Source organism: Oryctolagus cuniculus, chromosome 11, assembly GCF_964237555.1.
Source record: "Oryctolagus cuniculus chromosome 11, mOryCun1.1, whole genome shotgun sequence".
Classification (NCBI taxonomy): domain Eukaryota; kingdom Metazoa; phylum Chordata; class Mammalia; order Lagomorpha; family Leporidae; genus Oryctolagus; species Oryctolagus cuniculus.
In genome coordinates, this window is record NC_091442.1 from 23,167,601 (window position 1) to 23,300,010 (window position 132,410).

Genomic DNA, 132,410 nt, shown 5'->3' on the forward strand with positions numbered 1-132,410 from the left:
TAAGTGTGCATATACATTTTGCCCTGGGGCCCTGAGGGAGAGGGAGGCAGCAGAGAGCAGTGATAACACCTTAGCTAAGTTAGACTGCCTGGATTTGAATCCTGGCTCAGTCGATGACCAGCTGGGAAATCTCGGAAAATTACTTAACCCCTTCCCAGGGGGGATCCATAAACAGTACCTTCCTCACTGGGCTGAGGTGTAGAATCTATGAGTTCGAGCCCCTGAAGTGCTCAGAATAAAGCCTGGCACTAGTGGAGAGTCAGTAAACCAGTTATTTCCCGACAGGTCATTACATAACATAAAGTGAGGAGAACAACGCCTGGGCCATGCCATCACCTGCGTGACATGGGAGCCAGCCAGGATCTGCACTGAGGTGTTCAGCTGTGGACAGAGCATGGTGGAAAGGCCCTCGAGGCTGGGGCCGGTGCAGACACACAGAATTTTTCCTTTTGCTTACCCTTCTCTATCTTTTGAATCACATGTACGTAGAACCCACTTGTGACATGTCTGCTAAATGAATTTAAGCTTTCAGCACAATCCTTGACAACACAAGTCCCTACTCTGTGCCAGAGGTCAGGGTCCTGGGTGAGGGCTGGGCCCTAGGGTGTGGAATTACTACCTCCGGCCCAAGGTTGACAGTCTGGGTCTGGGTCCCACGGACCTGCTCTTGCCTACAGCCCTGTGGCAGACACCATTCCAGAGCCAACGGCAAGCGAGAAGGTAGGCCTTCTTGCTTCCAGGCCAAACAGGGGTGCAGGGAATAGGGGCCGTGGACACAGACTCCAGTCCTCTTCCCTGTCCCCACCTCCAACTCTTCAGCCTATGCTATTCTTAGAGCCCAGAAAATGCCAACAGCTGCTGCTGCTCATATCAGCTTCCAGAACTACTGTCAAGAGGCCCAGTCCTGCCTCCACCTCCTATGCACTGGCCTTCCTGCTAGGAATCGGAGTATTGCTGGCTCAGTCCTCTACACAGCATGGGCTACACATGCTCAGGTAGGCCACCACAGGTAGGGACGGGACTGGGTGGTGGGTCTCTCCTATACTGCCCAGGCAGCTAGAAGAGTCAAGAAGGACTAACGGACACCCTAGGGTTAGGAGGCATATCCCTACAGTTACTATTCAGAGTTTGGCCCAATGCCATGCTCCAAAATATGTCAAGAATATGAAAGGGGTGGGAGCAACAGATGTTTGGCACAAATGTTAAAATACTGCTTGGAATATCTGCATTCCATAGTGCAGTGTCTGGTTCAAGTCCTGGCTCCTCGTCTTCTGATCAAGCTTCCTGTTAAAGCACACCCAGAGAGGAAGGAGGTGATGGCTCAAGTACTTAGGTCCTTGCCACTTACGTGGAAGACCCAGATTGAGTTTTGTGCTCCTGGCCGGTGCCGCGGCTCACTAGGCTAATCCTCTGCCTTGCGGCGCCGGCACACCGGGTTCTAGTCCCGGTCAGGGCGCCGGATTCTGTCCCGGTTGCCCCTCTTCCAGGCCGGCTCTCTGCTGTGGCCAGGGAGTACAGTGGAGGATGGCCCAAGTGCTTGGGCCCTGCACCCCATGGGAGACCAGGAGAAGTACCTGGCTCCTGCCATTGGATCAGCACGGCAGCCATTGGAGGGTGAACCAACGGCAAAGGAAGATCTTTCTGTCTCTCTCTCTCACTGTCCACTCTCCCTATCAAAAAAAAAAAAAAAAAAAAAAAAAAAAGAAAAAGAAAATACAGAGTTTTGTGGTCCTGACTTCAGCCTGGCCCAGATCTGGCTGTTGTGAGCATCTGAGCAGCGGACCAGCAGATAGACGATCTTTGTGTTTATATGTCACTCAAATAAAATGCAAATAGATAAAACCTTTTTAAAAGGGGGGTAGAGCCCCATCCTGGGGTAAGGGAAGAGCAAGAATGGTAGCGGGGGAGTGGGTCTGGGAGGCCAGAGTATGGAGGAGGCAGGAGGCAAACAGGATGTCTGGGGAAAAGATAGACTAAGAGGGTCAGACTGTTCAACCTGCTATATGACCTCAAAGGCATCTCTCTCTCCCTCTGAGCTTCAGTTCCCACCAGAAAATGGGCATAAACAAGCTCCCATTGGATTTAATGAAATAATATAGGCAACCAGCTGAGCCTGTGTCTGACCTGTGACAAGCCCTGTGCAAATGTTCGGCGATGGTATTATCTTCTTCTAAAGAGCGGGCAGTGCATCTTTTAAGGCCAGGCAATTGTAGGGACTAGGCAGGGCCTGGCTCACGTTAGGAAGGCTCCTCAAATCCCTGCTCTGTCACTCACATGCTCAGTGACCCTGAGCTTTGGGTTCCTTCTCTGTAAAATGAACAGTTGAGAGAAACAAGTAAGACAACGCACTTGGGTCGGAGGCCAACAGTGTGAACACATGAGCCAGTGGCTATGGGGGCTGGGAGAGTTGGGTTTGCCACTCTGTGGACAGAATCTGAGACAGTGCCCAGGGCAGCCAGCATCCCCAGAAGAGAAGTTCTAGTGGGTCCAACACGCAGGAGGGAAGTCCAGGATCTTGTACGAGCACAACTATCCTACCTCTCAAATCCTGTGCCAAAGCCCAGGCGAGGTCTCAGGACCACGATGGACTTGCCCCAGCCTGGGTCAGCCCTTTGTTCAGTTCAGTTCAATGCTCTCTAAGGCCTCCCAGACTGGCACTGCTACTGGGCCTGCTCCCGGGGTTCAGGAGTCTCAGGGAAGCACGGTTAGTAAGGACTGATACAGTGGGGTTCCTGGGGAGGGGCACTTAGCCCAACCTGCTGGAGTAGAGAACGCAGGAAGAACACCTGTTCTGAGACCAACTCGAGGCAAGGCAGAGTAGGTGGTCAGGGTAGACTGTGGCTCTTTGTCCTTGTGGTCACAGTAGCTAGCTGGGGAGGTGAATGGCAGAGAGACTCAAAAGGTTAAGCCGGGAAACCAACCCAACGAGTATAGCAATTCCCCAGCTCTGTCCTGAAAAACTTAACCCACTGGACCACAACACTGGCCCCTAGCTTGCTTTTCTTTTTTTCTTTCTTTCTTTCTTTCTTTTTTTTTTTTTTTTTTTTTTTTTTGACAGGCTGAGGCAGAGTGGACAGTGAGAGAGACAGAGAGAAAGGTCTTCCTTTTCCATTGGTTCACCCCTCAATGGCCACTGTGGCCAGTGTGCTATGCTGATCCAAAGCCAGGAGCCAGGTGCTTCTCCTGGTCTCCCATGCGGGTACAGGGCCCAAGCAGTTGGGCCATCCTTCACTGCCTTCCCGGGCCACAGCAGAGAGCTGGACAGGAAGAAGAGCAACTGGGACAGAATCCGGCGCCCCGACTGGGACTAGAACAAGGTTGCTGGCGCCGCAGGTGGAAGATTAGCCTAGTGAGCCACGGCGCCAGTCTTGCTTTTCTTAAATAGAGAAATATGTAGTGCATTATTTATAGTCTGTGTGAAAGTGAACCCCAGAACTACTCACTCCTCTTTTGCTATAACCTAGCGCCCATTAATCAGCCTTTCCCCCTCCCTCCCCAGCCTCTGGTAATCACCACTTTACTTGGAACTTCTGTGAAGTCACCTTTCCTTAGACTCCACACGAGTGAGATCATGCCGCACTGTCTTTTGGTGCTTGGCTTATTTAACGTCATGACCTCTAGTTCCATCCATATTGCTGCGAATGAAAAGATTTCATCTTCCATTTTATGAGCAATGTTTTATTTCCCAAGCTGGATGGTAAGTATGTGGTGTTCGTTATCCTAATTTTAATGATAATTTTTAATGTTTTCCTAAATAAAATTTTAAAGTATTTAGTGAGCAAGCTGGATTAGGTACTGTGCTACCTGGGTGGTGTATTGGTAAAATCAGACCCCATTTACCCGTAAGCGGCTAAGTGCCAGGCAGAGGAGGGATTGGCAGTAACTCATCTCTCCTTTCTGGGCTTCTGTTGCTTCATGAATGAGGGCTGGACTAGAAACTTGCCCCACAGGAGTTCTCAGAGGATCCTGGGAGCCGAGAAGTGTGTCTGCCCTGTGACAGCCCAGGCCCTGGTCCATCAATCACGGCTAGTGGGCCCAAGGCAAAGCCCACCTTCTCTGAGCCCATTTCTTCAGCAACTTCTGCCTCCCAGGATTAGGGTGGGGTATAAACGAGGTAACACAAAGGGTCAGGGACAGGCCTGGCACACAGTAAATCCTCCACATAGGGAGAGTCCTCGCTTTGATCCCACAGGCACTTCCTGAGCAGCAGTGCTGGGCCAGGCCTGTGCAAGGGGCTAGGAGACTGAGGAAATCCCACTGTGAATGGCCAGAGCAGTGGCTGCCCGCCAGGGGGGAGACCACCTCGTAAACGATGCCAGGTGGGATGATGTCACTGCTAAAAAGGGGCAGCAGCCATGTGCAGAGACTGGCACTGACAAAGGTGTCCCAATCAAAAGGCACAGTCCAGACTTGGAGACGGCCCCCACAGGGAAAGGCAAGAGACAGAGCTAAGGGACGGGCTCCACTCACACTGCAGAGCATCTCTGTTTGCCCTTTCTCACCTAATTATATCTCCAATGTTCCCACAATAGCAGAGACTGTGAAAGATACAAAAGTCGGCTTTGGGAAGCCTGAGCCCACGGCACACCCCAAAGTGCCTGCCTGCAGGGGAGCACGATGGCTAACGAGGCAGAGCTGTGTGATCTTTGCCGGGTCAGGGCCACTCGTCCAGCCTCCAGCTCCCCCGCTGTAAAATGGAAACCATACGGCACTGACCTCATAGCACTGAAGTAAACAGGGAATGAGGGGCAGGTGTTTGGCAAAGCAGTTAAGATGCTGGTTAAGCCACCTGTATCCCTCATCAGAGTGCCTGTGTTCAAGTCCCGGCTCTACTTCAATTCCATTGCATCCTGGGAGACAGCAGGTGATGGCTCGAGTACTTGAGTCCTTGCTACCAAGTTTCTGGCTCCTGGCTTTGACGTGGCCCAGCTTAGGCTGTTGCAGGCCTTTGGGGGAGTGAACTAGCAGATGGAAGATCTGTCTCTGACTTTCAAAAATACATTTCTTAAAATTAAAAAGACAATAACCATAAAGTCATCAGCCAAGAACCTGGCACTTAGTGACCAGACCAATAAAAGGTAGTTAAAAAAAAAAAAAGATTCCATTTTGGAAGTGAGGAAAGTGGGATTCGGGGTAAGATGACTTGCCCGTAGTCACACTGCTAGGTTGTGAAGTTAGGATTTAAACTCAGATCTGAGACACCAAATGCTTGGGGCTTCACTACCTCCCTTGGCTCCAGAATCTTCTCTAGGTTCCCCGTAGTCCACTCCAGCTAGGGAGTGAAGAACAAGCGAAGACTGGGCAAGTCCCCTAACCCTGGGTTTCTCGGCCTGAGGAGGTGACTCCCTCTATGTGGTGGATGCAAGTTTGTGTCTAATGAGGATTCTCAAAGGAGTCTACAGCTCAAAAGGAACAAACCACTGATACGACCCCATGTAGCAGGCTTTCTTAATCGTCCAGTGCAGATAAAGCACTGACCTTGAAAGACTTCTAAGGGAAGGTAGTTTGTGAGAAATAGCAAGAGTATCCTAAGCTTTCACTAACTGTGGACGTCCTTCTCCTTCCCCAGCTGATTTCTATCACTCAATACACATTATTGAAAACGTACTATGTGGCAGGCACCATGCAGGGTGCTGGAGGTAAAGTGGTGGGCAAGACCACTGGGCTACTGTCCTTACTGTCCACAGCACTCACAGTCTAGCAGGGGGCCCACAACACACACAAGCAATCATTTCAGATAGACAACTGCAAAGTGGAGGACAGACAGGATAATGTGACACAAGCTGGCCCACAGGGTGGTATCTGAATTGGAAACACCTGAATGATGCCAGGACTCGGGGATCAGGAAAGGTAAACACCTCACTGGAGACCCCGGCCAAGAGCCCTTCACTCCCAGGGCCACCACAAACCGGATCACCTGGAACAAGTCCCAGAACTCCTGAGCCTTGGCTGCCACACCCATAAGACGGGAATAAGGACACCTTACCTGATGTCAGGTGAGAGGACTCAACCAAAGGGCAGTTACAGTCGGAAATCCTCCACAAATCCCACCAGACACCTGACATGTGTCATTCAGCACCTGTCTTGGAAGAGGGGAACCTGCACAGAGAACCCTGGGTCATGGTTTTGATTTTGAACTTCATCTGTGATAGAAATAGCTTCCTTTGTTTCTCATTAACACAGCGACCCTTTCCTGCCTTGTAGGGCCCATTATAACTGCTGCTTCATATCCCCCATGGATACAGAGCAGACGGGGGAAAGGTTTCAGACAACACTATTCTGCTACCCCCACCTCCCCCTTCCACCACACAAAGATCAGGGCTCAGCCTGCTCTAGTCAGAGAATGTACACACTTTACATAAGAAATTGGAAGATCTCGGTCTTGGATTGAGTTACTGACTTGCGATGTCCTGGCTCTCCCTCCTAAATCTCCCTTCAATCTGTGCCCTTCTCACCACCTCCACAGTCACTGCCCTGTCTCATGCCTCATCGTCTCACATCTTAACTCGTGAGACCTCTCCCTGGCCCGTGAACACACAACTGCCATGTCCCTCCCACTGCCCATTGGATAGCTGAACTCCTTGACCTGACACCCAAGGACACCTGTCCAAGACTGAGCTCCAAGCCCCCGGCCATCCTCGTTACTATGACAATCTGCCTCACCCTGAGCACGGTGCCTATGCCTTCGCTTTTTCCCCCTTCTACTTGGAACAGCCAACCCCCACCCCAGACTCTCCCCTGCACTCCGCCTCCCTCACTGCCTGTGCGTTCCCACCCTTCTTTAGACCCTCAAAGCCTTCCCCAATTCCTCCAGTAAAGCACTGTTTAACCCCCTTAATGAAACTGAAAGCACGGGCTGGGTCTTAATCAAGGCTAACTCCCCAGGCCTGCACTGATAGAATTTAACTCAAGTTCACATCAGGTGCTTTGGTTGGCAAACAATTCCATGGAACGCAGGAAAACTGTTAAAGCACTGGGACTGTCAAGGAATGGTGGTGGTGTGGGGGGGTAGAGGTCATGAATCTGCGTCTTTAAAACAAACCCCAGCTCCTGATGCAGGTGGGATTGAAAATGTTGAGAAACACTGGCTCAAACGGCCCTTATTTCAAAATGCATGGGAAAATGAAGCTGCTCTCTAAGGCCTTCCCTGCTGCTGTCCTAGTAAGAAAAAACAAAACAAAAACAAAACCAGAGTTCCCCCTTTCCCCGGGACCTGGCTGGGTTCCAATGTTGCCTCAGTCCCCAACACGCAATGGGGCCCTGGGCCAGTCTCTGCCCCTTTCTGGGGCCTCTATTACCAAGAACACCTCTACCAACTGTGTGTCCCCAAGTTGGTGACTACTCCACCTCAGCGGGCCAGTCTCACATTGGACGTTGGCATCTGACGCCCTGCGAGCTCTGCACACCCGCGCTTCCCGCCAGCCAAGCCTGTCCCCCTCCCCTCCTTCCCACGGCCTCCGTGAGCCTGAGTGCGGCAGACGCACCCCTAAAGCCAAGGCCACCCTCACTCGGACTGCCCCTTTACGGCCGCCGTCCAGCTTCACAGACACTGGCCTCCCGCCCCGCCCCGCTCTTTAAGCCCAGCCAGGGCGGTCCGCGCACGCGCACTGGCGGCGCCGAGGCCCCGCCCTCCCCCGAGCGCGAGTAACGGCGCAAGGAAGTCTGAGTGCGGTGCGCTGCGGGACGACGAACGAGTAGGTTGGGGCTCGGCAACGGCGGCCGGCAAGGGTCAGGTTTCCTCGGGAGGAAAGCTGCGAGGGAGGGGTCTGGCGAGCGATTGGAACTCTGGAGGCTGGGAGATCTTGGAGCTCAGGCCGGTGGCCCGCACGGGGAAGTCGGCGTCCAGTGAGGGGGTTGGGCTGGCGCATGTTGATGCCAGATTTTCCAGATCGGGCCGGTGTCGACAGCGCAGGGAGAGACTAGAGCCAGAGTTGATTTTTTTTTTTTTTTAAACAAAAAAGCACCACACACACACACACAACTGGGAGCGATTAGGACCAGACTTTGTCCAGGGTGAGAGCGCGCGCGCCGGGGCAGGAGGGCAGGTCTGGGCAGGCGACCGTGCCTTTGCGCAGCCGGGGCAGGCACTGACCTCGCCTCGCCCTCGCCCGCGCCCTCGCCCGCGCCCTCGCCTGGATTTCCTTGTGGGGATCATGCATTCATTAAAGTTCTCTGAATACGGTACGAGGCGCTAGTGCTAGGCAGAGAAGGGATCACGACCAACAGTACCCACTGACACAGGAGAAGGCAGGGGGCTGTAGGAGCCCGGGGCGGCGGGCAGGGACGGCTGCTCCGGGCGGGGTGCTGGGGAGAGTTCTGAAGAGAAACCCGCACGCGCCCCGGTTGACCGGGCAGAGGCTGGTGAGTCTGCTGAAAGAGCAGGAAGAGGTGACGGTGGGCCCGGCGGGCTGCCAGCTGGGGTCAAGGAACTCGGCGTGCTCTTGGTAGAAGAATCCACGGGATCTGGGGGGAATGAGGGGTGGGAAAGAAGCACCTACAGGACGAAGGTGCCTGCAGGATGCAATTGACTGTGCTACTCTGAGACACAGAGAGGAGTGCCATCAGCAAAACAAAGCCACAAGAAGGGTTGAGACCGTAAAGTGAAAAAAGTCAGGAGTCCAGTTAGCGCGTTCCCTAGTGAGCAGTTTTGCTTTTTTTTTTTTTTTTTTTGATGATTTATTTATTTACTTGGAAGTCAGAGTTACAGAGAGGCAGAGGCAGAAAGAGAGAAAGAGAGAGCGAGAGAGAGTCTTCCATCTGCTGGTTCACTCCCCAAATGACTGCAACCGCTGGAGGTGGGCTGATCTGAAGCCAGGAGCCAGGAGCTTCTTCCTGGTCTCCCACGCGGGTGCAGGGACCCAAGGACTTGGGCCATCTTCCACTGCTTTCCCAGGCCATAACAGAGAGCTGGATCGGAAATGGAGCAGCCGGGACTTGAAGCAGCAGGCGGCGACTTTACCCTGTATGCCACCATGCTGGCCCCTAGTGATCAGTTTTATGTCCTTTCTTTCTTTGTGTCCCTGGTCCCTAGCTAGGGGCCTGGCATTTGATGCCACTCAATTTTTGCTCACTGACCCAAAGCCCAGCAGCAGCCAGCAGTTGGAATCAGAGTTGTAAAGTGATGGGGCTTCATGGAGCATAGCGCGTGGCTCTGATGTCAGAATCCTGGTTCTTGTCCTGGCGCAGCCATCAGGCTGAGCCCTGATGAGTCATCCACTGGGTACAGCCAAAGCCAGTACAAGCTCCCACGTATAGCGCTCCAGACACTGCTGAGAGACTGCACGCAGACTGTTCTCGTTTGATTCACGCAGTAGCCTTATTTACAGGGAAGTCAAGTTATTGTGGACTCAGTCCCAGACCTGATGATGACAGAGCTGTTTTCTTTCTCCTCTTTCTTTTTTAACTGTGCCCTCTTCTATCTCTTACCCAACAGGGATGCTGTCAGGACCCTCTTAAGATCACGTGGTCGTTCTTTCAAAACATTGTGCTGAGCCTGGCAGCCTTTCATAATTGGTCTAGCACCAGCCTGGTCGTGGGGAAAAGGGAACAGAGCTTCGTGTGACGGAGGTTACCTACTGTTCTCGGACTCTGTTCCTGGGAACCACTGAACCAGGCAGCCATGTTCTTTTTTTTTGCTGCTAGATCAGGATTTCTTTTGTCAGTTTAAAATGGCTAATCGGCATAAAAAATAAAGGGACTCTGTGAAGAGACTGGGGTCTCCCCTATTTAGAGATTAGAACCCAGGTACTCCCCCACACCCAGCACCATACTAAGGTGGACTGAGGGGTAACCCCCAGGGGACATCTGGAGGGCCTAGGCCTGTCACTCCTTTCCTCTATCCCATTTTTGGCATGTGATGAAAAATATGCATTTTGGATTTTCTCTTCTGTCCTTGCACTTTAAAATCCCCTTAACTGTAGGCTAGGGAAGCTCTGAGGGGCTCACTTAAGAAAGCCACCCTAATCCCTCTCTCCCAAGAAAGGGGGGATTTTCTAATAGTGTTTCAAGTTAGGCCAGATGCTTTTCCTGATCCCCCTCCTACCACCACCACCAATGTCATGGAGCTCTGACCCCTTTCCTGGGGAAACTAAATGCCAATAAGCCTAGAAAACTAACTTTCCACAAGTCCTTTCCTCTTCTAACCAAGAGCTCAGACTCCTCTCTCCCCAGGTTTCTTTCCTGATCACTTAGCACCAACAGGGGGTTCTACTGCTTCCTTAGTCGGTAGCAGACAAGAGAGGGACCATGGGGGGAAAGGAATACTGGTGTCTCCCCTCTTTTCCTACTGATCTGAGGACCAGGAGCCACGTTCTGTTCTTACGATTAATTGACCACTGGGGAGAACCAAATGAATGACTGGCTTTCCCAGATTTTCATCCGGGTCTTAAACCTGCTGCAAAATGAGTGAATATCAAGACGTGAGTTGGTACACGTCTGTGTGTCTGAGCGACCAGTGAGACTCTTCCTCCTGTTACACTGGGCACTTGGGCCTCAGTTAACGCTGTCCTGCTGATGTGAGTTCTCAAAAATATTTTCTGTCGGCCAGAGCTGTGGCTCACTTGGCTAATCCTCCACCTGCGGCGCCAGCACACCGGGTTCTAGTCCCGGTCGGGGTGCCAGATTCTGTCCTGGTTGCTCCTCTTCCAGTCCAGCTCTCTGCTGTGGCCGGAGAAGGCAGTGGAGGATGGCCCAAGTGCTTGGGCCCTGCACCCACATGGGAGACCTGGAGGAAGCACCTGGCTCCTGGCTTCAGATTGGCACAGTGTGCCGGGTGGCAGCCATTTTGGGGGTGAACCAACGGCAAAGGCAGACCTTTCTCTCTGTCTCTCTCTCTCTCACTGTCTAACTCTGCCTGTCAAATATATATATATATATATATATATATATATATATATTTTCTGTCTTTGGTGCCATGATGGTAGAAGTCCATACATAGAATGTAATCATTTCCTGCTAGTGACTTCATGCCTGGTTAGTATGAAGGAGGAGTTCATCTTATCTGCATTTTTGGTATTCCACAAAGGGCTCCTTCCCTGCCTCCCATGTAATTTATTTGAGATCTGCTGACCTGAGTTGTTGGGGCTAGCAGGAAAATTAATAGTCTACTGCAGTGGTTCCCAACCCAGCAAAGCTTAGTAAAGATGGAGCCTCAATTTCTCCCTGCCCTCAGATTTCTTAAATAAGACTCTCTAGGGAAGTCCCAAAAGTCTGTGTTCTTTCTCAAGCTCCCAGAATGTTCAGCCAGGCTTGGAGACCACTGATTACCCCATCCTCTCTGTTTCACAAGTAGAGAATCTGAGCTCTGAAGGAGCTCACCCAGTCACGTATGACACTAGTGACTCTGACCAAGAGCACTGGGCTGGGAGTCCAGAGACTTGGCTTCGTGGCCACGCTGTTCCAGTTATTACCCAGGGCAAGTCATTCCGCTTCTGAGCCTCTGTTTTCTTACTGTAAGACTAATGCCGTTGTATGAAGGGTCAAGAGAAAGGGGCCGGGGCTGGGGCCGGCGCTGTGGCGCAGCAGGTTAACGCCCTGGCCTGAAGTGCCGACATCCTATGGGGCGCCGGTTCTAGTCCCGGCTGCTCCTCTTCTGATCCAGCTCTCTGCTATGGCCTGGGAAAGCAGTAGAAGATGGCCCAAATCCTTGGGCCTCTGCACCTGCGTGGGAGATCTGGAGGAAGCTCCTGACTTCAGATTGGCGCAGCTCCAGGTGTTGCGGCCATCTGGGGAGTGAACCAGCAGTTGGAAGACTTCTCTCTCTCTGCCTCTCCTCTCTCTGTGTAACTCTGACTTTCAAATAAATAAATAAATCTTAAAGAGAGAGGGGGGGGGGGGGCTTGGGAATGCTTTGTCAAGCTCCTGTTGTGAGCACACGAACGTTAGAGTTGGGACTAGCCAGTGTTCACTGCCCTGTGCCACACTGTCCCTTCCCACAGAGGCCAGGGTCCCACCACTTTGAGGGCAGCTACCAGCAGTTTCAATGGTTGCTGCATCTCAGGCATCTGTCACCACAATTTCCTCTATCCTTCCATCCAGGTTGGGATGGCCACCTGCTGGGGGAGCGTCTTGCAGGATGAGCGGCAGCTGGAGGAGCTGGCTCAGCAGGCTGTGGACCGCGCCCTGGCTGAGGGGGTGCTGCTGAGGACCTCACAGGAGCCCACCTCCTCGGACGTAAGCCCCCGGCCCCGCCCCAGCCCACTGAGCACACTGCCCTAATCCATCGCCGACCTTGCCTACCGCCTCGCCCCTGCCGGGCTGGGGCCAGCTCCTTCGGGTCAGAGAACACATCTCTTTTGCTTTTTTTTCCCCCCAGTAATTAAAATTGATCTCAACAAGTATGTAAAGTGAAAAACAGTGTCTTAGAGTAATCAAATTTAAATCTGGGATTTCAAGTCTGATTAGGCAAGTTACTTAACCTCTTTCTATTTGCCATTTCTTCAAAGGAATCATGACAGGACCTACCTTATCAGATTGGTAAGAGAATTAGAAGATAATTCACATAAAGCCATTTGCCCAGGGAGCTATTATTTATTAAGTCCCCTAATCACACTCCTTCACTGTAACTGGTTGTTGATGTAGCCTTTCAGGTTTTTCTCTCTTCTTTTATGGATATAGATGACATAAGTATAGAAATGAATAGTTTTTTTTAAAGGTTTATGTATTTATTTGAAAGAGTTACACAGAGAGAGAAGGAGAGGCAGAGAGAGACAGACAGAGAGAGAGAGAGAGAGAGAGAGAGAGAGGTCTTCCATCCAATAGTTCACTCCCCATATGGCTGCAACTGCCAGAACTGTGCCAATCCGAAGCAAGAGCCAGGAGCTTCCTCCAGGTCTTCCCACGCAGGTGCAGGGGCCCAAGGACTTGGGTCATCTTCTACTGTTTTCCCATGCCATAGCAGAGAGCTGGACCGGAAGTAGAACAGCCAAGACTTGAACTAGTGCCCATATGGGATTATGGGATGCTGGCACTGTTGGTGGCGGCTTTACCTACTATGCCACAGCGCCAGCCCCAAAAATGAATAGTTTTTTAAAAAACAAATTCGACCCTATTTATTATCCTATGACATGTTTTGTTTTTCACTTAACTGCCTTAGAATACTTTTTTTTTTTTTTTTTTTGACAGGCAAAGTGGATAGTGAGAGAGAGAGACAGAGAGAAAGGTCTTCCTTTGCCGTTAGTTCACCCTCCAATGGCCACCACGGCCAGCGCACTGCGGCCGGCGCACCATGCTGATCCGATGGCAGGAGCCAGGTACTTCTCCTGGTCTCCCATGGGGTGCAGGGTCCAAGTACTTGGGCCATCCTCCACTGCACTCCCTGGCCACAGCAGAGAGCTGGCCTGGAAGAGGGGCAACCGGGACAGAATCCGGCGCCCTGACCAGGACTAGAACCTGGTGTGCCGGCGCTGCAAGGTGGAGGATTAGCCTAGTGAGCCTCGACGCCAGCTAGAATACTTTCTAACACCTTCTGTTAAGGTCAGCTTCACTCTGATGCAGAATATTCCAAGTGTGGATGTATCACCATTTCACTTTCCCCTTCAGATACCTATTTAGGTGATCTCTAATGTGTTTATGACAGTATCACTGCAGGGAACGCTCCCTTCTGTGCATGCCTGTTTAGGTACCTGCTGTCAGTGTTTCTCCAGGGTTGATATAGAAAAGTAGAACTGCTGAGTTCCTGAGGGACCGGCACTGTGGTGTAGTAAGCTAGGCCTCCGCCTGCAGTTCCGGTTCAATTCCTGGCTGCTCCTCTTCCAGTCCAGCTCTCTGCTTTTGGCCTGGGAAAGCAGTGGAAGATGGTCCAAGTGCTTGAGACCCAGAGGAAACTCCTGGCTCCTGGCTTCAGATCAATTCAGCTCCAGCCGTTGCAGCCATACAGGGAGTAAACCAGTAGACAGAAGGCCTCTCTCTCTCTCTCTCTCTCTCTCTCTCTCAGATCAATTCAGCTCCAGCTGTTGTGGCCATTTGGGGAGTGAACCAATGGAAGGAAGACCTTTCTTCACTGTCTCTCCCTCTCACTGTCTATAACTCTACCTGTCAAATAAATAAATAAAAATCTTTTAAAATTAAAAAAAAATCAACCTTTTAAATTGGTGATTAGGCAATACATTTGCATGGTTCAAAATGCAAAGGTTAAAAGGCTTTACCACTTAATCCCCCCTTCCACATCCCTTGGTTACTCTGTTCTGTTCTGAAGACAACTTGAGCTTTAACATCCTTGTGTGCTCTCAGGGAGTTTATTCATAACAAGAAAACATTATGTATTCCTTTCTACTTTCCCTACTTTTTACACAGAGAAGCATGCTCTATAAGCTCTTCTGGGCTTTGCTTTTTTATTTTTCAAACAGTGTTACCTTAAGAATTCATATTAATAACTAAAGAGCTGCAAGCCTTTCTTTTTACCCACCCATATTGGTTTTTATCCTTGTGTGTGTGGACCTAGTCTGGTCCTGTTGGAAGGTCCCAACTCAGTGAGTGTTTGCTGAGACCAGGCTAGTGCTGGGGCGGGGCTGCCTCTAGCTTTGTGGATCGAATTGCCTGGAGTGTGAACCCAGACTTCGTGAACTGCCGTTCGGAATGCAGGAAGGAGCATTTTATTTATTCTGCTAATCACTAGTACTGTGTGAGAGTCCAACTCTGGGAGTGAATGGGGTGTAGAAAAGGCACAGTCTTCAGAATCCTCATGAAGAGAAAGAGACAGGAAGTGAACGTGCCTGTGCATATGGGCTTTCATTTCAGATCTCTGGCAGGTGCTGGCTGTAGACTGGGCCATTTTAGGCCCTGAGGACAGAGAGGTGAAGTGGCCAAGGGCCCTGGCTTCATGGCTTAGCTGGAGAACTTTCCACAAGACAAAAATTCACCAGTGGCAGCTCTGTGAGGAAGCAGAGGCCGGCTTTGTGCTATAGTAGCTTCCGTTTGTTACTTACTATGTGCTAGGCACTGTTCTTTGAATGCTTTGGAATCACTGACTTTTTTTTTTTTTTTTTTTTTGAAGATTTGTTTTTTATTCGTTTGAAAGGCAGAATTACAGAGAGATAAGAGAGACAGAGAGAGATCATCTAATTACTGGTTCACTCCCCAAATGGCCACTGAGCCTGGGTCAGGCCAAAGCCAGGAGCCAGGAGCGTCTTCCTGCTCTCCTAAGTGGGTGCAGGGGCCCAAGCACTCAGGCCATCTTCTACTGCTTTCCCAGGGCATCAGCAGGGAGCTGGATCAGAAATGGAGCAGGTGGGACTCGAACCGGTGCCCATATGGGACAGCGGTGCTGCAGGCCTTGCCACAACACTAGCCCCTCACTGGCTCATTTAAGCCTCATCACAACAGAGATGAGGGAACCAAAGCTCAGAGAGGCTAAGTAACTTGCCTGTCTTTTAAATGGTGGATAGTTGGCAGAGCCAGAGTTTAAGCCCAAGGAGTTCGGCTCCTGGCTGCATGCTCCGAGCATCATGCTTTGCTGCCTCTTCCAGGAAGCTGTGTAGGGAGGAGCGAGTCATTGTGACCGGAAGGCTGAAGTGACCGCAGTGTTTGAACTGGACCTTAAAGGACAAGTGGGGGAAGGAACAGCATAGCAGAGGCCCGAAAGGAAGAGACGGCAAACACTATTCAAGAGAATGCAGCTAAAAATCAGGGCATGTCCCTGAAAATCAGGCAGGCCCAAGTCAGATGGCCGAGAGGAGGAATGTGAACTTTACCCTGTGGATCCAGGCTGCCAGCCAGCCAGTTGCAGGCAAACATTTGGCTCCTGCAGTGGTTCAGGAGTTAATTTATTTTTTGGAATAGGTGACATATGAACAGAGCATGAATTCAAAAGGGTATTCAGTGTACAGTGAGTTTTCCTTCCTCCTCCCACTGTTTCCCTCCCCACTGGCAAGCATTGTTGAGTTTTTTTCATCATGGCTAACAATTTTTTTTAAAATATTTATTTATTTATTTGAAATAGATACAGAGAAAGAGGTGGAGACAGAGAAAAATTGTCCATGTGCTGGTTCATTCTTCATATGGCTGCAACAGCCGGGGCTAGGCCAGGCTGAAGCCAGGAGCCAGGAGCTTCCTCAGGGTCTCCCACATGGGTGCAGGGGCCCAAGCATTTGGGCCATCTTCCAATGCTTTCCCAGGCACATTAACGAGGAGCTGGATCAGAAGTGGAACAACCTGGTCTCGAACCAGTGCCCATAACGGATGCCAACATTGTAGGCAGCGGCTTTACCCACTCTGCCACAATGCTGGCCCTGCTAACAGTTTTGTTTTTTTTTTTTTTAATCACAAAATTAAAAAAAAGAAAAAAGCTAATTTTCTTTGCAAATTAGATCATCTGGCAACTCTGGTCCACTTTCCTGCATGGCCACAGATGGCTAGAGCAGAGTCCTGGCTGCCCCTTTAGCTAAGATTCAGTTCTTCACTTTGACACAATTCCCATCATTCCTCTTAGCTGCCGGGACTTTGAGGCAGAATTTTGTTGTCACACATATGCTATTTTTTTTCTAGTCATAGAATAATGTTATTCTGTGCTCATGTCTCTATCCAGAGTAAGAGACTGTCAGTCTTTAGTCCGTGACTCTCGGAGAACAGCTGTGTGCCGTGGGCCCTGAGTCCAGCTGGGCCGACAGTGGAGGCGAGAAGGGCAGAGGGAAGCCCGAGCAGAAGACTCCTCGGGAGCTTCAGGCCGGTTGGGACTTGCTGGGGGTGACAGGGTTCTGAGTGTGAGCGCCAGGGAACGGCCCTGCAATCTTCACACACGCACTCGGGGTATTAGGTCACTCCTTACATAATCAGCAATAATTCTAAGTCAGAAAGGCTGCAGGCTGAATAGAATGTACTCTTACAAATACCCTTCCTCCTGTGTCAGAGGCGGAGGGGGGTAACTTAGGAATTATCTACCAGAATTTAGAATGACTTTGTTTTAATTACCTAACGTCTCTACTTTTAGAAATTCTGAGTTTATGACCTTCTCATATACAAAATACCCAGAATGTGCATTCTAGGATACTCATTGAAGCATTTATTGTAATAGTAAAAAAAAAAAAATCAATAGATGGCTGTGTTCAACAGATCTCGTGTATCCAAGGAGTAGGGTACTATGCAGTCATTTAAAAGAATGAGAATGCTTTAAATGTATGGAAAGCTAGGGGTGGAACAGTGTGTGCATAGACTCTTGTGTGTGTGAAATGAAGAGAAGTGCATTTGCAGACACAGATAGCAGCATAAAGATACCTGGAAGGATGTGTGAGACACAAGGACGCCCTTTGCCTCTGGGGAGGAGAACCAGGACGGGATGGGAGGGAGGGAGGCACACTTCTCACTCTGTATCCTGATGTGTCTTTTGAATTTTCTATATGCTTATATTATCTATTCAAAATAACTATGTTGCTTAAATATATAAATGCCAAGTTCTAACACCAGAAGCTCATACTACCATAAAGGCAAACTGATATTAACTTACAGGTTAAACTCGGGAATGCTTCCTAAATCAAATCACAGAGGCTTCTTAGGATCTCTTGTTGTTGGGAATCTCAGAATGCATTTTCTCCTTTTAGGAGCAGTGGCCTAGATGGTATTCGGGTTTCCTGGCTATGTCAAAGTCCAAGGAACCCAGGATGCAGCAAACTCCAGGCCTGTTAACCCGAGTTACTATCTCTAGCTTTGGAATGGGGGCAGGGATTCACCCCTGACTTCCATTAAGGGGGCCAGAGTTCACTCTAGATTCAGCCCTACCAGTAACACACTGGAGGGCAAGGGGAGTAAGGTGTGAGCTCCTGACATGGGGAGGGATCTGGGCTTGCTCTTACACAGCTAGGAGTCATGTGTGTGTGTGTGTGTGTGTGTGTGTAACCATCCTGGTTCAAACCCCAGTACCACCTACCAGCTGAATATTATTTTGGACCTATTACTTAACTTCTCTGTCTCAGGTCCTTTGTCTAGTAAGTGTGAATGATATTATTATCTTCTCTACAGGGTTAAATGATGAACCCATGTACGGTATTTAAAGCAGTGCCTGGGGCCAGCATTGTGGTATAACAGGTTTAGTTGCTGCCTACAACTCTGGTATCCGTATGGGTGCTGGTTTGTGTCCTGGCTGCTCCACCTCCAATCCAGCTCCCTGCTAATGTGCCTGAGAGAACAGCAGAATAGGCCAATACTTGGGTCCCTATATCCATATGAGAGACCTGGATGAAGCTTAGGTTCCTGACTTTGGCCTGGGCCAGCGCTGGCCATCGCAGCTAATGGGGAGTGAGCCAGTAGATGAAAGATCTCTCTCTGTCTCTCCCTTTGTTTCTCTGTAACTCTGCCTTTCAAATTAATAAATAAACAAAATGAAACAGTATCTTCTACTCAGTAAGTGCCCTGTCATTTTTGTGGGGCTTTTGTTTTATTTTTATTTTTGCTTTGCTGTTTTTAGAATTTTTAATGTTTGTTATTATCTTGAATTCCTTTAATTGATTTTTGAATGTTAACCCAATTTTGCACTTCCAGAATAAATCCTGCTTGATCATAGTACATACGTCTTATTGCATTGCTGGATTCAATTTGTTAGTATTTTTTTTTTAAAGATTTATTTATTTATTTATTTATTTGAAAGGCAGAGTTACAGAGAGGCAGAGTCAGAGAAAAAGATGTCTTCTATCCACTGATTCACTCCCCAGATGGCCACAACTGTCAGAGCTGAGCCAATCTGAAACCAGGAGCCTCCTCCAGGTCCCCCATGTGGGTGCAAGGCCCCAAGGACCTGGGCCATCTTCCACTGCCTTTCCAGGCCACAGCAGAGAGCTGGATCAGAGGTGGGACAGCTGGGACTTGAACCAGCACCCACATGGGATGCTGACACCACAGGTGGAGGCTTTACCCACTACGCCACAGCGCTGGCCCCTCAATTTGTTAGTATTTTATTGAATATTTTTGTGTCTATATTCAATGATATTGGAAATTAGCTTTATTTTAAAAGAGAGAGGGTGATACAGAGACATAGATCTCCTATACTCTAGTTCATTCCCCAAATGCCTACAACAGCCGGTACTAGGCCAAGCCAAAGCCAGGAGCTGATAACTCAGTCCAGGTCTCGCACATGGGTGGAGGGACCTAGCTACCTGAACCTTCACTTGCTGCCTCCCAGGGTGCACATTAGCAGGAAGCAGGGCTCGGACTTGAGCTCAGGCACTCCAGTACAGAATGTGAGCGTCTCAAGCAGGGCCTTAACCGCTGTGCCAAACACCCGCCCCAATTCTGTCTTTTAGTCTATAGAGATAAAATGTCATAGAATCTGGAAGCTCCCTCTTTTTTCACCCTTTTCTCCAGAGATAACCACTATTCTACAGTTGATATGTCCTCAGTAAACGTAGGCCAGACTTCCCATGGGGTTACGTTCGCAGGAAAACAGCCCGTTCAACAGGCGCTCTGCCCCGCCCTCCTCTCTCCTTGATCAGGTGGTGAGCTATGCCCCATTCACGCTCTTCCCCTCACTGGTCCCCAGCGCCCTGCTGGAGCAGGCCTATGCTGTGCAGATGGACTTCAACCTGCTAGTAGATGCCGTCAGCCAGAACGCTGCCTTCCTGGAGCAAACTCTGTCCAGGTACTGCGTGGTGAGGCCTGGAGGAGGGGGCACGGGGGCAGGGGGGGTGGAGAGCAGAAAGGTTGGGGAACCATGAGGTATAACTGTGTCAGCTGACTTGGGAGGGCAGGGGTGAGGACAGGGACCCCAGGAGAAACAAAAAGTGTTAGAAGTCAGGAAAGCTGGCTTCTAATCCTGGCTCCACTGCTTCCGTACACAGCCTCGAGCAAGTGTCTTCCCTCTGTAGGCCTCAGTTTCTTCATCTGAAAAATAAGGAGTTTGGCCCAAATCCATAGTCCCCTCCCCTGCTGGCATTCTGTGATTCCCTGACCCACGACCTCCTGCCTTGAAGACTGAAACTCCCACTTGGAATTGTGGAAAGGCAGCCTCGTTTTGGAAGAAAACAGGAAGTGGGGAAGATTGTTTGGTTTAAGGTCGATTTTCTACTTCTTCTAAGCAGTGAGTCTTTCTTACCACCTCGGGCTTAGGATGCAGACTGGGCACAAATTAGGGAACCACCTCTGAAACGGCTCACCCCAGCCACCCCTCTCTGTCTCTTTAGAGCTTTTTCTTTCTTAAAAGATTTTTTTATTTATTTGAAAGGCAGAGTTACAGAGAGAGAGGGAGACAGAGAGATCTTCCATCTGCTGGATCACTCTCCAAGTGGCTGCAACGGCCAGGGCTGAGCCAAGCTGAAGCCAGAAGCCAGGAGCCGGGAGATTCATCCAGGTCTCCAACATGGGTGGCAGGAGCCCAAGCACTTGGGCCATCTTCTGCTGCTTTTCCCAGGCCTTTATCAGGGAGCTGGATCGAAAGTAGAGCAGCACAGGGGATTCAAACCACTGTCACAGGCAACAGCTTCACCTGCAAAATCATGATGCTGGCCCCTAGAACTTTCTTTTTTTTTTATTAAGATCCTGGGGCAAGTGAAATTTCTTGCCTTATTTTAGAATTAAATATGAACAAATTCTTTATTTTAGAGTTAAATACATAAACATTATATATATACAATATGTATGGTAGATGCACAAATAATTGTTTGCCTTTAATTCTTTTTTTTTATTTTTTTTCTTTATTTTATTATTTTTTTCTTTATTATTATTATTTTTTTTTTTTTGCCGAAGATAGAATCTTGAGAAAGGATTTTAATGATAAGAAGTTTGGAAGCCATGGCCTTGGAGCTGGAAGCCCATGAGTCATGGACAGATGAGCCCTACCACCACCTTCCCCCAAGGTCTTTCTTCAGATGGGCCCAGCTTTGTGCCTGCGATTCTGGATTGTGGGAAACAGAAGCAGCCTGGCTTAAGCCCTCTCACCCAGTGCTGTGATTATCTCTGCAGCCCCAGCCTTCTCTGTCCCTCTCTCTTTTTTCTTTTTCCTTTTTCTTTTTTTGACAGGCAGAGTGGACAGTGAGAGACAGAGAGAAAGGTCTTCCTTTTGCCGTTGGTTCATCCTCCAATGGCCGCTGCGGCCAGCACGCTGTGGCTGGCGCACCACGCTGATCCGAAGGCAGGAGCCAGGTGCTTCTCCTGATCTCCCGTGGGGTGCAGGGCCCAAGCACTTGGGCCATCCTCCACTGCACTCCCTGGCCACAGCAGAGAGCTGGCCTGGAAGAGGGGCAACCGGGACAGAATCTGGCGCCCTGACCGGACTAGAACCTGGTGTGCCGGCACCGCAAGGCAGAGGATTAGCCTATTGAGCCACTGTGCCGGCTGTTCCTCTCTCTTCTAACACACACACACACACACACACACACGAGCCCTAGCTCCTATGGGAGACGAGCCCCCGAGCACAGTGTTAGAGCAGCAGCCAAGAGTCTGTGACTGGAGAGTAGTCTTCAGAAAAGGCAAACTGGGTCCCAGCATCCCTACTGGGGGCTCTTCTTCACCAAAGGCTGGGAAAGGCACCCCCAAGGGAACTGCCCTTGGGGAACAAGCTGGCAGCAGAGCCGAGGACTTCCGGGCAGGCCTGAGCCACTTGGCCGCCCTGTGCTGATGTGCTGCAGGGTCCTGGTATTGAGGTGACCTCGATACCGGGAGCCAGGCTCGAGCAGGCGTGCAGGTGCAACAAGTGTGGTGTCGATTTCCTGTGGATTCCTTCTTACCTTGCCTCATGAGGCTCCAGAGAACCCTGTCCCAGAAGTACCCTGGGCGATGACAAGCCAGCACAGGCAGGGCCCCCACTCTCCTGCAGCTTAAAGTCAAATGGGAGAGATGACACTCATTTATCACACAAACAAAATGGACATGGCAACTGCGCGCAGTGTTCGCAAGGCGAGGTCTGCCGTGCTGTGAGAGCACAGAGCAGGCGGGTCGTACCCAGACTGGGGAGCTCCCTGGGGAACTACACCCAGTGAGGACTGGCTGAGGGAGAACAACCAGGGCATGAGGGTGGGCCCCAGACATCTTGCTGAGGCACAGGACCCGACTGCTGTCTCAGACCTGCGGACATTCAGGGAGGAGGAGGAGGAGACATGTGCTGGGAGGCCCCCGAGGGTGGGAGAATCTGCAGAGTTCATAGTAAGCTTCCCAGCAAGCTCCCCGCCACAGAGCCGGTCAAGTGTAAACAGTGAACGCCACCCACCATTTGGAGTTCGCGTGATCAAACACTCTGGAACCCTGTGTATGGACTGTGTCATTCACTCTCACTGCAGCTGTGCAGTGGACTAATGCAGTTATTTCCCTCTTCATTTCACAGCTGAGCAAACAGAGAGGTAGAGTGGTTCTCCAAGGTTGCCTCGTAGTGGCTGGCAGAGCTGGGATTTGAACCCTGGCCGTCTGGCCGGAGAGCCGAGTGCTTCATTTCTGTTACCTACCAGACCTGAGAGGGCGCTCAGGCTGTGGCCAGGGGACCCACAGAGGATTCACCCTGCATGGTGGTAGGGCTCTGGGACCTTTCATTCCTCACGGAGCCTAGAAAATGTTCTTCGTTTCTTCTTGTAGCACCATCAAAAGGGACGACTTCACCGCTCGTCTCTTTGACATCCACAAGCAAGTCCTGACGGAGGGCATTGCCCAGGTAACCATTCCAGCCACACCCAGCCGGTCACCTGCCCCCACCCCGCCCCTTTTTCCTTACTTGGTTTTTTAACTAGAATTTGTCCTGGCCCCTGAGTACAGGGAAAATCTGCCTCTCCCTGCTCCCCTCTGGGGACCGTTGTGCATGGCAGCAGCGGATCCTGGTTTGACCAAGGATGATCCCACTGGGTTGGGAGTGTTGGTTTGTGCCTCTAATCGTAGTTCACAACACCCATGTGCTCCGTGGCTGGCTCCTTCGAGTCAGCCCCTGGGCACATGGCCTCACCCTTCAGTTTTCCCACAGACCGTGTTCCTGGGCCTGAACCGCTCAGACTACATGTTCCAGCGCAGTGCCGATGGCTCCCCAGCTCTGAAACAGATCGAAATCAACACCATTTCTGCCAGCTTTGGGGGCCTGGCCTCCCGGACGCCAGCTGTGCACCGGTGGGTCCCTGGGACAGCTGCAGGTACAGCTGTCGGGTGACCGGATGGGCTTACAGTCAGCGGCCAGGCCAGGGACCTCCAACTGTGACTGTGCCTGCTCCCCCTCTCCCACCACACACACACACACACAGCGCAGTTTCCACCTTGAGTTAGATCTTCTGTTTGTCGGCGGGAGAAGGGCCCTCATGGCCAATCTCATCCTGCTCCCTGTGCAAGTTAATGAGCCAGGCTGAGGGGACAGCCTCTTTGAGGGCCTGAAGTGAGAAAGAGCGTGACAGTTTGAGGGCCTGAAAGGAGGCCCAAATCCCAGGCAGAGAGCAATGCAGGTGCTCCTATCTGAGAACCAGGCCCTGGTAGCATCTACTGTAGCCAGCAGCCATGCCCCAGGTTCTGTGGGCCCGGGAGAGGGCTTCCAGCTCCCTGGGAGGGCAGGGTGGAGGGGGTGTGGGTATAGAGTCTCAGCACTCTCCTGGGCGTGGACTTCAGGGGCCAAGGCTGGGGCAGCCGGAAGTGGATCCTACAGGAGTGTGGTGACGAGATGTCTTTGAGTGCTCAGTTGATTCTCAGAGTGATGGTTTTTATATTTATATATCCATGAGGTTAAGGGCAGAGGGATCTTCCAAGCCCATCCAGTTATTGAACAGCCATCTCTCTTCCAACAGACATGTCCTCAAGGTCCTGGGTAAGACTGCAGAAGCTGCCAAGGTCCTCTCCAATAATCCCAGCGAGGGACTGGCCCTGGGGATCGCCAAAGCCTGGGAGCTCTATGGCTCCGCCAAGTAAGGAAGTGAGAAAGCAGCAACAGAATCCTGCCATAGATTCAGCGTCCAGGGGTGCAGCCATTCTTCTTTGCTTGACGTCATCAGGGGGTTTTTCTAGAAATACATTTAATTATTTTAAATGTATTTCTATTATTTAAATTAAATATTTAAGTGCCAAAATTATTACAGTGGATTTTTGGGCTTCCTTCTTAAATAGGAGATGCTGACTGTAATTCAAACTCTTCTTGGTGGCTGGAGATAATCATGACTCATAGCAATTGCATTTTGCTGTAATACAGCGGTGCCACCTAGGGTCAGGAAGGCGTGTGTAGCTGTTGGCCCTTGCCAGTGACTCTGCTAGGCTTTACGTTCTCATTCATTTTCTTCACTTTTCCTGTTCGCTTTCTGATTTTCCACTGTTGCCACTTGCTGCTGTCCGTGTGCTTGAATTTGGAATCCTCCGGTCTCCTCGCCACGCCTCCTTTCTGATTTGCTGTGGTTTGGGAAACTCAGGATCCAGGTTATTATAATTGTGTCTAAGGAGAGTGAGGGCTTCTTTGAAGGGTAAATGCATAAGCTTTGACTTGGGAATTTTATGGTGTCCATTTTAATGGCTTAGAGGCATTGTTTGCTTGCTTCCCATCTCTCAACCATGTTGCAGATGTTTGAAGACGCTAGGTAAGCAACTTCTAGATGATCCAGGGACCACTGTCTGACAGTTATTGCAGTGTTGATGTAGCGTTAATACCTAGTCCAGAACAAAGCACTTCCAAGTGCCACGCCTTCTGCAAAGTGATTTACATACAAGCTCTCGTTGAATCCTCATAATGTGCTCCGAGGTAGTTGCTATTCATGTCCCCATTTTATAGATGAGGAAGCTGAGTTTCAGAGAAGTGAAATAAATTGTCCAAGGGCAGCTGGCGAGTTGGTGGCAGAGTCTAGAGTCCACTGCCCTTCACAATCAGCATCTTTGTGGTAGGCGTTCGGAGTAGTGATTGAAATACCACTGCAGGATGCGGGTATCCTACCAAGGGCCAAGACAATGATTGCCTGCATCCCATATCCAAGTGCCTGGGTTCGAGTCACAGCTTCCCTCCCAGTTCCAGCCTCCAGCTGGTGCTCACACGGTGAGGCCCTAGTTGATGGCCCGAACAGTTGGGTTCCTGCCACCCACATGGAAGACCTCGATTGAGTTCCCAGCTCTGGCTTCACCCTGGCCCAGCCCCAACTGTTTGTGGGCACTTGGGGTGTGAAACAACAGAGGGGAGATCTCTGTCTGTCTCCATCTCTCTGCCTTTCAAATTGAGAAAAAATTAATTTAAAAAAACTGCATTCTTAATCCTAATATTGCCACCAAGTGGGGCGGCTCTGGGCTTGCTAAGCGCAGAGACCCAAAAATCCTCCAACTGTGAGCATGTAGAAGGCACCAGACAATTATTCTGTCGAGTGGAACTCTCGGCGAGGTTGTGTTTAAGAGTGAAGCCAGGGAATGGGTCAGCTGGGGGACTGCTGACAGGCAAGTGCTGCCCGGGAGCCCCGTTCCAGCTCTGAAATACACGGAGAGAGAGAGGTGCTGGTGGTGGGAGGAGCTGTGGCGGCTCAGCCAGACCTGGCTCCCCGCTGCGTGGGAGCTGGAGAGGCCCCTCAGCACGTGACCGCGGCGTGCGCTTTCTTTTCTCTGAAATCCAGTTTCCTCTTTTGTAACACAGGGTAGTAAGATGAGGATACTTCAAAAAGTTCATCGCAAATGGATTTAAAGAAAATAAGTGGATTTTGGTGTTAAAATATTTAGAAGTCCAGGCGTAGTTTTTTTCATCATATGCATTTTCCATGAGTGTTCTGAAGACCACTGATAATACTCAAAAGTGTGGTAGATGGAGTTAAATTAAATCATGTATCTGAAAAATGACTTAAAAACCATGTGTATCATTATGTGGTACTTTTTCTTTTATTTGAAACACAGAGTTACAGAGAGAGGTAGAGACAGAGAGAGGTCTTCCATCCATTGGTTCACTCCCCAAATGGCCACAACGGCCAGAGCTGAGCTAATCCGAAGCCAGGAGCCAGGAGCCTCCTCCAGGTCTCCCACACGAGTGCACGGGCCCAAGAACTTGAGCCATCTTCCACTGCTTTCCCAGGCTACAGCAGAGAGCTGAATCGGAAGAGGAGCAGCTGGGATTAGAACCAGTGCTCATATGGGATGCCGGCACTTCAGGCCAGGGCTTTTAACCCACTGCACCACAGCATGGTACTTTCAATGATAATAATAGTAATAATAATAATAGCTACCATTTAAAGAATAATAGTTTTATTTTACCCAAGAGCAAACTGACACTCAAAGAAGGTGAATAACTTGCCCAAAGTTACACAACTGGTAAATTTAAAATTCATCTGGCTCTAAAGCCCGTGTTCTCCCCACTACATGGTTCTGCCTCCCAGGTGCATGGTCTTGTAACATGGATTGGAAAACTAAGCTCAGCTATTTGTAGAATAGATTATCTCATGCTTTTACTTTTTTTTAAAGGCTTGGAAAATGAATTGAGATTTCCACTCAGACAAACTCAAATCATAGGGCTATGGTTAGAATGAGTAGATTAAGACAAAGGAGTTCTTGGAGGAAACGGTTGGGAACTGAAAGGAATTTGAGGTCCTTATTTTATGGATTGGAAAATCAGGGCCCCATGAAAGAAACGGGCTGGCCCCAGGGCACACCATGAGTCACTGGCAGAGCCGTGGCTGGGGCTCAGGGGTGCTCTCTCCCAGCCGGCAGCTGCTGCCTGTTCCTGGCCTTAGCTGATGACTTTCTAACCCTACTCGCAGACTGCTCCAAGTCAGGGCAGGAGGGAGAATGTGAAAAGGCGTTCATAAGCGTCCACGTTAGCTTTTATTCCCAGTTTCCTGAACTTTCTGAAGGCCCCTTGTGTGTTTTCTGGGTCTGGCTCCCAGTGTTTGGCAGGTGGCAGGCGGATGGTCGGAGCCAGAGCACGCAATTCCACTTTCACTCACAGCCTCCAGCCTTCCTCCCCCGCCTCTTCTTGGAAGTGGGCCAGCCTGGGCCGGGCGCCACCCTCCCACACAAACCCCCACCCAGGAGCGGAGCAGCTCAGGCTACAGTGAGTGAAGAGCACAGCCATGGCCCTCCCGAACCTCTCAGGGCAAGATGGCTGCTGAGAACACCGCTGCTGGTTTACCCCTGGTCACGCTGCCCGAAGCCAAGATTCAGCCCCATGTCAGGGCTGACCTGGGGAGTTCAGGCAGGGAGGGGTGGGGGGCATCCCATGACTGGTGATTTGGCTAAGTGGAAAGGAGTCAGGCAAAGTTTCATCCAAGAGGTTCAGCTAAGGGAGAGAGATGTGGACAGAAACGGCCGAGAGGCCAAGTACAGGAAGCGAGGGATATCCACTTGGAATCCAACGCCAAGTCCAGGCTTGCAGGGGTCTCAGCAAGAGGTCACAGGCACAAAGCAGTACAAACGCGGCAAAGATGGAGTTTGGTACTGCTAAGCATCAGCCCTACGAGGCTGACGGGGGCTGACACTTCGCTTTGACAACTGAAAGTACCTTAGCTGGTAGCTAAGCACGCAATTCTCTGGAGCAGGCTTCTCCCGGGTCCTCGGGCTCCTGCTCCTTTCAGAAGCGCGTGGATAAGCTGGTGATCCCATTAACACTCTGGGACCAAGTGTGGCCCCGAGGACAGCACAGAAATGGTGAGAGGCCCCGGGAGATGTCTTATTTGTAGTTGGCTCTGGGTTTCTGGAGGGTTCCATTTAGCTATTCTAATGTTTCTTCTTTTTTAAAAGATTTATTTTATTTACCTGAAAGGCAGAGTTACAGAGAGAGGGGAGAGACAGAGAGAGAAATCTTCTGTCCACTGGTTCACTCCCCAAATGGCTGGGTCAGGCTGAAGCCAGGAGCCAGGAGCTTCATTGGGTCTCCCATGTGGGTGCAGGGGTCCAAGCATTTGGACTATCTTCCACTGCTTTTCCCAGGTGGATTAGCAGGGTGCTGGATCAGAAGTGGAGCTGCTGGGCTTGAATCAGCGCCCATATAGGTTGCATCTTTACCTGCTACACCATAGCACTGGCTCCCAAGTCCTGTATTCTAATGTTTCTTGCAAGAATCCCTCTCGTATTATATGCTTTGCAACCTATAAAATAGTCTTTAAAAATATAGCATTATTCTTTTACAAAATATAGGCAAAGAATCCCTAATGCTTGACATCAGAAATATTTCAGATTTTGGAATATTTGCATATATGTATTATATTGGGGGTGAAACTTCAATCTAAGCATGAAATTCATTTGTGTTTTGTACATACTTTATACACAAAACTTGAAAGTAATGTTATCTCATTTTTAAAGTATGCCTGAGTTTTCCCTAAGACCTGTCACATGAGGTGAGGTGTGGAATTTTCCACTGTGGCATCATATCAGTGCTCAAAAGATTTTGGATTTTTGGATTAAGGTTGCTCCACCTGAATTCCTCAGTACCCCCGACCTGTTTGTTCTTCCAGAAAGATTATAGACTCATTATGTTAAAGTTTTTGAGATGCCTTTAAGTCTAAACTTTAATTTGCACAGGAAGTTGACATTACACTAGAGCCTGAGACATCTTCCTTTCTCAAGCTTTGTGTTTCCGGGAAGTCACGTGTACTGCCTGGCCTCAGGTGTCTGTGCCCGAGGCCATCCTGAACCGAACAGACATGGGCTCTTCTGGGAAGCCACAGGGGGTGGGACGGAGGAAGGACAGGCCGCAGCCGCCTCTGGCCACCTGTGCTCTTTTCCAGTGCCGTGGTGCTGCTGATTGCTCAAGAGAAAGAAAGGAACATATTTGACCAGCGAGCCATAGAAAACGAGCTACTGGCCAAGTAAGTGAAGGAAGGAGCCCAGAAGCTCCAGGTGTGGCCCTAGGCCTGGGCGGGCCGCTCAGAACACAGCATGCACTCCTCCCACTCTGTCTGTCTTTCCCAGGAATATCCACGTAATCCGGAGGAGATTCGAGGATGTCTTTGAAAATGGGTCCCTGGATGAAGACCGAAGGCTGTTTATGTACGCACCCCCAGGGACTCCGTGCTGACAGCTGCCTTACCAGACTCATCCGGCCCCCCGTGCCCTGCCTTCTCTCCAGTGGTCCTTTCTCTGGATGACATCTTACCTCATTCTCACAGGAGGTTTTGGAGAAGGCCAGCCAAGCTCTGCTTTTTTTTTTTTTTTTTTTTTTTTGAAAGATTTATTTATTTGAAAGGCAGCGTTACAGAGAGAGAGGGAGAGAGACAGATCTTCCATCTTCCTCCAAATGGCTGCAACAGCCAGAGCTGGGCCAGGCCGAAGCCACAAGCGAGGAGCCCCATCTGGGTCTCCTGTATAGGTACAGGGGTCAGAGGACTTGGGACATCCTCCGCTACTTTCCCAGGAACATCAGTAGAGAGCTGGACTGGAAGTGGAGCAGCCAGGTCTCTACCCAGCATTATATGGGATCCTAGCACTGCAGATGGCAGCTCAACCTGCTACGCCACAGCACCAGCCCGCAAGCCCTGCTTCTAAAGCCTTCTATGAGAGCTATCACATTCTGGATAAGAGCAGCCTCAAAGATAACCATGGCTTTCCTGTGCCTCTGAGCTTCCTGCTCCTCCTGGTCGCCAGATTGGGCCCCAGCAGTAGGTCTGGGCAGACAGGGAAGAAGGCGGGCAGCTGACCTGCACGGCACTCTGTGCTCAGTCTGGATTTGTGTTCCAAGCTAGACCCAACCAGGGTCCACCACCAGGTGGCTTTAGTGCCACATATTTGGGTAGCATTGCAGCAAATATATTTAGAACCAGAAACTTTTGATTAAGAACCTCTGTGGAACTTCACAATACCACTCACTATTTTTCAAAGTGTAATTTTATCACAACAAAATAGTTACTTTGCCTTCTAGATAAGCCAGACACTAGGAAAAGAGGAAGGTGTTTAAAAAGCCAGTCTGTGCGTTTTTTTTTTTTTTTAAGATTTATTTTATTTATTTGAAAGAGTTACAGAAAGAGGTAGAGATAGAGAAAGATCTCCCATCTTCTGGTTTACTCCCCAAATAGTTACAGTGGCCAGAGCTGAGCTGATCTGAAGCCAGGAGCTTCTTCCTAGTCTTCTGCATGGGTGCAGGGGCCCAAGCACTTAGGCCATCTTCTGCTGCTTTCCCAGGTTATAGCAGAGAGCTGGATTGGAAGTGGAGCAGCCAGGACTAGAATTGGTGCCCATATGGGATGCTGGTGCCACAGGCTGGGGCTTTAACCCACTGTGCCATAGTGCCAGTCCCTAGTATGTGTCTTTTTTTTTTTTTTTTTTTTTTAAAGTCAGAGGTACACAGAGAGAGGAGAGGCAGGGAGAGAGAGAGAGAGAGAGGTCTTCCAATCAATGGTTCACTCCCCAATTGGCCACAGCAGTGGAGCTGCGCCGATCCGAAGCCAGGAGCCAGGAGCTTCCTCCAGGTCTCCCACACGGGTGCAGAGGCCCAAGGACTTGGGCCATCTTCCACTGCTATCCTAGGCCATAGCAGAGAGCTGGATCGGGAAGTGGAGCAGCTGGGTCTTGAACCGGCGCCCATATGGGATGCCGGTGCTCCAGGCCAGGGCATTAACCCATTGTGCCACAGCGCCGGCCCCCCTAGTATGTGTCTTACCTGGACTTGTAATTTTGCATCTCCCCAGTATTTTTTAAAAATCTTGCCCTGTTTCAGCTGCTGAGGTTGTCGTGCCAAGCATGGCAATCTGACTGCTGCCCAGTAATTGTGAGCCCACATTATTTGGGTGTACCTGACTTGATTCTGGCTACCTCCTCATCTTCCTCTGGCCTACACTGAGTGACTCTAGGTCCAGAATACTCCAAAGCATCCCATACTGCACGCCTTTGTGTTTAGTGAACCCCATCCAGGCTCCCCATGGGGACAGACTTTCAAAGCAGCCAAAGCTACACCTTAAAGTAGATTGAACCACTGAATATATTGGCTATAATTTAACACCATTGCCTTCTGTATCCTATGTTCTAGGGACGGCCAGGAAGTTGCTGTGGTTTATTTCCGAGATGGCTACATGCCGAGTCAGTACAGTCCACAGGTTGGTATTTTTCTGTTAGACCAGTCTTTGCCTCCTGGGACCCAGCAGAGCAGCAGACACGCAGCTCAGGCATCACAACCACCTGGGTTTTCCCCCGAGTCCTAGCCTCAGTTCTTCCTTGGGGAATTTGCTACTGGAACCTCCAGTCCTCCTGCAGGCTTTTGCTACTTCTCATTGTACAAACTCACTGTTCTCTAGAATCTGAATCCTCAGAAATGCACAGTGCTTTTGCCACTTGCATTGTTCCCAAAGGTATGCTGGGAAGTATTTGCCCGAGGGAAACAGCCCCCGGCTATAGCAGGTGTTGATTTCTGTCACTGTGGCCAAGCTCCAGCTAGGCACCTTCATGTGTCTGAACGCAGAGCTGGGAAGACACAGGCTCTCGCATGATGCAATCCAGATCCTGCGCACCACTCACCACCCCCCTTTACCTCTACTTCACCTGAGTCAGAAACTTCATCACCTGCCCTCATGTTAATGGCAGTGACGGTATCATCTCATCTCACCGCCTTCCCTTACAGTTGCGAAATTACGGGCCACATCCATTATTTCATTTAACTCTTACAACCACCCCATGGGCTGTATAATTATCCCCATTATACAGATGGAGAAACTAGAAACTAAGGTCTGAAAGATGCACAGACCTGTCTTAATGTCCATAGGAAATTCCCAGGCTTTCTGACTCTCAAGCTCGCGGTAGGCATCCCAGGGTACCAGTCTTCTCCCTTGCTCCCAGCGTCCACAACATGGAGACGCTAAGAAGCCCTGCTCTCCTGGGGAGAAGGTCAAGGAGGAAATAAGTGAGGGAGTACTGTGGGCAGTGAGCCGGGGGTCCTCAGTCTGACTCTGCTGTGTGTCTATGGGCAGGTTACTGACCCTTTCTGGGTCTCGATTTCTGTAAGCACCACTGGGAGTGACACCAGTAAATTAAGGGCGCTCCTTCCAGGCCTACCACTCAACTAGGATTTTCCACAGGGCGGAGTTCTGTCGGGGGCAGCTCTGCAGAGGGGGCAGCCCCAGAAATGAAGCTTTCCTCTAGAGAAGTGATTAACAGTGGCGGAAACTCGCTGAGCAGAGGAGAAGCTGTCGGGAAAATAGATCCAAGTTTCAGGACAGGGGGTTGGGAAAAGGGCCAAGGAAATCTTAGAGAGCGATGAGGGTGGGCTGACGAGGGAGGAAAGTGGTGTATGTAAGGAGGTGGACTTGTTAGGGGACTTAGAAGCTCGAACTAGGTTTAGAATGTGGAGCTAGATCCCGCAGGCCCAGTGACTTGTTGAAGGACGTGGGGCGTGTCTCTGCTTGCCTTTGCTTTCCCCTTCTGATACCGTGGACTTTTTCTCTAGTTTATCTCTGACATCCAGGCCACCCGTGGCTGTGCCTGGAACCCTGTCCTAGCAGGTAGCTGGAGTTATTGGTGAATATCAAGTGAAGATGCTGCAGGAGGACCAATTCTATCCAAGGAAGGACAGCGTTGGGTGGGGGCAGGGGCTGCTCCTCAGGCCTCAACCCTGATCCTGCTGTGGGCAGGTGGCTGTGATGTAGAGCCAAGGACACGGGGACCAGAGCTGGGAGGCGCAGCCCTCTGCTGTTGCCCTGCCCATTCTATCCCGAGCTGGCACAGCAGATCTTTCCTCCTGTGGTGACCCACGTGCAGCCCCTCGCCCTTCACTGTTGCTGTTCTCTTAGCCTGAGGTGCCCCTTCTCCACGGAGTCTCGCCTGGCACACTCAACCTGTCCTTTAGGCCCCCACTCCGATATCTCTTCATTCAGCACCAGTAACATATTCACCGAGCCCCTACACAGTGCCAGGAACCATGGTAGACACTGGGAATGCAACAGAAAGTGGGCAAGCACCGAGCGGCTGGTGCCCACGGAGCTCAGGGTCTGGGCAGGGAGATCGACATCAGAGAGTGAGCCGGAAGAGAAAAATTGTTCTCTTTCCAGATAGAGGTTAACTGCTTTGAGTGAAACAAGAGTGCAAAAGAGAATTGTGGGGAAACCACATTAAACAGAGCAGTCAGAGAAGGTTTCCCAAGAAGGTGACTGAGCCGTGACTTAAGGATGAAGAGGATCAAGTTGTGCTTGGGAACAGCCTAAAGGAAGAGAATTCCAGACAACAGGAAAGGCAGCAAATGCAAAGGCCCCAGGTGGGTGGGGAATGAGGTTTGTGTATTTGAGGAATGATAGGCCTCTGACTAGACTGTGGGAGGCAGGAGGCGGGGGAAATGGCCTGGAATGAGGTTTAAGGGCAGGAGCCAGGTCCTGCAAGGCCTTCCAGGCTTGGATTTTATTGGGAGTGCAATGGGAAACTGAGCTTCTAAGCAAGTCCCCTACTCCCTTCAAAGCTCACCGAATTTTCTACACCCTTCCTCCACCTTTTGTCATTTTCCCTTTTCGTAGCAGAGTACTAGATTGAGTTCCCTAAAGGCAAGGATCTGGCAGATTGGGAGGAGCTGCACCTGCCTCACACGGATGTTGCAATAATCCTGGAGATAATGACTGTTGACAAAAAGCACAATCCCTGGCACCTGAGGAATCCTCAGTAAAGGTCAGCTGAAGTGAAGTCAAGTAGAATTCCTTCTGTCGACTTCCCTCTGCAGAACTGGGAGGCGCGCCTGTTGCTGGAGAGATCCCGTGCTGCCAAGTGCCCGGACATCGCCACGCAGCTGGCTGGAACCAAGAAGGTGCAGCAGGAGCTGAGCAGGGCGGGCGTGCTGGAGGGGCTGCTCCCTGGCCAGCCCCAGGCTGTGGCCCGCCTTCGTGCCACCTTTGCTGGCCTCTACTCACTGGACATGGTGCGTGAGCAGCCCCCTTCCTGACCACAGACCTCCTGGTGGCGGAGGAGCCTCCTGTGGTGGGGAGACCGCAGCTGGCACTGTGGCTGGCCTGGTGACTTGCGTGTCATGTTCTGGAGAATCCCTCAAGCGTTGGGGGTGGGGGCTAGCCTCATGATGGGAGGAGGACGTGGGAGGCATCCATTATAAGCTCCCTCAGCAGAGGTGGAGATGAGGATGGCCTCTGGGGGAAGGAGAATATCTGTACCCACTTTGCACGCTTCGTGCTGCACAGCCCTGGGTTGCCAGAGGAAGACTTGTTCTCATTGCGTTTGCTGCCGCAAGGGGTTTGTTGGGAGTCCCATCCAGATAGAAGTGTCCAGCCTGAAGGGGCTTACGGCTGTTCTCTCCCTGCTGTTCCTCTGATACTGCTGGGCATGCCTAGCAGGGCCCCAGCTCTTGCCTCTTTGGATCTGAGATGGCTTTCTGCCTCCTGCCAGGGTAAAGAAGGGGACCAGGCCATCGCTGAGGCCCTTGCTGCCCCCAGCCGGTTTGTGCTAAAGCCCCAGAGAGAGGGCGGAGGTAAGTGGATCCACCCCCGACCCCTGCAGTAATGCTCAATGAAAGAGGCCAACAGACTGTCCCCAGTGCTCACTCGTACATCCTATGAGCACAGTTCCAGGCTTGGGGGATCCAAGGCGAAGTGACAAAGGCCCACGCCAGATAATGTCCGCCAAGATCCTGTGACTAAGTGCCGTAGAGCACCGGGGAATCTGATGAACCAGGATCGGGGAATTTGGACATGTTTAGTCTGAGGTGCCTGTGGTAGATTGTGGGGAAGTGTGCGGGGCACTTCAGGCATATGTCGTGCTGCCTAGTGTTAACTCCTTGAGGGCAGGAATCATGTCTGCCTCACAGATCCAGAGGAGATGGTTTCGAGGGGTGAGTAGGGTTTTCCCAGTAGAAAATAAAGAGGAAGAGTATTCCATAGAGAAGGAACAGCCTCAGGCAGAGTGCCCGGCGTGAAAGCGTGGTGCGCTTGGAGGTTAATGAGGAACTGCTGAGCTGCAGTAGGAGACGGGAGGAGGCAAGGATTCGGGCTGGAAATGTTGTTTGGGACCTGATTATAAAGGACATCGAATATATGCTAGGAAATTGTATTTTATCCTAAGGATAGTGGGAAGCCATCAGAGCATTTTAAGGAGGGAAGGGACACATGATTGACCCAGGGTCCAAGTGCTCAGCAGTGGTGAGAACTTGCAAAACTTACAGTGGTTCAGGCATACAGCCCTGGAATGAAGGGAGACATTGGTGGTAGTGAGACCAGGGAGCAGGCTGAAATGGTTGTCCAAAAGACCAGTGTGGAGGCTGGGCTAGGGCCATGGCTGTGGAGCGCAGACTGGTGACACATGGCTGAGTTAGTGACAGGTAATGGAGAGGGAGGAGTTAAGTATGAGCCAGGGATGCCTTTTGCCTGATGGGACTAGGAATGTCCAGGAGAGGCAGGTTCAAGCAGAAGTAACACGTTTTGTTGGGACATACGGAGTTTGCTTTGGGAGCCTGAGTGCCATTCTTATGATCTCTAGAGCAGGAACTTGAATTAAAGGGGAGTTAACAGGGTATAGGCGGAGCCTTGGGAATGGAAGAGAGCAACCTGGGAAACCGACCTGGAGGAGGAAGCAAGGGAAGAGGACCGATTCCCAGGGAACAGAGGAGGCGGTAGTGGAGGCTGAGAAGGAACAGCTGTAGACAGTGTAGGATGGTGTGATGGAAGTTGTTCCTCCTCAAGGACCGAATGTGCTCTGGGGGCGGCGGGAACCGAAGCTCTGACTTCCTCACATGGCCCCAGGAGCGACGGCAGGGGGTTGAGGAAGCGGGCAGAGTCCAGGGTGACTGGCCAGTTTAATTGCAGGTAACAACCTGTATGGAGAAGAAATGGTGCAGGCCTTGGAGAGGCTGAAGGCCATCGAGGAGAGGGCCTCCTACATCCTCATGGAGAAGATCGAACCTGAGCCTTTTGGGAATTGCCTGCTTCGGCCTGGCAGCCCCGCCCGGGTGGTTCAGTGCATCTCAGAGCTGGGCATCTTTGGAGTCTATGTCAGGTGAGATAGTCAAGAGGAACTTCTGCCACTCTGTCCCTGCAAGAGTGACTGCCAAGGGAGCCTAGCGGGGACACTGGGAAGAATCAGGACTCCCAGGCTCCTGTTCAGTTCTGCCAATCCCTATCATTGTCACCTGCTGTGTATCTATTACGTGAGGCCAAGAACCCAAGACCTGCCCCATCTCACAGGGCTATCAAATGCAGCCCAGATGAAATGGCTTTGCAAGTATAAAGGAAATCCCAAGTAGTAACCAAGAGGACTGAGAAAAGTCTGATAATCCAGGACTAGAAGGAGACTCCAGGGAAGAAGAGAGCTTGGATCTAGCTCCAAGACCACCAGGGATTCTGGAAAAAGGTGAGCTGGGCCAGCTCAAGGAGACTTAGTGGTTAAGAGGACTGAGTGGCCCTGGGTTTGGAGTTGAGCACTAGAAACCAGAAGAGAGGAAGACATGGGATTTTGTAAGGAACATTTCCTGGTCCCTCATACCACTTCCTGTAAAATACTCACTTGAAGATCAGGGCAAGGTGGGGATACCAGATTCCTCCATGCTCCCCACATAAGTCTGCCCTCTACAACCTCACCATCTAACCATTCGCAGTATCTCTGCTGTCTGTTTCCCTCCAACTATCACCACCACCACCACCACCACCACCACCACCACCACCATCACCACCATCATAGCCATCTTGAGAGAGAGGCAGAGAAGGAATTCATAGCTAGGGACATGAAGTGTAAGTCTGGCATCAAGCTAAGTACTTTTCCTGCTTTATTTAGTCCCAGTGACCATCTTGCAAAGTAAGGGGTTTTATCTCTGTTCTAAGATAAGAAGATTGGTATTTAGAAAAACTAAGGAGTTTGCTCCAAGTTGAAGAGCTAGTAATTTCCAGGCTAGGATACAAATGCAAATATGACTGCAGATCCTAATGTTTTCTTGGGTGTAGTCAGTTACACTTGTAGTGCCTAGCTGGGACCAGGGAAGGTCCTGGGTTTGAGGGCTGAATCGAGGTGACGTTGTGTCTCTGTCCTGTTTCTACAGGCAGGGAAAGACACTTGTGATGAACAAGCATGTGGGGCATCTACTTCGAACCAAAGCCATTGAGCATGCAGATGGTGGTGTGGCAGCAGGAGTGGCAGTCCTGGACAACCCATACCCTGTGTGAGGGTACAGCCTGGCCAGCCTGGACTTTGCTCAAGAGACCCTCTATCCCCTCACTTGTCATTCCTCTCCTAGCCTCCCTCCCACCTTGGGAGGGCTGATGTCTTCTAAAGACCTCTCAGGTCTTCAGGGAAGGGAAGTGCTGGGTACCTTCTCCCAGCTCTCCTCCTAAGGACCAGAAAAGATTTGTTTCCCTTAGATGAGCTCTAGAAGCTCTCAAATACTTGGAGTATGGGAAGGGAAGTTGCTCTGAGATAAAGGCGAACACTGGCACCTTCCTGTTTGCCCATTGTCAGCCTTTCCAGCAAGTTTCAGTGCCTGACCTGGGATGGGACCAGGCAGCAGGAGGAGGTGGGTGGAGGGCAGCACCTTTTCCTGACTCTGCCTTAAATAAAACGACATTGCTGACTCAGTGACTTCTTGCTTTGTACGTGGTAGGGAGCAGCTGAAACCTAGATCAGCTCACTTAAGATGGATTGGAACAAGGCAGGTGACTGGGATATAATTAGGGTCTACCTCAGCCTAGACCCTATGGGCAGGTTCCTGAAATTCCGATTCCTAGTCACATACTAATGTTCCCACAGGATCATGGGGAGGAGACAGGGTCCTTGGCGGGAGGCCAGAAAGGAAGGCAACTGTGAGGAGACATCACAGTTGTCAGCTGGCTTCACTCACTTTCCAGCTTAGCTCAGTGGCCTGTCAAAGGGTTTGTGAGTAAAGCCCTGCCTGGCTCTGCCCAAATCAACAGTTTAAGAAGAAAATATGAAAGTAGTTGTAGGGAATACCTCTCCCGGTCACAATGTGCCACACGGATCAGAGCAACTGATAGCACACAGCTTGAAAAATGCCTAAGAAAACACGTCACAGCCTTTTTGAGGTCACAGACTTTATTCCTACAACCACAGGGCTTGAGGACACACATCAACACATCTACTCCTTCAAAGAAGTAGATGATCTGAAAACCCTCTCGAGAACCTGCCTGCACAGCGCCTGAGGCAAATGGGCAGATAGCATTGCCATCTGGCACAAAAGAAAGTTCAGACCCAGAACACAATCAGCCATGTATTCAAGAAATAATGGCCACTTATTCCTGGACTCAAATTTAAGGGCAAGTGTGTGCCCAAGGTAAGTACTGGTGCTTCCTGAGAGAGTTGATGTGGATGACATAGCTGTCTCCCTTCTTCAGTCTACACTCTCACTTGCCCTCCAAACACTTGGGTTGGAGACATGGCCTTCAGGTCCCTGCCCTGGGCTCTGGGAGCTCTTTGCAGTTTGGAGACACAGGAGTCTGAGGCAGTGTCCCTTCTGCCTGGTAGTCACAGGAAATTGTCTCTACCCAGGGACAAAGTTGGTTCCTGGTCCCAGACAGCTGGTTGAGGGAGGTGGTTGGGTCAGCACTGGCCCTCGGCACTCCTGGATGAGGGCAAGGAGGATGGGCAGAACTTTGGAGAGCCAAGTGGAGGGAATCGGGAAAAGGCAGAGTCTTGTTCACTGGATGGTCAGGCAGCGGTGGGTGAAGAGGTGACTGATGACAGACGGGTCAGCCACAGTAGATGTATCCCCCAGGTCATGGTCATTCTGAGCAATCTTCCGAAGCACTCGTCTCATGATTTTCCCTGGGGGACCACAGGCCTCTCGTTACTTGGTGACATCACTAATGCACCCCATCCCACCACCACCAGGCCTCAGCCAGCCCCAATCCCTGGAGGCCTCTAAACATACCTGAGCGGGTTTTAGGCAAGCCAGGTGCATTCTGAATGTAGTCTGGTGTGGCAATAGGGCCAATCTTTTCTCTAACTGTAACCAACAAATCAGACATTTCCTTAGCACCCTTAACCAGACTCCCAAAACCAAATAGAGATGGCTTTGCTCCCCACCTGTTTCTTCTTTAAGAAAAACAGACTCCTTGCCCATAGAGTCATTCTCAGCTTCACTGCCCCTGTCTCTCTCACTCTTGCTCTATGGCACTGTCTCTTCATTCTCATTGTATCTTAACTTTAAGAATGCCGGCTCTAGAATCAGCCTGCTAGAGTTAAAAGCACATCTTTCTAGCAGTGGGCAAAGGACAATTAAGTTCTCTGAGTCTTAGCTTCTTCGTTTTCAGAATGAGGCTAACAGTAGGATCTGTTTCACAGTGGTAGTGGTAGGGATTAATGGGGTAATGAACCTAAAGCATTTGAAAGCTCAGTGATCGCAAAGAGTAGTGTCAATGCGGGCTATTATAATAGCGGAGACGGCTGAGCAGGGGTCTGTCACTGCTGGGGGGTTCTCTAGTTCTTCCTCAACAACTTGCAGTGGTAGCTATGTGTCCAAGACAGACTCTGCAGTCCCTGCCCAGGGAGGCGCCTCACTCTGTTTCTTGAGTTCTTCCGTGAGGGTAGAGTTGAAGGTGTGGCCATCACAGAGGGTGACAAAGCAGTAGAGGCATTCGCCCTTCACAGGATGAGGGTGGCCCACCACGGCCGCCTCTGCAACAGCCTCGTGTTCCACAAGCGCTGACTCCACTTCCGCTGTACTTAGCAGGTGTCCTTGCCAAGGGAAAGGAAGTACCATGAGAGCGAGCCAGCCTCTGCCCCAGCCCCTACTCCGTCTGTACCCACAGCGAAGTCTTGGTCTGGTCAAATGGGGAGGGTCCTCACGTGACATGCTTCCAGTTACCCCACTGTTCCCACATCCTTCCTCTGGACATAATCCAAGGTTCATCACTTCTTCCAAAACCCGAGCCTGAAACTGAATACCACCCCCCCCACCCCCCACCCCAAGGTCTGGCCAAAGGGCAGTTCTGACTCTCTTGGAAGGCTTTGGCTGGAAGTTGCTGAGGACAGCAGAGCCAATGAGATGGGAAGGTATTCCAGGCTCTCACCAGATACATTGAGCATGTCATCAATCCTGCCAGTGATCCAGTAATAGCCGTCCTGGTCCCGCCGGCAGCCTGGGAAGAAATGCTCACAACATAGTACCCAGCATGATCCGTATTAGCAAACTGCAGCAGCCTTCTAACAAGTCTTCCTGCTTATGCTCTTGCCACTGTGGCCACCAGACTCCCAGATGGCCCACTGATCTCCACCTCTTGGTATTCAAAGCCCTGTGGAGACCTCTCATGGGATTAGTCTGTGTGATCCACAGAATTTGGCAGAAGGGATAGGATGTCATTTCTGAGATGATGTTATGGAAGACACTGTAGCTTCTGTCTTAGTTGCATTATCTCAGATCATTTGCTGTGGGGGAAGCCAGCTGCCACGTGAGGGAGTATAGAAGTGATTCTTCCTGGCTTAATCAAACTTGCAAGTGGCTTTCTACCAACAGCTCAAGTGCAACCCACAAGAGACTCTGAAGCACCCAGGTAGGCTGCTCACAGATCCCTGATCCCCGGAAGCTATGTGAGATAATGAAATACCTGTTTTAAGCTGCCAGCTTTTGGGGTAATTTGTTCCATGGCAACACATCACTAGTGTACCCATCTTGAGTCTGTTCTTTATTGATCAAGCAGAGTTTTTTCCTAAGCAGTAAATCAGTTCCTATTGCTCCCTTGCTTAAAACCTGTAAAGGTCTCCCATTATATTTTGCATGAAATCCAAACTCCTTGCCATGGCCCACAAGAGCCTATCTTGTCTACCTCTTCAATTTCAATACAGTGTTCTTCTCTGTATGCTCCAGCCAAACTGGAGCTCATCCATTCCTCAGACATTCCAAGCTGGTGTCCTTCACATACCCTTACTCCAGGTTTCTCTGCTTTGTTCCTTCTCACCCTTCAGATTTCTGCTGAAATGTCACTTTAGAGAAGCCTTCTCTGACCACCCCTTGTACAGCAGCCAATTCCGCAAGCATGTTTATCATAGTGTCTTGTTTTTCTTCATAGCACTTATCTCTAAGATAAGTTTCTTTACTTGTTTGCAAGTAAATACTAGAATGTAAGCCCTTACTAGAATGTAAGCCCAATGAGAGCAGAAATCTTGACTACATTAGTCATGGTAATAACTCCTGTGCTTACCCAGTGCCTGGACATAGTAGATGCTCAATAGATATTTATGGACAAGTGGATTAGTGGGAAGGCAGAAGGACAAACACAGGCTCCAAACATGGGGATACACATGACATCATAATGTACATGATCCATTTCGTTCAGCAGAAGGACAAGAAATAAAACCTTCCTCATATGTAAAACCTCAGATGCCAACAACTTGAGACCCTGCCTGCAATACTCATTCCTGCTCCTGTAGTCATCTCTGTCATTATGCCTGGACACCAGACACTGACGTGTAAGATGTTCCTCTTTCCTGTCTTCACCCCTAACCAATTCTTCCTGGAATGAAAGGGTAAGGCACGTGTCTTGGTGGGAAGTGGAGGAAGACAATGGCCAAGGCTCACCATCTCCTGTCACGTAGTACCCAGGAAACTTCTTAAAGTAGGTGGTCTCAAAGCGTGCATGGTTCCCATAGACTGTGCGCATGATCCCTGGCCAGGGCTGCTTGAATACCTGGGCAATGAGGAAGGCACAGTGACCACATTTGCTTTGCCGTCTCAGCGGAAGACAACCACAACTTTGCTAAACCTGAGGGGAAATGTCCTGATATAAGTCCCAAGAAGTAGCACAAAGTCCAGGCTTTGGAAATGGTGCTCCTGGCTTGAGATCCCAGCTCTGCCACTCACTAGTTCTGTGACCTCAGATCCACAACTTGACCTCTCTGAGCTTCAGGAGCCTCATACTTAAATTAGAGAAAATGATTTCTATCTTTCAAAGTAATTGTGCGGAGGACTAAGTTAATATGTGGAAATTGTTAAACACAGTGTTCTGTCAGCGATAAGCATTTAGTTATTTTGAGTCTCCTTTTGGGTAATGCCTCAGGAAAGCAACTGCAGTCTGATACAGATGAAGACAGTCATGAAACCAAAACTCCCATATTAGTAAATAATTATTGCCTAATCAATAATGGTTTTGTGGCAGCGGATTTGATGGGTTGGGCAGAATTCTAGGCGAAGAGTCGTAAAACCTGGACCTCGGTCTTGCTCCATTTACTAGCTTGGGAACGTGAAGCGGGGTATGGTTGGGGTGGGGGAGGGTAGGTGAGGTGCCTGCACATACCTACACAACAATCACGACAGCTACAGATTAGCTGTTTGGTTCTATATGAACCCCTTCATATGGATTGTCATTTAATTAAGCAAGCAACCATGGGAGACAAAGGTACTACTTTAAGACTATTTTACAAATGAGAACATTTAGATTCAGAGGGGTTAAGTAACTTATCTGAGGTCACAGAAGAGGCAGAGGCAGGATTTGAAATCAGGCAGGCTGACGCCAAAGCCTGTGAGATTTTCATTCTGTTCTGAAGCTTCTTTTCTCTAGACTGCTTGTCAAAAGAAAAGCCTCCTCCTCTGTAAGTCTTCCAGACACAAAATGATGCCACCAGGAATCTTTGGGCTGACTCTAAAGAGGCTCTTAAGGGTTAGAGTTAGGTTAGGGTTAAGAGCCTCGTGGGCCAAAAGGCAGAGATGCAGGCAAAGTATCCAGAAGGATTCTCCCTGGGGACTCACAGGACAACCCCCCACCATGGAGCAGCCATCTAAGCAGCTACCAGGAGACATTAGGTTATAAACTCTGAAGCAAATTACCCTTGGTGGACCCTCTCCTCCTCTCCTCAAAGACCCCCAAAGGCCAGGGCCTCACCAGATAACCTTCAGCTTCACCTTCCAACTCTTCCCCAGACTCATTCAGGATTGCAGGAGCCACGCCAAAGAATGGGAAGGACTGGAAAGAAATGGGAGAGAGTCCAAGAAGAGGAAGGAGCAATTTGACTCAACTCCCAGGGAGGCTAAGATCCCCAAATTCCTCACACATCACTCCAGTTCCCCCACTCTCTAGCTAAGCCAATTGCCCAAGGCCCTAGCCCTAGCCCAGGAACAGTCAGGGGAGCCCTACTCACAGCAGAACCAGGCTTCATGGGTGTGGCACCTGGGAGGGGAGTCAGCATGTGGCCACCCTGTGGAGGTCGGAGGTCAGGGGTTTGAGTCAGTTTCCCCACATTGTCCCTGAGCCCCATCCTTCTGAACCCTTCACTCACCGTCTCTGTTTGCCAGAAGGTGTCCACGATGGGGCAGCGCTGGGCACCTACCACCCGATGGTACCACAGCCAGGCCTCAGGGTTGATGGGCTCACCCACAGTGCCTAGCACCTTCAAGGATGCCCGGCTGTGCCTTGGGCAGGGGGTTGAGAGAGAGAAGGCCCTGAGTACCACTGGGAACCAGGACACACATGCCCAAGCCCTCCTCTTGCCCCCTCCTCCATTCCAGTCAAAGAGTTGGGACAAGGGAAAGAAAGAGCTTGTGTACAAAGGCAAGTGTCCAGATCAGGATGCCCGGGGGCAGCAACTGGGGAGGAGTCTTACTTGGTGACAGGCTCGTCTCCGTACTTCATGAGCAGACGGATGGCCGTGGGTGCTGTGTAGAACTTGGTCACCTTGTATTTGTCCACAATGTTCCACAGGCGGCTCACATCCGGGTATGTGGGGATCCCCTCAAACTGACACCAGTGAAGCTGGTTATTCCCAGTCCTTCTCAATAGTTCTTCCATTCCCCTACAACTCCATCACATTCAGTATTTTACCCTTTCTCACCCACTGTGTCTTCACTCCCTGACCAGACAAGCCACAAGACCTTGCTAGTCAGGATGCACACCCCCCTCAGGACACCTGTTTCTCTGGGAAGCAAATCATTGCATAAGAGTTTCCCTACTTCTACACTGAGTAGCACTGGAGGGTGGTCACCCAGGATAATCTCTTCCCTTCCCCAGCTAGGCCAGGTGGCCATGGGCTCCAGCTCGCTTCTTACCAGAACACTGGTGGCACCATTGGCCAGTGGCCCATAAGTGACATAGGAATGGCCAGTGATCCAGCCAATGTCTGCTGTGCACCAGAACACGTCTTCTGCATGGAAGTCAAACACATACTTGAAGGTTGTGGCCACATAAAGCATGTAGCCCCCAACTGTGTGTACCACACCCTGTGGGAGAAACAGAGCCTTGGGTTAGCACCTTGTACCCACCCCCATTGACAACCATATGGCCACTGGAACAGATAGGGGAAGATCCTCCTCGGAGATACTAATCCTACTGGCACCCATTTCTTTTTTCTCCTTTAAAATTTTCATTTTTTTAATTTGATAGGCAGAGTTACAGACAGAGAGAAGAAGAGATAGAGAGAAAGGTCTTGCGTCTGCTGGTTCACTCCCCAAATGGCCACAACAGCTGGAACTGGGCTGATCTGAAGACAAGAGCCAGGAACTTGTTCTGGGTCTCTCACACAGATACAGGGGCCCAGGCACTTGGGCCATCTTCTGCTGCTTTCCTAGGCCATAAGCAGAGAGCTGGATTGGAAGTGGAGTAGCTGGGACACAAACCCATGTGGGATGCCAGGGCTGTAGGTGGAGGCTTAGCCTACAATGACACAGTGCCGGCCCCCAGCACCCATTTCAAAGTACCCTTCTCCCATCTCCTTTTCTCTGTGCTTCTGTCTCCTTTATCACACTCCTGATATCATGCTTATCCATGAGCCTATCATTCATATCCACACTCTTGATGATGTTTCTGAGCCAAATATCACTCTTACACATATGAATGAATGCTTCTAGAACACTCACATCTAATAGCCTCCATTTTATATTTGTGCCCACATTCAATTACACGTTGGCAGAGTGAGTGTAAAAAAAAAAGGCAACACCATTTGCTTACTCCATCCCTAACCCATCTCTAAGAAGGAGAGACCAAAACTGTATTTATAAAGATCTATTGGGGGCCGGTGCTATGGTATAACAGGTAAAGCTGCCACCTGCAGTGCTGGCATCCCATATGAGTGCCGTTTCTAGTCCCGGCAGCTCCACTTCCGATCCAGCTCTCTGATATGGCCTGGGAAAACAGTAGAAGATGGCCCAAGTCCTTGAGCCCCTGCACCCACATGGGAGACCCGGAAGAAGCTCCTGGCTCCTGTCTTCGGATCAGTGCAGCTCCAGCCGTTGCAGCAAATTGGGGAGTTAACCAGTGGATGGAAGACCTCTCTCTCTCTCTCTCTCTCTCTCTCTCTCTCTCTGTGTGTGTGTGTGTAACTCTGACATTCAAATAAATAAATCAATCTTTTAAAAAGAAGATCTACTGAGGGATACTGTAAGTATATGGAGAGAAGAGTACAGGGATAGGGTAGGTGGAAGGTAGAGTGACATAGCTTTCAACTCTTTCAAGTCAGCAGAGTCAGAGTTTTCTTAAGTGTTTCCATCTCCCACATCGAGCCCTGGCAGGGGACTAGATTAAACAGTGTGTCACGTGGGGGCGGGCATTTGTCTCAGCAGCTTCAGTCACCACTTTAGACACTCACATCCCACATTCCATACTGGAGTGCCTTTTGTGAGTCCCAGCTACTTCACTTCCGATCCAGCTTCCTGCAGATGTACAGCCTGGGAGGCAGCAGATAAAGCTCAAGTACTTGGATCTTTGCCACCCATATGGGACACCCAAATGGAGTTCTGGGCTCCTGGGTTTGGCCTGACTCAGCCCTGGCTGTTGCACTGTTGCATTTAGAGAATGAACCAGCAGATGGAAGATATCTCTCTCTCTCTCTCTCTCTCTCTCTCTCTCTCTCTCTAACAAAATGAAAGTACATATTTTCAAAAATAGTGTCCATGTGGAAGGAACTGAACTCTACAAGCTATGGTCTTAGAAGCCCAAGAGAGATCCCTATGCCTATCCTTGACTTTGAGTTGACAGAACAATTGTGTTTTGACTAAACCATGCGGGCATGTGCAAGGGACATCCATGTCAGTCACACAAATTGGTTCTTTCCCCCTTTTCAGGGGACCATGAAAGCCCCCAGCTGCAATGTCTCATCCTAGGCTTCACTTCCTAGTGATTGAGGATTTTGCCTTCATTTGATTGGGAAAAGATGTGACTTTTCTGAAACTTAAGATTGTAGAGTACAATTCACGTTGTAACATGCTTCCCCAGGAACTCACTTTTCACCACTACACAATACACACACACACACACACACACATACTTGCCTTGGGTTTGCCTGTGGAGCCACTAGTGTACAGGATGAAGAGTGGGTCCTCGGCATCACACCACTCAGGCTCAAACTCATCCCCTGCCTCTTGCATGAGTTCATGCCACCACAAGTCAATCCCTTGGTTCCAAGAGATCTGCAGGGAGGGAACAGCAGTGGGCAAGGAAGAACTGTAAACAGCTAAAGATGGGGGCAGGGGGAGACCAGGAGACACCTTTACCCTGCATCTGGAGGTGCTAGGGTGGGACTGGTAATGGGGGTGCAAGAAGGGAGGGAGGGACCCTCAAAGAATGGAACAGACAGAGAACAGGAGCAGAGCAGCAGGCTTTCCCAGGCACTCCCAGCACCCCGCCATCCTTCCTCCTCTTCTACCCCAGAACTATCCAAGCTCAGGCTATGGTGGGTCTTTTGGTTGGTCCCGTCCCATCCTTCAGTTCTCAGCTGGAATGTCACCATCTTGGATAGCCTTTACCTGAGCAGTATCTGTAGATACCCACCTACTCCCACTATTATTATTGATCACAGCACTATGTTTCTTTGCCACACAGCAATAAATAAATTGGAAATTATTTTATTTATCATTTAGTGACCTCTGTAAGAGCAGTGGCATGTCCCCCCCACCCACCCACCTTTGTCTCTGTAACACCTAGCAGAGTGCCTGAAACTCAAAGGGCACTCAGTAAATTTTGTTGGATGAATGACTGTGTGTACACAGGCCTGCATACACACATGTGTACTTAAGGGGCTAGTGACTCATCAGCAGGGAGGCATACACCACACAACTCAGAAATGCACAGTTAGTCAGAGTCTGCAGGTGAAGCAGGCATGTGACCCTATCAGTTAGTAGTCAAAGAAGTCAGCAGTTCTTGACCAAGCACTTGTTCCTATATATTCAGACTCCATCCACATCTGTTGGCTCCTATCCTCACTCTGCCTTTGCCCATATGCCAATGGTACTAATGGGTTTTCCCATAGCAACTGTTGCTTCAGGGGACACGTTCCTTTCAACAAGAAGCCTTGCTTCCAGTTGGTGAAGGACCAAGGTTGACTTCTCCCAGGAGAGAGATGTCCTGCTATACCTGAATGCCTTTGATGATGATTTCTGGACCTGTTATCCTGTCTCTAAATTATCCTTTGAAATTGTTTTTCTTTCCAGGCTATAGCACCTTTTTGAACACCAGGTTTTTTTTTTTATTCCAGTTTATTCTCTCCTGAATGAAGTGAGAGTATCTGAATTTTCCAAATTTTTCACTGAACTTCAAGTTTTGCCACTTCCTATCTATATGATCTTGGGCAAGTCATTTTAACTCTTTATTAAAATGAAGATAGCCATTCTTACCCTAATGACCTCACAGGATTTGGGAAACATCAAAAGAAAAAGATACTATCTAATAAATACCATGCCTTGGGTTGTCCCAACAAGTAGGGAAAGATTGGAGTCAGGCAGGGGGAAGACTGATGCATGTCAGGAGGGAAAAAGGTTGGTTCAGTGACCACTGGGAGATAAATTTAAGGTTATGTTGATGGGAACTGTTTGGGGTTTGCTTTAGCTGTTGCAGAGCCCTTTCATATTCATCAGATTCTTGAATGTTCAATGGTCTTGACTAGATATTGCCTAGCCATTGCCATCTAAGAGAAATGCCCTTCTCCTACTACATGATTATAATCTGATTCTTGTGTGCCTATTTTGTTTAAAAACCTCAGTGTTACACACATACCTTGATCAATTGGAGGCTATCTCTCTAACCATTCCTCTCTCTCTGTTCTACCTGCCTCTAGAGAATTTGAAGTTTCTGACATATGAGTATCATAAGAATGGTAAGTTCAAGTGAGGGTGCTTTAAAAATAAAAAGAAAGGAGGGAGTGGATGGGTGGGTGGGTGTTTGGCCTAGTGACTAAAGCCACCTGTTAAGATGCCCAGGACCCACAACAGAGTGTCTGGGTTCCATACCTGGATCCAGCTCCTGATTCCAGATTCCTGCTAATGCATAGCCTGGGAGGCAGCAGTAATGGCTCAAGTAATTGGGTTCCTGCCACCATTGCTGGAGATCTCAACTGAATTCCTGGCTCCTGGCTTTGCCCCATATCCCAGCTCCATCACTGTGAGCTTTTGGGGGAATGAGCCAGTGGACAGGAGCTTTCTCTCTCTCTCAAATAAATAAAAAAAAATTAAGTAAAATAATAAGAAAGCTAGAAAACATAAGACTACCCTATTTTTTTAATGTGTACATTGCCACATGGATAATTTTGTTCCTGCCAAATGGTCACTTGAGATGAGATGAGGGCATTAATGTGTTTAAGCAGAATTATGTCAATATTGCTTTGGAGAAATGGGGCTGGACTATAGTGCTATGAACCATAGGCATGAGGTACATGAAAGAGCAAGGCATGGCTACACTGTGGCTCTGCAATGAAAGGACTCTTGTAATCTTATATAACTGTTTCCTTTGTGGGTGTGTGTGTACAGAAGACTAAAGGGGGGTGTGAAGCCAATAACTAGCACCAGGAAGCAGGATGCACTCAACTGGTGAAACAAACGTTGATTGTGAATTAGGTGTGTGCCTATGACGCCCAACGCTTTGAACCAGGAAAAGATTTGAATACTCTGAAATAAAAATTGAGCAGTTGGCCTTTATCCTTGGACCAGGATGGCCTCAGGAAGGGAAGCCACCAGGTATAAAAGAGGAATATGAAAGAGTTCATAGGTGAAATGATTGAGGAGGGCACCTGTGAGCTGTGCCAGACCCTGCCTTGAAGATTGCTAAAAGATAAAGGCATTTGGAGCTCTGCCAAGATTTCTGTAGCTTTTACCACAGTTCTCATATCAACAAACTTGGACTTTGCAAGTCTATTTTTGTGTTCTTTGGGTTTTTATTTTTAGTAACCTATTGGTTTCACCTGCAAAAACCAAAAATACAGGAGCCTATGACCTCTGTGTTTACAGTGTTAAGAATTACAGAAGTGTGTTGCTTCTTTTCAGGTCTCTCTTTTAGAAATGCTAACCTATTTGCTATGTTACCAGGGAAGAAATAACAGCTAACATGTGTCGAGTAGTCCCTATGTGCCAAGCACCTTACATACATTGACAAAACCCTATTAGATAGGACAATTACTATCCTTATTTTATATATGGGAGAAGGAGGCATGAGAGCTTAAGTAACTTTCCCAAGCTTACAAAAGTGGCAGGTGGCAGAGCCAGGATTGGAATTCAAGTTGTCGGGCTCTAGAATCTATGCTCTAAACCGCTGTTTGCTATCTCTTTCAGAAGGGGTTTAAGTCCCTGCCTGCGTTTTAAAAGGAACACAGTGTCCCCTGGGAATTGGATATGTCTCCACAGAGAAAGGGGGCTTACACTGACCATTAGCCTAAGAGGTTAAGCATAGCAGCTTTGAGTAAGATGCCCTGTGAGGATGGTACAACCCACAAGAACAGTGGAATTTATTTTTTATTTTAGTATGGGAAGCCATTTCCTTTCAAGCACGTGTGATCATCTCTCCATACTGACAAGGCAAGTGAAGCCCAGAGAGGAAGGTGATGGATTCAGAGTTACTATGCTATTTGTAAACTCCCAAGTGGCATACAAATGTATTTAGGAATTTTCTTCACTCTGTCCTATGAAACCTAGTTTTTGATTTACAGTACACATCTAACTGTCCAACTTGACAGTGAATTACCAAAGTCAGGATAGGTGCCTCCTTTGCCTGTTCTCTGTCTCTCTTGGCTTTGCCCTCGCCAAGTGCTCAGCGAATGCTTTCTGACATGTTATCTGCTGCCCCCCAACCCCGCCCCGCCATGCCACAAAGACCCTGAGCAGCAGGGTCACGGGGGATGTCTGCTGCAGCCTCTCTGAGGTCCTGGCTGTATGCTAGTTTACAGACGCCGCAGCAGGCATTTGATTTCACAACTTTTCAGAGTGGCTTGGATGTCAAGGGGCCCCAGGGAAGAGGAATGGGGTTAGGTCTGGCAGCCCCCTCAATGAGGCAAACAGGCAAACAGCATAAGGACACACAGACAAGCACACAGGGAAGCAGTGCCCAAGGCAGTGCAAGTGGATACCTGGGGCCGGACACGCTTGGATTTCTCTTTCAGCTTACCCTGTTAAGAGCCCACGGAAAGGCTGGTGAGCAGGGTTCGAGAATAGGGGAGTAGGAGGAATAGATGAGTGCACCCCAACCCCCTGGCTGCCTCATTTCCATCAGGCTCCCCTCTTGCTGGTCCCTCAGCCTCCATTTCCTGATCCTGATTTCAAATCATATACCTGCAGAATCCCTAACATTGACAGGGCTCTCCAATGTCCCTAAACTAAATGACAACTTCTGTAGCCCTAAGACTACTCAGGGTTCCTCCAGTCACAGAATTTCAGTAATCTTTTGTCCTTCTGAACTCCCATAACTTTCATCCCATATGCCCCTCAGACCTGGAGGCCACCTTTGGGACTTTCTATGTTTCTACCAGAAGCACTGGATCCAAAGCTAATAAAAGCTAGACCCTGATCCCTCAAAGGTGGGCATCACCTGGGCCACAGAGGTAGCCTACTCCAAGTCACAGCTCCAAAATCAATCCAATCATTCAAGTCAGCACATTTCCAACTCAAGTCCTGGGGTCCCCTCTGCCATCAGGAGACCCAAATCAGCACAAAATTCTCTTCCACATTCTCTTGTGCTAACTTTCCAAGGTCCAAGGGTCTCTCTCCCCATATTCAAGATCAAAATCCCCTATTCCCAGCCAGCCCTGCCAGGGGACACATTTCTAGGATTGCTCCCAGATCTCAGCATAATAATGAAGAAGCAAAGGAGGATGTCAGGAACTTCCTGGGCAGGATGAAGGAGGCAATTTGAGCCCAGAGGAGGGCATAACAGTGCCAGACTCACCTGGACATCCGGGCACGACCTCTTAATTGGGGGAGATTGGCTGGGAGAGGCACCCATGCCCAGTTCTGCCCGCCCCAGGTGCTTGACCACAATGCAGCATTTCACTGGGAAACCCCTGGAGGAAAGAAAAGCCTGAAATGGTGACCTGGTTGGCTCAAAAGAGCTTTGGCAAGACTGACTCATGTCCTTCTTGGGTAAGGGGGACAAAGGAAAGCTGGCACCATGGGGAGGTACAGTCAACCCAGGGAAATAGCCAATGAGCCAACAGACTTACTTCTCTCGACACTTCTCCAGGGCCTCGTCAGCCAGTTCCTTCAGGTTCACAAGCTTTTCCCCCCTGTAGAAGGCATCTTTGGGGAGCAACAGACATTTCAGGCCTTAGTAGGTGCCACACTCCCCAATATGCCCAGTGTCCACAAAGCCCTTCCTGTATGAACCTCTTTTTAAAATAGTTATATATTACTTTATTTGAAAGGCAGAGAGAGACAAACAGAGATCTTCTATCCACTGGTTCACTTCTCAAATGACCACAAAGCTGGGGGTGGGCCAAGCTGGAGCCAGGAAACTTGAACTCCATCCGGGTCTCCCACATTGGTGTCAGGGACTGAACTACTTGAACCCTCACCTACTGCCTTCCAGGTTGTGCATTAACAGGAAGCTGGATCAAAATCAGAGCAGGAACCCAAACCTAGGAACTCCGATAAGGATGCAGGCATCCCAAGTGGTATCTTAACCTCTGTAGCAAACACTCCAGCCACTGAATCGGCCTCTTGACTCTGGTTCTCAGCTGGTTTGGGCTGAGAGGATCAGCTGAGGTGGGACTAGGAGAGAAAGGGCAAACAGTCCCTACTCTTCAGGCTGAACAGCCCCAAAGCAACAAGCTGACTGGGGACCAAGTCTTGAGGTGTAAGTGTTGGGGGTGGAAGCAGTGGTTCTGGAGAAGGAGTGGGAGAATTAAGTCACCTGTAGTGATAAGAAGGCTGCAACTGGAATCCAGGATCCGTTCACACAGAGACTCTGCAGAGAAGCCTGCAAACTAGGGAAGGGGAGAAAGATTAGGAGAAAGAAGGAGGCCCCAGAGATTTCATGAACAAGGAGAGGAGTTGTTTATGAAACATCCAGGATCTCCAAGCCAGAACCCTAGAAGAAACTGAAAAACAGATATGAACCTACACCATACCAACACTCTATGTTCCCCTGTTCGATATTTAAGACCCTCCATCATCTAGCCCAATCTACTTCTCCAGAACCCCAATCCCACCCCTCCCTTTTTTCACCAGCCCAAACTCCTACCACAATGGAGTGCAAAGCCCCAAGGCGGGCACATGCCAGCATGGCCACCACAAGCTCCAAGATCATGGGCATGTAGATGGACACCCGATCACCCTTTCGAATGCCTGTAAGTAAAGACACAGAACATACACCATGGAACCTTCCTGCTGCTGCTTGCTCCCTCTCATCCAGCTGACCTCCAACCCAGCTGACTTTTTCTATTCCTTGTCCTCTACCCACAAGTCCTGAAGTACCTCCAAAGGGCAGGCTCCTCAGCCCCTTTACCACACTCCCAAACTCACCCTGTTTTCGGAGAACATTGCTGAACCGACATACTTGGACGAGAAGCTCGCGATATGTGATCTGGGTGGTCTCCCCTGGCTCATTGCCCTCCCTGAGATACACCAGAAAGAACCAGTGATTAAAGGTACAACTTTATCCTCAAATACAAAACAAAAACAAAAAGAATATAAGAACAGCCATAAGATCCAGCTAGTAACACCAAGGCCTGGGAATGCCCTGAGAGGGGGAGCCATGTGCCACCACACCTGTGCTGAATGGAAAGCTACCTTGTCTTTCAAGATACTTTATACACGTTTGTGTGATTGGAAAATGCACCATCTATCTCTGAGCCTCATTTTTTTATGCTGATAAAATGAGGCGATAGTTTCTTCCCTTGCATCCTTGGGATGTGTTAAGGAGAAATGGTATCACAGATGTCATTCTTTCTGATGAGGTATCAAGATTGAACTGGTGTTATTCAGAATACGGTCTCAAATCACTCAGGGAATTTGTTTAAAATGTAGATTCCAGGGCTGGTGCTGTGGGGTAGGGCATAAAGCCTCTGCCTGTGGTGCCGGCATCCCATATGGGCACTATTCGTGTTCCAGCCGCTCCTCTTCCGATCCAGCACTCTGCTAATGTGCCTGGGAAAGCAGTAGAAGATGGCTCAAGTCCTTGGGCCCCTGCACCTGCATGGGAGACCTGGAAAAACTCCTGGCTCCTGACTTCAGATCAGCGCAGCTCCAGTAGTTGCGTCCAATTGGTGAGTGAACCAGTGGATGGAAACATCCCCATCTCTCTCTGCCTCTCTGTCTCTCTCTGTGTAACTCTGATTTTCAAAGAAGTAAATAAATATTTTTTTAAAAGATGTAGATTCCTGGTCCCCAATTCAGACATTTTGACTTAGAATCAAGGGGTTTGAGAGTCTGCTTTTTTATTACAAGCTGGTACAAATAATCCACAGGTGCTTCTGGTGTGCATTTAAAGTTTGAGAATCACCACCTGCTATCAGGTAGGTGATTGTGTCTCCCTCCTCAGCTTTGGTTAGTATTCCTCCCCAGGCTTTAGCCTGGTTTCCTTTAGTCACTCCTTCATTTGTTTGGTCAACAACTACAATGTGGTTTTACATACACAGTAAAAAGGCACAGCAGGATCCCTGAGATCATGGCGCTTATATTCCAATGACAGCACAGGTAATACACAAGTAACAAATAGAACCAAGGTAATTTCAGATTATGCTCAGCATTATAACGGAAATAAAGCAGAATAATAATATAATGAGTAGGGAGAAACATCTTTTGAAAATATACTGTCTTAAGAAACTGTCATGATTGTATGCAAAGATTTATCTGTAAGAATGTTTCCAGGGGCTGGTCTGTGGCATAGCAAGTACAGCCACTGCCTGCAGTGCCGGCATCCCATATGGGCCCCAGTTTGAGTCCCGACTGCTCCACTTCCAATCTAGTTCTCTGCTGTGGCCTGGGAAAGCAGTAGAAGATGGCCCTAGTCCTTGGGCCCCTGCACCTGTGTGGGAGACCCGGCGGAGGCTCCTGGCTCCTGATCCTCTCAGCTCCAGCTATTGTGGCCATTTGGGGAGTGAACCAGCAGATAGAAGACTCTCTCTCTCTCTCTCTCTCTCTCTCTCTCTCTCTCTCTCTCTCTCTCTCTTGCCTTTGCCTCTCTGTAACTCTGCCTTTCAGATAAATACATAAATCTTTTTAAAAAAGTGAATGAAAAATTAGATTTTTAATACTATTCAAAAAAGGTAAGCACCTTACAGTTCCCAATTAAGCACAGGGTGGCAGTGATGGAAGAGCTGCTCTGCTCAAAGGACTGATCTCTTGGATAGGCCTGCATATGGGTATATACATATTTATGTTTTGATATTCTCATTTTTATACAAATGTGGCACACAATACACATTGTTCTGTATCTTGTTTTTAAATTGAGTATATATACATTCAATAACTGCACAAATCTTTAGTGTACAGTTTAATCATTTTGCTTCCTTAAATCTAACAATATAACTGGATATCATTCTCTGTCGAGACCCAAATAACTGTTTCATGCTCTTTGTCAGCTGTATACTATTCCATTACTTGTTGTACCATTACTTATTTAATAAATAAGAGCTTTATTGAACACCTTTATTCATATGTCATTTTACTCACTTGCTAATTTATCTGTGGATGAATTATTAGGAGAGGATTATTGTATCAAAAATGTGCATTTTAAGTATTGATAAATATTAGAGGATGACTACTTTAGATAAGATGGTCAGGAAAGGCCTCTCCATGGGGTGATATGTCAGCTAAGACCTGAACAATGAGAAGTAGGTAACCGTATTAATTTTGGGGAAGAGTATTCTAGACAGAGGGAATATCAAGTGGAAAAGCATTTAGGCCTATTCAAAGAACAGAAAGGAAGTATGCCTGGAGCACAGTGAGCAAGAAGTTATATAAGAGTGAGGGGTAGGCAGTAGCCAAATCATATAAGGCCCTGTAGGCAATGGTAATATGTTTGCATTTTATTGTAAGTAGGACCTTCCTGGCTTCCCTTCCACACAGATCTCAAGTGCACACCCAGTGTTACTGACCCACTCAGAATGCTCCTCCTCCTCCTTCGGAAACCTTTACCACATAGTCCCCCCTTACCCCTCAGCACTATAGGCCACACTGTGAGCCCTATCCTTTTTTACTACCCAACTAAAGTACTTGTGAAGAAGGTAACTGAAATCTAGAGAGATACAGTAGCTTGGCCAAGGTCACACAATAATAAGTGGCAAAGCCAAGAATAGATCCTTAGGTCTTCTTATTTCAAAGAGCAGGGCTCTTTCCTTCATGGTGTGAAGGACAGAGACAGGTAGGGAAGCCAGGCCTTTCCTTTCTGACAGAGGTTACACAGATTATCAGCCTCTTTCCAGCTTCTGGTTTGATGAGTCAGTTACTATCTTCTCCTTGGCTTGAGCACTCCTAGGGCTAAGAGGAGCCAAGCACAGAGAGCTCACTAACGTTGAGAAGGAACAGGGACAGAGGAAGTTGGCAAGTGGCCCCAAATGCCAGAGGCAGAAAAGCTATTGCTTAACCAGCCCTCTGACTGGTACCACGGGAACTTCAGAACATTTTCAGTCACAGCCAAATGCCAACCATATATGTACCTGTATATATGTCCATCCCCACATGTGTACCATAGATCATCCTACCCATGTGCACTCATGTAAAATCATACACACTGATAAACAAAATTCTAGATATAAAAGCTGCCCCCTCTGCACATAGAGGCACAAATGAGCCCAAATATATGCTCTCAAGACTCAAACATAGGCTCCTTGCAAATATGTGCTACATTCACACATCCACCTATGTGCACAGCTTGCCTTTTCAGAAACCCTCTTATCAAATACTTGGTTTATTTTTTCGTGAAATTTTCTATTACTTGAAAATATCTCATATATTTAACTTACTTGTATATTATCTGTGCCTTTCACTGGAATATAAGCTCCATGATAGCAGAGAGCCTGTGTGTCTTGTTCACTGCTACTTCCCTAGTATCTAGAATACAGCCTGATACACAGAAGGTGCATAGGAACAGGTAACACAACCTATGCAGGGACAGCTTACTTGAGCCCACTTCCAGTCACACATACATACCCCCATCCCGTCCTCTCCCCTGACACACAGCGTGCATTCCTCTCTCTTGCTAGGGCTCAAGTTGTACATTATTGATGTAGGCACCTTACTTAATCCAGTATCCTCTTTCTCTGACACACACACCAGGCTGGGGCCCCTGACTAACTGAGAGGAAGGGGGAGTCAGGGCACTGGCCTGCCACAACACCCCAGGCTTTCCAGGATATTAGAGCTCTTAAAAGAACATCCAGTTTACTCTCCTAATTCTGAGAATCAAAGAGGCTGTTAGCTATGCTTGGGGTCACAGAGTGGGATGTGGCAGAGCAGGAACCAAGACTCAAGATCCACGCCTCTTTTCTTCTACACTGGGAGTTGTAAGCTCAAAAACTGACAGGGTAATATAAATTGCAGGTAATGTAAATAAGAGAACTGGATCATATGAAAGAAACCTTTTTTATAAAGGCAGGAAATAGTTCCCTTTCCTCTTAACTTTTCTATAAGAAAACAGCGGCACATGTTCAACAACACAGCTTCAGTTTGAGAACAACAATAGAGAGGGGCAGGAAGCAGAGAACCATAGAATATACGTCTGGCAAAAGGAAGCATCAACTTAGCTGCTGTTGCCCACTAACAAAAAGGGCTCAGTGTTGCCAACTTTTTCAAGAGAGACCTAGAATCCTAGAGACCTAGAATTTTTGTCAAAACTTCTGGTTTTTAAGTGTTGACAACTAATTATAGAAAGCTTTAAACACTGAGTCTAATAAAACTATTAATGAGCGATCTGATGAACTACGGACTGGGAACTTTGAGTGTAAACAAACTACTTCCCCTTCACCTGGAGGCCATATGGTTAGCGAGAAAACCCAAGGCGCACACTCATTAGGGCCTTCTCATTTTCCTCCAGGGAGACCTCTCCAAACCTCATCCTTACATTCTCCAAATTTACTTTAATTTATTATTAATTTAAAATATATTTATAATTAAAGTACTCTTCACATCTGTTTCTACCATCCTAGTCCAAAACTGCCATTAGGTAAGTCAGATCATGTCACTCCTCTGCTCAAAATGCTCATATCACTTCTTGTATTATTTTGAGTAAAAATCAAAGTCCTCACAATGACTCACGAGTTACTAAATAATACAGTCCCTTCTTACCTCTCTGTTCTCATTTAGTACTATTCTCTCTTCTTCCCCTCCCTCTGTTCCAGTCACACAGCCTCCCTAGGTGTTTGCCAAAAGCACCAAGCACTCTTAGCCTCAGAGCCTTTGCCCTCCACTAGGAGCGGTCTTCCCCTAGATAACCACATGACTTATTCCCTATCTTTGAGTTGTTGCTCAACTGTTGGCTTCTCAGTGAGGTCATCCTTGCCTACCCCATATCAAAGAGTACACTCTCCTCCCTGCTGACCACCAGCCCCAGGTGCTACAAATTAACACCTCCCATGAAGTCTCCCTTAGTTTCTTTTCTCCCCACCCACCCCCACAGTGAAAGCTTTCCCTTCCTTGCAAGGCTCTTTATCTCACTTTTCTTGTCATCTGTTTGTTTTTGTCTTGCATTACAATTGTTTGCGTCTTATTTTTTCCATTGTATTCCAGGCTCTCAGAGAGCAGGGATCAGTTCTCTCTGTTTCCTACAAGCATAAGCTGTACAATAGGTAGTCAAGGGTCATGGTTAAGTCATTGAAAGATGATAACAGATTACTAATCAGGTAGGGGCTCCCTTTTTTGTCTGAGGATAGTCATTGGATTGAGGATTTTAATTCCCTCAAACTACACGTAAGAAACAGAATAGGAAAAAAAAAAAGTAAAGACAGGTGGAGAAAATTGGGTTCTTCATAGAAGCATCAGAGGACAGGTTCTAATCTGGTGCGTTCGACCTTCCACAGGAGAAACACCTTTGGAATCAATTCTGTTATGAGAGGAGCACTGAACCGAGATGTTTAGTTTGGAGGAGACAATATTGCGAAAGGTGACACCAAGTCTCAAGTATTGTATCTGTATTGCCTTTACCCTAGTTCAAGCCACTTTCATCCCTTGCATGGTTGACCACAGTGACACCCTAACTGGTCTCCCAGTTCACTTTTGCCATATTCCAAACCACACATCATCCAGAATGACCTATTAAAAATTTAAATCAGACTACATCACCTCCTGCCTAGAACTTTTTAATGGCTTCCATGGCATATAGAAGAAAGTGAAAATTTCTATGCTTTATATCCTCTCCAGCTTCATCGTGTGCCATTCTCTTCTGCTTATTAATTTCCAAACACACTGGCCTTCTAATTGGCATAACAGGCATATTCTTTTACTATCTTTCCTGAACTCTACAGTTGCTCTATCTTATATTTCAGATCTCAGCTTAAATGTCACTTCCCTGGGGAGAATTTCTCTGACCTCACTAGGTAACATCAGTCCTTCCTGTTATTCATCACAACACTCTTCATCTTCATAGCATTTTTAATGGCTATGGCACAATATCCACTGCCATAGCATTTTTAACTAAGCCATACTTCTTTTGTTGCTTGTTTACTTTTCATTCTTAGTTAATTGTCTGTCTCTCCTACTAAATGGAAGGCAACTTCTACACTTGATCTTAGCCAAAAGGCCGAGAAGCGATGGCAACTTCTGAAGGCAGTGGTTAAGTTGATCTTGTTCAGTACAGAGTTCCCAGTTCCTTGCACAAAACCTAGTATATATAGTAGGTGCTCCATACATTTTTGCAGGTTGAATGTATGAATCAGAAGGCTTTGTTATGGGAAGTAGAGGACTAGTGTTATATAGCTATAAATGGAAGAGCTAAATTAATTGGGAGAGCTTAATATAAAGAAAACCTTCCTGTCAGAGCTGTCCAAAGATGGAAGGTACTCCTTTAGAAGGTCCCTAACTCTGGAGATAGGCAGAATCCAAGATTTTCAGGATATTAAAGAATAGACCCCAGCACATGGCCAGGAACCAAGCAAGACCAGTGTATCCACGTTAGATAGTGTTAACAATGCCATTTCCAAGGTCTCATCACACATATCGGCAGCATAGGATTGTTTAGGTTGGGCCAGGGACATCCTGATATTACTTCTACTAGATCATTTGCCAGAAAGTGGGACTTCGAAAATTTAATTTTAGGTTCCCTGTATGGTTCATGTTTGTTGAAGTTTGAAATGGGGCCAGCATTGTGGCAAAGCAGATTAAGTCTCCGCCTGCAATGCAGGCATCCCTTGTAGGTGCTGGTTCAAGACCCCGCTGCTCTACTTCTGATCCAGCTCCCTGTTTATGTGGCTGAGAAAGCAACGGAAGATGGCCCAAGCGCTTGGGCCCCTAATTCTCTCTCTCTCTCTCTCTCTCTCTCTCTCTCTTTCTCTCTGCTTCCTTCTCTGTAATTCTGCCTTTCAAATAAAAAATAAATCTTAAAGCATAAAATAATAAAAAAATTTTTAAAAAGAAGTTCAAAATGATTTTTAAGGCCCTTCCAACTTTAAGATTCTTTGATTCTACAAAATGAAGAAATAATGTAAAGCAGTTCTATGATCCATTAAGGAATGCACAGTTGTGCAACACTCAGATGTAAGTATACCTTCGAGTCATTTTCCCTTTCACCAAGGGAGTGGAGAGTGGGTGCAATGTAACTTGACTAATATTCCCTCTGGATACTTTTGCCCTGGCTGCATGAGGAAGAAACAGCAAACGAGCAGGTAAAAGGAGGCATACCCCAAAAATGGAATCAGAAATTACGCAGAACCCCGGAGGAGAATGAAGCTTTTAAGAGCTACCACTCTTATTTGCAGATGAGAAACCTAAGGCACAGAAATGAAAGTGATGGACTCAAGATTACTTACACATTAGCAGCAACATTATTCTAAGGTGGTGGTGTTCAGTCTGGTACTCACTAGCCACATATAGCTGTTTGAACACTTGAAATGTGGCTGAAGAACTGAACTGTTTATTTTGTCTTAGTTACTTTAAATATCAATAGTCACATGGAGCTAGACAGTGCAATGCTAGAGTTTAAATGTCTCCAGTTCAGGGTGTCCTCCTCCTACACGGCATGGCCTCCAGAAGTAGGGTGTTGTTCCCAATCCAGAATCAGCACAAGGGAGAAAATTAAGGTGTAAGAGCCCCGGGAACTGGGGGATTAAAGACTTCCAAGAATGAATTTTTAGTGTAGTTATCCAAAATTCATCATTCTGTTTGGTTTTTCCCTCACTTCCTTAGAAAAAGATTCCTTTGAAAACACCACAGAGTTCTGGTTTCAAGATCTAGTTTGTAGATTGTAATCTAGCCTCATTCAAAACTGACTTAAAAACCAGGAAAAACTGTTATCCTATCAATCAAAGCTGAAAGGACTTTCCACTAACTACCGTAATGAATAGGCAGAACAGTAGAGTCAGAAAATAGATGAATGGTTACCTGGAGTTGGACTGGGGGAAATGACTGATGATTAGTATGGGTTTCTTTCTGGGGTAATGAAAATATTCTAAAATTGATTGTGGTAATGGTGTACACCTCTGTGAATATACTAAAAATCAGTGAATTTTACACACTAAACGGGTGACTTATTTGTTATGAATTCTATCTCAATAAAAACACCATTGCAATTTTCACTTGAATTGCAATAAACAGATTAATTTGGAAAAGAACAGACATTTTTACAGATCTTCCTTTCTGGAAAGTTTATAACTGCAGTAGTCATTCCTCTGGAAAATTTAGCACTATTTCATTCTTGCCTAAAGACTTACAAGCACTTTTTTTTTTTTTCTAACAAAATTGTATGTAGATATCTGTTTCCCTTACTAGATTATGAGTTACTTAATGTCAGCCACACAGGACATCTTTTTATCTGTTTCCTTCTCAGTGTCTGGCACAAAGTTTAATATACTTAATATACAATTGTGAAATAAATGGATCAAAGAATGAATGGATAAAGGAACTTATTTCCACCCACATGATCAGAAAGAGGAAATACAGAAAGAACTAGGCGATAAGACAGAATACAAGCACAGAGGATAAATGCTAAACAAGCAGGAAAATGGCACAATGAAAAGACTGTGGAATGGAATTCTAAGTCACCTCAAGAAGAGTTTCTTAGACCCCTACAGTGGGCTCAGTGCTGGACTCTACCACAGGAGAGACTGGGTTTGGCACCTCTTCTCTATAAGAAGATGGTGAGGCCAGCGCTGTGGCGTAGTGGGTAAAGCCACTGCCTGTAGTGCCAGCATCCCATATGGGTGCCAGTTCAAGTCCTGGCTGCCCCACTTCCGATCCAGCTCTCTGCTATGACCTGGGAAAGTAATGGAAAATGGCCCAAGTGCTTGGGCCCCTGCCCCCACTTGGGAGACCCAAAGGAAGCTCCTGGCCCCTGGCTTCAGATTGGTGCAGCTCCAGCTGTTGCGGCCAATTAGGGAGTGAACCAGCAGATGGAAGACCTCTCTCTCTCTCTGCCTTTCCTTCTCTCTCTGTGTAACTCTGAATTTCAAATAAATAAATAAATCTTAAAAAAAAAAAAAAAAGAACCTGGGTCAGTACAGAAGGTAATACTTTTCCCACCGGCTACATGCCTACTTACAGGAGGGAAATTTTCCCACCATCCTGTGTTCCATACTAGCATTACCCATCGCAAGTGAGTCAAAGTATCTCTCAGATCCTTTAGCATCACAGAGTTTGGAGCGCTGTCTAAAATATGCCTAGAGCAGAAAAAGAAAGTGAAGACAGCCGGGGGCACTATTTTGTATATACCTCAAGTCTCAAGTACAATAGACACATCTAAAAGTATTCATTATGCTGGCTGTTATCTAGGAAATTAGCATAGTTTAAATCATTAGTCTTCAAGTTAGGGTACTCTATTTCTGTTGGTACCTAAGCAGGAGAAATTTAAGAGAATAAATGACCATTCTTCACCATCTGCAGCTGGTTTTCCTTTCCCACTCTCTTTCACAATTACCCTTCTTCCACATTATAAAAGAATTCCATCTCTCTCTTCTACTTCATTATGGTACAATGTCAGGGTATTAAGAACTTCCAATATGCCAAACAAAGGGGTCATTTAAGAATGTGTAATTTCTGAAGGAGAGCCCCAAGAAAGCAAACCAAAGAGAGCTTCTGTAAGAAATCAATAGTGAGGAAAAGGATTTGGGAGGAAAGGGAAGGTTAGTGTTCGACTAGATCATCTCTACTAATCTCAGACTCTACCTCCCACTTCTCCTTTCCAGCAGCAGGGGAATGGGTCCCCAAAGTCAGTTTCCAAGAGAAGAACTAGACGCCTAGAGGAAAAGAGAGTGGAACTTGTGGAATGTAATTTGGAGTCATGTCAAAAATAGTTTCTTGAGCCCCTACAGTGGGCTCAAGTGCTTCAGTCCTGGACTCTGGCCATGGGAGAGACTGGAAGAAGCCCCTGGACCTGGGTCAACGTATGAGACTCATATGGGAGCCTAGTACTTACGGAGAAGAAAAATTTAAAGAGGAGCAAATGTAGCTGAGGTGCAGACCAAAGAAAAGTGCCTGCATCACATGGTTGTTATGTAAATCAAATATATGAGTCTAGCTAATTCCTCACATGAGTACAGTTTAAAACTGCTCTGGAAGACATTCCTTCACTTTAGCTGAAAGGTAGAGCAAGTATTACCCCATTTTAAAGATACAAGAAATCCACAGGAAGTCGCTTGCCAAGGCCGCGTGGAGAGTTAAGGAAAAAATCTAAAACCAGATCCCAGGTGTCCGACATTTGGCTGGTGTTTGTTTCACTGCATGGATTTGGAATGTGCCCGGATGAACGTGGAGGATCCTCTGCAAGAGACTTCAGAGTACTGTGGGAAGCTGAGGAGGAGATGCTCACCCACTTTGACCTTTAGCTTAGGACCAAGACCATACTCCCCAAGTCTCTTCAGTATCCTGACAACTTCCTGAAAAACCAAACACCTTGGGCAGAGACCCTCATACGTTCACCTTAACGATCTTGGGCATTGTCGAGTACCACAGGAGTGCTTGCACGTTCATTTGCTCCTGGAGACATGTCCTCCAGCCCCCACCCTCTCCTTGGAAACAAGGAAATCACATTGTTCTCAACATTTCATTCCTAAACAAAATTGCAGTTCTTGGGCAAAAACCTTGCCCTACCAGTTAGTGAGTTCCATGAGAACAAGGACTAGATTTCTCTTATTTATTGCTAAATACCAAGCACTCAGTATAGTGCCTGACATGTATCTATAAAAATCTATAAAAATTTTCAAGCCTGCTTCTAGAGTCTAGTGGATTATCGTTTATGGGGCATAGCTTTCCACACAAATAAAATTATATTTCTGTCAGTTTGTTCTAGAGACATTTTCACCAAATCTGGATGTTACACTTAGGATTCTCTAACTTAATATATGTGGCAGTTTGAAGAAGTCAGCTGAAACTGACGTTCAACAAGAGTCCTGTGTGAGTGTTCATTTGGGTAGATTTCCATGTATCGAAATAGCATGGTCAAAATGAAACAAACACTGGTTTCAAAAATGAGCCTCTAGTCAAAGATCACCCTCAGAAACAGAGGTGTTGATGTGCTATAGAGACGTTTCCTTGAATGGGCAACTCTATGTAATGTGTTCCAGGGTGAATAGCTTCAGGGTCTTGTTTTTCATAAATACAGTAATAATTCTCCCTGTTAGTAAAACTGTAATGTTTTTAATAAGTAGACCTTAGAACCTTAGATGAGGGCTGTTCTTAAAACCTTATATCCCAAAAAAGAGATTAAAAGTTAACGTCTGAGGCCTCAGTTTCTGGAGTATTCCCTTGTCTCTTATCTGCTTCAAAATTCCAAGCTCCCCATTGCTTAATGCATAAAGTTGAAGCGTTCAGCCCTGTGTCCTGAGTTCCTGCAGGGCCTGACCTCACCTTAACTGATCAACCTCAGCTGTACTATTCCTCTAGGCCCACCTTTAGATCCAGATGGAGCTCTCACAGCCCCAGGGCAGGAATGCTGTAGTGACAGATGGGGAAATGAATGGACAGAGAGAGTGCTGTGGATTCGAATCAAGAAAACTAGGGCTTAGGTGCAACTTTGCATAATGTGAATCTTTTACAAATTATTTCACTTCTCTGGGCCTCAGCTGCTCAATTACAAATGAAAGGAATGTTTTATTAAGTGCCTTTTCTAAATCTAAATTTTACTGGGGCTGGCATTGTATACAACAGGTTTAGTTACTGCTCAATCCATATTGGAGGGCTGGTTTGAGTCCTGGTGCTCCATTTCCAATCCAGCTGCCTACAGATCCACCTGGGAAAGCAGCATTGGGATGGCCCAATTGCTTGAGCCCATGCTAACCATGTGGGAGATCAGGATGCAGCTCCTGGCTCCTGGCTGCAGCCTGGCCTAACCCCGGCTCTTGCACCCATTTGGGGAGTGAACCAGGGAATGGAAAGTCTCTCTCTCTCTCTCTCTTCCTCAGAGCCACTCTCCCTTTCAAATCAATATGTAAATAAGTCTTTTTAAAAACTATATTTTGTTATTTCTTTTGGCTTGAGGGCAAGAAAGAAGGTTGGAAAATGAGAATCTTGGAAAGTTTCACAAAGAAGATAGCATTTCACATGGTTCTGAAAGAATACATGGGGGGGCGGTGCTGTGGTGCAGCGGGTTAACACCCTGGCCTGAAGCTCTGGCATCCCATATGGGCACCGGTTCTAGTCCCGGCTGCTCCTTTTCCTATCCAGCTCTCTGCTATGGCCTGGGAAAGCAGTAGAAGATGGCCCAAGTCCTTGGGCCCCTGCACCCACGTGGGAGACCCGGAAGAAGCTCCTGGCTCCTGGCTTCAGATCAGCGCAGCTCCAGCAATTGCAGCCATCTGGGGAGTGAACCAGCGGACGGAAGACTCTCTCTCTGTCTCTGCCTCTCTCTGTAATTCTGTCTTTCAAATAAATAAAATAAATCTTAAAAAAAAAAAATACATAGGGATTGGATTGGCCCAGAGACAAGGAATAGGCCAATTTAGGGAGAGGGAACAATGTTAGAGCTTAGATGTAGAATATGGAAAATATAGGCCAATCTACTCCAATCCTTGATAAATTCTCATCTATCAGTGGTATTTTTTAAAATAAAGTTAATTTTATTCAACATAAAGTACTATACTTCATACTAGTATGTCCTCTCTATTCTTACACAGTTAAAATACCTTCATTTTTTACTGAGTGATAATGACATAAGCTGATATTTGTAGTTTCAAAAAAACTTTCTTTAGTGGACAGGTGTTTGGCCTAGAGTTAAGACACTGGTTAGGATGCCCTTGTCCTACACTGGAGTGCCTTGGTTTGACTCTCAGTTCTGGATCCCAATTCCAGCTCCCTGATAATTTGAATCTCGGGAGACAGTGGTGATGACTCAAATAATTGGGTTCCTGCTACCATCTGGTAGATTGGGATTGCATTTCTGGCTTCTGGCTTCAGCCCTGACCCAGCCCCAGCCCCAACCCAGTCCCCAAGGCCATTGGAGGCATTTGGACAGGACAGTGAATGAGCTTCTCTTTCCAGCCAAAAAAGAAAAAAAAATTAGAAACATTTTAAGAAATCTTTATAAAATTGAAAATAGGCAACCATTTTGGTTTCTGTTGAAATATCTATGGAATTAAAACAAATCAATCACTTATATAACATAAAATAGCAAGGAATTCAGTTTAACCTTAGGCTATATTTTGTTGACTGTAAGATTAAAAAGATAGAATGTCAGGGCCATAAAAGTCAAATAAAGGCTGAAGGACTATTTTTTTTTTTTTTTTACAGGCAGAGTGGACAGTGAGAGAGACAGAGAGAAAGGTCTTCCTTTTGCTGTTGGTTCACCCTCCAATGGCTGCTGTGCTGATCCGATGGCAGGAGCCAGGTACTTATCCTGGTCTCCCATGGGGTGCAGGGCCCAAGTATTCGGGCCATCCTCCACTGTACTCCCTGGCCACAGCAGAGAGCTGGCCTGGAAGAGGGGCAACCGGGACAGAATCTGGCACCCCGACCGGGGCTAGAACCCGGTGTGCCGGCGCCGCTAGGCGGAGGATTAGCCTACTGAGCCACGGCGCTGGCCTTTTTTTTTTTTTTTTTTTTTTTTTTTGACAGGCAGAGTGGACAGTGAGAGAGAGAGACAGAGAGAAAGGGAAGGACTATTCTTAATTAAAGGAGACTAAAAAGACATTACAACTATACATCACATATGATTCATTTGCTGGAATCTTTTGCTATAAAGAACATCATTGGAACCACTAGCAAAACTTCATTGAAGTCTGATGGTAGTGAGATGTGAATATTGACTTTGTTATTTTGATAGTTATGTTATGATTATATAGGAGAAAGTTTTCATTTGTTGGAAATACACACAAAAGTATTTAGGAATCTACATCTTACTCTCAAATGATTCAAGAAAAAATTTATATCGTATTTGCAACTTTTCTATAAATTGAAGAATTATATAATTCTCATAGTAATAAGTATTTTCAGTGAGTTTTATCATCTTTTATTTCAACTAATCCTTATGGTAACCTTTTTGAGACAGGCAGAACAAGATTTTCCATACTCATTTAAAAGGTCAGGAAACTGAGGCACAAAAGGAGGCCTTCACTTGTCAAAGAAACTTCTGCCTACAGAACTCCTTCCCCAGGCTACATTTTTTACTCTTTTCATGTACACATGATCGAGGAGGTGATTTTTCACAAGGTAAAGCTGATATGTTATACTCCTACTTGAAACTTCAGTGGCTCCCTAAGCACTTGTCACAGCTGCAGTTTTATATCTCTGTATATGAAACTCAATCCTCATCAATTCCAGTGTCTTCTCCATCTCAAATAATGGAAATTCCATTTTTGTTTTGCTCAAACAAAAAAAAACCTTAGAGATATTATTGACTCTAGTCTCTTAAATCAAATATCCATACATTCTATTGGCTTTGCCTTCAAAGTATGCAAAATCCAACCACTTTTCATGACCTCCATCATTATCACCATTGTCATATCTTGCCTGAACTATTGTAAGTGTTGTTCCCCTTACTGTTGCCCCCTGCCTCTCAGAGCATATTTTCTTTTTGTTGTTGTTGTTTTAAAATTTAAAAAAAATTTATTTGAAAGGCAGAGTTGCAGAGAGAGAGGAAGAGATAGAAAGAGAAAAAGATCCTTCATCCACTGGTTCACCCAAATGGCTGCAATGGTCAAGGCTAGGCCAGGCTAAAGCCAAAAGCCTGTAACTCTATCCAATTCTCCCATTTGGGTGGCAAGGACTCAAGTAATTGCATAATATTCTGCTGCTTTCCCAGACACCTTAGCAAGGAGCTGGATCAGAGGTACAGTAGCTGGGACTTGAACTGGCACTCTGATATGGGATGCTGGTGTTACAAGTGGCAGTTTAACCCATTGTGCCACAATGCTGGCCCCTTAGAGCCTATTCTCAAAGTAATATGCAGACTACATAGATATAGTATACACACACTCACACACATGCACACACATTCATATTCAGTAAAAAAAAAATGAGTAACAAATGGATGAATGAACACATCTGAGCTAAGGTTAGGGTGCTACATCTTTGAGATTTGCACCTTAATGTCTTTGGCCTTATAAACTACAAACTATAATCAACATTTCCAAAACTGGCCCTAAACACTCCAGATAAACCACTGGCTAGAAAGATAACAAGTTGTCAAAAGTGCTAAAGCTGTGTAAGTAGAAGCATAGAGTCTGGAACAAGGAATATAAGTGTTCTCCTGTCCAGAACAAGTCATAACTGCTGTAATACCTTTGTCACATCACTTCTACTTTCTGAACCTCAAGTTCCTCATCTGTCAAGTGTTGTGAACTCTACTCAAGTTCAAAAATACAAGGGAACAAATAAATAAGTACAGCACAGGAGAAATTTATTTAGCTTATTACTAGAATAAATAGAAATATGGGGCCGGTGCTGTGGCATGGTGGGTGAAGTTGCTGCCTGCAGTGCCAGCATCCCAAATGGGCATCGGTTCGAGTCCTGGCTGCTCCATTTCTGATTCAGCGCTCTGCTATGGCCTGGGAAATCAGTAGAAAATGGCCTACGTCCCTGGGCCCCTGCACCCATGTGGGAGACCCAGAGGAAGCTCCTGGCTCCTGGCTTCAGATTGGTGTAGCTCCGGCAGTTGCAGCTATCTAGGGAGTGAACCAGCAAATGAAACACTTCTCTGTCTCTCTCTCTCTCTCTCTATAACTCTGTCTTTCAAATAAATAAATAAATCTTAAAAAAAGAAAAATATTGGGTATAATGAGAGATTATAAATTGAGCTGTAAAATATGGCCATCAATGAGACTAATGTAATATTAGATGTGTAAGGTCAAAAAATGGCAAAAGGAAACCAGAGCTGGAATGTTTAATGAGAGACAGTAGACAACTAGAGTAATTCTAAAGACTAACATGGATGATAAAGGGGTTGGTTAGGAAACCACATTATATGAGGAACCTGGGAATGTGGGTTCATTATTAACTTATCCATAAAACAAGAACACTGAGGCCGGTACCGCGGCTCCCTAGGCTAATCCTCCGCCTGCGGTGCCTGTACCCCAGGTTCTAGTCCTGGTTGGGGCCCCAGATTCTGTCCCAGTTGCTCCTCTTCCAGTCCAGCTCTCTGCTGTGGCTCGGGAAGGCAGTGGAGGATGGCCCAAGTGGTTGGGCCTTGCACCCGCATGGGAGACCAGGAGGAAGCACCTGGCTCCTGGCTTCAGATCGGCATAGCTCTGGCTGTAGTGGCCATTTGGGGGGTGAACCAAGGGAAAGGAAGACCTTTCTCTCTGTCTCTCTCTCACACTAACTCTGCCTGTCCAAAAAAAAAAAATAATAATAATAAAACCACCACCGGACTGGACCAGATCAAGGGTTTTCAAACTGAGCTTTACAAATCCCTAGAAGTCCCACATGCATACCTCACAGGGACCATAGTGACAGGCTGGAGAAGCCAATAGAAGGTGCTCTGGACCTCCCAGCCGTGCTTTAACCAGATCAGCTGTGCTCTTACCTATTTTAGGTAGGAGGCTTTAGAGTAATGATATAAATAGCTAACACACTGTTGGCCAAGTGCTAAATCTTTTACACAGATTATTACAGGTGCTCCTCTCAGAATCTATACTCTAGGAACTGTTATAATTTCCATTTTTTAAGATTTATCTTTTTATTTACTTGAAAGGCAGAGAGAGAGAGATCGCTTTTCTATTCACTGGTTCACTCCCCAAATAGCTGCAACAGTTAGAGATAGGTCAGACCAAAACCAAAGCCAGGAGCTTCATCCAGGTCTCCCACATGGGTACAAGAGCCCAAGGACTTGGGCCATCTTCTACTGCTTTCCCAGGCATTAGCAGGGAGCTAGACTGAAAGTAGAGCAGCCAAGTCTTGAACCAGAGCCCATATGGGATGCTGGCATCACAGGCAGAGGTTTAACCAGTTACACCACACTGTCCCCTCATTTCCATTTTTTTAAGGTTTATTTATTTATTTATTTGAAAGCCTGAGTTACACAGAGAGAGGAGAGGCAGAGAGAGAGAGAGAGGGAAAGAGAGAGAGAGAGAGAGAGAGAGAGGTCTTCTACCAGCTGGTTCACTCCCCAATTGGCCGAAATGGCCAGAGCTGCACAGATCCAAAGCCAGGACCTAGGAGCTTCTTCTGGGTCTCCCACACAGGTGTAGGGGCCCAACCACTTGGGCCATCTTCTACTGCTATCCCAGGCCATAGCAGAGAGCTGGATCAGAAGTGGAGCAGCCGGGACTAGAACCAGCACCCATATGGGATGCTGGCACTTCAGGCCAGGGTGTTAATCCGCTGTGCCACAGCGCCAGCCCTCTCATTTCCATTTTACTAATGGAAAAACTGAGGTGTCAAGAGATGCGGTAGTTTTCCCAACTAATAAGTGTTAGAATAGAGATAGAATCAGAATGATAACCTATGGGAATAATTGTGAGTGGGGATATTGAAACCACATATCCTGATTTGTATGGGAAGTAAACCAATCTAAGGACTAAATCCAAGAGGCTCAAATTCCTAGACAGAGGTTCAACTTGTCAGATGCTAGGGATCATAATCAGTGCCCAATCCCTCCCAAATCTAATCCTGGAGAGAATGCAGGCTCATCCTCAACTCCAGGCCTTCTATTTTGACTACTGTGAGTGTAAGGCTCCAAGATGAGCTCATGTTCCCACCCACTGTCTTCAAAGGACAAGAGACCAGTTCTGGGTTCCTTCTCCCTCAAGCTCTCCCAGCTGCTTCATCAATGCACAGAAATTTCGATAGTCAATTGCAGAAGTAACTTAAGCAAGACTCTTATCTACCCCTGACAGTTTATAGATGGGGAAAAGGAAGACTCAGCAAAGGACAACGACTAAAGCCAATTTCCTCATTAAACGTTTACTGGATACACTGATACAAGAAGTCAGTCCAGGCACAAGCTCAGGTAGCTGACCTGGAAGCTCAGGATACTGCAACAGGCCTCGAGACAGAGTTTATAGAATAGGCAACTTACTTCCAAAAATGTGACTTAGAAAGTACAGCCTACTTGTTTCATTTTCATCACTTTGGGGAGGGGTTCTCTAAAGTGTCAAGGGTCGTGAAACTCAGAGAGAAGAGAAAGGAGATTAGAGTTCCAACATGAAATCGTCCACCCCTCCTCTACAACCTGCTTAACTGATTCAGGTGGAGAAAGACTGTTCCCAGCAACAGGTGTTTCCCACACACCTCCCATTAGCTTCAGGTGTTTATGCTGCCAGCCACAAACTACCTCCAGGCAAAAGGAGAAGACTGCTTTACCAGCCCATTCCCCCAAACCTCCTGAAGTCCTCCATTTTCTTACCAACTCAGCAGAAAGCCGGCCTACCTACTAAATCACCATAAAGTCATCATGGGTTGCAACAGAACTTCTAAAAACCACTTTCTCCTCAGAAATAATCATAGAACCTGGGAAGATCAGAGCTAGAAGGGACCTTGCAGACTATCTGTAATTCACCTTCCACCACTCTCACAAATGGGAGGTCCAAAGAGAAGAAACGATCTGAGGTCATCTTCTTGCTCAAATGAGTGTCGTTCTTTACCAAGTAGATTTTACCCAGTAGAAAGACTGTTGTGAAAAAAAATGAAGATGCAGATATAGATTGAGGGCAAAATGTTTTTCCTTCTCCATGTCATTGAATAAACTCCTGAATATGGATCTAGATAACTTGGAGTCCTTGGATGTGAATGATATGACAACATACTCTAGGACTCTGTAATTCCATGGCATCTTGACAAATCTTTCTCTTATCAAAACATGGGCTTGTCTCACTTTCCCAACCCATGCCCACCCTCTAAAATGGACACACTCACACATCCTCCCCCAGGGACCTAGAGATTTCCAAATATATTCCAGAGTTCATAGTTAGGAGCAGACATGGGTCCTGAGAGCAGAGTTTCTGTTCTAAAGTCACTCCTAAAGCCAACTGCTTCTCAGAAGCTCCAGCTTCTAAAGAAGGATTGAAATATAATGAGAATCTACTTCAACTGGGGATGATTTCAGCTGAGGTTGAGAGTCGAGGAAGCTCAAAGATAATGACAGCCACAGGTAAGCCAAAGCAAACACTGGAAGGAATGGACTAGATCAAATTTGTCAGGCTTTGGTGACTGGGGACATGGAATAATCCAGATATTGATTGCCAGTATAAATTATCAGATTATCATGCATCAAACACTCTCTCCCACAAACCCTTTAGCTAATCCCCCAGATCCTTTACTGTCTCCACAATGTCCCTTCAACCTAGCCAACTCCCACTCCTTCGTCTACCTCTAATATTCATCACTAGCTACTATTCCAATACTTTGTCACTGGTCATCTCACACACATACACTAACCCCTGCACTCCCACCTCCCACACTAGTGGGAAGACAGTAACAAGCAAGAGAGGTTAGAACCAAACTGTGGGTTTGGAGGGCAAATTCAGTGCTCAGAATAGATGAACAGGGGCCGGCACCATGGCTCACTTGGTTAATCCTCCATCTGCAGCGCTGGCATCCCATATGGGCTCCAGGTTCTAGTCCTGGTTGCTCCTCTTCCAGTCCAGCTCTCTGCTGTGGTCTGGGAAGGCAGTGGAGGATGGCCCAAGTGCTTGGACCCTGCACCCGCATGGGAGACCAGCAGGAAGCACCTGGCTCCTGGCTTTGGATTGGCGCAGTGTGCCGGTCGTAGCGGCCATTTGGGGAGTGAACCAATGGAAGGAAGACCTTTCTCTCTGTCTCTCTCTCTCTCATCTCTCTCACCGTCTAACTCTATCTGTCAAATAAAAAAAAAAAAAAAAGAATAGATGAACAACTGTCTTTGAAGAAGGTAAAGTGTATAGACCAAGAGAATCCTTGACTCTTTCCTCTCATTTTCTTCTCTGTCTGCCAACCATCTACACACCCACTTACGTATGCTGATTTCTTCTCTTAAATTACTCTAAAATTTTATCTTTCCATTCCATTCCTATCAGTGGCATCTCAATTCAGGGATCTCTTCCCTAAATAACAAACTCTCAGTTTTCTGGCTTCATACTCCCACTTCCATATGTATCACATTAATCTTCTTAAATATAACTGTGACCACATCATTCCTCTACATGAAATCCTTTCATAGATCTCTAAAAATAGTCAAGATTTCCCACACCTGGACCTCATTCACTGTTGAGGACAGCCTTGACTTCTCTTTCTCTCACTCCCCACATGCAATCCAAGTCACCAAATTCCATGAACTCTTCAATCCAGATATATTCAGATGTTGATTACTTCTAACAGCTATTACTCTGGTCTAAACAACTTCACAACCACTACTCTGGTCTAAACACTATTCCCTCTCCCCTAACTTCCTACAGTAGCTTCCAACGGTCTCTCTGCTCCTACCTTTGCCTTTTACAATCTGTTCTCAAGACAAAGTCAGATCCTAAATATAAGCCAAATCACTGTCATGTGTATACTCAAAATTGCCTAATTGTTTCCCACTTCACTATAAATAAAAGACAACAATCCATGTTGACTTTCAATATTCTACATGATCTAGCTGATAACTTCAATACTGCTCTCTCCCTCTCTCCCTCTCTCTCTCTCTCTCATTCACACCGCTTCGGCTACATTAACTTCCTAGCTAGTCTTGAGACACACCAAGCAGCAGCACATTTGCTCTTCTGTCTGGAACATTTCCCCTCCCTACTCCAACTAGTGACATGGCACACGGCATCATTCCCTTCAGATCTCTGCTCAATTGTCATCTTTTTCAGAGGATTCTTCCCTTACCAATCCCCAATTCTGCATCGTTAGTATTACCTTTGCCCTATTCCACTCAGTTTTTTTTCCCTATGGCACTTATCTCTGACCACCTAGCATATATAAATGGGTTGTTTGTTTATTGTCCATCTCTTCAAGCGGGGCTGTAACCTCCATGAGGGCTGCGTCTTTGTTTTGTTCAGAATAGTGTCTAACATATACCAAGTTCTCAGTAAGTACTTACTGAATGAAAACAATTGTTCCTGCACAACTCTTTTACTTCAAATAGACTTGATCTTCTCACTGTCCCAATATAATAATAATGGCAGCTAATATTAAGTTCTTCCAGTGTCCCAGGTATTAAATACATGTGTGTTATTTTATTCAATTTTACCTAATTGACAAGTCCATAAGGATAAAAGTTATTTTTATCCCTATTTTACAACTAAGAAAACTGAGGCTCAAAGAGGTTAAGTAACTTGTCCAAGATTAAACAGCTAGTTAGTGGCAGAAATAGGACTCAAACTAGGTTAATCTCAACCAAAACCCATTTTTCTGATCATTATACTGCCTTATTAGAACTTTCTCCTTTTTGTTAAAAAATGTTTAACTTAATTAATTAATTAATTTGACAGGCAGAGCAACAGAAAGAGAGAGAGGTAGAGACAAAGATCTTCCACACACTGGTTCACTACCCAAATGGCCACAACATCCATGGTTGGGCCAGGCCAAACCCAGGAGCCAGAAACTCCATCAGGTTTTCCCACAAAGGTGGCAGAAACTTAAATACCTGAGCCATCATCTGCTGCTTCCCAGGTGCATTAGCAGAGAGCTGGGTCAGAAGAAAAGTAGCCAAGACTCAAACTAGCACTCCAATATGGGATGTGAATGTTGCAAGTGAAGCTTAACTCACTGCACCACAATGGTGGCCCAATGCTTTCTCCTTTCTGTGAACTATTTGTGTAAGTGGCTCTTTGCAGTTTGACCAATAACTGCTTTCAGATTATTTTATCTAGGCCCATTTTATCTTGCCAAACACAATGTAAACACCAGGAAACTAGGATCTGAGATATTTAAAACAGATAACACTGTTCATCTGGTAATTTTGTTTTTAAAGATTTATTTATTTATTTGAAAGTCAGAGTTACAAAAGAGAGGGAGAGACACACACACACAGAGATATCTTCCATCTGCTGGTTCACTCCCTGAATGGCCTTAACGGCCAGGGCTGGGCTAGGCCAGGCCAAAACCAGGAGCCAGGAGTTTCATCTGGATCTCCCACATCAGTGCAGGGGCACAAGCATTTGAGCCATGTTCTGCTGCTTTCCCAGGCACATTAGCAGGAAGCTTGATTGGAGCAGCAGGGACTAGAACCGGCACCCATATGGGATGCTGGTGCTGCGTATGGTGGCTTAACTTGCTGTGCCACAGCACCGGTCCCTCATCTGGTGATTCTAAGCAAACTGATTTTCTCTTTCATCTGTCATAGTCAAGCGTTGCATTAATAGAGTAGCGAGGCAGTATCATGTGAAGAAGAGAACAGTTGACTAGGGGGTAGGTTTTGTGGCACAGCAGATTAAGCTGCCACTTGGGATGCCGGCATTCTGTAACGAAGTGCCTGAGATGGAGTCTGGCCTACTGTTTCTTATCCGGCTTCCTACTAATGCACATGCTGAAAGGCGGCATGTGATGGCTCAAATACTTAGGTCCCTGCCACACACATAGGAGACCGGGATGCAGTTTCTGTCTCCTGGCTTAATTTTGGCCCATCCCTGGCTGTTGCAGGCATTAGGGGAATGAAGCAAATATGAAGCAACATTTGAAAGTGAGGCAACATATGTAAGCTATCTCTCAGGGCCAATATGTGGCAAAGTGGGTTAAGCTGCTGCCTGAAATGCTGGCATCCCAGTATGGGTGCCAGTTCAAGTCCTGGTTGCTCCACTTCCAATCCAGCTATCTGCTAATGTTCCTAGGAAAGCAGCAGATGATCCAAGTGCTTGGGGCCTCAGCACCATGTGGGAAAACTTGGATGAAGCTCCTGGCTCCTGACTTGAGTCTGGCCCAATCCCAGCCACTGTGACCATTTGGAGAGTGAACCAGCAGATGAAGATTCTCTCTCTCTCTCTCCCATTCTTGATCTGTAACTCTGCCTTTCAAATAAATTAAATTAAATTTTAAAAAGATCCCTTTTTCTGTCTTCTGTTCCTCCACTTTTTAAATAAAGAAAATAAATTTTAAAAAGAATAGTTGACTAGGGGGCCAGCCCTGTGGCACAGTGGGTTAAAGCCTTGGCCTGAAGCACTGGCATCCCATATGGGCACCAGTTCTAGTCCTGGCTGCTCCTCTTCCAATCCAGCTCTCTGCTATGGCCTGGGAAAGCAGTAGAAGATGGCCCAAGTCCTTGGGCCCCTGCACCTGCATGGGAGACCTGGAAGAAGCTCCTGGATCCTGGTTTCGGATCGGCACATCTCTGGCCATTGCTGCCATCTGGGAAGTGAACCAGCAGATGGAAGACCTCGCTCCGTCTCTACCTCTCTCTGTAACTCTGTCTTTCAAATAAATAAAATAAATCTTTAAAAAAAATAGTTGACTAGGAGTGAGAATATCTGGAGATAAGTGTCAGTTCTTTTTTTAAAATATTTATTTATTTTATTTGAAAGTCAGAGTTACACACACACACACAGAGAGAGAGAGAGAGAGAGAGAGAATGAGAGAGAGAGAGAGAGAGAGAGAGAGAATGTCTTCCATCCGCTGCTTCACTCCCCAATTGTCTGCAATGGCTTGAACTGGGCCAATCTGAATCCAGGAGCCAGGAGCTTCATCCAGGTCTCCCACGTGGGTGCAGGGGCCCAAGGACTTGGGCCATCTTCTACTGCTTCCCTAGACCATAGCAGAGAGCTGGATTGGAAGTGGAGCAGCCAGGACTCAAACCAGTGCCCATATGGGATGTCAGCATGGTAGGTTTTACTCATTATGCCACAGCACTGGCCCCTCAGTTCTGTCTTTAAACAGATATATGGTCCTTGAGCAAGTCACTTAGCCTCTCTTGTCTTAATCTACCCATCTAAAGAGAATTGGCCTAGAAGAACTCTCTAACAGTCATTTCAAGTTCTAAAAATACTATTATTCCATGAACATTCATAATGTGTTAAACCAAAAGTGAGGCCAAATTCCAATATGGAATTTTATCCAATATGGTTCGATTTTGGATAGTGAAGTACTTTCCTCAGAGAATTATTTCTTTTGTAGATCAGTTAATCCAATGACTCCAAAATTAGTGTTCCATGAAATACTGCTTCTTGAGATATTAACAACATAATATAAAATGTGTTTGGGTCTCAAAGAAATTTGAGAAATAAAATATTAAACAAAATCAGTAAGATATCTCTACTGTAGGACTTAGAGACTTTACTATGTTAACACATATTGGGAATGCCACACAAAGGCAATATATTATGTAATGCTCTCCCATTTCATTCATTTCATGAATTAAGAAGCCCCTACTAGTATCACTTGTTTTTTGTTTTGTTTTGTTTTGTTTGTTTGTTTTTTGTTTTTTGACAGGCAGAGTGGATAGTGAGAGAGAGAGAGAGAAAGGTCTTCCTTTGCCGTTGGTTCACCCTCCAATGGCCGCCACGGCTGGCGCGCTGCGGCCGGCGCACCGCGCTGATCTGAAGGCAGGAGCCAGGTGCTCATCCTGGTCTCCCATGGGGTGCAGGGCCCAAGCACTTGGACCATCCTCCACTGCCTTCCCGGGCCACAGCAGAGAGCTGGCCTGGAAGAAGGGCAACCGGGAAAAAAAATCCAGCGCTCCGACCGGGACTAGAACCCGGTGTGCCGGCACCGCTAGGTGGAGGATTAGCCTATTGAGCCGCGGCGCCGGCCTAGAAGCCCCTACTAGTATGACATGTAATTAGGGGTTCCTTGAGCATTCTTTGGAAAACACAGATCTAATCTACTCTGTCATTTTACAGATGGAATAAGAAGGGTTCTCTAGGGCCTGTTTGGGGAGGGTGGTAGGGGAACCAGTGCCTCAAGAAAAATGGGCCTCAGGATTCTGGAGTAATATCCAACAATTGAAAAACTCTGCCTGTGTTTTCTCAGTCTTTCACCAGGCACTTGAGTGCTTTCAAACCCAGGAACAAATTTAAACACAGGGGCCAATGGCATGGCCTAGTGAGTAAAGCCTCTGTCTGTAACCAGCATCCCATATGAGTAGTCCTGGCTGCTCCACTTCCCAGTCAGCTCCCTGCTAATGGCCTGGGAAAAGCAAAGAAGATGGCCCAGATACCTGGGGCCCCTGCACCCATGTGGGAGACCCAGAAGAAGTTCCTGGCTCCTGGCTTTGGCCTGACCCAGCACTGGCCATGTGGGCATCTGGCGAGTAGGCCAGCAGATAGAAGACCCTTCTCCCTTTCTCCCTGTTACTCTTTCGAAATAAATAGATAAATCTCAAAAAAAAAAAAAAATTTAAACACAAGCACTCCTTTACAGATTTTAAAAGATTTTCCAATCCTCAAGGAGCCTAGGAGGTAAGTATAAGCATTGGCTGGAGCTCAAGCATAAGCCTTAGAGCAAGAACTAAGAGTCTCACCGAACATAAAAGGGAGTGTTTCAGTGGCAAAATAACTCCTTGCATTGTGCAACAGTAATGTGATAATAGACCACTCACATTTGTATAATGCTTTCTAATAAATACTTTTGCAATATCATTCAATTTCATTCTTATAAACATCTAGTGAAGAAAATCAAGGGAAGAGACATTATCCCCATTTTATGGGAGAAGAAACCGATCATCACACAGCGAAGTTAATGGCAGAGTAGGAATGTAAAACTAAATTTCCTGTCTCTCAGGTTAGGTCTTTTCTCAAAATATTATCATATAAACTGGGAAAATTTTGACTGTGAGCCAATTTAAGACTTCCATGAAGCATCCAGACATCTCAAATTGACTAACTAAAAAATGGATTTATTCTCAGACTGCTCATAGGTGGTGAGGCAGAAAAAATACCCTAATTTCTGAAATTTCAAAATGCTACTTGGGATCAGTATAGTAATACCTCCTGGAGACCTAAGTTGCAAGGAGGAGGGGGTTTTAGAAAGTTTTAGAGAGGGGTTTAGAAAGTTCCCACAGTGGAGTCACAGACTTAGGGTTGAATCCTGACTCTACCACTTACTCATATTATGATTTTATTTGCTATTTAACATTTCAATGCTTCATTTCTTCACCTATGAAATGAACTAAGAATATCTATTCTGCAACATTATTAAGAGGCCAAGGAAATAGAGGGGTGGTAGAGTGTCATGTTTAAGGTTAAGAATGTAAACTCTATAATAACATCTGAGTTTGAACTTCAGCCCTGTTTCTCAGCTTTTTTTTTTTTTTGACTTTGGATAAATCTTTGCTTTAACTTCTCAGAATTTCAGTGTTCGCATTTATAAAACAATGAAAAACAAATAGTGCTTTTGTAGTTGAATCAAATGAGATACTATTTAAGCACTTAAGCACAGTGTCTGGCACATAGCTCAATGAAAGGGGAATGATAATGGTGCTAGATGGTGGTAAAAAAAAAATACCCAATTTCCTTTCAAAGCAAGAATGAGAAAGAAAGCTACTTGGTCCTCATCTTCCATCCACCCACTCCCACCCTTACTCTCCAACCACAAGCCAAGAACAAGACTAGAAGTCAGGATACTTATTTGGCTTCGAATGCCAATTCTGTCACACACTAGTTATGTCATTTAACTTTCTTGAGGTATATTTTAGACATTAAGTTAATGATATTTTGCTTGCTGTACTGGCTTGTATGTATCAAATGAGCTAATGGATTTTAAAGCACATTGTGAACTGTAAAACACTGTATTCAAGGATACTTCAAAATGTTCATGGGACAACAGAGTTAAAATATAAGTTCAGTTTGTTCCAAACGTTTTTGAAATAATGCATAATTTTTTATAATACATATTTTCCATGGACTTTTTGAAGACTGCTCATAGATGCTTTTATCTACTAGACAATAAGATAGAAATTTTTACCAGTAAAAAGCAACTTTATCTCCAAGTTTTTTCTCATAGACATTTCGATCCAATACATTGTAGCAGATGTTGGTAGTTGCTCCTTTCATCCACTCAATGAAGATTTTCCCTTTAGTCACATCAAAGTTGTACTGGAGAAATGGGCCAGGGCATGGGGTCTTCCAATAAAATTCCTTCGCAATGTCTCCCCAAAATTCTGCAACAGAAAGGGAAGCCCACACATCACTGAACTTCTCAGACATATTTATCCTCAGACTGTCTTCCATTCTATGTACAGGACCACATTGCAACTTCCCTGCCCTCGGACCCACCACTGATTCCCTCCTTCACCTGTCTAATTTTGTCATCTTCCCCTGTTGTAACCTGTCTTCTATTCCCAAGGCCTGAATCTTGACTCAAAAATTTCCTTCTTTCCCAAAATTTTCTCTATTTTTTACCCTCTATTCAAATCATAGCCACACAGAACCTAGCACAATGCCTAGCACACAGTAGAAAATCAATAAATTTATAATGAAACAATTAGTAAAGGAAGAAATTCTTTACCCACAGAGCTTTTCATGATCATCTGTTTTTTTTCCCCTTGGTTTGTTCATTCTGTTTCAGTAGCAATTTATTGAGCTATTTATTCTCCTGCTACTGCTTGCATTAGGGTTACTCATTATGAGACAGATTTTGCTTTAAGGTCTTTATTATCTCATTTAGTCCTTACCACAATCCCAGGAGGTATGCATTATTTTCATTTTCATTTTATAGATTTAAATATCAAAGCTCAGAGAGGTTCAGTAACTTGTCCAAGTTTACCTGTGTTACTAAGTCAAGATTTGAACTTCCCTGAGGAAGACCTTTTTTGCTAAAATCCAAAAAAAAAAAAAAAGAATTGTTCTTTATTCCCTTACCCAAAAGCAGTATTAACAAATGCAATGAGAGGGAACCAAGGATATAAGTTAAGAGGAAATGCTTGAGACCAAAACACTGAAAATAAGGGAAAGAATAGCAGGAATTTATGTAAGACGTGATGTATAAACTGGGCAGATGATGCACTTCCTCTGTATGTGATAAGGAATCTGGTATTTATCCTAAGAGCAATAGAACATTATTGAAGGTTTTCAGCAAGACAGTGACATGATCAGATTTACATTCTTAAAATATCTGCCTTGTTACTTTAGCAAATCCAGAGAATTTAGGATATTCCAAGTACTAATCAGCAGTCAGAGGAGACTGAGACACTTAAAATAGTAACAATGGGAAGAATCTTAGAAACCATCACCCCCATGGGCTGGTGCTGTGGTGTAGCAGGTAAAGCCCCAGTCTGCAGTGCTGGCATCCTATATGGGTGCCAGTTCAAGTCCCGGCTGCCCCACTTCTGATCCATCTCTCTGCTATGGCCTGGAAAAGCAGTAGAAGATGGCCCAAGTCCTTAGGCTTCTGCACCCCTGTGGGTGCAGAGACCTGGAAGAAGCTCCTGGCTTCAGATGGGCCCAGCTCTGGCTGTTGCAGCCATTTGGAGAGTGAACCAGCTGATAAAAGATCTCTCTCTCTCCCCCTCCCTCCTTCCCTCCCTCCCTCTCTCTCTGCCTCTGAATTCCGTAACTCTTTCAAATAAATTCCGTAACTCTTTCCAGATAAATATATAAATCTTAAAGAAAAATGATCACCCCTTCAATTTGTAAGAAACAAATTCATAGAGACTGAGTGATTTGTTCAAGGTTACCTGATTTTTACAATATAATTGGAGAGAGAACATTAATATATGAAATATTTTTGCATGTACAAAACAGAATACACTTGAAAACTAAATTGCACAGTTTATAACTTTGCAATCTATTAAAGAAATCCAAATTAAATCAACCCCAAAGTACCATTATACACCTATATAACTAGCAAAGATTTTTAGAAAATGATTAAACCCAATATCTGGTTAGCTCTGAGAAAACAGATAGTCTTACACAACAATGGCACTGTAAGAAATCAGCACAGTTTTACAAGATAGCAGGATAACGCCTATCAGAAACCATAAAAAATTTTATACCATTTTATCTGCTAACTCAACTTTGGGGAATATTCTCCAAGAAAATAATCCCAAAGAGGAAAAAAGTGATTACTAAAGAGATGTTTATAGCAACACTATTTATAATAGTGAAACTGGAAACAACTCAAAAGTCCAACAATAACACACTGATGAAAATTAGTAATACAAGTAGTAATACAACAGAATACTAAATGGCCACTAAAGAGAAAGTAAATGAGAATTGACTTTTAATGATGTCATTAATGTACCAAGGACTAGACTAACTTCATTTAATCTTTAAGACATCGTAGATCAATGAAGAATATATTAATTATCCTAATTTACAGATGAGAAGACTGAAGTTCAGAAAGCACAAAAAACTCTCCCAAGGACTACAAAGTTAGTAAAAAGAATACAGTTAAAAACATTTTTAAGTGATAAGAATAGACACAAATTATATAAAATTATTTATGGGCCAGCACCGCGGCTCACTAGGCTAATCCTCCGCCTGCAGCACCGGCACACCGGGTTCTAGTCCTGGTCGGGACACCGGATTCTGTCCCAGTTGCCCCTCTTCCAGGCCAGCTCTCTGCTGTGGCCCGGGAAGGCAGTGGAGGATGGCCCAAGTGCTTGGGCCCTGCACCCACATGGGAGACCAGGAGAAGCACCTGGCTCCTGCCATCGGATCAGCGCAGTGTGCCAGCCGCAGGCACCGGCTGCAGTGGCCATTGGAGGGTGAACCAACTGAAAAGGAAGACCTTTCCTCTCTCTCTCTCTCTCTCTCTCTCTCACTGTCCACTCTGCCTGTCAAAAAAATAAAAAATAAAAAAAATATTTATGGACATTTATGTCCATCAACAAAGAATGAAGAAATTGAGTTTTATGCTCATTTCACTTTTCTTTTCTTTTTTTTCTTTCTTTTTTTTTTTTTTTTTTTTTTTTTGTAGAGGTGATGGGGTGGGTGAAGGAATTTAGATGTGTCATTGGTACATATTGCAAGTACTGAAGTTCAAAAGGAAAAAAGATGAGTATAGGTTGGGATGACCAGGGAAAGCTTTGTGGAATTAGAGGAGCAGAAGGAAATAACCAAAGGTAAGGAGGTGGGAAGGGACTTGTGTGTATCCGGGATATTAGGAAGAATGACTTATCTAGAATGAGGGGCATGGTAGAGAATAGTGGGAAATAAGGATGCCAGATACTTAGAGGCTTCGAAGAAAAACAGAATTTTATTTTGAAAGTGGAATAAAGAACTGTTGAAAGTTTTTGCAATGACGTATGAAAGTATCAATCTAGATAAATCTACTAGAAAGACTGAAGATGATGAGAATAGGAGAGAAGAAATTAGGAGGTTAAAGAGCGTAGGAATAGAAGAAAAGGCAAATCTAGAGACTTTTTTTTTTTTTTTTTTTTTGACAGACAGAGTGGACAGTGAGAGAGAGAGACAGAGAGAAAGGTCTTCCTTTGCCGTTGGTTCACCCTCCAATGGCCGCCGCGGCCGGCGCGCTGCGGCCGGCGCACCGCGCTGATCCGATGGCAGGAGCCAGGAGCCAGGTGCTTTTCCTGGTCTCCCATGGGGTGCAGGGCCCAAGCACCTGGGCCATCCTCCACTGCACTCCCTGGCCATAGCAGAGAGCTGGCCTCGAAGAGGGGCAACCGGGACAGAATCCGGCACCCCAACCGGGACTAGAACCCGGTGTGCCGGCGCCGCTAGGCGGAGGATTAGCCTAGTGAGCCGCGGCGCCGGCCTAGAGACATTTTTAAGGAGTATTTTGACAGAATTTGGTGAGAAGCATAATGTGAGGGGGAAAGCAACAGCATTGTTTTTAGGAGTATAGGTTCTACAGTGAAGACGGCCTCGTTGAAGTCCCAACTCTACCACCAACTAGCTTTATGACCTTCTGCAAGTCAGTTAACCTCTCTAAGCTTCAGTTTCCATCTCTGAAAATGGAGATAACAGTTCCTACATCAAATCAAACTGGAATTGTGCTTAGCAAGCAGTAAGCAATCTATAACTTGATAAGATAAGTAGATACACCTCATTAGAGGAGAGGAGGATGAAAGAGATTTATGGTATGCAATAGAGCCATTGACACTGACAAGAATTAGAAAATAAGGGAGAAGAGCAGGTTTTGGAGGGAAAACTGGTAAATTCCCACCACAGTCATGTTGAATATGGTTTAACATCAAGGGATATCAATACAAAGGGTCTACAGTTTTAGGAAGTTGTGAGCAGAGCGTTAGTGAGATGCTGGGTAGAAAGCCACTTACATAGGAGTTATCAAGGCAGTAACAGCTCACCCCTGGAAAAAAGACAAACTCACGATGGAGAAAGTATAGAGAGGAAAGAGTTGTGAAGAGGTCTAAGGACTCAAACCTGGACACCGCCTGCAGCAACCACTCTACACTTGATCCAATCTTAGCCCACTGCTCAGTAATCACTCCATCCACATTGTCCTTGTTACCAGACTAACCACCATCTACTGAATGCACACCAGGCACTCTACAATGCACACTTTACTTATTACCTATTGAGTCCTCATGCAATTCTATGAGTCAGGTATTATTCCTATCTTACTGATGAAAAGGAATCTCAGGTTTAAAAATCAAAGGACCCCCCCCCCCTCAGTGAATGAGTGGCAGAGCTAAATGTAGGTTTTCCTGGATTTGATTCATTCTCCCTGCTTGACCCACCACCAAACATCACACTGCTCCCCTTGTACCCCATCCCCAGGTCAAGTGCAAAGGCAGGGGATTTTCCTCACGTATTTTAAAAGGCATGCGACCATCTGTCACAATCTCTGAGTTATTACAATCCCAGCCCAAAATTTAAAGAAAAAAGAAAACAAACAAAATAATCAACTGGATGTTTTGAGAGGTATTTAGTCTCATGGGTTACTTCCGTTGTGAGTTCTTGTATATTAAAAGTAGACGAGGGGCCCCACCCCCAATTTTCAGGGCTCCAAGATGGAGACCAGACCCGTTACAGTTCCCCAGCAGTTGAGATTAGTTCACGGGTTAAAGGTCTCCGAAGGCAGCGGCTGGGCTGCTGTGAAAGAAGGCAAAGAAAACCTATCCGCGGCCCTGCTCCGTCCCCTAGAGCTCCCCTGTCCCTCCCTCTCATTAAACTTAGGCTCTCCTCACGGAAACCCCCCTCGACTCTCAAGGAACCCCGCATCCCCCCCCACAGACCCTCCATCTCGTGGCAACCCACGTCTCCTCACGGAACCCCCAAGTCCCCAGGGAGCTGCCCAGCTCCGAGGGAACCCTCATCTTCTCACGGAACCCTTCTCGTCAGAGGATCCGCATCTCCTCCTGGAATCCCTTCTCCACCTCCTCAGAGAAATCCAATTCTTCCCTCACAGAGCCTCCATGCCCTCACGAACCCTCAACTTCCCACGGGAGCCCCACCACCCTCCGGGGAACCCCCGCGCCTCTCCTCACTGACGCCCCCAGGCCCGCCTGGGCCCGGCCTCACCCCGCGGCTCCTCCACGGAGCTCCGGTGCAGCTCGCGGTAGCGCTGCAGCGAGGGGACGTGCGCGGAGCGTCTGACCTCGGGCGGCGGAGACCAGCTCCGAGCCCGATCCCCGGCTCCCGCTTCCTCCCGGCTCCCGCTCTCGTTGCGGCTCCCGCTGCCGCTCCGGCCCCGCTCCTCGGGAAGCCCCATCGCAAGTTCCAAGCCCCGTGGCCGCCTTTGCGAACGCCGCGAGTGCCCGGGCGCGGAAAACAAGCCGGCCTAGAGGCGGAGCCTCAGGAGAGGGGAGGGGCTTGGCGGGCGGAGGCGGGGCTTAGGCAGCAGAGGTGGGCGGAGCCATGCTCTATATGGGCGAGATAAAAACGACGGAGATAAGGAAAAGTCGAGGGATGGGGCGGGGCTGAGCTGCCGGAAGGGGTGCGGCCATAAAGTGAAAGCAGAAGGGGTGGAGCCAAGAGTGACAGGAGAGAGGGTGGGACCGTGGAATGACATATGAGGGGCGGGGCCAGGCGTGACAGGCGAGGAGGTGGGCCCGTGGAGTGATGGGGTGTAGCCGGGGCTGGATGTGACAGGAGAGGAGGCAGGGCCATGGAGTGACCAGCTTGGGGTCTTGGAGTGACAGATGAGGGGTTGGGTTAGGGCGGAGCTCGAGCGAGAAAAGGCTGAGCCAACGAGAGGAGTCGGTTCAGGCCCACCGCGGAGCCGCCCCGCGGTCTGATTGCACAATCCTGTCACCCCACCGAGTTGGCAGCCAGGTGGAGCAGGGTCCCTTCCGGGTGACACCCTTCACCCTGGGTGCCCGCGCTCTAAGCAACACCCCCACTCGGCTCTCTGGAAAATCTCCTACCGCGACCTTGAGGGCAGCGCCCGGGCAAAGATCCTCTTTCTACCAGTCCCGGGACCAGCTTAGCTTTTCCCCCACCTCTGGGGACGTCTTGGATTTCCTCACCTCCACCAATTTTCACCCAGCTGTAAAGTACAAGAACTCATTAAGCGAAGACCTGATGTTCCTTCGGGTCTTTGCTAATGAACCCACCTGCTCACCGCTCGGACGATGAACCCAGGAAGGGGAAGTAGCTTGCGCAAGGTTGCAGAGTAAACAAAGGTGAGGGCCAACCTAGGTTCCCCGGCTCCAGGTCTGCTTTTACCGCTTCATCGGCTGAAGTTAAGGCTCGTGAAATAGCAGTCTGTGCAAGCGGGAGTAATTATATACATTCTCTTTGCTTCGCAATCTCTACACTCCACTAGGCGCTCCCTCCCACCCGCCATGATCTGGGCTGTTCCCTCCAATTTCCCTCTACCCACTGCCCCCGCCCCAATACCAGAAAATAGAAGCCAAGCAGGACCCTTCTTCTTCAACCTACATTCACCACAGAGACAGGTCCACCTCCACTCATCAGTTCACAGATAGGCTGTTAAGGCAAGAAGCATTTTTTTTTAAGTTATCTATTTATTTGAAAGGCAGAGTTACAAAGAGAGAAAGAGAGAGAGAGAGAGAGAGAGAGAGAGAGACTGACTCTCCATATGCTGGTTCACACTCCAAATGGCCGTAACAGCAAGGGCTGAGTCAAGCTAGCCCAAAGCAAAGCCAGGAGCCAGGAGCTTCCTCCAGCTCTCCCCCTTGGATACAGGGGCCCAGAGACTTGAGTCATCTTGTGCTGCTTTTCCAGGTGCATTATCAGGAAGCTGGATTGAAAGTAGAACAGCCAGGACTTGAACTGGCACCCATATGGGATGCTGGCTTGGCAGGTGGCAGCTTCACCTGTTCAACCACAATGCCAGCCCCAAGAAGGATCCTTAAATAACTAACTCTGAGAATGATTCTGAGGCCTGAAGCAGGCAGCCCCTGTCTATGAAGTCTGCACAAAACTTGTGATCTTATCCCAGCCTCTCTTCCCATTTGCCCCTCTGTCGTACTCCTAGCTGACCGTAAGCCCAGAAAACCCTAAGCTGAGGAAAGCTCCCCTGATGTTCCGACAGGCTCCATAATGTACCCAATCCCGAGGGAGAGGACCTCGGGGCCCACTGTAGGGGTACAAGATCTTGCAGAGAGCAGATGGATCCTCCTGAGGGGACAGACACGTCACTGAGGCCACGTCAACTGCACTGGGGACACACCTCTCGTGCATTCCACTAAGGGACACAGATCTTGCAGGAGTTCTCAGCCCCCATGGAAGCTCTGAGCCCTGCTAATAGCACATGAATGATACTGAAGGACGCAGACCATAACGAGAACATGAATTTCTCTATGGGAGACGTAGGAGATAAATGAGGTGTGGCCCTCTTGAGAGGACTCTGTGGGCTGAGGAACCTCCAATTTCATGGAGGGGGTGGATCTCTGAGGGAGCCCGCCTTCAAAGAAGTGTAACAGACTCTCCCGGCTTCACTGGGAGAGGAAGGCACATGCAATACACACTCTACATGCTGCAAGACTGGTTCAAGTCCTGGCTACTCTGCTTCTTTTTTTATTATTTATTATTTTTTAAATGTTCATTTATTTACTTATTTGAAGAGTTGGAGAGGGGGAAGACAGAGAGAGAGAGAGAGAGAGAGAGATATCTTCCATCTGCTTTTTGCAGAAGCCCAGAACTGCACCCAAGTCTCCCACATGGGTGCAGGGGCCCAGGCACTCAGGCCATCCTCTACTGCCTTCCCAGGTGCTTTGCAGGGAGCTACAGCAGACGCACAGAAGCCAAGACTTGAACTGGTACTCCAAATGGGATGCCATTGTGGCAAACAGAGGCTTAACATGATGCACCACAATGCCAGCCCCAGGCTGCTCTCTTTCTGATCTAGTTTTCTGCTAATGCATCCTGGAAGCAGGAAATGATGGCTCAAGTGCCTGAGCCCCTACTACCCACGTGGGAGACCTGCATGGAGTTCTGGGCTTCTGGCTTACTCTGGTTGGTGGATAGAAGATTTCTCTCTGTTTCTCTTTGTGCCTGTCGCTCTGCCTTCCGAGTAGATGAAAAGAAGCAAACAAATAAATATTTACCTATAGATGCATGGACAGTCGTCCTCCCTACCCGCTCCCCCATACGGTTCTGAGCTCTCCTTCCTAGCCTTTCTTCTTAGTACTAGAGCATTAGCCGTCTCACTGCTGCCCCCTCCTGTCGGTAAGTAGCATGTCAGCTATTGCGCCTGGAGTAGATTTTTAGCTGCTCTGCCTGTAGAACGCAATAGAAGTCTGAACTAGAGGTCTCAAGAGACGGATCCTCACTCGTCTTTGTAGCTAGGAAGTAGTACAAGCTGTAATGTGGTTGGAATGTCTGAGAGTGGGGTGGGTTTGGAAGGATGAACACTCACAAGATTAAGGACAGGGTGGCGATGATGATGGTATTTGTTGGGTAGGTGCCAAGCCCTATATTTAGCACTTTCCACCCATTTTTTATCTTCGTGACAACTCTCTAAGATGGATACTATATTCTCTGCATATACAGATGAGAAACAGATACTCAGAAAGGTCGTGTGTCTTACCGAAGACCATGCAATTTCTGAGTGGCAGCAGGAACAGATGCCAGACATCCAGAGAGACCCATTCCCCACCTGTCTTGTCCTCCCCGCCCCGCCCCACTCCTGCCCTGCCTTACCACCATTACTTCTTTCTCAGAGTGTTGTTTCCAGAACCACATAAAAAACTCTTAAAACGACGGTAAACATTCGGGTCCCAGCATCTGATCCCAGCCTACTGAGTCATTATCCCTGGAGTCGAATCTGGGGATCTGCCTGAAAGATGCTAACCCACACTACAGTGTGAACATCACTCTCTTATGCAGATGGATCGGGGCCCCAGATGGGGTTGAGGTTGAGCGTTGGGGTGGGCGGGGGTATGTGAAGTCAGAGGAAGGTTCCATCTTCCGAGGGTCTGCCGATGAAGACCGTTCCGGGAATGCAGCAGAGGCTGGGGCGAGGTTGAAGGCAGAGTCTGAAGTCCAAAGAGAGGTCCAGAGTCCTAGGAGGATTCTGAGGTCGGAGGAGAGGATTTGGAGTTCAAGGAGAGGTGTGGGGTTCGAGGAGTTGAGGGTCAAAGGCAGGCTCTGGGGTCCAGGAAGGAATCCCAGGTCTGAGCAGGACACTGGCAGGATTCAGCCGGGAAGAAGGAAGAGACTTGACCCTGGGCCGCATACTTGGCCGTAGCCACTGCGGACGCGCTTCCCGGCGACCCTCTCCTGCGCTCCAGGCTCCCCATGCTCCTGCACCTGCGTGTCCACTGCTGGCGGGCGGAGGCGAGTCGGGCCCGGACGCCGCGGAGGGTGGGGGTGAGGCGCCCCCTCCCGGCCGCCCGGGAGCTCAGGCCCCGCCCTCCCACCCCCACCCCGCCGCAGCCACTTCCGGCAGGCGCTGCGCTGCTGGGGGGCGCGGGCGAGGATGGCGGCGGAGAACGAGGCCAGCCAGGAGAGCGCCCTGGGCGCCTACTCGCCCGTGGACTACATGAGCATCACCAGCTTCCCGCGGCTGCCCGAGGATGAGCCAGCGCCCGCGGCCCCGCTGAGGGGCCGTAAGGACGAGGACGCCTTCCTGGGAGACCCCGATACTGGTGAGGCCCGCTGGCTGGGTCCCTGCCCCGCCTTGGGAAGTCCCGAGTCCTCCTGCATCTGGGCGCAGTATCCCTCCAGCTTCCATCTCCTTAGCTCATCCCCTTTCCCCTGGACCTTTGCCTTTGCTTCTCTCGTATCTGTTAATTATCTGGTGGGGAGAGGGTGTATTTCTGTCTTGGACGCGTAGGATGCGACAAGGGAGGCGATGTCAGGGACTGCAGTGGGAGGGGTGGGATTACCTATTGGGAAGAACCAACAAGGCAGGAGCGTTGGAGGAGCGCCCCTAAGGACCAGCTGTGCTCGCCCACGAGAGGCCTTTCTCTCGCCGCGGAGGACAGGAGAAACCAAGTCATAGGCTGCACCAGGAGGCGCAGGGGCCAGTGTTGAAGAACTTCCCCAGGGAAGCTGAGCTCTCCCTGTCCAGGCCGGGGTACAGAGACTATGACTGCCCTCTGTCCGGCAGGGCTGGGTGTGGAGTGACAGGGGGGTGCACAGCATGGCCTCTCCAAGTCCTTGGGGACCAGAGTGCCTTCCCTCTCCTGGGGATTATCCCACCCCTTCTGGAGCCATGAATCTGGCTACGGCCTAAGTAAGTGTCTGGAATTCTGCTGTGTTCTCCGTCTTCTGCAGGAACTGCAAGGACGTGGGGGAGGGAAGGAGGAAACAGGATTTGGGAGAGACCTGGAGGTCATGAGCTCTCTGAGCATCTCCTGGTGCTCTCCCTTGCATGCATGTGGCTCTCCTCTCTCCTCCACTCCATCCTTCATCATCCATCCCCCATCCGCCTTGCCCCCAACGTCACTTCCTGGCATTAGAGCATCCTTCTGCCTCACTCTCTCTTCCTACCAGAGCCTGCACTTGCACTTGAGGCTTATCCCCTAGCAGCCTGGCAGAAGCTGCTTCTCTGGCCTGACCCCTCCACAACTGCTCCCAGTCTGACAGTTCTAAATTCTCTTCCCTTCCACAACTTGCTGGTCCTCTGGCCCTGGCCAGCAGCCTCTGTCAGCCCAACTGGACTGCACTGCACCTGGGGTGGGAGTGAGGAAGTGGTGAGAGTAGGATATGGGGATTTATGGGCATTCAGTATCAGGGCTGCTGATGCAAACGTCTTTTCCAGAAGGAGTAGCCTTGGAATTAAGAGGTAGCAGGGAGAGGGGTGGGAAGATTTGTGTTGATGGAGATGGGCCTGAAACCAGGTCTTTTATTAAGGGGTCAGCAGTGACATTTCTGGTCCTGGCGCTGCTCCGACTCACAATGTAACGATGTCCTGAACCTTGGTTTCCTATTTGAGTACAACAGAGAATAACTGAGCCTGCTGATCTGGAGATGGGAACTCCCTGTTAAGTTTTCTCCTTTCCCCCTGTAGAATCTCACCGTTTATCAAAACCTGGGGTTATTTACTTGTGTAATTCTGTGATTACTGCATGGCTGTAAGCCCCGTGAGTTCATGCATCATGACTGCTTTGTTCACTATCCTTTCTCCAGTATTGAGCACAGTGCTGGGCACTCAAGAAATAATAAGTGGCTCAGTAAATGAATGACAGGGAAGGTCTCAGGGTGAAAGAATGGCCAGGAAGGGAGTTCCAAAATGACAGGGAATACCTTACGGAGTTCAATACAGACCCTGCCTCACCTGTGTGGTGATCCAGCGGAGCCCCTGGTTACCCAGGCTTATAGGAACATACACTTTATGCAAAGATTTTGTGCCAAGATTCCCCGGGACTTACCTTGTATGTTCCAAGGTCCTTGATGTCATTCAATATAATCATTTTAATCCATTTAACATCTCCCAGGCCTGCTTCCAAGTCCCAAGATTCCTTTGGGCCAGCTAGACCAGCCTACTGGCGAACATGGCATTCTAGCTTCTCAACCTGGTGGTGCTACCTAGTGACACTGCTTCAGTCTCTTAGCCAGGATCAGGGTTGTGCCCAGCTAGCCTCTAGTCTGATGTTCTCCAAAGCCAAGTGACAGGCATCCCACAGCACTTCGTGTGGAGAGCAGAGAAGACGGTGCGCACTCCAAGGTTGGAAAATATATTCTTTCCTCTTCTGCACTCCAAGCTCCTGCGTGTCTCTCTCCTGGACATCTGCCTGTGGTCGCCCTGTAAGCGCCTCACCTTCAGTGTGCTCTGTGCTGTACTTAGTATCTCTTCCCTAGACACCTGCTCTTCCTGCAGTGTCATGACCCTGCCATTCACCCAGTCTCCAAGGTAGAAACCTAGAAGCCACCCTCGACTCCTCCTTTTCCTCTCACTTCAAAATGATAATCAAGTGCTCCCTATCTCTCTCTGAAGAATCTTCCAAATTCTATCTCATCATCCTTGTCATGGCTACTGTAAACTAAGTGACCAACCTCTCTCACTGATGTGACTCTTAGGCTTCCAGCTAGTTTTCCTACTTTGTGCCTGTTGCCCTCACCCCCGCCCAATCCACCCATCACCCTGCACTCCTGGTCATGTCACTCTGCTTCAGAATCTTTCATGATTCTCCACTTAAGGAAGTAAGCAACCACAGATAACTTCAGTCTCCAGTCAAGATCTCACTTCTGAAGTTTAGACTTGCATAATCAACTCTCTTTAGGGGTCCTTTATCATAAACTCAGGAAAAAAACTGGGCTTTATCGAAGAAGAGTACTTTATTGGGTGACATAGTGAATACTCCAGGGCTATGAGGCGTAGGCCTACCTGGATTGAGGTGCCTAAACGTGATTTGGCTCTTGTTGTGTCTTTTTTGTTTCCATCTTTTGTTTCACCTTCATTTTTTCAGAAATCCTCCCATCTTGCCCCCAACAACTACAGGCTTATATGCTACAACTTAACAACTAGGCAGAAAGAGACCCTTTCTCTTTTCCAGCAGTTCCAGCAAAAGGAAGTTGTTGTTTTTGTTTGTTTGTTTGTTTTTGTTGTTTTTAGAATTATTTTATTTTACTTGAAAGACAGAGATACAGAGAGAGGTAGAGCCAGAGAGAGAAAGGTCTTCCATTCCACTGGTTCACACCCCAAATAACCGCAATGGCCAGAGCTGACCTGATCTAAAGCCAGGAGCCAGGAGCTTCTTCCAGGTCTCCCATGTAGGTGCAGGGACCCAAGGACTTGGGCCATCTTCTACTACTTTCCCAGGCCACAGCAGAGAGCTGGATCAGAAAAGGATAAGCCAGGACTCGAACCAGTGCCCATATAGGATGCTGGTGCTGCAGGCTGGGGCTTTAACCCACTGCGCCACAGTGCTGGCCTCCAAAAGGAAGTTTGAGTCTTATTGGTCTGGTTTTGGTCATGTGCCTGTCTGAACCAATCTCCATACAGACATATTCTGATTGGCCAGGCCTGAGTCATGTGCCTACTCCTGTCAGGGCTGTGGGAGTTGCTGAGAGGGAAGAGGGTGTTCCCTAAAAGAAAATCAGATGGAGAATGGTTCTAAGCAGATAAAAATTGTATGTCTACCAGCAGGCTGACTGCCTCCATAAAGCTTTTCCTGGTCTCCCACAAATTTGGAATAGCCAAAATTAAACTCATCATCTTTCTCCCTGAAGACATTTCTTCTTGTCCCAAATAATCTTTTCCTACTGTCCTACTTTTGCTCTTATCTGAGGGTCCTTCCGAAAGTTCATGGAAAAGTGGAATTAAAAGATGTTTGTTTTGGTGTAAAAACATTTTTAAATCCATAGTTTTTTTTTTTTTTAAGATTTTATGTTTATTTATTTGAGAGGCAGAGTCACAGAGAGATGGAGACACAGAGAGAAAGGTCCCCCATCCACTGTTTGACTCCCAGATGGCCACAATGGCCGGAGCAGGGCCAATCAGAAGCCATGAGGAGCCAGAAGTCTCTTCCAGGTCTCCCAAGTGGGTGTAGGGGTCCAAGCACTTGGGCCATCCTCCACTGCTTTCCCAGGTCATAACAGAGAGCTGGATCAGAAGAGGAGTAGCGGGGACACAAACCAACGCACATATGTGATGCTGGCGCCACAGGTGGAGGCTTAACCTATGCCACAGCGCCGGCCCCCATACAGCTTTTCATAATGAGCACTTTTCATGAATTTTGAGAGGATCTCTCATATGCATGGATTTCAAAAAATTTTACATCCAAATAAATTTGTTTTAATTCCATTAACTTCTTGAAAGACTCTCATTTACAAATAAAACCAATGTCATTGCCCCAGCACTTACACAGTACAAATAGTAGGTACTCAGTAAATATTTTTGTTGAATACATGAATAACATCATGATGGACTGGTGGGCTACAGAGCTTCCAATAGATCCAGCTGTGGTGGGCGAATATCGCCATTATCTCCTAGGTCCTTATATCTGACCGGAGAAAACAGATTGAAGGACAAATACCTGGAAAAATCATTTCAAATTAGCTTGAGAGGTTGGTTTTAGTGCAGAAGTAGTTCCTGATGCCACACGAGGCAGTGGAAAGGGGACTTTCAGGTTATTCAGACTTTTGGTTCAGCCACTAATTAATGTTATGATATTTTATAGGCAATATCATCTTTTTTAAGACTTATTTATTTTATTTGAAAGGCAGAGTTACAGAGAGGCTGTGAGAGAGAGACAGAGAGAGATAGAGGTCTTCCATCTGCTGGTTCACTCCCCAGTTGGCCGCAATGGCCGGAGCTGCGCCTATCCGAAGCCAGAAGTCTGGAACTTCTTCCGAGTCTCCCACGCAGGTGCAGAGCCCCAAGGATTTGGGCCATCTTCTACTACTTTCCCAGGCCACAGATCCAGCAGAGAGCTGGATGGGAAGTGAAACAGCCAGGGCTCAAACCGGCGCCCATATGGGATGCTGGCACTGCAGGCAGCAGCCTTACCTGCTGTGCCACAGCGCCGGCCCAGGCAATATCATCTTTCTTAGCCTGTGTTTCTTCATCTGTGAAGGGACAGAGTGGGACCTATTTCAAAAAGTTCATGGAAAATGGAATTAAAAGATAAGGTTCTTTTGGTGCAAAAAAATCTTGAAATCCATACATATAAGAGATCATCAAGAAAAATGTATGATATAAAATTACTGATTTCAAAATTTTTTGCATCAGAATGAAATCTGTTTTTTAAAATATTTATTTTTTTTTATTTAAAAAGCAGACTGCCAGTGAGAGACAGAGAGAGATCTGTCAGCCACTGCTTCATTCCCCAAATGTCTGTGACAGCCAGGGCTGGTCCAAGCTGAAGCCAGGATCCAGGAATTTCACTGGAGTCTCTTATGTGGGTGGCAGGAACTCAAGTGCTTGAGCTGGATCAGAAGCAGTATAACTGAGCCTGGAACCAGTACTGCAGTATGGGATGTGGTTGTCCCATGTAGCAGCTTCACCCACTGCACCACCACACCTGCCCCAATAAGCTAATCTTTTAGTTGTGTTTTAAAATACAAACTTTTTGCAGGCAGCGCCGTGGCTCAACAGGCTAATCCTCTGCCTTGTGGCGCCAGCACACTGGGTTCTAGTCCCGGTCAGGGCGCCGGATTCTGTCCCAGTTGCCCCTCTTCCAGGCCAGCTCTCTGCTGTGGACAGGGAGTGCAGTGGAGGATGGCCCAAGTGCTTGGGCCCTGCACCCCATGGGAGACCAGGAGAAGCACCTGGCTCCTGCCATCGGATCAGCGCGGTGCGCCGGCCGCGGCGGCCATTGGAGGGTGAACCAACAGCAAAGGAAGACCTTTCTCTGTCTCTCTCTCTCTCACTGTCCACTCTGCCTGTCAAAAATAAAAAAAAAAAAATGAAATACAAACTTTTTGAAGTACCTTTGTAAATGCAAAATACCTAGTATATAGTCAACACTAATAAATAAAAATTCAAAACCCTTTCCTGAGCTTGTTTGAAACTTACAGGGTTAAGGCGAGTTCTGTGTCCACATTATGTGCTTTAACATCTGTTGAGTGAATTCTAGTTTTATTTAGACTCTTGGTGCTGGTGTTAAAGTTTACAGCAAACATAATCACCTGAGGAAGACTCCCAGAAGACAGCTTTTTTTTTTTTTTAAGATGTATGTATTTATTTATTTGAAAGACAGAGTTTGGCCAAGAGAGAGAGATCTTCCATTTGCTGGCTCACTCCTGATATGGCCGCAAAGGCTGGGGCTGGGTCAGGCCAAGACGGGGAGCCAGGAGCTTCATTTGGGTCTCCCACGTGGGTGCAGGGGCCCAAGTACTTGGGCCATCTTCCACTGCTTTCCCAGGCCATTAGCAGGGAGCTGGATTAGAAGCCAGGACTTGAACCAGCACCCATATGGGATGCCAGCACTGCAGGCGGTGGCTTTACCTGCTATGCCACAGCGCCAGCCCCTAGCCTATTTCTTTACTGTTCATAAACACCCAAGACCTTTAGGCCACCTGGGGACCTGGATCAGACGCTGATAGCACTCAGAAGAGGGAACTATCAGATGAAAGAGGGTCTCGACCCTGGCTAAGGTAGAAAAGGAACGGAAATAACTCTGAGTGAATGTACCAAGTGGAGCCCTGCGACCCATCCTTCCACTTAGGGACTGGCTTTGTTGGGGTGAGGGAGTTGAGGCTCAGGCTCAACCACTTGAGGGGACTTGTCCATAGTCACCCAGCGAGTCAGTGGCTTACAGATCTTCCCTGCCTTTACTCTTACCATCCTCCCATCTATTCTCTAGACAGAAGCCAGAGCGATTGGTTTAAAACACTAACAGGATGGCTTCACATTCTTGCTTAAAATTCTCCACTGGCTTCCCATAACTCTTAGGGTAAAAGTCCAGCTTCTCACCAGGCTTGTAGGTCCCAGCAGCATGCTGGCGGCACTTGCTACCTTTACTACTCTTTTCCCTGGCCCACTCCCCCGAAGCCTTGGTTAATTTTCTCCAAGGTGCCAGGTTCACTCCCACCTTAGGGCCTTTGCACCTGCTCTTTCTGGAGTACTACACACATACACACACACACACACACACACACACACACACACTCCTTACTCTACATATAACTGGCTCTTTCTCATCCCTCAGTTTTCAGCTTAAAAGTCACTTCCTCAGAGAGGCTGTCCGTGACTCGCCTCCACCCTTAGCTGCCTCCTTTCCCCCCACCATTATGTCTGCCTTTCTCTGTAGCACCTGCTACAATTTGAAATTGTATACGCCTTTGTTTGGTTGCTTCCTCCTTCTCCTGGTCTATGAACCCAGCAAGAGCAGGAACTGTTTCTTTTCCCTGGCACCCAGCTTACAGCCAGACACATGGTAGGTTCTCCATATTTGTTGAATAATTGGTTTTTTCCAAAGATTTATTTTCTTATTTGAAAGGCAGTTAACAGAGAGAGCAAGACAGAGATCTCCCATCTGCTGTTTCACACCCCTAATGGCCACAATGGCTGGGGCTGGGCCAGGTGGAAGCCAGGAGCCAGGCCTTCCACCAGGTGTCCCACATAGGTGGCAGGGGCCCAAGGACTTGAGCCATCTTCTGCTGCTTTCTCAGGTGCATTAGCAGAGAGCTGGATCAGAAGCAGAACAGTTGGGACTGGAACTGGTACTCCCATATGGTTGCAGGTGGTGGCTTAACCTGCTGGCCCCATATTTGTTGGATGATTGGAGTGAGGCTGGAAGCCAGGCTCTGTCTCCTTGCACAGAAAGCTGGGCCCCAGCTGGGGACAGGATCTGGTTTCTAGAGGGAGCGAACCTCACCTCTCCAGGAAGCCTTCTTAGCCCTGGGTCCCAGTCCCAGGACATTCGACCCAGACGTCAGGCAGGGGCTGGAAGCCAGCCTCTCCACTGCCCAGCGCGGGGTCCCTGTCTCCCCCCCAGCCTTGGCCCGCAGCCTTCGCCTGCGCTGGGCTTCGCTGGGGAGGTGTGGGCAGCACTGGCCAGTGGCGGGGGCGGGACCAGTTTGGAGACGCCCAGACCGACCCCCTGCCGCCCGCAGACCCAGACTCCTTCCTGAAGTCGGCGCGGCTGCAGCGGCTGCCGTCGTCGTCGTCGGAGATGGGCAGCCAGGACGGGTCGCCGCTGCGGGAGACGCGCAAGGACCCGTTCTCCGCAGCCGCGGCCGAGTGCTCCTGCCGCCAGGACGGGCTCACGGTCATCGTCACGGCCTGCCTCACCTTCGCCACGGGTGTCACTGTGGCGCTCGTCATGCAGATCTACTTCGGGGACCCCCAGGTGAGGGAGGGGGCAGAGGAGCTAAAGGAGGGGGTGAAGAAATCCTGGAGGGGGCGGTGGGAACCGGGAATGGCTGGGGGGCAGGGGTTACGAGGGGGTCAGGAAGTGGGATGGAGAGAGGGGGTTGACTTGGGAGAGCATGATCCCAAAGAGAGGAGCCCTGGACCGTGACAGGGACAGAGCAAGGTAGGGACTCCAGGATAATAGGGAAGAATCAAGGGGGCAGGGCTTCGCCCCCTCCCGCCCTTGAGGGTCCCGGGTTGGTGGAAGTGCCTGAGGCCGGCAGAGGGCTCCTATGCGCCTCCCACCGGGTCCCCTCTGTCCGCCCAGATCTTTCAGCAGGGCGCCGTGGTGACCGACGCTGCGCGGTGCACGTCGTTGGGCATCGAGGTGCTCAGTAAACAGGGATCCTCCGTGGACGCAGCTGTGGCGGCCGCCTTGTGTTTAGGGATTGTGGCTCCACACAGTTCTGGCCTGGGCGGGTAAGGCGCTCCCAGCGGTGGAGGTCTGGGGCCCTCAGGCCTGCCTCTTGTGTTATGGTGTGGGGGCCTCCCAGTTTGGGCAAGGGCGGGGCAGCTCTTTGCATCTTCTCTTTCCACGCTTAATTCCCCCCTTTCTTCCTGGATGGAGTCAGAGGAGCAGAGCTCCATGTGGAAGATCAAGAGGTGCTTTCAGAATTTTTTTTTAACTGGGAAAGGAAATATGTAAATGATAAAGTGAGGTGCCCGTATATTGTCTTCAATTAAAGCAATGATACTTAAACTTTCAGGTTCACAAATCCCTGGGGGTCTGATGAAAGCCATGGCTCTTCTGCTACCAAAAATACACCCCAGGCTAAGAACTCTTGAAACAAAGAATAAAAATGGGTAACACATGGGCCATATCCAGCACACAGATTGGTTTGGTTTGCACATGTAAATTTTTTTTAAAGTCTACTATTGTTAAAGTTGAGAATTTCTGTAAGAATCCAGATGTCCAACTGCTTCAACCATCAGGATATCTGGTAACGCCTCACCCACATTCCCACACGGTTGCAACGACCTGAAACAAGCTGCCTGTGCAGTCTACTTTGCCGTGGTTCCTACAAATCCCCATTGTTCATCTGTCCCGCTTTCCTTATTTTGTTACTTTGCTGTGGGCATTTACTTTTGTACCTCCCATCCCAGATTTAAATATTAAACCACAGAAAAGTCCTTATTTTGATTCCTGTAAGACCAGCTCTCCAGGCTCTGCCAAAGAAACTCCTCTTTGGGTTTTGCCCAGTGTGTCTTTACATAATCCAGTCTGGGGTGGGGAGAGGCAGGTGCAGGAAGTTGGCAGGGGCCCAGCTCTCATCTGAGGTGGGGGCAGGAGGCAGAACATTCTGCTCTCCCAGTGTCTAGATTTTTCCTAATCAGGGATTAAAGTCTCCAGTAACCAGCTGAAAGAGGCCCATGGTCCTCGGGTCCCCAACCCCCTTGATTTCACTCCCCATCCTTGCTGACAGCTGAATGGGTCCCTGATGAGGAGAGGCCCAGACACCTAGCCTGGGATGAGAAACTCAGGCTAAAACCCTCACTTTTGGGGGCTTAGGGGTGGCAGGTGAATTTTTCAGGGGATGGGCATCATCACTCCCCCCTTCTCTGTCTTCCCCAGCGGTGGTGTGATGCTGGTCCACGACATCCGTCGAAATGAGAGCCACCTAATTGATTTCCGGGAGTCCGCACCAGGGGCCCTCAGAGAAGAGGCCCTGCAGCGATCCTGGGAGACCAAGGTGGGGACCCGGTGAGAAGAGTGGGTTTGGTAGGGGGAGGGAGTCTCCCTTCAGTGTCCTTCTGCTAACCCAAACATTAATTTGTTGAGTAATTACCATGGGAGTGGGAAAAAGTTGAGCAGGATGCCCTTAGCCCATGAGGTGGTCCGATAGCTCCCCAAATGAAATAATGAACCAGAAAATCTGGGCAGTCTGTAGCATGTGATACGGCAACACCTTACTTCTCTGGCAGTCTTACCCCGTGGAAATGTAGGAAGGAAGGAAAAAGGTGACTGAATACCCTGAGATGTCACAAAGTTGCTGCACCAAAACTTGCGTATCTCCTCTGAGCCTGGGGACCGTAACTTTCCCAGCCCAGGACACTTGGAAGGTTAGAGAGGAGCTGCTAGAGGCAAACACGCTATTGGTTGAGAGCAAAGGAAGAAATAGAATAACTTGGAAAAGTAGCAATTCCGTGCAATGACAGAAGCCAAACACAGCCCCAAGTTATGACAGCGCTGAGTAATGGTGGTGTGGAAATGAATAGATGAAATGAAGACCCCTTCTCCATCATTTTAAAAGGTGGGGGTGGGTACAGGTTCGGTGTGGTAGACAGCTTCGGTCTACACTGATTGTGTCCTGCTCTTGAAAGGAGGCACTTCACTTCTAAGTCCTTAGCTGTGATAGATAGACAAGGCCTTTCTGCATTTGTTGGTAGAAAGTTAGGGCGGTGGGAGGGTTACCTGCTGGAAAAACTTGTCCCTCCCTGGGATACTTGGCCTGTGTCTCTCCCCTGTGCCAGCCATCCCTGGCTTTGGGCTCCGCGGAGTTCAGCCCAGCCCCCCCCCTTCCAGTGACCTGGTCTCCTCTCTCCCTCGCCTACCCGCCTTGCCCAGCCTGGGCTCTTGGTGGGGGTCCCCGGAATGGTGAAGGGGCTACATGAAGCTCACCAACTCTATGGCAGGTAAAGACCCTCCCCTGGGGACAAAGGGACATTGCCTGCTTCTCTCCTTGGGTGGCCTTCTCCTACCTTCCTGGATTCCCTACCCAACTCCCCCTCCTAATATCCCCTTCCCTTGCCAGGACTCTCCTTCCCAGGAACCCCCCTCCCCCCAGGACCCCTCCTCCTTCCCCCAGGACCTCCTCCACCCCCTGCTCTCCGGCCCCCCCAGGCTGCCATGGTCCCAAGTCCTGGCCTTCGCAGCAGCTGTGGCCCAAGATGGCTTCAATGTGACCCATGATCTAGGTCAGTTGGGCCCAGGGGTGGGGGAGACATACAATGTTGATGGTGGTGGTGGGGGGGAGTTTTGAGATTTGGGGCCCACGTCAGAGAGTTTGCTCCTCAGACAGCCTCCACACCCCATCCCACCCTCACCTGGAAGCAGCCACCCGTGAGGGTGTCTGGGAAGGGCCTGAATATGTGCCTGCCACCTCCATAGCCAGTTCCTGGGGGCTGGAGTTCTTAGGGCCACTCATCCCTCATCTACCTCACCTATTGCACATCTCAGCCATCTGGCCCAGTCCCAGTGTCCCCAGCCAGCCTCCTTTCCTTGCTCCTAGCCCGTGCCCTGGCTGAGCAGGTGCCTCCCAACGCATCTGAGCGCTTCCTGGAGATGTTCCTGCCATCAGGCCACCCACCACTACCTGGTGCACTGCTGCGCCGGCCAGACCTGGCCGAGGTACTGGATGCACTCGGTGCCTCCGGCCCTGCTGCCTTCTATGCCGGTGGTAACCTCACCCTGGAGATGGTGGCTGAGGTGAGTGTTCTGGAGGGTGTTAGGGACACGACCCAAGGACCCTACTGCAGGGATGTCTTCCTCCCTCTTCCTTCTCGTCCTGCCTTTCTTGCCACATACCTACTGAGGATTGCATTTATTCAATAATTCTAGAACGGACAATACGACCCTCAGGTGATAGAAATCAGAGCAGTGGTTGCTGGCGATAGGAAGTGTTGCTTGGGATGTGGCATGAAAGGCCTTCTGGGGTGACAGAAATGTTCTGTCTTGGTTTGGAGAGATGCCTCTCATCTTCTCAGGCCTGTCCTGTCCCTCCCAGGCCTGGTGGAGATTCAGCGTCAGCCTCAGCTTCCCTGAACTCACAATCCCTCCCTGCCCATTGGTTTTCTAGGGACCGAAGACTGTCAGGACTGGTGAGAGTGACACAAAAGGTTGCCATCCAACCCCAAAGAATCTTAGTTTGAGACAATAATGGGTTCTGAGAATTGTCATCAGTCATTCAGATCTCCTGATGGAAATTATGTTCACGATGAGGACACACAGATTAGCTCAGTGGTTCTCTCAGCTGCAGTGGGGTGTTGATACCTCTACTATGCAGTGTGGGAGTTACATAGTCCATCATTCCCTGGACATTTCATGGAGTGCCTGCTCTTTGCCAGGCCCTATCCTGGACACTGGAGATACGAATGTGGTGATAGAAGCCCATCTCAGGTGGACTAAAGGCTCAATCCACATTACCAGGGCTCAGTTCTTGGTGTTCTCTCTCTCTTTCTACTCTCAGATCCTTTCTGATCTTCCCAACAGCTCATCTTAGGCCATCCTTCCAACAAGCAATTGCAAAAAAAAAAAAAACCAAAAAAAACAAAACAACAACAACAACAAACAAAACCAGCATTGTTGGTTTCCAGTAGTACTAGTAAACGTTTCAGGGTCTATGTCCCACTGACCTGTCGTAGGTCTCACAACTATTTCCAAACTAATCACTGTGGCACAGAAGGGAATGCTCTCATTGGCTGAATGTGTTACATGCCTTCTCCAGGAGATAGAGAAGGGAATGGGGGAAGAGTCTAATAAGATCATCAGAGCTTCAATAGAAAAAAAGACCAAGTTGAATTTATTAACATGCCAGACAAAGGAATACACACCAGCCAAGAAATTCAATGCGTGGTTCTCTGATGGTGGATAAGTCAAGGATTTCAAGTACCAAAAGTACAAAAGAGAAAATTAATAGTGGCAATACTAATTTAATTGACAGCAAGCTGTATAGGATGGAATGAACCCATTGGCTTTACAAAATCAGTTCATTGGTTCAAAAAATGTGACTGATGATGTCCAATTAGGATCATTTCTGCCAGAGTCATTTAAAGTTCACGGTGTTGTAGTGACTTTAGCTGGTGTTAATGAGATGCAGAATTCAGTTTTGATATCTCCTAGGTAAGTGCTGCTGTGAGTGAAAAATATTCCTTTTATGTAGGCAGAGAGGGCAGCATGTGCAAGTAGACATGGAGGCATGAGTTCAGAAACTGCAGGTCCCCCTGCAGAGTTCACTGGGGAACAGCAGGACTTCAGCCAGGAGAGGTAGGCAGAGGCCATATCACAAAGGGCCTTGAATGCCAAGCTAAGATAGTAATCATGGATGTACCCAGAACAGTGCTTGGTGTTTAGCAGGTGCTCAGTGTTAGTGCTCCCCCCCACACTTCCTCCTTTTCCCTGGGGGCACCTCCCTCACAAAGGGGATTACAGAAGGCATAAGAGTTGTGAAGAGTTCATCTGTGACCTAAACACGTATACTGGTCCAGACCCTCATGCTCACAGTAGCGGGTGGTCATTCTCTCCCCTCCAGGCTCAGCACGCAGGGGGTGTCATCATGGAAGAGGACTTCAGCAACTACAGTGCCCTCGTGGAGAAGCCTGTGTGTGGCGTGTACAGAGGTGACCTCTCCCCCAGCTCCCAGGGTCCCTACTCAGGAGAAGGCTCCCAGTCCATGGCCAAATCCTTGTGGCCCAGTCCATTTCACAGGAGAGAAACTGAGGCAATGAGCTGCCTGGGCAGCCAACTGTGTAAAGCAAGCCAGAGCCAGCCCGCCTGCTGAAGTAGCTATGGGGTCAGTTACTCCAAGGATTTAGGATGGGGAGCGAGCTAATCTGGTCAAAGGCTCATCCCTGGAAGCTGGGGTTCGAGCCATAGTTTCTCTTGATTTGGGCTACGTGTTGCCTGAGCCCCCTCTCCAGCCCTACTCTCGCTGCCCGGTACTTCCTAAGAAAAATTTGTAAGGTCAAAGTCCATCCAAGCCTGAGGATAGCGCAAACCCTTCAAAATAGTCATAGCTCTGCCCGCTTATTGTACCAAAAGGAAACCAAGGCCCAGGGAAGGAACAGAAGTTAACCTTCCAAGCCCAAGAAAACCAACAGGGGACCCAAAAGGCCAAGTTCATGACATAGGCGAAGTCCATGTTTGCTGAACTCAAGTGGTGGATTCTGGATCCCTCAGAAGGTTCTCAGGTTCTCTCCCCTGCTAGGACAGCCAGATCAGCTCAAGCCCCAGGAGATGATGCCTCTGAGTTCAAGTTCCCAGGCCTCAGTCACCAGCCCAGTTCCTCTGTCAGGGAAGTGGTTTTTTTGTTTTGCTTTGCTTTGCTTTTTAGATTTGTTTTTATTTATTTGAAAGTCAGAATTACATAGAGAGAAGGAGAGGCAGAGAGAGAGAAGTCTTCCATCTGCTGGTTCACTCCCAGTTGGCTGCAACTGGCCAGAGCTGCACCAATCTGAAGCCAGGAGCCAGGAGCTTCTTCCAGGTCTCCCACATGGGTGCAGGGGCCCAAGGACTTGGGCCATCTTCTACTGCTTTCCCAGGCCATAGCAGAGAGCTGGATCGGAAGTGGAGCAGCTGGGACTCAAACCGGCACCCATATGGGATGCTGGCACTGCAGGTGGCAGCTTTACCCACTACACCACAGTGCTAGCCCAGGGAAGTGGTATATGAAGCAAAGGGAAGAGGGTAGCTTTGGAGCCAAGAAAACCTCGGTTTGAGTACCAACTTCCCTGTTTACCTCAACAAGTCACTTCCTGCCCTGAGCATTGGTTTCCTCCTTAAAATGGAGCACTAAGGCCAGCGCCAGGGCTTAATAGGCTAATCCTCCGCCTGCGGCCTGCGGCCCGCGCCCCAGGTTCTAGTCCCGGTCGAGGCGCCAGATTCTCTCCCGGTTGCCCCTCTTCCAGGCCAGCTCTCTGCTGTGGCCCGGGAGTGCAGTGGAGGATGGCCCAAGTGCTTGGGCCCTGCACCCCATGGGAGACCAGGATAAGCACCTGGTTCCTGCCTTCAGATCGGTGCAGTGCGCTGGCTGTAGCAGCCATTTGGGGGATGAACCAATGGAAAAGGAAGACCTTTCTCTCTGTCTCTCTCTCTCTCACTGTCCACTCTGCCTGTCAAAAAAAACTAACCAAACAAACAAACAAACAATGGTGCACTAGCAGAGCCTATGTCTAAGAGGGCCCCTGAGGATTTGGTGGGATAATGTAGGAAGTCGCCTTGGTCAGAGTGGGTCCTGGGTGTATATTGGATTTTCCATTTCCCCTGTCGTTGGCGACGCTGGTGCCTTGAGTTCTCTGAGTTCTTGTCTCCTACAGCCCTAGGCAAGCTGGCTCTCTGGGCCAGAGTTTCCACATGTGCAAAGTGGGGATGATGGTAGTACCCATGGGAAGATTCGATGAGTCAGTTAATATCATTGTTACGTGAGAGGTATTGTTGCTGCTCATGTAATGTTCAAATATCTAATAACAGAGTGGGAAGAACAGTTGCTGCTGCCAAGAACTTTGCAGTTGGGTGGGACCATCAGGGGCCCTGGATCAGATCTTGGCCTGTGGCAGGGGCAGAAAGAAGACACGTGGCGGGTCAGGGATCCCGACATCTGCTCATGTTTCCCTGCTCTGCCAGTGGCCTGTGCTGTGGTCTGGGCGATTCAGAGCGCTTTTGAGCCTTAGCTGCCTTGTTTAACAGAGGGAACTGAAGACCAGCGTTCTGAGTCTCACAGCGTCTGAGTCCCCCCACCCCCCGCCTTGATTTGCCATGTGAACTTGAATGGCTCCCTTTTCCTCTCGATCTCCCACTTCCCTGTCTGATGTGGGGGTTTCAGTGCAGTGATCTCAGTGTATGTGATGGTGGGATGTGAGGATGCCTTGACCTCTTCCCTGCCATCTGGTCATTTCCTGTCCTTTCAGGCCACCTGGTTCTCAGCCCCCCACCCCCACACACGGGCCCCGCCCTCATCAGTGCACTCAACATCCTGGAGGGCTTCAATCTCACCAGCCTAGTACCCCGCGAGCAGGCTCTTCACTGGGTAGCAGAGGTAAGGCCCACCCCTCCAACTCCCCTGCCTTTGGGGACATGGGTGCTGCCATGGGGTGGTACTAAATCACCTCCAAGTATTGTCTCACACAAAGGTCCCCTGGGTGTAGGTGCTGGGAGGCGCCTGGTAGCCCTTCCAATCCCTGCTGTGTTTTCAGACCTTGAAGATCGCACTGGCCCTGGCCAGCAGATTGGGAGATCCCGTCTACGATTCTACCATCACCGAAAGTATGGATGACATGCTCAGGTGGGTCCTGGGGCAAGACCCTGGGGGCTGCAGAAGATGGGGTAAGCATGGGGAAAGGATCAGGTGAAACGCAGCTGGTATAGCAATAAGGCTTGAAGTCTCAATCAGTTTTAGCTGAACACCAACTCACAGAGTGAGACTGGGAGCCTAGCCTTCGCCTCTCTCATATGAGTTGATCTCTCTCATATGGCTCTTAATTTTTTTTTTTACCCTAACAGGGTGCCTATCTGGGCCCATGTGTTCCCCCTTTTGAGTGGAAAAACAAGCCTAATAATGAAAACCGTCTGCAAGCAAATATTGCAGGTCATAGGATTCTGAACATAATATGTCTTCATTAGCAGCTTATCAGTAGCAAGACTGTGGGTTCTAGGGAGACAGGTGCCTTCAAATCCCAGCATCAACATTCACTAGCTGTGCTGTCTTGGGCAGGTGATTTAAATCTCAGTTTCTACAAGGCAGCCTGACTACAATGGTGTCAACCTTAAACCGTTGTGGTAAGGACTAAACAAGAGCATACTTGTAAAGCCCTTAGCACATCGCCTGGGCACACAATAGATGTTCAACAAATGTCAGCTATTAACTGACAATAGGGACAAAAGACATTCATATTTAAATGTGTCTATACTTGAATTACAGGCTAGGGGATAAATCAGAAGCTAGAAACACATGGGGTACTTGAAAAAGTTTGGAAAATGGGATTAAAAGGTAACGTTATTGTGGTGCAAAAAATTTTGGAACCCATGCATAGTTTTTTAATAATATGCATTTTCCAAGAACTTTTTGAAGACCTCTCAAAGTGTAAATTTGGATTGTTACTCAAAGAACCTTCTACACGTTAGGTTAAAAATGATGAGACTGGGGGCAGGCATTTTTCCGACGCTGCTTGGGACATCTACGTGCCATACTGCAGTGCCTGGGTTTGAGTTCTGGTTCTGCTTCAGATTCCAGCTTCCTGCTAAAGTGCACCCCAGGAAGCAGCAGGTGATGGCTCAGGTCCTCGGGTCCTTGCCGCCTACATGAGAGACCTGACTGTGTGTTGGGTTCCTGGCTTCAGCCTGGCCCAGCCCCGGCTGTTTGCAGGCATTTGGTGAACCAGCAGATGGAAGAGCTCTTTTGCTGTGTTCTCTGCCTTTCAAATAAACAAAAAAAAAAAAAAATTCAAAAATATTTCACAAGAAAGCCCTACTGACAGGCAAAAGAAAGAAAGAAAGAAAAAAAGAAATGATGAGATTAAATGACCAGCATATAATTTAAAAAGCAAAGAGCAGCAGTGGAAAACAAAAACCACCCCAAGTCCACAAAGCTCTCCCTCCCCACCACCTGAAACAAAGCCCTGTGTCTTTGTGGCCATCAGCCTTCTTAGTGGAAAATGGAATGAATGTCTTCAGTAAGCTTTGTTAATTTAACATTCTCTAATCACTATGAATAATCCAACACATAGTAATTGGGTAAGAAACCCTCCATTGAACTTTAAAAAGTCTGGAAAACTGCATGTTACTCCTAAGAGCAATACAAACTTAACTCTTAAAAAATACGCACCTATGTGAATTCTGTTTAGCTAATTCATCCAATAACATAATTATTGAGGACTTAGTGTGTGCCACATCCTTTGCTTTGAAAATAAGTTCTAACGGTAAAGATCCCCACATCCAAGATCCTCCCTCAACTGAACTAACAACATTTTTGTTCTAGGCTACAGACATTAGGTTAAATGAGTCCAGTTTGTTCCTTCAAAACAAATATTTTCTGGCCATCTATTCTGCACCAGGCACTTTCATAGAAAGGATTAAGCGAAGCCGAGTGACTGACAGACTGTTGGTTAGAAGTGAGTTAATAAGTTAGAAGTGGGTTCTAGAAGAGGCTGTGAGTCACACCTGAATGAATTGACTCGGTTTAACAGCTGTTTCCTATGCGCTGGCAGTAGGTGAGCGTCTGCTCAGGGTCCTGTTAGTACCAGGGGGAGGCCAGCTGTATCAATAGCCGCACAAGCATCACAGGGGGGTGGTGCAGTGACAGCCTGCAGCATGCTCATTCCCCACCTCTTGATTCTTCAGCAAGCTGGAGGCCACCTACCTCCGGGGCCACATCAATGACTCTCAAGCAGCCCCTGCCCCGCTCCTGCCCGTCTACGAGCTGGATGGTGCACCCACAGCTGCCCAGGTGCTGGTCATGGGCCCTGATGACTTCATTGTGGCTATGGTCAGGTATGCCCGCCAAGATGCAGAACACGGAACAAGGGCTTGTCTTGCTTGGGAGGGAGGTGGGGGGAGGGTAGAGGTGAGGGCGGGTGGGCTCGGGGCTCACCGGATCCCACCTTGGCCCCCAGCTCTCTGAACCGGCCCTTTGGCAGCGGCCTCATCACCCCTTCCGGGATCCTGCTCAACAGCCAGATGCTGGACTTCTCCTGGCCTAACAGGACTGCTAACCACTCTGCACCCAGCCTGGTATGGTCTTGCTCCCCTGGGGACCCTGAAGCCGGGTAGGAGGTGCGGCGGTGTGGCTGCCCTTCCTCCCTGCTGAAGAACCTTTGTCCCATTCTATCATCGTCCTGCTGTGTGACCTGGGATATGAGTCTTGGCCTCCTTTCCCCCACCCTGTTCAGTGGGAGTATTGGCTGCTGTTTGATGCTTTGGCTTCTTTCCAGCCCTAGTGGTGTATGACTGCACGGTGCCGAGCTGGTAGGACTCAGCCATTTGGCTGGGCACCAAAGAAGGACCCAAGGGGGAAGGATTTAGGAATTGTCTAGTTGGAAATGAGCAGTCTTACATCCTGCAAGCTGGGGCCCCAGCAGGGCACAGAGATGACCAGGGCGGGACCTACCCTGTTCTCCCCCTCGCCATCATTATTGCCGTGGTCCTTTGCTCTGCCACTCATAGCAGTTTACAGGGTCCACTCATCGCTCCCCACATCCACCTCAGCGCTATGGAGAAGGACCAGACTCGGGAAAACTGGGCCTATGGCTAATGTCGAAGAGGGCGAGCGGTGGGAAGGGTGGTGGGGTGGCCTTCTCCCTGTCTTGCCCCACTCCACATCGCCTTGTGACCTCTGCCCTCTGACAACAGGAGAATTCAGTGCAGCCAGGGAAGCGCCCGCTCTCTTTCCTGCTGCCCACTGTGGTCCGACCAGCCGAGGGGCTCTGCGGGACCTACCTCGCCCTAGGGGCCAACGGAGCTGCCCGGGGCCTTAGTGGCCTGACCCAGGTGATGTTTCCTGTGTGGTAGCCGTTTGTGGCCAGGAGCCACGTTCCAGCTTGGGCTGCAGATGCCTCTCAAACATCTAGTTCACTTGCATTCCTTATGCAGCAGCGAGGCGGGGCTGCTCTGTGCCAGGCCTATCCTGGGTACCAGGGACATGGCCTGTGCTGTTTCTCAGTGAAAATGGAGCTCCTGGGCTCCCTGTGTCCCCAGGTTGCAGGGGAACTTGCATGGTCCGAAGAACTGAAAAGTGGCGTGGCACCTGGGGCTGTTAAGCTCAAGTCCCGATTCCCCTCTTCCCAGCATCAGAGTAAACAGCCAGTTCTCTGGTTTGGGAAGGAAAGGCCTGCTGTTCTCCAGAACGCCTCAGAACAGCCCTGTGAGTGTCCTGAGTACCTGATGTGCGTGCCAGGCATGTATGTGCCAGGCGAGTGATAGGTTAATGAGCCTAAGCTTTAGGATCGGACACCTCTGGGTTCCAACCCAATTACTCCCAGTTTCCAATTGTGTGATGCTGGGAATTCATTAAACCTCTGTGAACCTCAATTTCCTCATCTGTAAAATGGAAGCAATAGCTAACATTTATAGAATTCTTACCAAGTGCTTGGCACCATGTTATGTGTGTTAACCCTTTTAACCCTCCCAACTCTGGGAAGAATCTTTATTTCTGTTATAGAGAAAACTGAAGCCTAGAGAGTTAAGAAGTTAGGTTACATTCCTTCAGCTCATAGGAGTGGGCAAGAAGTTCAGTTCTAGGACCTACTCACAGTCCTAACCACTAAGCTATACCACCCTAGCTATTAACCCTACCATATTCAGAGAAGGGAAGGGAGGGAAGCCCTGGGCTGCAATAGAGAAGACCAGGTGCTAATGGTGCCTCTTCGCTGGCTTCTTCTAAATTCCAGAGTGAGTCATTTTCCCTCTCTGGCTCTCAGTGTTCCATTCTTTGAAAGGGGGATAGTTACCACAGGCCTGCATGCCTCCCAGGGCTGTTGAGAGGCTCAGAGGACTGAGTATGGAACAAGTGGAAGAGCTGGGGAGTCCTAAACCCCACCCCCAGGACAGCCCTGATTTTTCTGCCCCTTGACTCCTGCAGGTTCTGCTGAACGTCCTGACCTTGAACCGGAATCTGAGTGACAGCCTGGCCCGAGGCCGCCTGCACCCGGACCTGCAATCCAACCTTCTGCAGGTGGACGGTGAGTGCAGAGCAGAGGCCCTCATGGGGTGGGCAAAGAGACAGGTGCAGAAAAGGCCTCCTTGTAGGGGTGCCCAGTCCTCTACCAGCACTACTTCCCACCAGTGCAAGTTTGTTTTTTCCAACAAATTCCTGTTGGAGCGATGGAAGATCTGGGGACTAGAACCAGACTTGCCATCTCCTGGCTGTATGACCTTGGGAAATCCGTGTCTCTTGTCTGAGCTTCAGTTTTCTTGTTTTTAAAATAAGATACATTTCTTCTGCAAGCTTCATTCATTCAGGGGTTTGTGCTGAATGCCTTCCGTGTGCCAGGCATCCTAGGTGCTAGGGATATTGCATTTACAGACAGAAAGGAAATTTTTTAAAAAAATCAAAGAAATATGAGATGGCAAAAGAAGTGCTCTGCGAAGCATTAAAGTGGAATGATGTAACAGGACTGACTCCGTGATCAGGGGAGGCTTCTCTTTGGTGACATTTAAGCTGAGATCTGAAGAGTGAGGGAGAAAGCCCACTGTGCGAAGAACTGGGGCAAAGCTTTGTAGGCTGAGGGAACCAGTGCAAGGAACTCAGAGCAGGAATGGGCTTGGTGCATTTGAGGAACAAAAAGGAGAACAAGGTGAATGAGGCGGAGATGAGACCAGGGAGGCAGACCATGGACTATATAGATTATAGTGAGGAGACAGACTTTCTTTTCAGAAGGCCAGGGCTTAATTTTGTAAATAGGGAAGCAGGTGTACCTTTGAGGAGTTTTTAGTAGAACAGACAATATACTATGCCAGTCCTTGACTGTTCTGTATTATCCCCATTTTACAGATAAAGAGACTGAGGCTCATAGAAGTTATAAGCTAGTTCAAAGATCAACCAGAAGGGGGCAGTATTGAGATTAAAATTACATCTGGCTGATACCAAGGACTCAATTCTTCACTGAATGGCCCTTAATATCACCTACACTGAAGCACATTGGAAGCATAGTCTTAGATCCTCAGTAGTGACTCTTTGTGGCTGAGTAGAGTCTTAATCCATTTTATGCTCCTGTAGGAGAATACCTGGAACTGGGTAATTTACAAAGGAAATAAACTTATTTCCTTTTTAATTTATTTTTAAAGATTTATCTGTTTATTTGAAAGGCAGAGAGAGAGAGAGAAACTTCCATCTGCTGGTTCACCCACCAAATGGCTGCAACAACCAGGAGCCCGGAACTCCACCTGGGTCTCTGATGTGGGCGAAAGGAGCCTAGGCCATCTGGTACTACTTTCCCAGGCACATGAGCAGGGAACTGGATTGGAAGCAGAGTAGCCGGCACTCAAACTGGCACTCCCAAACTGGATGCAGGTATTGCAAGCAGCAGCTCAACCCACTATGCCACACTGCTGGCCCCTCTAAAGGTATTTTAAAAGCAAAGCTTTTATCATAATCACAGATAGGAAAACAGCCTCCTCCTTTGCCACAAATAGAAATAAATAGCTATTTAAAAACAGTCTTTTTTTTTTTTTTAGATTTATTTATTTATTTGACAGAGCTACAGAGAGAGGAGAGGCAGAGAGAGAGAGAGGTCCTCCATCTGATGGTTCACTCCCCAATTGACTGCAATGGCCGGAGCTGCACCGATCTGAAGCCAGGAGCCACCTCCAGGTCTCCCACGTGGGTGCAGTGTCCCAAGGACTTGGGCCATCTTCTACTGCTTTCCCAGGCTATAGCAGAGAGCTGGATGGGAAGTGGAGCAGCTGGGACTAGAACCGGCACCCATATGGGATGCTGGCGCTTCAGGCCAGGGCGTTAACCCACTGCACCATAGTGCTGGCCTCAAAACACAATCTTCTTAGGTTTAGTTAGATACTGTTGCCCACAGAAGGCTCTGAGGCCTGCCGTCTCTTTTAAAGGAAGCGTCTGGGAAATGTTAGTGACCGTACTGAAACTTGGTCCCGATCATAATCGAAAGGATCCAAAGTGAACCCCAGAAGGAACAGCTTTCTAGCCAGGTGATTTAATGCCCCTCAGTACTGTGTCTTTATCTCAAAAACTTCCTAAAACCATCATGTTTTGAGAAATAAGACCAGTGAAGAGCAATGGCAGTGAAGTTACAGGTTAAGAAACACACACTTCTCCCCATGAATAAAGAAGCACATAGTGTGATTTTTTTTATTTATTTATTTAATTAATTAATTTATTTATTTTGACAGGCAGAGTGGACAGTGAGAGAGAGAGACAGAGAGAAAGGTCTTCCTTTGCCATTGGTTCACCCTCCAATGGCCGCTATGGCTGGCGGGCTGCGGCCGGCATACCGCGCTGATCCAAAGCCAGGAGCCAGGTGCTTCTCCTGGTTTCCCATGCGGGTGCAGGGCCCAAGCACTTGGGCCATCCTCCACTGCACTCCCGGGCCACAGCAGAGAGCTGGCCTGGAAGAGGGGCAACTGGGACAGAATCTGGCACCCTGACCGGGACTAGAACCCGGTGTGCCGGCGCCGCTAGGCGGAGGATTAGCCTATTAAACCACGGTGCCAACCTGTTTTTGTTTTTTTTAAGAATTGTTTTTATTCAGTTGAAAGGCAGAGAGAGAGAGAGAGAGAAAGAGATCTTTCATCTGGTTCACTCCCCAAATGGCTGCGATGGTCAGGGCTGGGCCAGGCCAAAGCCAGGAGACAGGAGCTTCTTCTGGGTCTCCCAGGGGCCCAAGCATGTGGGCTGTCCTCTGCTACTTTCCCAGGCACATTATCAGGGAGCTGGATTAGAAGTGGAGCAGCTAGAACACCTACTGGCACCCATATGGGAATGCCAGCACTGCAGGTGGTAGCTTAACCCACTATGCCACAATGCTGTCCCCTCAAGGGGTATTGACAAAACAGTGGAGTGAAATTAGGGAGCCAGCTCTGTGACGAGGAGAAGAGCATTCCGGGCAGCAAATGGCAAGAGCAAGTGTCCAGAGGTAGAAGGGTATTTCGCCTACTCGAGGGACAGCAAGAAGCCTAGTGTGGCGAGAACACAGGTAAGCAAGCTGGAGAACAGAGGAAATAAGGAGAGGAATTCAGAAGTGGGCCTTACAGTCCTTGGGAAGGGCTGGATTGTATTCTAAGACCCATCAAAGCTCTCGGAGGGTTTTGAGCAGGGGAGGTGAAAGGTCCGACTCCTCACTGCAAAAGGATCCCTTCTGTTGCCAGGACAGGCTGTCAGGAAGGCAGAACTGGAAGCAGCAGACTGTGTGGTGAGCCTGGCGAGACACGGCTGCAGCTTGGCCTGCCCAGGTGGGGCTGGAGACCTCAAAGCCCTGTTTTAAATACTAAAAACAACTGAATATTATCACTTCCTGTATGCAAGGCTTTGAGCTCAGCGCTCTCTGTGCATTCTCTCCTTTAATCCCTACAACAACTTCATGGAGTAGGAGGTTCTCATAGCATTCCCATTTAATACACGAGAAGACTGAGGGCAAGAGAGACAAAGAGATTTTCCCAAGGTCAGTACAGCTCTTTGGTAGAATGTCCGGGACCAGAACGTGGGTCTGACTGTAGGACTCCTGAGCCAGTGCTCTGAACACACTGAATGTCTGTTGGGGGACTGGTTTTCAGGTGAGTTCACGGAGGAAGAGATTGAATTCCTGGAAGCCAGGGGGCACCACGTGGAGAAGGTAGATGTCTTATCCTGGGTCCACGGCAGCCGGAGAACCAACAACTTCCTCATCGGTGTGAAGGACCCGCGGAGCCCGGATGCAGCTGGAGCCACCCTCCTGTAGAGCAGCAGGATGGGCGGGACCTCTGCTCCCCCGCCTGTGCATGTTCCCAGAGTCCCTCCTCCTCCCACGTTTGGTCTCGGGGGACCCCAGGGATGCCCAAGATCAGGGGCCAAAGGGGATGCTTAGCAAACCCTATCCCAGAGAAACGGGAAAATTCTCCACTAGGAGGCCTGCGTTGGCAGTGGTGTCAGTGTCCACCAGCCAGCAGGCGGGACCTGGAGGAGTCGGACTGTCCGTCCTTCTGTCTGTCTCCTCTCTTCCCTCGGCCATGCTGGCGCTGAGCTTAGGGATGTGCTTGCAAACCCTTCTTGAGGGTCTCACAACCCCAGCATCTCCAGACTGACCTGACCTGGGCCTCTTCTTCCAGCTCCCTTCTTCTGTCCGCAGCCTCATTTCTTAAATGACTAGGATTTTTTAATGGGCCATCGTGGGGAGAGGGTGCTTCTCTCTTCCTCCCATCAGGTTGAGGCATGGGCCTTGCATCTGGGGGTCCCCAGGGTGTGGGGGTAGGGGTGGGGGTGGGGACCAGCTCCGGGGCTTCCATTTGCAAAAGGGGATTAAAGAAAGAATATTGCTTAACCATGGCTCTGGCTTGATTTGTGTTTAACGGGTTTGGGAATGGGAGTGGGAGAGTAGAACTTGGTTCATTCTGTCCCAGTAGTCTGGGCTCCAGTTTTAATAATATCCTGTGTCTACCTAAGACTCGCACTAATAATGATTAACAATAATGATTATCATTATAGATAAAATCTATTGAGCATTTAATGTGTATTAGACTCTACGCTGAGCACTTTAAATATGAAGATTCTGGCCTGGGAAAGCAGTAGAAGATGGCCCAAGTCCTTGGGTCCCTGCACCTGCATGGAAGACCCAGAAGAAGCTCCTGGCTCCTGGCTTTGGTTCGGCGCAGCTCCAGTCATTGCAGCCAATTGGGGAGTGAACCAGTGGATGGAAAACCTCTCTCCCCCTTTCCTCTCTCTGTATAACTCTGACTTTCAAATAAATAAATAAATCTTTAAATATGAAGATTCTTACGTAACCTTCATTACAAACCTCATGAGGTAGGTAATGATATTATTCCAATTTTACAGATGGGAAACGGCAGAAGAGTGTAAGAGGTTTGTCTAACATTTCTCATGTATTAAAGTACAAGAATTTGGATTCAGTCTCAGGATGTCCAACCCCAGAGTTTGTGCTCTTAGACAACTCCACATCCACTAAGTAAACAATGAAGTTATAATGTATACCTCGTATACTATATGTATCAAATACCGGTTATTCATTCATGCATGCATCCATCTATGGTATTTCAGGCACTTTCTTAGGCACTGGAGATTCAGATTATGCACTGACCATGACAAATTATTTTTTACAGGGTTGGTAGTCTACAGAATAGTCAAACATTAAAGAAATAAGCACAAAGATAATGGAGTTAGTTGCCACCACCATAAGCTCTATGAAGGCTACTATGAGAATGGTTAATCAGAAAGTTGATGTAGATTGGGGATGAGCAAGCCCTCCTTGAGAATTTCAAGACAATGAGAGAGAGGGTGAGAGACCTTTCATCCACTGGTTCACTCCCCAAATGGTTGCAACAGTTGGGGCTGGGCCAGGCTGAAGCCAGGAGACAGGAGCTTCTTCTGGGTCTCCCACAAGGGTGCAGGGACCCAAGCACTTGGGCTATCTTCTACTGCTTTCCCAGGCCATTTAGCAGGGAGCTGGATCAGAAGTGGAGCAGCCGGGATTTGAACTGGTGCCCATTTGGGATGCCGGCACCACAGGCATAGGCTTAACCTACTACACCAAAGCACCAGCCCCTTTTTAAGGTTGAGTAATACTCCATTGAATATACCACATTTTTTAATCCATTCATCTGTTGATAGACTCTTAAATTGCTTCTACTTGTTGGCTATTGTGAGTAATGCTGTTATGAAACAGGTGTACCCATATCTGTGCAAGTCCTTGCTTTCACTTCTTTTGGATAAATATCCTGAAGTAGAATATGCTGGCTCATATGGAAATCCTTTGTTTAACTTTTTGAGAAACTGCCCAACTGTTTTCCATGGTGGATACACCATTTACATTGTTACCAACAATGCATGATGGTTCCAATTTCTCACATTTTTAACAAAACTTGTTATTTTCTCCCTTTTATGCATAATAGCTAACCTAATGAGTATGAAGCAGTATCCCATTATGCTTTAGACTTGTACTTCCCTGATGACTAGTAAGGTTGAGCATCTTTTCATATGCCTATTAGCCATCTGTACATTTTCTTTGGAGAAATGTCTTTTCCAAGTCCTTCTCCTGTTTTTAAATTGAATTTTGTTGTTGAGTTTTTGGAAACGTTCAGAGCTTTGCTAGCTCTAGAAATTTCTGTTGGGCTTGAAGATGTGTGGATGACATCCAGTCAGCCTCTGGGTTAGCTGTTGGCAGGACCCCTGTCTCCACACCATGAAGTAACCGAAGTTTCACTTAGTCTTTCAGATTACTTAATCAAGCAATTCATTAATTGTATTATCCAAATAGTCACTCTTTTTTTGGTTATGTCTGATTTCCAGGCTAACACAAAAGAGCAATTGCCATATGCTTCTTTTCATAATAAGTTCAACAACTGTCAATGTTTGTGGTGCTGGAGGTCAGAACACCCCTGACTTCTGGGGAAACATGGACGGGGACAAAAGGGAGCTTTCTGGACTGATAACTGGGTCTGTGCCCTGGAAATATGGGATCATTGGTAAAACATTTAGTAGATATGGACTTAAGATTTTTGCATTTTACTGTATACAGATTATACCTCAGTTTTTGAAAGTTAAAAGAAGAAAAAACTATCAAAATTTTTTTTTTCCAGGCCCCAGGTTCTTTCTAAATCCATCTGGTTAATTTTGTAGACCCAAAAGTCTAAAGTGCCCTCTTGTGGCTGCCTGTGGTTCTCTTTGGGTATCTGCTCTCTTGGGTGTAGTCCCTAGCAGGGCACCTAGGGTCCACACACACACATGGAATACTCACTGAGCACCTACTCAGTGCCAGGCACCGTGCTGAGTGCTGAGGAAACAAAACAGACGGGGCTCCCCTTTCATGTAGACCACAGTGAACTGGCACAGGCGTAGTAACCTACTGCATTCTAATTAAGGACAAGTGCATGGCATAAGAGAACTTGTCTGGGGAGCGGTCAGTGAAGGCTGCCTTGGAGTAGCCATGTTTGAGCCAGGATCGAAGGCTGATGAGTTAGCTATCTACCTGGGGAGAGCGTGGAGTGTGCAAGGGTCCCGAGAAGGGAGTGCAATGTGCCAAACAGGTCACTGGAGTGGCAACCCAAAGAGCAGAAGGGAGCCCTGAGACAAGAATGGAAATGCGGGGTAGAAAACAGGTACTCGTTTACCCTTAGAGCAATGTGGAACCATCAACAGTTTTAAGTAGGGGAGTGACACGGCCAGATTTCTGAGGTAGAAGCTTCGACAACAAAGTGGGTGATAGGCTGGAAGTGGGCCAGGATGGGTGTGAGGCCATTTGGTGGCTACTGCATTAGTGCAAACGCCCAGTGGGTGCTCAAGACCCGTCTGTGGAATGAAAGGGTTCCCCAGTCCCTTTTGTTAGATGGGACCCCATGACTGAGCAGCTCCCACAGTTCACAGCCCACTTGCTCAGTCTCCAGTCTTCCCTGATGCACAGACCCCCAACTTCCACATTACAGATGAGGAAGGCGAGGTCCAGAGAGGCAGAGAAAGTCCAGGAGGCCTCTGTGCCACGGGGATGCCTGGCTACACCTGGGGGAGGGGAGGGTGGCACTCATTCACTCAGGAATTCTGTCCACTGAGCTTGCTGGCGAGATGGTGGTGACGGCACAGGGTCGAAACTCACAGGCAAGTAACGGTAACGACCGTTCTCTTTCTCAGTTAATGCCAAGCACCGTGCCAAGCGCTTCATCTCCGCTTTGCAAGCATTATTATTATCTCCAGATTTCAGTTGGGTAAACTGAGGCTCGGAGAGTTGCCATGTCCCAGGACACTCAGCCAGAGCGCGGCAAGGAGCTGCGCAGCGCTTCCAAGGTGGGAGCCACAAGCGAAGCGACTACCGGAAGCAGACGCGGACCCGCGGGATCCAGATTTTAAGCCCCGGGCACCCAATTGAGCGGGTGCGCGCTCCACGCGCTCCCGGGGACGTTTGGTCACGTGTGCAGGGCCCCGCCCCCTCGGGCCCGCCCCGCCCCCTCCCGCGCTCCCTCCCTCTCTCCCTCCCTCCCCCTCCCTCCCTGGCCCGGTCCGGCCCATCCCCCTCCCCGCCGGCTCCCTGAGGCCCTGCCGGGTCGGGCTGCGGGCGGCCGGGCGCCGACGGCAGGACAGACGGGCGCACGAGAGGACGGACGGACGGACGCACGGAGGGCGGCGGGCACGCACGGCCCGGGCCGGCGCTCCGAGGCCCGCCCGGGAGGGCCGGGGCCGCGCTCAGGTGAGGCGACGGCGACGCGGGCCCGTAAGGGGTGGGCCCGCCCGCCCGGCGTCCGCGGTCTCGGCCTGGCTGGCTTCGCGGGGAGGAGGTGCTGCCCGGGCCCGGCGCGGGAAAATGGCGCCGGGCGGTCGTGCGGCACGGCCCGAGTGCGGGCCCGGCCCGGAGCCGCCCCGCCCGCCCGCCGCGCTCGTGTCCCCGTCGCCATGTTGGGGAGCGGGCCCCGGGCCTGCGGGCGGGGGCGCTGGAGGGAGCGGCGGCCCGGCCGAGGCTGGGGAGGGTGCGGGACGTGGGGTTCGGGGCGTCGAGGGAGTGCAGGGCTGGCCGGGGTCTGCACGGGGTGGCGCTCCAGGCCCAGGGAACTGGCAGGGGCCGGACTTGGGGTCGAGGCTAGGATCGCGAAGAAGGGACACTGGATCCGAACGGAACCGGGGTCGGAGGTCCCTGGGCTGGGGGGATGGCAGGACGTGGAGCCGTGTTAGGCCGTGGCGGTGTTCAGACCCCCAGGGCAGGTAGGCGGTGTGGGGGCCCAGCTCAGGCTGTCAGGGCTGGAGCTGGTCTTTGCAGGGAGGGGAGGGGAGGGGAGGGGAGGAGAGGAGGTGATTGATTAGAAATGGGGGCCTTTTTGCTACAGATGAATGTATCAAATTGGGGCAGTCCTGGGATCTTGGGGACAGAATTGCAAGCCCCTGTAACTCTTAAGGGATTAAGGACTTTTGTGTCCCACGGAGCCTTCACCTCATTTTGAGGGGAGCATCATAAAAACGGAAGAGTTGATGGGGAGAGAAAAGGAGGGCTGTGGTTTGAGGGCAGGAGCTGGCCAGCAGAAGGGGGTGCAGAGAGTGGAACTGCTTGGCAAGAAGGGAGAGAACCTCCATCAACTTATGGAGTTGTGTGTATCTTTAAAAGGAGGGACCAGGCTGTTTGGAGGTGGTGACCCAAGGTGTCTTCACAGGAAGGGGACAGCCCACTGCTTAAGAGCAGGGTCACCTGGGGAGGTCATCAAAAAGGTCTTAATTGAGCCAGTAAGAATGGTACAGAAGAGTAAATATGTAAAAGCTACAACGGCCTCCGAGCTCATGGGATACTTTTCAGATCTTGTCGTGGCTTTGGCTTCCCTGAGATCTTAGGAGTTCAGTGGCAGAGGGGCTCCTGGACGTGGTTGTGCTTCCTCCTCATTCGCTCATTGTCTTGAGGGAATTTGCTTGCTGGAAGAATAGTGTTAAGCATATATCATGGAACTGTTAAGCATTTGTTTTATTTTTGTAAGGAGTTTGTACAAAGTCTGAGGGGGCTTCCAAAAAGAATAACTAACCAGCTATTTGATATATCAGCGCTCACCTCCATTTGTGCAAAGAAGTTATCTTCAAAATCCTCTCATTTTCTTCCATTTTAGTAGGTGAACCTTCTCTTCTTCCTGTTTACTGTACAGCAAAGGAACACAAAAAACTAAGAAACAACAATGAACAAGGATAGCGATCCAGAATCTCATGTTCAAACTGTAATTGATGGTCCATCACCGTAGGCAAGAGTTCAAAGTTTACATGAACTGTGAGGAGACTTCTGAAGGAAACCTTGTGTTTCAGTCATGATATCCAGTGGGTGCTCCATTCCTGTGGGTCCACACTTGTGGATTCAACAACCACCAATTGAAAATATTTAGGAAGATACATTGTATCAGTACTGAACATGCACAGGCTATTTTTTTGGTCATGCTTCCCCAGATGGTACAGTGTAACTATATGTACATAGCATTTACATTGTATTAGGTACTATAAATAACATAGAGACAATTTAAAATATAGGAGAGGACATGTGTAGGTTATATGCAGATACTATGCCATTTTATAAGAGACTTGAATTAGCCTTGAATTTTGGTATTGGGGGAGGGAGACCGTCTTTCACTGAAACTAAGGGACAACCATGTAATCAAAAAGGACTTTCAACAAAGAGGTGATGAAGGCATTCATAACATAGGATTTTCAATGCTGTATGTATGTACAACACAATCCGTTTTTTCTAGATTTTTCTAAGGCAGGAGGCCTGACCTTATGTGTGCCGTGGGACCTTTTACTATTTGGCGAGGTTTATTAAACCTCTCAGAAAAAATATTTTTATTTGTATAAAGTATATTAGATTACAGAGAAAACCAATTATTTGAAATGCAATTATCAAAATATATAAATTATGATAAACTAATACAAGCAAGTATGTGAGGAGGTGGGTGTATGTGTATACATACTTCTTTATCAGCACATTAATGAATTAGATCTGGGGGCTGGTGTGGTGGCACAGAAGATTAAGCCACTACCTGCAACATCGGCATCCGCTATCGCACTGCTGGTTCAAGTCCTGGCTGCTCTGCTTCCAGTTCAGCTCCCTGCTAATGTAACTGGGAAAGTAGTGCAGGATGGCCCAAGTTCTTCAGCCTCTGCCACCTACATGGGAGACCCAGGCAGAGTTCTAGGTTCCTGCCTTCAGGCTGGCCCAACCCTGGCCACTGCTACCATTTGGGAAGTGAGCCAGACAATGGAAGACCTCTCTTACTGCCTGTGCTTCCCTCTTTGTCATTCTGCTGTTCAAACAAATAAAGTAAACCTTGCAAAATAAAGTGAAGAATTAAAAAACAAAAAAATTAGATCTTGTGGGGGTGGATCTGATAATTATAATTTCAAAGACATCATGAGCATAAACAATATGTCAAGATAGCTGTAACAATTGTGATACAATATATACATATGAGGGTATTTCAAAAAGCTCCTGGAAGGGACCAGCATTGTGGCAATGCAAGCTATGCTAATGCCTGCAAAGCCAGCATCCCATGTGAATGCTGGTTTGAGTTCTGGCTGCTCCAGTTCCAATCTAGTTCCCTGCTAATGTGTCTGGGAAAGCAGTGGAAGATGGACTTGGTACCTGGGTCCACGCCCCAACATGGGAGACCTACATGAAACTCCTGGCTTTGGTTTGACCCAGCCCCGGCCATTGCAGCCATTTGGGGAGTGAATCAGTGGATGGAAGATCTCTCTCCTTGTCTGTGTCTGTCTGTCTGTCTGTCTGTCTACCCCTCTCTCCCTGTATCTCTGCCTATCAAATAATAAAATCTTTATATAAAGAAAAGCTTCTGGAAAATGAAATTAAAGCAGTTATTTTGGTGCAAAAAAAATTTTAGAGAGTTATTTCAAAGGCAAAATGACAGAGGGAGGAAGAAGGGAGAAAATGAGAGGGGGGAGAGAGAGATAGCTCGTCCATCTGTTGCTTCAGTCCTCACATGGCCCCAAGAGACAGGTCTGAGGAGCCAGGAACACCATCCTGATCCTCTACATAAGTGGCAGAGGCCCAGGTACTTGAACTGTCATCCACTGCCTTCCCACTTAGGTTAGCGGGAAGCTGGATTGGGAATAGAGCAACTAGGACTTGAACCAGCACTCTGATATGGAATGCTTGCATCACAAGTGACAGCTTAACTGGCTGTGCCACAATGCTGGCCCAAGTACAAAAAATTTTGGAATCCTTGTGTAGTTTTTTTATAATATACATTTCCACATATTATGAAAAATAATTTGCACCAAAACATGCATTTAATTCCATTTTTCCATGAACTTTTTGAAGTACCATCGAATTTGTGATTGCTGTTGTTAGAGTCACAGGTACTGCTAATACTAGAATGATTTGTTACCTATGTTCATATTTGAATAAAATGGTAACTTTCCATTAGAGGTTAGTGTAAGTAAAGGTCTTTTATAGATCTGAGTTCACAGACACCCCCCTATACACACACATATTCTACCTGGGGGCTCCCATTTTGTGAACCCCTATGTTCAAAAACCCTACTTCTGAAGCCAGTGTTATGGTATAACAGGTTGAGCTGCTGCCTATGACTCCAGTATCCCTTATGGACTAGTTCATGTCCCCTCTGCTCCACATCCAATTCTACTACCTGCTAATGCTCCTGGGAAAGCAACAGAAGATAGGCCCCTATACCCAGATGGGATACTTGGAAGAAGCTCCTGGCCCTTGGCTGCTGCCTGGTCCAAGCCCTGGCTATTGCAGCTGTTTGGGGAGTGAACCAGTGGTTGGAAGATCTCTTTCTCTCTCTCCTACCCTCTTTCTCTCTAACTTCCTTTCAAATAAATCTGAAAAACAAACAAACAAAATTCCTGCCACCAAGCATGTCTTCTACTGAAAAGACATTTGCTCTGTATCAAGATCTAGTATATGTCAAGCATGATGCTAGACTGAAAGGATTGAGAAGTCTTTAAGGGTACAAGCATTTGGCCTAGTGGTTAAGATGCCTGCATCTTGGCCGGCGCCATGGCTCATTAGGCTAATCCTCGGCCTGTGGCGCTGGCACCCTGGGTTCTAGTCCCGGTTGGGGTGCCGGATTCTGTCCCGGTTGCTCCTCTTCCAGTCCAGCTCTCTGCTGTGGCCTGGGAAGGCAGTGGAGGATGGCCTAGGTCCTTGGGCCCTGCACCCCCACTGGAGATCAGGAGAGGCACCTGGCTCCTGGCTTCGGATTGGTGCAACGCGCGCCGGCCATAGCGACCACTTGTGGGGTGAACCAATGGAAAAGGAAGACCTTTCTCTCCCTCTCTCTCTCTCTTTCACTGTCTAACTCTGCCTGTCAAAAACAACAACAGCAACAAAAAAACCTAAAATCTTGAATGCCTCCCACTCAGCTGAGGATTCCATCCAAACTTGATAGCAATATATTTCAGAACCAGGTCCCCTACAACCTTCCCAGTCTCATCTCAGACTACACTTTGCTTTTTCCCCTTCTGCTTTTTAAAGTTGGTTATTTTTTGCTTTTGAAGGATAGAGTTACACAGAGAGAGGTAGAGAGATCTTGCATCTGCTGCTTCACTTCCCAAATGGCAGCAATGGCTGGACCAAGTGGAAGCTGGGACCCTGGAACTCTGCACACATTCCACCCCACCCCCACCCCCCAGGCTCATCAGCAGGGAACTGGATCAGAAATGGAACGCTTGGACACAAACCTGTGCCCATATGCATGCTTCATCCCAAGCAGTGGCTTAACCTGCTGTGCTGTAGCACTGGCCCCTGATTATACTTTACTACCACTCTGTGCTCCAGCTACAATTACATTCCCTGAAAATGTAAGTCTACCTGAAAATCTCTTCTTTCCAACTGTCACTGGCAAACCGGTTTCTTTTAAGATGCATCTCAAACATCACTCTTTCCAAAACCTTCCCTATAGGGCCAGTATTGTGGCATAGTCCTTATGGTCTGGCTGTTTCACTTCCAATCCAGCTCTGCTGGAAAGGCAGGGGAGGATGGGCCCAGTGCTTGGGCCCCTGCACCCATATGGGAGATGGGGATGGAGCTCTTGGCTTTGGCCTGGCCCAGCCCAGGCTGTTGTGGCCATTTGGGGAGTGAATTAGCAAGTGGAGGATCTCTCTCTCCCTCTGTACCTCTGACTTCCAAATAGTAAATAAATAAGTCTTTTTATTTCTTTTTCCCTTGATTCCTAGGCCTTAATGCTGGCCTCTCTATTCTATTTTTTTAATGTCTATATTATTTTTAATAATGACTGTATTGATTTACACTCCACCAACAGTATATGAAAGTTCTGCCGGCGAGCGCACTAGGCTAATCCTCCGCCTAGCGGCGCCGGCACACCGGGTTCTAGTCCCAGTCGGGGCGCCAGATTCTGTCCTGGTTGCCCCTCTTCCAGGCCAGCTCTCTGCTGTGGCCCGGGAGTGCAGTGGAGGATGGCCCAAGTGCTTGGGCCCTGCACCCGCATGGGAGACCAGGAGAAGCACCTGGCTCCTGGCTTCGGATCAGCGTGGTGTGCCGGCCGCGGCAGCCATTGGAGGGTGAACCAACGGCAAAGGAAGACCTTTCTCTCTGCTCTCTGTCTCTCTCTCTCACTGTCCACTCTGCCTGTCAAAAAAAAAAAAAAAAAAAAAGAGAGAGAGAGAGAGAAAGTTCTACTTTCTCTGCATCCTTGCCAGCATTTGTTACTTTGTCTTTTTGGTAAGAGATAGCCATTCTGACTGGAGTGAAATGATAGCTCATTGTGTTATTCATTTGCATTTGTCTGATGATTAGTGTTGAGTATTCCTTCATATATCTGTTAGCCATTTGTATTTCTTTTGAGAAATATCTATCCTTTGCTCATTTTTTAATGTGATCACTTGGGGAGTGAACCAGCGGATGGAATATCTCACTTGCTATCTGTCTCCCTAACTTTGCTTTTCAAATAAATTAATTAATTAAAAAATTATTTTTACATGTTCTGCAGGTTGTCTCTTCACAGTTTTGATTGTTTCCTTTGCAGTACAGAAGGCTTTTAGTTTGATATCACGTATTTTTGTTTGTTGCTTTTGCTTTTGGGGTTGAAATAAAAAAATCTTTGACCAATGTCCTGAAGCATTTCCTTTTTGTTCTCTTCTAGTAGTTTCCTGCATTTGGGTCTTATCATTTACATCCTTCATATATTTTGAGTTGATATTTATATATGGTGAGAGATAGGGATCTAGTTTCATTCTTTTGCATGTGGGTATCCAGTTTCCCCAGCAACATTTGTTGAAGAGACTATTCTTTTCCCAATGTATGTTCTTGGAGACTTTGTTGAAAATCAGTTGGCTGTAAATACGTGGATTTATTTCTGGGTTCTCTGTTCCATTGTTCTGTGTGTCGGTTTTTTATGCCAATATTATGCTGTTTTGGTTATGAAGGCTTTGTATTATATTTTGAAGTCAGGAAGTAGGATGCCTCCAGCTTTGTTTTTTCTGTTCAGGATTGCTTTGGCTATTTGGAATCTTTTGTGGTTTCATATGAATTTTAAGTTTTGTTTTGTTTTGTTTTGTTTTCCTATTTCTATGAGGAATGTCTTTGCTATGGTAGGGATTGTTCTAAATCTTAGACAGTTCTGGGTAGTAGTCCACTACCTGTTTCTGTAAATAAAGTTTCATTGCAACATGACCACATTCATTTGTTTACATATTGTCTATGGAGGTTACCAATGACAGGTGTGAGTAGTTGTAACAGAGACATTCAGCTCACAAAGCTGAAAATACCCTTTACTGAAGCTTTTACCAGTCCCTGATTTATGGGTGTGAATTGTTGGATATTCAACCTCTGCTTTACCATCCAATTTCTATACTGTAGAGGATAACCATCTTGGCTCTGCTCTTCTGGATGGATCTCCCATGCTTCATAGACCTGCAGTAAGACATGGACCCCTAAATATTTTATACTGGTCAGTGGTGGCAAGGCCTGCTGTTTTGGAATGCCTGGTCTGTGGTAGTACCTGCTTTCCACAGCTTAGATCATGCTGGGGCTTTTATTTTTTTTTAAACATTTTTTCATTATGTTGTCTTCAAAAGATTTTTTTTTTATAAATTCTGATTCTTAATCCTTTGTTTATAAGTATTACAAATGTCATTTCTATATTTGTTGCTTATTTTAAAAATCTGTTTAGGATATCTTGTAAAAAGTTCAGAATTTTAATGTAGTCAAATTTATTAGTCTTTTCATTCAAGATTTTGAGGTTCTTTTTTTTTTTTTTTAAGATTTATTTGTTTATTTTGAAAGAGTTACAGAGAGGTTGGGAGAGAGAGAGGGAGAGATCATCTACCTGCTGGTTCATTCCTCAGATGGTTACTACGACTAGCACTGGCACAGGCTGAAGCTAGAAGCCAGGAGCCAGGAGCTTCATGTAGGTCTCCCATATGGGTAGCAGGGGCCCAAATACTTGGGCCACATTTCACTGGTTTCCCCAGGTTATTAGCAGGGAGCTGGATTGAAAGTGGACCAGCTGGAACATGAACTGGCTGGCACTCATGTGAGATGCCACTGTGGCAGGCAACAGCTTTACCTACTATACCACAATGCCAGCCCCAAGTTTTTTTTTTTTTTTTTTTTTTTTTTTTTTTTTAAGATTTATTTATTTGAAAGACAGAGTTACAGAGAGGCAGAGGCAGAGGTAGAGACAGAGAAAGGGGTCTTGCATCTGCTGGTTCACTCCCCAAATGGCTGCAATGACCAGAGTTGAGCCGATTCAAAGCCAGGAGCCAGGAACTTCTTCTAAGACACCCGCACCCTGGGTCTCCCACGTGGGTGTATGGGCCCAAGCACTTGGGCCATCTTCCACTGCTTTCCCAGGCCATTAGCAGACCATTAGATTGGAAGTGGAGCAGCCGGGATGTGAATTGGTGCCTCTGTGGGATGCCTGTGCTGCAGGCAGAGACCTAACCTACTATACCACAGCACCAGCCCCACTCAAGGTTATTCTTTATATTCTTTTGAGACTTTATATTTAATGTATTTAATGTATATTTAATGTTTCTGTCTCTATTCCATTTAAAATTAATTATTTTTTTTTCCTCAAAGAAACCTTTTATTTAACGAGTACAAATTTCATAACTACAACTTTAGGAATGTGATTCTTCCCATCACACCGGCCCCTACTCCCACCCTACCTTCTCCTCTCTCTCCCATTTCCTGTCCCATTCTCCATTAAGATTCATTTTCAATTTATACACAGAAGACCCACTCTATACTAAGTAAAGATTTCAACAGTTTGTACACACACACACACACACACACACACCTGTTTGAGAAAAAGTTTTACAGTTAATTCTCATAATACAACCCAACAAGGACAGAGGTCCTGCATGGAAAGCAAGTGCACAGTAACTCCTGTCGTTAATTTAACAATTAACACTCTTATGTATGACATTAGTGATCACCAAGGGTCTTGACATGAGCTGCCATGGTTATGGAAGACTTTTGAATCCACAGTCTCTGTCAGTATTTAGGCAAGGCCATAAGCAAGGTGGAAGTTCTCCCTTCAGAGAAAAGTACATCCTTCTTTGATGACCACTTCTTTCCACTGGGGTCTCACTCACAGAGATCCTTCATGTATGACATTTTTTTTTTTTTTTTTGGCACAATGTCCTGGCTTTCCATGCCTGAAATGTTCTCATGAGCTTTTCAGCTAGACCAAAATTCCTTAAGGGCTGATTCTGAGGTGAGAGTGCTGTTTAGATTGTCATTCTATGAGTCTGTTATGATCACTTTAAGAGTTAATCCTATCTATATGATCAATTTAACACTTAATATCACTTTAACACTTAAGATGGCATTTTTACACCCAGATTAACAGGATTTAGGGTCCTATGGCAAGTTTTTAAACTGTACCCTTAGATGTAAGTCCATAGGAATGTATGCAGAACTATACAGCTTTACAGTTAGAAACGTCCTCTTCCCTCTCTTATTCCTACTCTTATTTTTTACTGAAATTATTTTCAATTGACTTTATACACATATGATTATCTGTATGTTAAGTAAAGAGTCCAAGAAATAGTATGAAGAAGAGAAAAGGAAAAAAAACTGCCCTTCAACAATCAGGACAAGGGCTGTTCAAGTCATTACTTCTCCAAGTATCAATTTCACTTCTACAGATTTCCTTTTAGGTGCTCTCTTAGTTATCACAGATCAGGGAGAATATATGGTATTTGTCCCTTTGGGACTGGCTTATTTCACTAAGTATAATGTATTCTAGATTCATCCATTTTGTTGCACTTGACCAGATTTCTTTTTTTATTGCTGTGTAGTATTCCATAGAATATATATTTCTTTTTTTTTTTTTTAAAGACTTATTTATTTATTTGAAAGAGTTACAAAGAGAGGTAGAGCCAGAGAGAGAGGTCTTCTATCCGCTGGTTCAGTTCCCAAATGACTGCAACAGCCAGAGCTGAGCTGATCCGAAGCCAGGAGCCAGGAGCTTCTTCTGGGTCTCCCACGTGGAGGCAGGGGCCTAAGAACTTGGGCCATCTTCTACTGCTTTCCTAGGCCACAGCAGAGAGCTGGATAGGAAGTGGAGCAGCTGGGACTCAAACTGGCACCCATATGGGATGCTGGCACTGCAAGTCAGGGCTTTAACCCACTGTGCCACAGTGCTGGCCCCTAGAGTATATATTTCTTTATCCAGTCTTCAGTTGATGGGCATTTAGGTTGATTCCATGTCTTAGCTATTGTGAATTAAGCTGCAATAAACTATTTTATTTGCTGAATTAATTTCTCTTGGGTAAATTCCCAGGAATGGGATGGCTGGGTCATATGATAGGTCTATATTCAGATTTCTGAGGTATCTCCAAACTGTCCTCCATAGTGGCTTTACCAGTTTGCATTCCACCAACAGTGGATTAGTGTGTTTTTTTCCCTACATCCTCATCAGCATTTGTTGATTCTGTATGAAAGCCATTCTAATTGTGGTGAGGTAAAACCTCATCGTGGTTTTGATTTGTGTTTCCCTGACGGCTAGTGATCCTGAACATCCTTCATGTGTCTGTTGGCCTTTTGGGTTTCCTCTTTTGAAAAATGTCTGTTTTAAGTCCTTTGTCCATTTCTTAACTGGGTTGTTTTGTTGCTGTGGAGTTTCTTAATCTCTTTATGTATTCTGGTTATTAATCCTTTATCAGTTGCATAGTGTGCAAATAATTTCTCCCATTCTGTCAGTTGCCTCTTCACTTTCCTGAGTGTTTCTTTTGCAGTACAGAAGCTTCTCAATTTGATATATCCACCATTTGTGAATTTTGTCTTTGATTGCCTGTACCTCTGGGGTCTTTTCCAAGATCTCTTTGCCTGTGCTGATGTCTTGCAGGATTTCCTCAATGTTTTCTAGTAATTTGATGGTATCAGGTCATAGATTTAGGTCTTTAATCCATTTTGAATGTGTAAAGGTGTAAGGTAGGGGTCCTGTTTCATTCTTCTGCATGTGGAAATTCAGTTTTCCCAGCACAATTTGTTGAAGAGACTGTCCTTGCTCCAGGGATTGGTTTTGGCTCCTTGGTCAAATATAAGTTGGTTGTAGATCATTATGGTGGTGCAGCGGGTTATGTCACCACTTTTTTTTTTTTTTTTTTTGACAGGCAGAATGGACAGAGAGAGAGAGAGAGAAAGGTCTTCCTTTACTGTTGGTTCACCCTCCAATGGCCACTGTGGCCGGTGCGATGCGGCCGGCGCACTGCGCTGATCTGAAGGCAGGAGCCAGGTGCTTATCCTGGTGTCCCATGGGGTGCAGGGCCCAAGGACTTGGGCCATCCTCCACTGCCCTCCCTGGCCACAACAGAGAGCTGGCCTGGAAGAGGGGCAACCAGGACAGAATCCGGTGCCCTGACTGGGACTAGAACCCGGTGTGCCTGCGCTGCAGGTGGAGGATTAGCCTATTGAGCTGCGGCGCCGGCCTGTCTTCCTTATCCTTATTTAGGGTTTTTCCTTTTTTTTTTTTTTTTTTTTTTTTTTTTGGTATTTGTGTATTTTTTTCTTTCTTTTTTTTCCCTGGTTGCTTTTCTCTTTAATTTGTGTCTGTGATTTGGTGGGATGTCTGTACTTTTAGTGAGTTCCAAGAGGTGTGTGCTGGGATGTGGCCTGGGTGCTCTGCTCAGTGTTCCAGAGTGGAGAGGGTATCCAAGTAAGGCCCCCATTGGGCTTTGTAGCCTTCTTCTGTTTTGTTTTGTTTTTTTTTGTTTTTTTTTGTTTTTTTGGGTTAGAGAAGATTGTTCACTTCTGTTGGTGTGACCCGCCCTTTTCCTTACAGTTGCTGGACTCCCCAGTGGTAGTCTCTGGTGTGTTCAGAGTTACATTGCCCTGCTTAACGAACTACACCTCCAATCTGGAGATTTTCTTGTGGTGAGGTTTCCCTCTGTTACGAGCTACTGTGGATCTGTGCATTTAAGTGGAAGCACAGAACCTTGCCTGCTGTAGCCTGGCTCACCTCTCAATGGTGGATGGAGCGGCTTGAGTTTTCGATATTCAGGACTTTTCCTTGTTGTACAGCTTATGTGGTAGGGAGGAAATTCTTCTGCAAAGTTGTCCTAGTGGCGGGGTGAGGTGAGGTGGCCCCTACAATTTGATGGGCATGTGCTCAGGAGGCAAAGGCAGCAGTCCCTGCTTACGTTTGAAAATGTAAACAAACAAGTTGGCTTTTCCCAGCCAGCTGCAGGTCCAGGTAGGGGGAGGAGGTGGGCAGGGGTGTGCCCGACCTCTCTGTTCCTCTATACCTTCTATTTTTTTCTCATGTGGAACTTCAAAAGCAGTTTGCCACGCTCTCCCTCCCACTGCTATTTGCAGCTCCATGGACCCACAATTTCCCATCTCACTTGGTCCACTGGAGGCTGGTGCCAACCTCTCAGGTCCAAGCCTCCGCTGCTTCTCTTTCTTATTTGCTCTTTCAGCGTGGACCTGCCCAGTCTCTGTAGCTCTCCTGGACTTCCTGTTGAGAATTTCCCATGCGTCTATCTCCGGCATACATCTTCTCTCCTTTTTAACTATATTTTGCCCCATGTTGACTCAGGTCATCTTGTTGCTATACTACCATCTTGGGACTAAGTAAATCATTTTTTTTTTTAAACTTTTATTTAATGCATATAATTTTCCAAAGTACGACTTATGGATTACAATGGCTTCCCCCCCATACCGTCCCTCCCACCCACAACCCTCCCCTTTCCCACTCCCTCTCCCCTTCCATTCACATCATGATTCATTTTCGATTATCTTAATATACAGAAGATCAGCTTAGTATACATTAAGTATGGATTTCAACAGTTTGCTCCCACACAGAAACATAAAGTGAAAAATAATAGATGATTTTTTTAAATGATGATGAAATCAGAGCAGACCTATTGTCATGTTTAATCCCAGTGAGAGTCAAGTTGGGAATTGATAATTTCTTTTTTTTTTTTTTCTTTTTTTTTTTTTTTTTTTACAGAGGATCAGTTTAGTATGCATTAAGTAAGGATTTCAACAGTTTGCACCCCCATAGAAACACAAAGTGAAATATATTGTTTGAGTACTCGTTATAGCATTAAATCTCAATGTACAGCACATTAAGGATAGAGATCCTACATGAGGAGTAAGTGCACAGTGACTCCTGTTGTTGACTTTACCAATTGACACTCCTGTCTATGGCATCAGTAATCTCCCTATGCTCCAGTCATGAGTTTCCAAGGCTATGGAAGCCCTCTGAGTTCTCCGACTCTTATCTTGTTTAGACAAGGTCATAGTCAAAGTGGAGGTTCTCTCCTCCCTTCAGAGAAAGGTACCTCCTTCTTTGATGACCTGTTCTTTCCACTGGGATCTCACTCGCAGAGATCTTTTGCCAGAGTGTCTTGGCTTTCCATGCCTGAAATACTCTCATGAGCTTTTCAGCCAGCTCCGAATGCCTTTAGGGCTGATTCTGAGGCCAGAGTGCTATTTAGGACATCTGCCATTCTATGAGTCTGCTGAGTATCTCACTTCCCATGTTGGATCACTCTCCCCTTTATTTACTCCATCGGTTAGCGTTAGCAGGTACTAGACTTGTCTATGTGCTCCCTTTGACTCCCAGTCCCTTCACCATGACCAACTGTGAACTGAAACTGATCACCTGGAACAGTGAGATGGCATTGGTACATGCCACCTCGATGGGATTGAATTGGAATCCCCTGGTATGCTTCCAACTCCACCACTTGGGGCAAGTCAGCCTGAGCATGTCCCAAATTATACATCTCTTCCCTCTCCCATTCCCACCACCATGTTCAACAGGGATCACATTTCAGTTAATTTTCAACACTTAAGAATAACTGTGCATCAATTACAGATCTAAACCAGTCATATTAAGTAGAACAGATAAAAAAAACTACTAAGAGGGATAATGTATTAAGTTGTTCATTAACAGTCAGGGCTATGCTGATCAAGCCACCATTTCCCATAGTGTCCACCTCACTCCAACAGGTTTCCCTCTTGGTGTTCAGTCAGTCGTCACCGATCAGGGAGAACATATGGTATTTGTCCCTTTGGGACTGGCTTATTTCACTCAGCATGATGTGTTCCAGATTCCTCCATTTTGTTGCAAATGACTGGATTTCGTTGTTTCTTACTGCGGTATAGTATTCTAAAGAGTACATATCCCATAATTTCTTTATCCAGTCTATCGTTGATGGGCATTTAGGTTGGTTCCAGGTCTTAGCTATTGTGAATTGAGCTGCAATAAACATTAGGGTGCAGACCGCTTTTTTGTTTGCCAATTTAAATTCCTTTGGGTAAATTCCAAGGAGTGGGATGGCTGGGTCGAACGGTAGGGTTATCTTCAGGTTTCTGAGGAATCTCCAGACTGACTTCCATAGTGGCTTGACCAGCTTGCATTCCCACCAACAGTGGGTTAGTGTCCCTTTTTCCCCACATCCTCGCCAGCATCTGTTGTTGGTAGATTTCTGCATGTGAGCCATTCTAACCGGGGTGAGGTGAAACCTCATTGTGGTTTTGATTTGCATTTCCCTGATTGCTAGTGACCTTGAACATTTTTTCATGTGCCTGTTGGCCATTTGGATTTCCTCTTTTGAAAAATGTCTATTGAGGTCCTTGGCCCATCTCTTAAGTGGGTTGTTGGTTTTCTTTTTGTGGAGTTTCTTGATCTCTTTGTAGATTCTGGTTATTAACCCTTTATCTGTTGC

At 47.7% G+C, this 132,410-nt stretch overlaps 4 protein-coding genes and 1 long non-coding RNA gene across 38 annotated transcripts in view; 3 read left to right on the forward strand and 2 right to left on the reverse strand.

Annotated features, from left to right (window-relative positions):
- The first annotated feature begins 7,580 nt into the window (after window positions 1–7,580).
- Window positions 7,581–37,292, forward strand: GSS (glutathione synthetase). 8 transcript variants are annotated; one of them, XR_011379930.1, is made up of 13 exons: window positions 7,581–7,694; window positions 12,037–12,171; window positions 19,416–19,561; window positions 22,483–22,558; window positions 22,862–23,001; window positions 23,664–23,780; window positions 28,548–28,628; window positions 28,732–28,809; window positions 30,782–30,848; window positions 33,449–33,643; window positions 34,123–34,204; window positions 35,535–36,078; window positions 36,761–37,292. XR_011379930.1 is itself a non-coding variant. In XM_051846150.2 (13 exons), the coding sequence occupies exons 3-13, from the start codon at window positions 19,494–19,496 to the stop codon at window positions 36,882–36,884; spliced, it is 1,218 nt and encodes a 405-aa protein (XP_051702110.2). In that variant the 5' UTR covers window positions 7,605–7,694; window positions 12,037–12,171; window positions 19,463–19,493; the 3' UTR covers window positions 36,885–37,292. The 8 variants fall into 8 exon arrangements, 7 of the variants coding, with proteins under 7 accessions (XP_051702110.2, XP_002710836.3, XP_051702109.2 ...); XM_051846150.2 differs by having other exon boundaries at window positions 7,605–7,694; window positions 19,463–19,561; window positions 35,535–35,724; XM_002710790.5 differs by having other exon boundaries at window positions 7,607–7,694; window positions 35,535–35,724.
- A 457-nt stretch (window positions 37,293–37,749) lies between these two features.
- ACSS2 (acyl-CoA synthetase short chain family member 2) lies at window positions 37,750–85,098 on the reverse strand. 2 transcript variants are annotated; one of them, XM_002710791.5, is made up of 19 exons: window positions 84,705–84,975; window positions 79,222–79,417; window positions 52,373–52,464; window positions 52,092–52,195; window positions 51,762–51,834; window positions 51,073–51,148; window positions 50,799–50,913; window positions 49,984–50,022; window positions 45,926–46,063; window positions 43,709–43,879; window positions 43,267–43,400; window positions 42,943–43,075; window positions 42,805–42,861; window positions 42,549–42,629; window positions 41,249–41,357; window positions 39,744–39,812; window positions 39,232–39,408; window positions 38,603–38,677; window positions 37,750–38,496 (listed from the first exon to the last, which is right to left on the reverse strand). In XM_002710791.5, exons 1-19 carry the CDS (start codon window positions 84,892–84,894, stop codon window positions 38,369–38,371), a joined length of 2,157 nt encoding a protein of 718 aa, XP_002710837.1. In that variant the 5' UTR covers window positions 84,895–84,975; the 3' UTR covers window positions 37,750–38,368. The 2 variants fall into 2 exon arrangements, with proteins under 2 accessions (XP_002710837.1, XP_002710838.1); XM_002710792.5 differs by lacking the exon at window positions 49,984–50,022 and having other exon boundaries at window positions 84,705–85,098.
- A 3,912-nt stretch (window positions 85,099–89,010) lies between these two features.
- GGT7 (gamma-glutamyltransferase 7) lies at window positions 89,011–114,089 on the forward strand. 2 transcript variants are annotated; one of them, XM_008256069.4, is made up of 15 exons: window positions 89,011–89,239; window positions 97,098–97,333; window positions 97,664–97,815; window positions 98,969–99,086; window positions 99,962–100,029; window positions 100,238–100,311; window positions 100,626–100,822; window positions 102,645–102,732; window positions 105,019–105,146; window positions 105,304–105,392; window positions 107,447–107,596; window positions 107,719–107,836; window positions 108,455–108,592; window positions 109,683–109,775; window positions 113,342–114,089. In XM_008256069.4, the coding sequence occupies exons 1-15, from the start codon at window positions 89,071–89,073 to the stop codon at window positions 113,402–113,404; spliced, it is 1,881 nt and encodes a 626-aa protein (XP_008254291.2). In that variant the 5' UTR covers window positions 89,011–89,070; the 3' UTR covers window positions 113,405–114,089. The 2 variants fall into 2 exon arrangements, with proteins under 2 accessions (XP_008254291.2, XP_002710839.2); XM_002710793.5 differs by having other exon boundaries at window positions 89,012–89,239; window positions 109,683–109,782.
- Window positions 114,090–117,725: 3,636 nt separating this feature from the next.
- The window catches only part of NCOA6 (nuclear receptor coactivator 6), a 104,188-nt gene continuing 89,503 nt past the window's right edge, over window positions 117,726–132,410 (forward strand). For 11 of the 24 annotated variants that reach the window (XM_070051909.1, XM_070051910.1, XM_008256071.4 and 8 more), the window contains exon 1: window positions 117,727–117,954. The gene's annotated coding sequence lies outside the window, so the exon portion shown is untranslated. Of the gene's footprint in view, window positions 117,955–132,410 lie in introns of all 24 variants that reach the window. The other 13 variants (XR_011379932.1, XR_011379934.1, XR_011379935.1 and 10 more) reach the window with 3 other exon arrangements.
- Window positions 118,984–132,410, reverse strand: part of LOC108176605 (uncharacterized) — a 46,847-nt gene continuing 33,420 nt past the window's right edge. For both annotated transcript variants that reach the window (XR_001793258.3, XR_007919651.2), the window contains exons 2-3: window positions 119,293–119,375; window positions 118,984–119,159 (exon numbers count right to left, since the gene is read on the reverse strand). This is a non-coding gene — a long non-coding RNA (uncharacterized lncRNA). The remainder of the gene's footprint in view (window positions 119,160–119,292; window positions 119,376–132,410) is intronic.

Coding starts and splice junctions, on each gene's coding strand:
- GSS (XM_002710790.5), top strand. CDS start 12,043: ATGGCCACCTGCTGGGGGAGCGTCTTGCAGGATGAGCGGCAGCTGGAG. Junction 23,002..23,663: donor CGGACGCCAGCTGTGCACCG/GTGGGTCCCTGG, acceptor CTCTTCCAACAG/ACATGTCCTCAAGGTCCTGG. Junction 34,205..35,534: donor GCCCCAGAGAGAGGGCGGAG/GTAAGTGGATCC, acceptor GTTTAATTGCAG/GTAACAACCTGTATGGAGAA.
- ACSS2 (XM_002710791.5), bottom strand. CDS start 84,894: ATGGGGCTTCCCGAGGAGCGGGGCCGGAGCGGCAGCGGGAGCCGCAAC. Junction 52,465..79,221: donor GATAAAGTTGCTTTTTACTG/GTAAAAATTTCT, acceptor GGTGTATCTCAG/GGAGGGCAATGAGCCAGGGG. Junction 39,409..39,743: donor TGACATGCTCAATGTATCTG/GTGAGAGCCTGG, acceptor TCCCTTGGCAAG/GACACCTGCTAAGTACAGCG.
- GGT7 (XM_002710793.5), top strand. CDS start 89,071: ATGGCGGCGGAGAACGAGGCCAGCCAGGAGAGCGCCCTGGGCGCCTAC. Junction 97,334..97,663: donor TCTACTTCGGGGACCCCCAG/GTGAGGGAGGGG, acceptor CTGTCCGCCCAG/ATCTTTCAGCAGGGCGCCGT. Junction 105,147..105,303: donor CTCTTCACTGGGTAGCAGAG/GTAAGGCCCACC, acceptor CTGTGTTTTCAG/ACCTTGAAGATCGCACTGGC.